This window comes from Marmota flaviventris, chromosome 12, assembly GCF_047511675.1.
Source record: "Marmota flaviventris isolate mMarFla1 chromosome 12, mMarFla1.hap1, whole genome shotgun sequence".
In the NCBI taxonomy this organism is placed as follows: domain Eukaryota; kingdom Metazoa; phylum Chordata; class Mammalia; order Rodentia; family Sciuridae; genus Marmota; species Marmota flaviventris.
The window spans coordinates 43,401,670-43,545,848 of NC_092509.1; the positions used below are offsets into that span (position 1 = coordinate 43,401,670).

At 38.8% G+C, this 144,179-nt stretch overlaps 1 protein-coding gene across 1 annotated transcript; it reads left to right on the forward strand.

Annotated features, from left to right (window-relative positions):
* Window positions 1-16,728: 16,728 nt before the first annotated feature.
* Kif5b (kinesin family member 5B) lies at window positions 16,729-58,595 on the forward strand. The gene is made up of 26 exons (XM_027928566.2): window positions 16,729-17,295; window positions 24,290-24,377; window positions 31,772-31,845; window positions 32,763-32,867; window positions 33,342-33,390; window positions 33,935-33,990; window positions 34,084-34,171; window positions 34,351-34,475; window positions 36,004-36,108; window positions 36,363-36,508; window positions 37,375-37,523; window positions 39,154-39,347; window positions 39,996-40,064; window positions 41,365-41,571; window positions 43,466-43,609; window positions 48,158-48,346; window positions 48,937-49,054; window positions 49,507-49,568; window positions 49,674-49,783; window positions 50,514-50,615; window positions 51,694-51,754; window positions 51,881-51,952; window positions 52,096-52,200; window positions 53,101-53,317; window positions 53,842-53,992; window positions 55,535-58,595. Exons 1-25 carry the CDS (start codon window positions 17,170-17,172, stop codon window positions 53,970-53,972), a joined length of 2,892 nt encoding a protein of 963 aa, XP_027784367.1. The 5' UTR covers window positions 16,729-17,169; the 3' UTR covers window positions 53,973-53,992; window positions 55,535-58,595.
* Window positions 58,596-144,179: the final 85,584 nt, after the last annotated feature.

Sequence of the window (144,179 nt, forward strand, 5' to 3'; positions counted from 1 at the left end):
GTCACATTTAGACTTCCTTTATCTCATGAGTTATAAACCCAGCTGAATCTGGTACTCCAACGTGTTTTATTTGGCATGGTGATTTTCTTGCAATTGAATTTGAATTTTCATCCAGACCTCACTAGACCCTGTGATCTTGGACCATTTTGTTTATTTGTTCTTCGTGCCCAACACCCGCTCAGAGCCCTCGAGGGGCTAAATTAAAACCAAATTCTAGGTAAAATGCTAATGCCCCTTAGAGAGGTTAACATGTCAAACCCTTAAATTTGTTCCTTATTGGTGACTAAGTTTAAAATCCTCTACTGAAGAAAGTTTTGAAGTGGAAAAACATCAGTGGAGCAAGGAAAGCAACTTAGAAGGTACTAAAAGCTGGAATTTTCCTATGATCCTTCAGATTCCCTGCATCCTCTGTGTCTTTCAACAATTTCTTTTGCCCAGATGCCTAACTTTCAGGTAGGAATCAGTAGCTAATAATTTCCCACTAGTTAGCATTCAACTCTCTGGAAAATTAAATAACCACAGTAATTAGAAGGATCAGTAATAAATTTCTGTAATAATCTAAACTCAGATATGCCTGATGGCTCTACCTTTGTAAGATTTCACTTTCCTTCATGGTGAAATATGAATAATCTGAACCTCCATTCTGTATGACCCATAGAAGTCCAGTATTTTTATTATTAACAATGATTAACTTTTATTGAGTATTTATGTGCCAGGTACTTTGATCTTAGTTTAAACAAGAAACATGAAATACACATATACATCTACAGGAATAATCAATAATTTTTAAGGACAGAAGAGAGCAAAACCATATTCAACGCAGGCTTGGTGGCACATGCTTGTAATCTCAGCAACTTGGGAGACTGAGACAGGAGGTTTGCAAATTCATGGCCAGCTTCAGCAATTTAGTGAGACCCTGCCTCAAAATAAAAAATAAAAAGGGATTGGGATGTAGCTCAATGATAGGATTCCCTAGTTTCAATCCCCTGCATGACAATTAAAAAAAAAGAAAGAAAGAAGTAATGTTATTCTAAAGAAATCTTAATTGTCAGGAATTAACTTCCCAAATGAAGAAAAATGTTTGAAATATTGTGCAGAACAGTATAGCTCCTCATTTTTCTGGATTCTTTTTTATTATAAAGTGGAATTTTTCTTTACCAAAAAGTCCAGTAACATGTTCTTCCAGAAACCAGGAAATAAGGGAACAGTCTGCCCTCAGAGATAAATTTGAGCTTACTCCTCTGGCAACATGAAGTTGAGTCTGTAATTTTATGTTGCTTTTCGTTTTAAAGATACCAAGGACCCAGATAATCAGAGTAGCTCCCAGGCTTGGGAGTAACCTGAGCTACATTTGCCCTCCCCTCAACCAGGCCTTTGTTGTCCCAGATTTGATCATTTTTTATATTTTAATAGGAAATTAAACGCTCAAATTTCTGAGATATATAATAGAAAAATTCTGTCACGATAACAGTGAAACTCTGAACTTATTATTAAAGAATAGTACATTTAAAAGTGTAGTGTTGTATGTAAGGAACAGTGTACCAGTATCTACAGTTTAATTGAAAATGCACCAAAAAGAAGGTGGGTCAATGGATGGATAGAAAAATGTATAACTGGCTGGATACATGAGATAGAAAGAAGAGTGAATATTAATTGTAGAATCTTAATGGTAAGTATACTGAGGATTACAATAAAGTTCTTTAGACTGCTATAAGTTTTAAAATTTATAAGGTGAAAGAATAAATACACAAATAGATCAGTAAAATCTTATCATCTTTAAGGAGTATATGAGTATATACCAGGAGTATATGGATCTTAGTATATAATAGTAGCATTACAAAGTAGTGATGAACTATTTAATAAATGGTGCAGGGGAAAGAGTCTGTCCATTTAAAAACTTAGATTTCTATCTCAGCTAACCTTGGATCCTAGTCTTTTCATTCCATGGAAATTTGACAATTCTGCCCTCCCCCTCATTATAATCTCAGGACCCACTGCTTACTAGATGGTCAATCAATATGTGTTAAAGGTGGAATATGAGAATGAAGATGTCAATCCTGGGAAGATACTGCTGTGGGTTGGAGATTCCTCTAATCAGTGCTGTTGCCAAGAGTAGGAGGAAAGAGTGAGGTAGCTGAATTCTGAGTTTGTTCATTGTCAGCTCAGCTAAAGCGCTGACTGTTGATTGCAAATAAGAAAATTAAATGATGGGTGCTATAAGGTTGCCCTAGACTTCACTCAGTGGCTGTCAGAGTTCTCTTTCTTGTTAACTTTGGACTTGTAGGAATAAATTTCTTAACTTTTTAGACTTCCTAAAGCTATATAATAAATGGAATGCAGAACAGAATTTGGGGAGGGGTAGAAATAATGATGTAGAAGTAAATGACTGATCCTAAGATACAGATATATCTGTATTTACATCTATATCTATCTATAGGTATAATATATGTATATGAATTGATATAAGTATCATATATGTGTGTGAGAGTATATGTGTGTATAAAGAGCTATCAAAGAACTCTAGAATGAGCTTATCCAGATCTCATATAGATTTTCTTTAGTGCCCTGAAAAGAAGAGCAAGTCATTTCACAATGAGTAAAATTTGGCAAAAGACAGTTTGAACTACTTTCACATATTGATTTGAAGATTCTGTAGTCAGGACACATATTGTACTTTGATTCTGGTAAGTCATGTGCTTACTCTCAGTATGCCAATGATGAAACAAAAAAGCTGCATTTGAATTATAGATACCATACTTAGAGTTTCCATTTTGACTCCTCAATCAATCAAAGTGTGTTTTCTTCCATTTCATCATAAATATTGTTGTTTGCTTTTAGAATAGTTGAACATTCTTTTAAGTCTACTAAATCTTAAAAGTCAAAAGGATAAACTAAATAAACATGCTCTACAAATGTTTACTTTTCTTCTAGTATAAGGTCAGTGGATACTTGATAAATAGTGTCTCTACTATTGTATAATATATAGACTATGTATTACAGAGACAACTAAAATAAAATGTATACTTTGCACAAAAAAGAATAGAAGCCCATTTTGCTTAGATAAGACACATATATAACATACTAGGTCCTCCCTTTCTTCTAATATGTAAATCTAAACATCATTTAGAGTAAATCAAAGAATATGAAATATTGTTCATAAAAGAAATACTTAAAAACCATAGTTCTTTTTACCTAAAATCTTTCTTTACTGCTGCTCTGAATAAAATGATACATTTTCCTACTAGTGGTTTCCTTGTACACCAATAGTAATATTCTTTAATATCATGAGCTTTGAAACTATGAACTGCAAATGTGCTGAGTACAAATCACTTTCAGAAACATCAAACAATTACATCCTAATGTTGTAAATAAAAGGTTTGGTGCCTAATAGTTTCATGTAGCAATCAAGCCGTTATAACACTAGTTTACCGACAGTGCTATTCAATTACTACCCATAAATGAAATATTTATAGTTCCAGGGTCTTGAAAAAGACCAGATACTCATAAAGATTGAATTTACACACTAGTACCCCTTTATCCATGGATTTGCTTTCTGCATTTTCAATCATCCTTGGTCAGTTGAGTTTTGGAATACAGTTTCCAAAAGTATTCAATGGAAAATTCCAGTAATAAACAGTTCATGTTTTAAATTGCAGGCCATTCTGAGTAGATGATAAAATCTCGTGCAGTTCTACTCTCTCTTTTGCCCAGAACATGAATCATCCCTTGGTCCAGGGTGGCCATGCTATACTGTATGTATGTATAAGAAAAGTAGAATGTGAAATTGGGTTCAATACTATCCTGCAATTTTAGGCATCCGCTGGGTGCCTTGGAACTCAGATGAGGGGGAACTACTGTATGTCTTTGTCCTAGTAATGATTACTTTGAGTATTTATACAGTTGAAACCTAGGGGTGAGGCCACAGTTGTCCTGATTGAGGTAATGCACTCCTGAAAAAGGTTTAACTAGAACAGACATGTTACAACAGGACAATGATTAGGATGAGAGAAACTTCACCTTCTTGATTTCAAGAGTCTTCTATTTTAATTCTGTCTATAATTAAGATTGTAGTTGATAAAATATCAGACTATGCTTTTATATGGCACTTTAGGTTCTCCAAAATAAGAGAGAAAATCTTTCTACCCCTCTAAATAGGTTTTTTTCTGGCTCTTTATCTTGTGGAGTGACCATAATAAACAGAACTGAAAGGGAGGTGGGCAGTGGTGACAGGTCAAGGTTCAAGGCTCCAAAGTTCTTCAACATTAAGAAACACTCTTAGAAAGAGTCTACTATGTCAGTCAGAAAATCTGGAAGGACCTGAATTCTGGAAATGTGTTTCTAAAAATAAATTGCAAATTCTCTGCCTTTCAATTAAGCTAGTTAGCCACTTGGTTTTTATTTTACTTAGCTTTTGGTAAAGAAAAGAGCAGTTGGTAGAAGGGAACAGATTGACAGTTTTTACTATATTAAATATCAAGTCTTTGTAGAAATAAACAATATAGACTCCCCAACTGTTTTGCAACATAGATGTAGTGAGTGCTCTTATGTGTTATCTAAGTTCCCCAGTTTTCCATTTATTAATGAGGCTGGTGGTGGTTCACAACTTCCTTGGCAATTGTCTTCCACAAAAAAAAAAAAAAAAAGTTGTTTTTCCTAAAATTGGGCCCCTTCCTCAGAGGAAGAAAACATCCCATGTCTAGCCCCTTTTCAACTAGAACAAGAAGGATAGTCATCCTGCTTCAAAGCTTCCCCTTAGCATCAGATGAGACCTCCATTCCAACTGCATTTCAGTCCAATCTCTCTGCTTAATCCTGCTCCCTTCATTCCCTTGTTGACAATGATAGCACTCTCAGGTTAATCATCTGAAAGCAAATTTCTGCCCCAGAAAAGGTATCTTTTCCCCATGAAACTTAACTTAAGACACAGGGTAAAATTTTTTGGTATAATTAGAAATAACCATTTTATGTCATTGTAGATTATTGCTTTATTAATTTGATTTGAGTGGTTGGGCTGATGGCAATAAAATTTCTGCTGGTTTTCCTATGGCTTGATCTGCTTAATCCTAGATATTGGTTGTTATGTATATACACACACATGTATAATACACACACATACATATTGAGTATAAAATATGTAGAATGTATACAAGTCTTGTTTTTAAAAAATAGAATAAGTAAACTTGCCAATCACCATAAATAAATGAAAAAATAGGAGAGATTCTTCAGTTTCAGCTTTCTGAATTATATCCAAATTCCAATGGTATAATTAATTATTAATATTATATGATTTGCTGAATGCAAACAAAATCCTAGCTGATGAAGACATGAGAAAGCTACTACACCTTGTCAAACCATGAACCCATGATACAATCAGCCCAGCGTTCTGAAAAAGAGGGGCAGATTTTGTGAAAGATTTCTACTGTTATGCCTGACACTAACTTCAAATTGTCAGGAAGTTTTCCCAAAATATCCACTCTATATTCTCAAGGCACTGCTCGTACTACAATTACCCCTAAGATTTTGATTATTCTAACTCCCCAATAGACCAGGACTTCCTCAAAGGAAAACTGTTCACATGGAAGCTGTTCACATTTGCATCCCACCACCATCTTGAGCACAATATGGTAATTAATGGGTACTTATTGAACTTCAATTTCATTTAATACAGGGGATTTATTGACACTTAAGAGGTCCTGAACACTGAGCTAAATAAACATTGTTGGAGAAGATAAGTCAGAGTCACTACCCTCAAGAAATTATTGTATTCTTGGAGTGATAACTAGAGACTAAGGCAAAAAATGTAGCCAACTAAATATGGCAGGTTGAGTGTTCACATTTATCTTTGATCCTCCCTGAAGCGCCACTAAAATAGTAAAGAAATACAAAAATCCTAAAGCTACAAGTATAAGGAAAACTTAATAGAAGACCATCATCAGACTGGATTTCAGCAAAATTTTGGAAATGTGTAAGTGCCTAAATAGCTGGGAGAATGTTATGACCTGTACTGGCAGGGTAGAAAGCTAAGAATTAAATCTGTTTTCTACAAAGAACACCAGAGAGCCTCAGGAATTACAGATAAGGAAAGGTAGAGGTGCAGGATAGAGCTGAAAATAGAAAGATTTAGTTAGAAGTTTATGTAGAGAGCTGTTAAAATGCAATTCCCCTCAACCAAAAGTGCCAAAAGATCATTCCCTCCCTCAGGACAAAAAAAGGAAAAAAGTTCACTATCTGGAAAAGTTGAACCAGAGAAGGTTATGGACACATAGGCACTAGACACAGCTAAAGAGAGGGATGCTTTACTGAAAACAGGGAAACAAAGTCTACAAACTGAATGTTGAGAATGTCTAACCACACTTATCTCAGAGAAACTGGTAACCAGACTTATGCTAATCTAACAAGAAATTAGAGAGTTCATCTCTGGGGAGAATTAACCAGTCAAAGAGATGTTATAAAATACATTTAGGTCCATGCTGCTCAATGTAATTCCTATCAAAATACCAATATTACTCTTCACAGAAATAGAAAAAAATGCTAAAATTCACATGGAAATACAAAGACTATGAATAGTCTTAAGTAAAAAAGAGAAAAGCTGGAGGCATGATGATTACTGCCTTCAAAACACACTACAAGACTATAGTAACCAAAACAGCACATTATTAGTGTCAAAACAGACATGTAGACCAATGGAACAGAAAAGGTAACTCTAAAATAAATCCACACATTTACAGCCAACTGGTTTTCAACAAGGGTACCACAAACACACAGTGGGGACTAGACAGTCTCTTGCATAAATGGTATATTTAATGGCTATTCATACGTGGAAGAATGAAATTAGATCTTGTCTCATACTATGTCACTGCCCCCCCCCCCCAACAAGGGTACTTGGGAGACCAGCCTATCATCTCCGAGGCACCGACTGTCGGAACCGCCCTCCGACAGGGGTAGTGAAGTGCACTAGACCAGCTAGTGTCTCCTGGTCTGAGGGAGAGGGTAAGTATCACGACCCGGCCTGCCACCCAACCTGGCCCACACAATCACACCGAGTGGGGTGATGAGTCAACCGTGAAGGTGCAATAATCTCAACTTTATTGTGTCAGGGACAAGGTCATATAGTGATAGGAAGGAGTAAGAAGAGACAGTAGCAAGAACCAATAAGGAGCAGTTGCGTCACAGTCACTAAGGGGCCTAGGCAGATTTCAGATTAAATCATTAGGCGGGACTAAGGTCAAAAGCCCGCAAGCAGGGGTCTCCCCCCCCCCCCCCCCCCCCCCCCCCCCCCCCCGCAAACCCCAATCCAGCCAGGTCACATATACGGAAATGCTAACCCATGAGGCCGCCTCAGCCAACACCCAGTAATGGCCGCGGTTCCAAGGGAGGTAAAAGGTCCCAACAATACTGCATACAAAATCAATTAAAAATAGATTAAAGACTTAAATATAACACCCCAAACTATGTAACTACTAGAAGAAAACATACAAGAAAATCTCTACTACAGTTGCCAGGAAAATGATTTTTTTGCATATACCCCCAAAAGCACAGGCAACAAAGGCAAAGATCAAAAAATAAGATTACATCAAGCATCTAATAGAAGAAGGTAGGCCATAATCTCCACCATGTGAGATTAGGCCCCAACTTCCTTAATAAGACCCCTGTAGCACAAGAATTAAAACCAAGAATCAATAAATTGGCTGGATTCAAACTAAAAAGTTTCTTCTCACAAAAAGAAACAATCTGTGAGGTGAACACACAGCCTACATCCTGGGAGTAAATTTTTACCCCTCACATATCAGATAGACTATTAATCTCTAGGGAATATAAAGAACTCAAAAAGCTAAGCACCAAAAAAACAAATAACTCAATCAATAAATGGGCCAAGGACCTAAACAGACACTTCTCAGAAGATGATATACAATCAACAAATATATGAAAAATGTTCATCATCCCTAGCAATTAGAGAAATGCAAATCAAAACCACTCAGATTTCATCTCACTCCAGTCAGAATGGCAGCTATTATGCATACAAACAACAATAAGTGTTGGCGAGGATGTGGGTGAAAAGATACACTCATACAATGCTTGTGGGTCTGCAAATTGGTGCAGCCAATATGGAAAGTAGTATGGAGATTTCTTGGAAAATTGGGAATGGAACCACCCTTTGATCCAGTTATCCCTCTCCTCGGGTCTATACCCAAAGGACTTAAAAACAGCATACTACAGGGACATAGCCACGTTAATGTTTACAGCAGTGCAATTCACAATAGCTAAACTGTGGAACTGATCTAGATGCCCTTCAATAGATGAATGGATAAAAAAAATGTGGGATATATACACAATAGAATATTACTCAGCAATAAAAAAGAATAAAATCATGGCATTTGCAGGTAAATAGATGAAGTTAGAGAAGATAATGCTAAGTGAAGTTAGCCAATCCCCCAAAACCAAATGCCAAATGTTTTGTCTGATTCATAGTGGGGTAGGGAGCTGGAGCATGGGAGGAATAGATAAATTCTAAATAGGGCAGAGGGGTTGGAGGAGAAGGGAGGGGGCATGAGGTTAGAAATGATGGTGGAATGTAAAGTCATTATTATCCAAAGTATATGTATGAAGACATGAATTGGTGTGAATATACTTTGTATACAACCAGATATATGAAATATTGTGCTCTATATGTGTAATAAGAATTATAATCCATTCCACTATCATATATAAATTACAAAATTAATTTTAAAAAGATTACATCAAGCTAAATAGCTTGTGCACAGCAAAGGAAATAATCAACAGAGTGAAGAGACAACCTGCAGAATGGGAGAAAATATTTGCAAATTACGTATCTGATAAGGGGTTAATATTCAATTACATAATAAATATGAACAACTTAATAGCAAGAAAACAACATAATTTTAAAATGGGCAAAGGATCTGAATAGACATTTTTTTAAAAGAGGAAATGCAAATGATCAACAGATACCTGAAAAAATGCTCAGCATCACTAATCATCAGGGAACTATCCATAATGAGATAGCACCTCACACTTGTTAGAATGGCTATTATCAAAAAACCCCAAAAGATTAGTGCTTGCCAGGTTATAGATAAAAAGAACCTTCACATACTGTTGGTAGAAATGTGAATTAGTACAGCCATTGTAGAAAACAATATGGAGTTTCCTCAAAAAATGAAAAACAGAAGTACTTTACAATCCAGCAATCCCATTACTGGGTATGTTTCTAAAGGTGATGAAATCAATATGCCAAAGAGGTATCTCCACTCCAGAGTTTATTGCAGCATTATTCACAATAGTAATCCCCAGCACTGATAAATAAATAAATAGATGAAGAAAATGCCATATAAACCACAATGGATACATTCAGGCATTTAAATGAATGAACTCTTGCAATATGATGAATCTAAAGGATATATGTTAAGTGGGAATAACATAGGCACTGGAAGACAAATACCTTATGATTTCACTCATGTAGAATCTAAAATAGTTGATTTCAATGAAGCACAGAGTATAATTGTTGTTTCCAGGGGCTAAGGTGCTTGGTAGGGGGAGAGTTGGGAAAGCGTTAGTCAAATTATATAAAGTTTTATTTTAAAGGAAGAACAAGTTCTAGAAATCTATTTTACAACATGGCAGCTATAGTTAATACTATATTGTGTTCTTGAAAATACCAAGAAAGTGAACATAAAGGGTTTTTATGGCAAAAATGATAACTATGTGAGGCTAATTGCTAGATTTAGTCATTCACAATGTATATATACTTCAAAACATCATGTTGTACATGATAGACACACACAATAGTATATACCAACTTAAAAAAATAAAAATTTGAACTTAAAAATGATGTTTAGGGCCAGTGGTAGAGCACTTGCCTAGCATGTGTGAGGCATTGCGTTCGATCCCTGGCACCACAGAAAAATAAACAAATAAAAAATAAGGTATTATGTTCATCTATAACTAAAAAAAAAGTTAAAAAAATGATGTTTAGAATTTCTGTAATGAAATTAGTAGGTCCTGCTCAGTCACACAGTGGTAAAGTCATCAATTTCTGAACCTAACATGCTCAAGTTTTCAATAAGTTTTAGTTTCACATTCAAATATGTTAAAACGCCACAGTCCACCACACATTTGAAGAAATTCTCAGATCCCAAAACAAACCACAAAGAAAATATAGAGAAGAAAACTAAAAATGAAACAAAACATATCCTTAGACTGATAAGAAACATTGCTCTGTGAAACAAAAACATTTCACTAAAAACATCCATTCAGAGAATAAAACTTCATAGAATTTCATGTGCTTGCACACACACAAGGGTGGGATTAGAACATCCAGGAAATTTTATTCTCTGAAAATCTGTATCTATGTATTACATCTCTCTATATCCCCAACAAAAGAGGTGAAAATAAAGTTTAGAGAATTTTTGAGAAAGGAGAACAAAAACCAAAGGAATGGAAAAGAGGAAAGAAAAGAGAAGTGTAGATAAAAAGATTCTAAAAGTTTTTGAATGAAAAATGAAGATCACATATAAAGGACTAGACTTCAAAAGGAATCAGATATCTCAACAGGAGCTAGAAGACAGTGGAAAAATACCTTCAAAATATCAAAAGTAGCTTTATGTTTCTGGTGGATATGTGGGATATATTAGGAGGAAATGATTGGGGGAAAACTGAGGCAATTTTTAATTCCAGAAAAAACAAAAAGTTGTACAAAAGAGGAAATGCAATCATAGGTATTTACTTAAAATGTAAACACTATATATTTATTTAATGATGATAGAAATATTCACATAAGATAAAAAATGTGTGTGTTTATTCAAATGGGGAGCAGTATAAAGGAGCTATAGCTTCATTTAATAATAATTATTAATTAATCAAGAAACACAATAAAAAGATGTTAGTTATAAACATGGAGATAAATACCAAAAGAAACTGCTAAAAGAGTTCAAATGGCAGCACTGAAAAATGAAGGAATTTTGCATTATTCTAGTGTAATTTTAATTTTTAAACTGTGACCATGGGTTATTTTGATAAAGTAGTTTGAAAAATATGTCCTAAAGAATTAAAGTATGATATTAAATAGAGTATGGGTGTTTTTCTGTCCAACCTGTGAAATAATTCCATGGTGAAAAACTACTTACAGAAAGTGGGAATTGAGAAAAGATGGACAGATTCATAGAGACATGAGAGAAAAAGACACAGGGTGAGATTGGCATAACTTTGAAATTAGCAAATCACAAGAAGTACAGTGGGAAGGTCAGTTTCCAGGGATTAAGAAAGTAAGTTATGGAGCAGTGAGAAAACCCTACATATCTAAGGGGAAGTCGGGTGACCAAAGGCCTTGAAATCCAATCAGAGGAATTTGAACTTGTTTGAATCAGAGAGAAAAAAAAAAGTGGGGGAAGTTGTAGGTTCTTGAGTAATAAAATGATGTAATACAAACAGTGTTTTAGAAAAGTTAATCTGAAAAGGGCCTGCAAAATAGTAGACATAGGAAGAATGCTTTAGTCTTTTCACTGTTGTATCTCCAACATTTATCCCAGTAACTGGTCTTGGTAGGAACTCAACCCATATTTATGGAATGATCAAGTAAGAAAGTGGCATAAAGTACTGAATGAAACCCTGGACTTGGAAGGGGAAGTGGAAATACAAAGGGAAAGATGTGTGTCTTCTACACATTTGAAAAGATAGAAGCTAGCCTGGCACCACGGTTCACACCTGCAATCCCAGTACTCAAAAGGCTGAGGCAGAAGGATTGCAGTTGGAGGCCAGCCTGGGCAATTTAGCAAGAACCCATGTCAAAATAAAATAAAAAGGACTGCAGGGGGTGTAGCCCCTGGATTTGAACACTAGTACCGAGGCAGGTGGGAGAGCAAAGAAGATATGCTATAATTTCCTATTCCAAAAACCTGTTTTTAAAAGTGATTTCACAAGAAATATAAAACATATTTTCTTACAATAATAATGTCCTAAACAGTAGTTATAAGACCTTCCTTCAACTATTTAATTTATAATTAATCTATAATAGAGTCCAATTTTAATATATTTATTATACCTAAATAACATTTTACAGATTATTCTGTGGTAAATTTTAGGTTCCAAGTTGTAGATTATTATTTCATTTATCTATTGCTATGTAACAAATTATTCAAAACTGAGCAACTTAAAACAATAACCATTTTATTGCATTTCATGACTTTATGGGTCAGGAATCTGGACAGGCCTCAGCTAGGTGATTCTTCTATTCTGAGATTGTCAATTGAGATTGACAATATGCTGATTTGGATAGTCCAAGATGGCTTTATCATAAGTCTAGTCCTTAGGTAGGGGTGAGTGGAAGGATCAGCTGGGACAATAGTCTGGAGTGTCTACATGTGACCTTTCCAGCACCATGCAGTGTAGCTAGTCTGCTTATATGGCAGTCAGAGGTCCCAGAAAGAGTTTTGCAAAAGACTAAGATAGAAGCAGCAAAGGTTCTCCTTACCTAATCTCAGCATGCAATATCATGCACTTCTGGCACATTACACTAGTTATAAGTGTATCATAGGTCCAGCCAAGGTTCTAGGAGGGAAACTGCACAAAGATGTGAATCAAAGGAGGCATGGTTCATGGGAGGACAATCATTGGCGACTAACTTCCACAGTGGTAATTTTATGTTTTTAATCTGTATAAGTAAAGGTATGACTTGGATTTTCATATTTAAAAGTTGTGTCAATAACAGTTACCTACTGTTTCTCTGCTAATGTGGAATAACAAGTCTTTTTGAGAAAAAAACTGGAACTAACCAGTTTTTTTAAATCAATCTTTTGTTTACCCATGAAGGTATTTCTGAAACCCTTATTACCTGATACAATTATTCTTTACTAGTGTGACAGTGAAATTTCTAGATAGGTTTTGTTTTTCATGTAGGATTTTTCTTTTAAAAAAATTTTTGTAGTTGTAGATGAACAGCATGCCTTTATTTTGTTTGTTTATATTTATATGGTGCTAAGGATCAAACCCAGTGCCTCACACATGCTAGGCAAGCACTCTGCCACTGAGCTACAACCCCAGCCCTTTCTCCTCTTTTTTGTGGTGACAGTCATGATCTTGATGCTCCCTTGTCCAGGAGAAGTATGCACAGCAGGTCTGAAAGCAGAAGGCTTTTGCAGGACACTTTCTTTTCTGGCTTTTGTTTTAATGAAGCCCGAACTTTCAGAATCTGCTGTTCAGGAAGAAGGAAGTGGTATGGGTTGAGGGTCAATAGAGGTTGATTGGTACCTTATAGAGTAGAGATTCCCAGAGCCTCATTCTGTGGCCCTTCTAGTCACCTCCTTTCCCTGCCCAGACCCAGAAAGTCTCCTGAGTCACCTCTTTGGAACCTCTGTTTCCATGGAGTAGAATATGGAAATCACTGCTCTAGATCAATTATTCCTCAGATCTCCCAAGCTGGGGAACAAAGAGAGCAATGGAGTGAAAAATTGAGGAACTTCAGATACAGACTACCACATTTCTCTTTTGCATGTATAGGAGATAAAGGAAATAGTAGAGTTACCAGTGATTGTAAACTTCTTAACCTGGAAGGATGTTGATTGATTCCAGTCATCAAAACTAGAAAGCTGAGTAGTTGAATTAAGTCTTGGCAGGGAGTGGAAGATAATTAATTCCATTTCTTTTTTGGGGGGCAGGCAAGGTGGGTATTGGGGATTGAACTCAGGGGCACTCGACTACTGAGCCACATCCCCAGCCATATTTTGTATTTCATTTAGAGATAGTGTCTCACTGAGTTGCTTAGCACCTCGCTGTTGCTGAGGCTGGCTTTGAACTCACTATCCTCCTGCCTCAGGTGTCTGGAGCTCCTGGGATCACAGGCATGTGCCACCGTGGCCGGCTTTAATTCCATTTCTGAAATGCTAAATTTGAGGCTATGGTATAGCATATATGCTATTATAAGGTGGCTGGAGAGATGGGAACATCATACAGATGAAAAGGTAAGGTTGTAGACAAGGAGATTCCAGCAATTGTTGAGGAAGTGAGCTCAGAGATAATAGAGCAGAGGACTGAGGATAAAACCTTCATGACATCCTGCTGCAAAGGCTGAACTGGGAGCACACCTGTATCCAACATACGAGACACATTTTACTTAGCTCACATATTATTTAAATCATTATTATATTGATGGCAAATTTAACATCAGGAGTTTAAACACTATCTAAATTATGCCTTTTTTGGAAAACAGGAAGACTTAACAATGTTGGGCCCACATTCTTCATGTAGAAAGTTGAATAACCACTGCTATTATCAGATGGGGCTGCTTCTGAGCAGTGGGACATAGTCCTTTCTAGTGAATTTCACCTACATATGCTACAAAAGTGACAAGATTCTCTTCTTGACTGAACTCTAGTCAGGTTCCTCTGAGGTCTTTCTTAGTTAGGCCTCACCCTTGGCCTATAAATTCTTGAACAAAATACTAACATAACTTCTAATAGCTGAATGACACATCCCTAGGATGACCCCAGCTGCCTTTAAAGTACATTTCACAGAAAACTCAACAGTACCAGAAAACAACAGAAGATAGGATCCTTATCTCTCAGCATCTGTGAAAGTATAGGAACCTAACCTCTATATATGTCTAGTAAACAAACTCAAATAGGTTTCACATAAAACAACTTCCACTTCCTGTTTTTTTTTGTCGTTGTTGTTTGTTTGTAATTTTTAACGCTTATTGCAACAGCTTATTACTGATTAAAATCTGTCCTTATCACTTTAGGGTTTGGCTTTATTTTGACAGAGGCTAAGAGTGAGCAATGAAGGTGTTAGGTTTTGTTGTTGTTGTTTGAAAGATGGAAAGATTAAGCATATTTGTTTCCTGTTTTTCTTCAAGGAAGCTGAGAAAAGGGAGAAATCAAATATTTAAGAACCTGATGAACATTGGTATAATCCAGTTATTGGAGTTAGAATTCAGGATGTAAGTGAAAATTAATTTTAGAGAGGGAAATAGCTATTTTTTAATTTTTCTGAAATTAGAGATAAGGGTAATAGGACATAGAGATAATGGAGAAATCAGATGAAGAATAAAAAGACTGAAGGGGTGAGAAACAAAAAAGAAAATCTACCCCATCAGAGTGGGCTAAAAAACACAGCTGCAAAGTGAACAGGGAAAAGTATTTACTTCAAGGACATGCTGAATCCATAAAGTGTCACAACAACCTCTTTCTTTGACTACTGGTTTCTTGCTGAGAAACTTTGTTCTCTAAAATCACAGACTAATCAGAAATTACTGTTACAAATTATAACAATAAGAACAAAACATTCCTGCCTAGAGAATCTTGGAGAATCATAGAGAAATAGCCTTGATTTCCAAGGTAGAAGAGTAGGGGTGGGGGAAGGGTGTTTCTGAAGACATTTCACATCTATATTAAATTTGCAGGTTTCACATCTATATTAAATTTGATGCCTTTACTCACGGTTCTGTTTCGCATGAGGCCTCTCAAAACACTGTGTCATTTAAATTTTACCAGTATTCCACAAGTCTCCCCAATGGCCTGGGATTACTCCACCTTTTCCTTTATTTGGTGGGATGCTCCACCATCCTGCTGGTGTAAACTCTCCTTCACTCAGCGAGTCAAACTAAACCTACATAACAATAGATTCATTTCTGGAGGTATTAGGATGCTTGGGTGAGCACAGAAGTCACTGGAGGTTTTCATAGTCCAATTTTTCATTTTACAAACAAAAACTGGGTGTCGGAGGGAGAGTTTTAAATGTCATTGAAGTTCTTCTCAGCACTCCAGAGCCATTTCCGCATGAAGAAGACTTATGATATCCTTCTTCTAAAAATAATTTTTTTTAGTGCTGGAAATCAAACCCAGGGCCTCAAATGTGCTCCTTAAGTGCTCTACCACTGAGCTACATTACCAGCCTCTGGAGTGGATTACTTAGACATGTAACCCACAAATTTATCTAGGCCTTTTTAAGAGCATCTTTATGCTACAGGTCAGTCATTTCCATCCCAAACCTCTCCCTCATTGAGATTGACGAATTCTGTAAATCTATTGTTGGGGGAAAGTAGGACCTTTGATTGATTGAATATGTATGAGGCTGCTCCTGTGAAGGTTTGGGAAGCTGCCACCCACCTGTGTGATGCTAGGCCCTGGGCAACTGAGGATAACACAAACTGTGGGGTGAGGGGAGTGGAGGGGTGAGGGGATTGGAGGGGTGAGGGGAATGGAGGGGTTCTCCACCTCACCCTACTGTTCCACATTTCTTCAGCAACCTTTTTAATTCATTAGGAGAAATCCCCCCACATACCCCCTTACCCCTGGGTTCCCACCTATTAGCTGAAGAAGGAGCTACTGCGTCAAGGAGAGCCATGCCCCACCCTTCATTCAAATCTCCCTTTTTTGGAAGCGCGCTTTAAAAAGGTGATGTTTTCCCCAGGGCAAAAACGAAAGCAAACACTTCCTTATAGGGATCTGGAAATGAATTTAAACTAAAACATTAATAGTTCAACTCCTTCTCTCCCCAAGAAAAGTTGGCTGAGAGAGTCTATAGAATTCGGCGCGGGTCGGATTGGTCGCACACAGCCGTCGCCGATTCTAAAGGAATTTCTGCGCTGAACTTCCAGAGAACTTGAATCTGCGACCCCCGCCCGGAGTGGCAGCGGAGCCGACGGCGCGAAGCGAGCGGGGATTGGTTGTCTGGACGGCCGGGCTACCGCGCCTGCGCAGTCCTCTCCTCAGCGCCACCCTGCCCGGCGCCCAGTCGCCGGTCTGTGGCCTCTAGGGATCGGGCGTCAGCCGGCAAGTGGACAGCCGCGCGGGCGGACAGGTGGGCCCGACTTGCTCGTTATCAGGAGAAAGGAGAGGGCCACTTTCTAGGGCCCCAGCATCTCCCCAGTTCCAGGAGTCTGCCCAGCCACGCGAGGGAGAAGCTGAAGGAGCAGCCGCCGGTCTACCGGGTACAGCCGCCGCCATGGCTGCCATGATGGATCGGAAGTGAGCCTCGGGGCCAGGGCTGCGGGCGCCGGCGTCCAGAGTCCCGGCTCCCCGGCCGCCCCCGCCTGGGGAAGCGCGGCGCGGCGGACGGCTGACTCTCACGTCCCTTGCCACCCCGGACCCTCAGCTCGGGCTGCTCCCTCCAAGACTGAGAGGCGGGGAGTGGCTCCCGGCCTCTGGCCCCGGCTGCGAGAAAGATGGCGGACCCAGCCGAGTGCAACATCAAAGTAATGTGTCGCTTCAGACCTCTCAACGAGTCTGAGGTGAACCGCGGCGACAAGTATGTCGCCAAGTTTCAGGGAGATGACACGGTCATGATCGCGGTGAGTGACCCCCGCCCCCACCTCTCGGGCCGCTTCTTCGAGCCTGGCTGGGCTGGGAGTTCAGGGACGTGGCGGGGTGCAGAACCGAGAGGGAACACTGGTGTCCTGAATACTTTCCTGCGGGTTTTCGCAAGTTCAAATAACTCAGTCGGGGGAACTGTTCAGTGAGCCCAGTGGCATTCCTGGATCGTCCCCACCCGGATCTTCAGCGCCGGGAGATGGGAGGCGCCTGGGCGCAGGGTGGGACACTCCCCCACCTGGGGCGCTGGAGGAGCCCTCGGGGAGCTTAGGGCACTTTTGCCAGTGTTTGTGCTCTTACTGTTGCTGATGCTGTTGGTATCTTGGATTACGCCCCCCCCTCCCCCGCCTCATTTACCATTCATTAAATGTGTGATATTAATTCCGAGTTTAACTAAAGCATTGAGCCATGAAACCAGCCCTAATGTATCTTAACTCTAAAGATGCTTAGTATAAAACTAGCTTTGGAAAGCTAACGTACAACTACAAACATACCTGTCTCAAATGTTCACCTACCCATCTTTTGAGAGATGAATGACTTTTCATTTAAACAGTTACTGTGAAAAATCGAGGACGGTAAAAAGAAATCGTTTTCTTTAAAATCGGAATTATCAATTTAATTTTATGGTAGATTTAAGCAGATTAAGATTTGGTCAAATAACCATCAGAAAAATTCAGACTCTCAAATTGGTTTTATGGGGTAGCAGTTTAGGAAAGTACTAATAAAAACAAATTTATAAAAAATAACAGTTGAGGGCTGGGGTTGTTGCTCAGTGGTAGAGCGCTTGCCTTGCACATATGAGGCACTGGGTTTGATCCTCAGCATCACATAAAAATAAACAAAATAAAGATTTTTAAAAAAGTAACAATTGACCATTGTTGGATTCATATTTATACAGTTAAGGTCCATGTTGAAGAAAATTGATTTTGGTAATCCCAGAAATAATAAACCATTGTTCTTTCCTAGGGTAGAACAATTAGTTTTGACTATCATTTAGGAAGACCAGAAGTGAGGATTTTTTGAGATCTGAGAAAATAGCATTCTTAGTTCTAGTAGATTAAATATGAATAAGATATTGCATACAGTAGAGTGAACTATGACTAAAAATTAAATCTATTTTGGTAATGCCATGTGGTAGAACTTTTTTTTCCTACATTGTTATCAGGGTGTACAATTGTAATATGTTAATACATTGTTTTCCTCTAATGCATTGTTTTATTTAGTGTATTGTTTGTGCTGTTTAACTTGGAAATAGAACAGAGAGGTCACAGGAGATGGGACATTGATGACTAGAAAGTATTAATGTAGAAAACAGGACTGAAGTTGTTTGGAATTTTAATGTGAAGGTTTCCAAAGTTCAGCTTTAGAAAAGAATGTGTTAACTCCACATCCCCTTAATAGGCTTTTGGGGGGAAAAAAGAAAAATCATTAGATCACTAATAACTGCAAACTGCTGCTGTGTGAAAACTGTCAAGCCAGTTCTTTGTTAACAAGTCTGCAAGAAAAACTCTAGCTATAAATGACATCATAGCAAGGCGGAGAAGTTAAGCACAGTGATCCTTTTCCTTTAGGAGGATAGCATTGACATGGAATGAGTGGATGCATTCGACTTCTGGATTAGTTGTCAAACTTGAGGCTACCAGTTTCTTAAGTTTTTGTGATTACTCAGCAGTGCTTTACTTAACAAAGCTATTTTTTCTTTCCCACTTGTATTGTCTCTTCAGACTTTTGTTTTTAAACAAACCTGTAAGAATTATGTTTGCTGGAATGCTAAAATCTAGGACTCACAAAATTATTATGATTAGGTTAGAAAGTAAACTTTTTGGCTCAAATATGACTTAAAATATGAAGAAAGAGTTAAAAGAAACCAAATAATTACCACAGGAACCATACATTTATTCTAGGCCATTTCCTTTGGAAAATTTATAAGTTTCTTTCAAAGTAAGAATAAATGAAAATATTAGAAATAAAGGATAGGTGTTTTGTTTGTGAATCAGTAATAAACACTTTGTTGATCTTTAGATAAACTTGTGAGCCTTTTGTTGGTCTTTTAAGAAAATATAAGGGAACATACATTATGACTCGGTTACATAGCCTTAAAAGTGTAAGGGAATGGGTAGTTCATTATTTTCAGGAACTGCTTTCTTGCATACAATAGGTACATTTATTATGTGGAAATCCTGTATTTTGTTCAGTTTTTTGAATCAATCATAGGGCAGCTGGAAGGAACAAAATTAGAAAATCTCCAGAAATTCATCTCCTGGTTTGTTTTATTTATCTTAAATGTGATTTATGAACATCTATATAGTTTTCAAGTTAAAATTTTTTTTATCGCCTTATTGATAAAATTGAAGTACGATAAAATGCACATATTTGAAGAATGCAATTTGATCAGTTTTGACATGTATGTAAACATTACATCAAAATTTAAAACATGTGGGCTAGGGTTGTAGCTCAGTTGGTAGAGTGTTTGCCATGCATGTGTGAGGCACTGGGTTCGATCCTAAGCACCACGTTTTTAAAAAAAAAACCCACAAATAAATAAAATAAAGGTATTGTATCTGTCTGCAACTAAAAAATATTTTTAAAAATTTAAAACATGAATTTTAGCTTATGATGTTACTGAATTGTAAGCATAAACAGTGCTCATGCAGAAAATAATTTGGTTTTTTTTTCTAAGTTCAATTTTTAATACTTTGTGCAAATATCATTCTGTGACTCAAGGAAGCGGTGACTTTAACATAATATTACCCCATGGCAGGCAAGCCTTTTAATTTTATGGGGTTTTTCTCTGTGTTGTACAGCTTTTAATTTATTAGCGATTTAAATGCTTAGTGAAGTGCTATAAATATTACATTGAATGAAATGAATGATTTTTATGGAAATTTTAAAATGATACAAATATAATCAGTTTGTTTTAAATTAGAGAACTTACCCACAAACCAGGAAGTTCAAATGAGCTTGCCGAAAACACTAAAAACAAAATCAATAGAAAAACTTCTGTGCCTGCTTATGCTAATTTGCATGATTAAATCATTGCTAATCATAGTTTCTTATGTGGTATACTATAGAAGTTGGCTAGAACCCAAAACTGCCTGTTGTAGTTCATTGAAATGAGAAAAAGAATAAAACTAATTAGATCATCTTGCCCGTTTCCTTGCCTAAAGCAAAACATGATTTCCCTTTTTAAGTCATCGATAATTTGGTGTTTGAGCATGATTTGATGGTTTGACTTTGTATGAGAATTGCAAGAGGGAGCCATCACGTACCTTTATAATTGTGGAATGTTAATGCAAAGTCATTGTCTGATAAAGGAAAATCTCAGGGGATGTGCTTCAAAACCAAATTTGGTATTCAGTCTGGTCTGTTTTAGGCTCAAAACAGGCTCACTTCATTTAAGAAATCCGAGGTATGGGTTCCAGTTCAGATAAACTTGTTCTTTTTCATTTTTCCTCCTGATACCTAAGTCAGATATGAATGCATCTTATGACTTGAGGTTTGTAAAACTGAGTAATTTTGAAGATACATAGAATTATAGGCTGCATCATGTATATTTCAAGTCTAAAAACCAGGTTTTAAAAATATAGCTGTTTGGATAATTATTTTTCTTTGTTTAATCTATTTGAGATATGCCTTAATTTTACACCATTACAAATATTTTTGTTTCACAGTCTTGATTTCAACCCAGGAAGCCAGGGTCAGTTAATAACTTTTCAACTAGATCTTTAATCAAAACATTCACCTTACTTACTAAAACTGTAATTAAGTTTTGCAGTCAAGAAGACTACTCATCAACTTAATGCTGAGCATTTAAGTTGATTTTTTTTGTTTAACAATTATATAAATCACTCGCTTTGAACTTATTTATTTTTATATTTGTGTTTTATCTTTTAATCATTGCCATTTATTCTGGTGTGGTGGCCTGTGGCGGTAATCCCACCAACTAGGGAGGCTGAGACAGGAGCATCACAGGTTTGAGGCCAGCCTCAGCAACTTAGTCATTGCCATTTATATTATTTTATTAAGGTTGTAGTGGTAATTTTGCATATTTGCTTCGAGATGCTAATAAAGTAAATAATTGCATGAAGTTCTTTTAAGGCAGGCTTTACTGTTACCCGTCATTTCTGGCATATCTCTTTGTAAATGGTTTAGGACCACTATTTTTAATAGATGTAAAAATTGAGATATTGTATTAAGCCGAGTAATATTATTCTTTATGTTTTAAATGTTTATTTTAATAAGGTTTTATAGTTTAACTTTATTTTTGAAAGAATACTTCATAGTTTTCCCCATTTTCTATTCATTAACTTGTTTCTTGTAAGCAAAATTAGCATTAACTATTAATTTTTGCTTTCATATCATTCTTTACATAACTGTTATTAAATGTATATTTTGACTAGTTACAATCTCTTGGCTTCTTTACCAGATATTAGGCTATCTCCATTTCAACTCAACCTATATTATAGATCCTAATATATAACTTTTGTTGGTAATCAAGCTCTACCCAGCCTTGTCCTTTATTTCTTTTTGAACTCGACAGTCTATTGTGTAATTAAATATCATTTATAAAATTGTGTTATTTATCCATAATATCTGATATTTTATAATTATTAAGTGTTTTCTGTATAACTAAAGAGGAAAGATTACTTTCTTTTAATATGGAAAAACTGTTCGCATGGTTTATCTCTGGATGGTGAATATGCTTTTTTTGGTACTGGCGATTGAACTCAGGCACTCAATCTCTGAGCCACATCTCCAGCTCTGTTTTGTATTTTATTTAGAGACAGGGTCTCATTGAGTTGCTTAGTGCCTCGCTGTTGCTGAGACTAGCTTTGAACTCGTGATCCTCCTATCTAAGCCTCCTGAGCTGCTGGGAGTGAATATACTTTTAATTGTATGTTATAATTATATATTTTCAGTGTTATTTACCATGAATATGTCTTTTGTATTTGATTGTCTTTTTTTAACTATAACTGTGGAATTGAATATTAATGTTTCAGTAGCACCTTAGCAAAAGATACTTTCATCTACCTCATAGCTAAAGAATAATCAGACATTGATGCCATTTTAAAATTGATGCCAAAGTGAGGTCATCTTAGTGTTTTTATGAGGAATGCTTTTAGAAGTACAGGGAAAACAAACAGTAGTGGCTTCAATAAATAAGAGGTTATTTCTCTCACATAACAAAAGCCTAAAAATGGGCCCTTAACTCCTTCTATTTCTAGAACCCTGGTTCTGTTAAACTCTTGTCATTCATAACTGTTGAATTTTCATCATAATATTTGTCATGTTTCCAAGATGGATACTACAGTTCCAGCGATTCATTATAGGAAGGAAAAAGAGCAGTTTCAGCTGAAATGGTCCCTTTTATCAGGAAAACAACACACTTCTCAGAGACTTCTCAGCAAATGACCATTTCAGATTATCCAGAATTAGGTCATGTGACCACTAATTGCAAGGAGACTAGGCTAGCTGGCCTTCAGGTTTCCAATGGGAGGTAGCAAGGCAAAAGGGAATTAGGAATGACTTTGGATAGCTCTTTAGGGAGTGTCTGCTTCATTTTAACTGTTATTCCAAGCTTTGGGGAGAGGACTATAATTTCTGAAAAAGTAGATCTTTTCCAACTAAGACCTAGAAAGTATTCTATAATGTTATGTTTTTTCTGGGGTCATAATTGTTTTGTCTGTTAGGGCCCAGCTTCTTTTCCTTTAGAAGAAACTGAGGGCAGGCAAATGGTTGCAAATACCCAGAACCTCCTGTCCTCTTTCTCTCATCTTTAGATACTCACTCTCCCTACTAGATTATTTGATTGTTCCTGCTAGTGTTTATACTTATTCAGGTCTGCCCATCTTTTAAAAATATAAGTGAATAAAGTAGACTATGGCCAAATTTTCTGTTCTATTTGATTTCTTCCCTTCTTCTTGTTCTTTTTTTTTTTTTTAACCTATTGCAACCTGATACTTTTCAGTTTTGTCTTGGCCTCAGGGCTACATTTTTTTTGTTGATTTACCTGGATACTATATTGTGATTCTTTTCTACTTCCTTTGGTTTCTTGAATGCTATAAGCTCCTTTCTGCTTTAGGATTTTTAAGCATCTATTCTAATTCCTACACTACTATCCTTCACTAACCTCTACCCCTTCCTGACTGTTGTTGAAGAGGGTGACAGTGAGCTAGGTGCTACTTATTCTTATATTCTTAAATATCTCTTTTCTGAGAGTGTTTTCCTGACAATTTCCTACTCTCCCCTAAATTCAAGTTCTCCTGTATTAGAACTGTCAAAGTACCCAGCTGCATGAGTCAGAATTCTAGTCAGTTAATAGTATAACTAGTCTGCCCCACTATTACTTAATCTCCACTAAAGTAAAGAGAGTATCATCTTGGTCATCATTCTAGGGTGGCATCTCACATTCCGTAAATATATGTTAAATAAAACAGTGCTTCAAAAGCTGTTTCAGTAAACTGAAGCTGAGTGGAGTAGTAGAAAGATGCCTGAATTTTAATATAATTGTTTTACTAACAAAATTAATGGAAGTATTTGAATTCATATTTAGTTTTCTCATTAACAATTTTTGTAAATATCTAGGACTTTCAAAGTCCTAGTTTCCTTATCTACAAAACGATATTAAGCATTGAAAATAGAGACACAATGCCTGCCAGAGTAGACATTAAAAAAAAAACAAAAAACAGCAGTATCTGACTGGCTACCATAGGAGTGCTAATTGTAATTACTGGGCTGGGCCCTAGGAACATAACAAAGACTAAAACAGAAATTCTTGTTTTCATAGAGATTATTCTAATGGATTTGTACTTGGGGAACCATTAAGATCCCTTCTACTTAAGATAAATAACATGAAATGACACATACTGTGTATGCTATTTTGAAGGTTAAATATATGATGGCATCTTTAAGGGAGCTTAGAAATATGCAGTCACCGTTTTATTTGTGTAATTGAAATGCATTTCTGTTTTTCAGTCCAAACCTTATGCATTTGATCGGGTGTTCCAGTCAAGTACATCTCAAGAGCAAGTGTACAATGATTGTGCAAAGAAGATTGTTAAAGGTAAATATATTTAACTTGATGTATGCAGTTTACTTATTATAGTCCAAGCAGTAAATAAAAATTTGTTTGATTTTTTTCACATTTACCCAACATTTGCTTTTTCATTATAATGCCCCTTTCTTCTAAATTAGTTGCAGAATAAAGATTTTAAATAATAAAATGACTAAATATAATTAGTAAATACTCTATAATGCTCAAATACCATGATCTCATTCTCCTAGTCAAGGGTGTTCTAAGAATTATCTTACATACTTGTTCTTGATAGATGCATTTCTGTTAGAAACTAGAAGTTTCCAAGGTAGCAGTTCTAGAAATAGAACAGCCTGAAAATGAAAACAAAATGGCTAGACAAGTTTCTAAAAAAATCAGTAGAAAATGGCATTTATCTTTTTTCAGTTCCATTGTTATTCCTTCTCTTAAACTTTTGTAATCAGCAGAGAAACCGTTGACAAACTTAATAGCATTTGCCAAGGGTGAGAAAAGCATGCACAGTCCAGTTAATACTGTTACCTTATACTAGAATATGTCCCAATTTTATATTTTCTAAAATCATAGAATTCTAGATTTGAAAGGGTGCTGAGTTGATTGCGTATTTTCCAGTTACTATAAAAGTACCTTTTTCAAAGGAACCCTACAGTTAAATAGCTATTTTTTTTTTTAAAGAGAGAGAGAATTTTTTAATATCTATTTCTTAGTTTTCGGCGGACGCAACATCTTTGTTTGTATGTGGTGCTGAGGATCGAACCCGGGCCACACGCATGCCAGGCGAGCACGCTACCGCTTGAGCCACATCCCCAGCCCAAATAGCTATTTATGATACAATTCATTTCATTTTTTTGACACCTGTAGTGTTAAAAGGGGCTCTTAGATTGAAGCAAAAACTTCTTTTTTTTCTTGTGGCATTTACTCAAAGTAGAGGTTGGGATTTGGTATAAAAGTAAGCAGGTTAGATTAAGTAGGAGCACAGACAGTATGGTAGTAACATGAGAAGAAGTAGAGTTTGTGGATAGAAGTGAGTTTATAGGTGTGATGAAAAACGTAGACATTCTTTTCATATTAATACCATATTGTCTGTGATATAAAAAAGCAAAGTCATCACAAACAATGGGGAAGGGGGGGGAAGACATGAAATGGATGGATTAGGAGAGGGTAGCAGTATTACCAGGCAACGATCTGGACCAATTTGAGGTTAGCTGCCAGAAGAGTTGAATGTACCCATTTGGAGTTTTTTCTGGCAAGTACAAAAGAGGAAGCAAAGGGCAAGAAAAATGAGATAATCATCAAGGGAGAGATTATATGGTGCAACATGGAACTTAAGGTGGGTAAGTTGCAGGAAGAAGGGTATGAGGGAGGCTGAAGGACAATGACAGTGGTGGCAAGATTGGTGGGTTATATAGATCAAAATGAATACAAAGGTTTGCTGGAATCTGGGTACTAAGAAGAATTGAAGATGTATCTTAAAATTGAGATTTTAGAGGCAATATAGATAGTAGTGAAAAGGTTGGGATCTTACCATGGAATTAGCATCTGATTAAATTAAGGACTAGATCATAGAAAAATTAATATCTTAGAGGCCAGGGTGTTTTAGTGAGTCATCTTCTGTATGGACACTGAGATCACCAAGAATTGCAATGGGAGTGGTATTGGTGAAAGATAGTAAACTGGGTGTTGAAATCTTTGTAAGAGGAGAGGGAATTAACTTGTGACTAGAAAGAAGAGGTATAGGTAGTGTCATCTTATGATGTGAGTATCAGATAATTTTCCAAATGGATCTATTATTAAACATAATTACTACCTTCTTTGTGATGTCTTATGTCCTGATATCTAAAGTAACATATCTACTACTTTTGCTCTGTTTTATAACTGTTTAGAATTCTAAGGTGCATCATCTGTTTCTTGAAGTTTTCCAGTTTTCTAAAAGATTAGTTTTTGTTTTTGTTTTTGTACAAAGGATTGAACCCAGGGGCACTTAACCACTGAGCCACATCCCCAACCCTTTTCATTTTTTTGAGACAAGGTCTCACTAAGTTGCTGAGGCTGGTTTTGAACTCATAATCCATTTCCCTTTGGCCTTCCGAGCCACTGGGATCACAGGCATTTGCCACTGTGTCCAGCTTTTATTAGCTTTTTAAATAAAAGGACATGATTGTTCCTTGAGCTGTGGGCAATTTAAATGTACAGATCTTTTTCACATGCGTTGCAGCCAGTTTAAACCCCATTCTATAGTTGTACATTAGAGTGTAAGCCTAATGTAAAGAATAGGTTCCATTTTATTCATTTTAGCTCCTGATCATATTTTAGTGTTGTTTTGACATTTGTCTTACTCTAGTAACTCTACCAACTTGACTGTTAGCATATTTTTTAAGTCTTTTATGGTGTCTAGGACATCAAAGTTTAAAAAATATTATTTTAAATCATCTGTAAAATGCTTAATGGATTGTGGTCCTTAGACCAATTTTCTAAAAACTAAATAATGCTGGCTTTTAATTAAATCACACTGCTTGGTGGTATTCAGCCAACTTCAGAGCCTGTCACCTGTGTAATCTGCTTCATTGTCAAGATACCTACAAAAAGATAATGAAAAATTTAGTTCTTTCTGTGCAATTGTGTTGCATGACTCTGGTATTTCCCCCAAAGTACCAACTGAATGTAATCAAATAGGAAATGAAGTTAGTTTGACCATATTTTTTCCTTATGAAATTTTGGTATACTTGTCTATAGTTCCCATAATCTATTATTTTTTTCCTTTTTGGAAATGAGTATAACATTCGCAAGTTATTCATATCCTGTAACCTTTGTTCTCTCTGACTTTTAAAACTTACCTGTAGTGACTGAGAGATTTTTATCCCTGGAATTAATTCTCTTTGTAACTAGAAACTTGGGCTCATTTAAAACCTTTTTTCCTGTCATCCTACCCACATCAATTCTTTCCAGTTTATTCTGGTTTTGTTTTGAGGATCATCTTTCTGGAAGATAGTGATAAAATAGGAACATCTCTGTTTTGGTATCAGTTAACATCCTCTTTCTTTAGCAGTGAAAGTTTATTTGTTCATCAGTATTTTTTCTGGGTATTGCTTTAAAAGCTCCTTTTGGGGCTTAAGGGTTTTTTTTGTTGTTGTTGTTGTTTTGCTTTTATAAGATTTACCCTGGGTGTTTACTTTTCACATACTGTTCTGGTGATTTTTTTTTTTTTTTTTTTTGTCTTTTGTAAATTCTTGATTGTCTTTTTTAAATAATAGACTCATACCTACCATTCTCAGAATGCTTTGAAATATGTTGTCCTGATATCTAGGGTATATGTACTACTTTTGTTCTATTTTATTACTGTTTGCAATTCTAAAACAAAGATAATATATTTCCTGAAATTTTCCTCATATCAAATTTTCAGTTCCTTTGACTTCACCAGCATTTTTCTATTTTACTGTTTGGAACTGAGTTCAGGATAATAGTTCTCTTTTGCAGTACGGTTAAGAACATAGAATTTATTATCAGACAGACCTACATTGAAGTCTAAGCTCTTGTTGCTTTTTAGCTGCGTCTTTTGATGAGTTACCTAATCTTTCATTTTCTCTTCTGCAAAATAGGAGATAACTAAGTTCTTACACAACAGATACCAGCTACTGTTTCCTCTGTCTTCTGAGACGAAATTGTTAATTCAATTTACTGAGACTGTACCTGGGAGAAACTCATAGTGTATTTGCACTCTGCAAAATTAGATGCCCTACAAGTGTTGGGATAGAAAGTTTCTGTCATTATCTTTCTTCCTTTTATATGCCAACTTTGTAATTTATATTAGTACAGTGTCACCTGGCTATGACTTCCTTTTGTCTTCACCCAGTTGTCTCTACCATTTTAGGGGAGCCTGAATGTGGTAGCTAGTAGGACTTGTCCTGGCCAAGGATGTGAATGTGACATTTACTACTAAACAGAGGTTTAGCTGGGCACAGTGGCACATGCCTGTAATACTAGCAACTTGAGAGGGTGAGGCAGGAGAATCACAAATTCCAGGCCAGCCCTGGCTACTTAGTGAGACTCTGAAAGGGGAAATACTGGGTCCTAAAATGAAGTGAATTATATTCTGTGAATGTAAGATTATGTCAACATGAACCCACCTATTTTGTATGTATAACTATACTGCACTAATAAAAAACATTTAAAAAGTACAAATAAATAAAAAGGGCTAGGGATAAAGGTCAGTGGTAAAGTGCCCCTGGATTTAATCCCTACCATCACAAAAACATACATACATACATATGCAGAAAGATTTAAGGAAAAAGATGGTGCCTAGAGAAGTGGGAAGGTAGGAAATCAATTAAATACAAGGCCAATTAGACTTGGTACAATCATTGATAAATCAGTTAGATGAAGGACACAGAAGCTGTTGGTGGGCAAGATCAACATTATCATGGGCCAGTTTCGATTTCTCCTGAGATGTGGATTTGACTGGTAAGTTGCCAGAAATGAGCTGAAAACAGATAGTACTCTCTGGGTCCCTGTCAGTGACATTTCATAGTGTTTGCATCAGTTCATAAATATCTGTACAACTATATAACATTATTATGCATGGGGCTGTTATCTTTCTATAGATTCATTAGTAGAATTGCTTCTTTTGAACAAGACTTATCCACTTGTATTCTCTTTTGAATTCTGAATCTGAGCAAGTCCATTGAATTTGTTGCCCCTATATTAAGTAGTTGTTTATAGAATGCTATGTGTAACACCAAACCTTCAGAGATTTCTGTTTCCTGCCATAGCTACCTGGACTACCTGCCACTTATGATTTTTCCACATATAGTCTGCTATATATGTATTTTACCTCTTGTGCTTCTTGAGAATATAGTATAGGGATTAAGAATATGTCTCTGCAGATAAAAATGTGTCTTAAAGGATACACAAAGACTAAGGAGAAGAGAATGGTGCCTTCCAGCCAGAGTGATGACCCCTGGACCAAACAATTACATGTGCAGAAATAGCAAACGTTTATACTATAACTTTGAAGTTGAACCATATGAAATTTAAAAGTACCTAATTTTATCTGATTATAGTTTTGTGTTCCTAGAATTTCAAATAGTTGAGTATTATTTGTATATTTTAAAATACACACACCTAAGGAAAAATGTAAAATACTGAATTCTAGTTAGAGGTACATATGCATGGTGAAGTATCTAAGTGAAAATATACTGAAGTATACTGATGTCTGCAGTTTACTTTCAAATTATTAGAGGAGTGGATAAATATATGATTAATGGAAGCAGTAAAAATATAAAATGTTGGTAGCAGAGTATTTGATAATAGAATTGTTCACTGTAAAATTCAAATTTTTACACATTTAAATTTTAAATTTTTTATAATTAAATGCTTGGGGTAATTCTTGTAGAAAACAGGTTGAGATTTGAAGATAAAGGAAAATATATTATAGTCGACCCTCAGTATCCTTAGGTTCTGCATCCACCAACCTCAGATAAAAAATATTTGAAAAATTATGTCTGTGCTAAACATATACAGATTTATATGTTTCGTGAACAATAAAATATATCTATTTATATAGCATTCCCATTGGATTAGGTATTATGAGTAATCTAGAGATGATTTAAAGTATATAAGAGGATGTACATAGGTCAAATGCAAATGCTATCCCATTTTATGGAAGACAAAAGAGTGAGCATTTTGGTTACCTGTAGAAGGCCTTGTAATCACCCTTCTTGGATAACAAAAGACTACTATATGCTTCTAATTGATTAAAATACTCATTTAGTAATACATGACATGTCTAAAAATCACCTAATCAATCATTATATCTCCTATTCCCTGAGCAAAGTCTAGATCATAGTGGACACTAAACAAATATTTCAGTGTCAATCTGTATAATCATATAAAACTTTTAAAGATATGCTTAAAATCTCATTTGTTATCCCTGGACTTCTCATATGGTACATAGTTTCATATAGCATAAATATACTATCATATTGGATATTCACCTACAAATATTTACTTAATTCCTATCATGGTAATAGCAAGATCATCTCATGAAAGTACCTTTTAAAGTTCTTAACAAAATTTTATGCTTAGGTTTTATGTAATTGATTAGAACATCTCAAGCAGGGAGTGTGGCATAGACTTATTGAGAATAGTTTTATATAAAGGAGGTGAATTGAAATGGGTCTAAAAGGTTTATTTCCTAAATAATTTTTTCTGTAGAAAATTACTGGCAAAGGTGTTGCAATCCCATCTGTCATAAATGTGCTTTGTGGGATGATTTTGTGCCCCGTCTTAAAAATAAAACCAATTTTGAAGGAAAGTTTCAAATGTTTGAAATCTCTTAAAATTTTTAAATCTTCTGGGGAACTGAGTACTGATGCCTTCTTTTTCTCATTAGCTTCTGTGGTAAATCTATTGTCTAGTTATATGTGCCTGATGCTGAGAGTTTGTTTCCTTTTCCTTTTAGAAATAATAAAAACAAGGATCCACTTGCTTACTGCTTTTAGTTTCTCCTGTCACCATCTGCTATTTGCAACAGAGGCTTTTTATTTTGCCTTCCTTGAGAATATGACAATTATAAAGTATAATTGTATATTATTTATATGATATTTTATTTTCTTGTCATCAAAACCAAAAAACCAAAATCACTGAAACTGAAAATCTAAAGGTTGCCTTGTTTGTAACCTTTTTTTTCTTAATCTCCTTCAGCCTCATAGTGGAAGATATTTAATATGTTAATGGTAGATCTTGGGATTAAAAAAGATTTTTTTTTGTAATTTCATAAGAATTCTGATAATTGTTTTTGAGATAGGGCTGAGTGTGTTATGTTTTATGGGCGGAGTAAGGAGAAAAGTATGGGTTTGTGAAGTTTAACCACCAGTTAATTACAATTAATTCTGTTTCTAAAAACTAATTCATGTCTGTATATAAATTGGTAGAGGATTTTTTTCTTTTAGGTCACATTACTTTGGAATACAAATGTAATGACATTTGAGATACATTGATTTGAGATGATTGGTTACAAGTAATCTAATTTAAATTTTGTTTCTTAATTGATCACAGAAAGTAATTTAGGTCTGAGGGTAGGAAATTGCTTAGATGGATCATCACTAAGAAAAATTATTATGAAATATATTATTTATTTTCTTTTAATGTCTTTATGAATCCTTTCTGTACTAAACTTTGATGGACTCTTTGACATTAATGTAAAGAAAATCTGAATCTTATCATTCTTTCTACAAATATTTTATTATTGCAGAGTTGAATATACATGGGTTAAGAACACAGTTGTGTTGGTGATTTTGTTTAGAATGATTTATATGTCACTAAGGTTAGGTGTGACTTATAACCTTCTTAAGTAATTTATTATGAATCTTACTGAAGGAACTGACATAAAATCTCTCATTTTCTCATAGATGTACTTGAAGGATATAATGGAACAATATTTGCATATGGACAAACATCCTCTGGGAAGACACACACAATGGAGGTAATACTTTATAATCTGTATTTGAATATGGTTTGCAGTTCAAACAAGTCATTCATTATTTGTGAGATTATTTTACTATGCTTAAATTTTTATTCTTTGTTGCTTTTTCTCATATAAATAATATACAGGGAACATCATTGTTGGAATCAAATTAGTTCCTGAATTTGAATAATAAGGGATAACCTATGCTTGAAGTATTATGTACCTTTATCTTATCAATTAGCGTACATGATAACATTTTAGAGTATAATAGGGATTTTCTGTCACCCCCCTATTACATGGGAAAATTTGGATTCCTAGGTGTTGTTTATTCTATTTAGAGACTTAATTTTTCCTCCATTCCTTGACCCCTCCCTCCAAAATACCTGCAACATTTCTCAGATAAGAAAGTTGTCACAATTATCAGTGCTACTGTTAATAATAGATGTGGTGCGTTCTAGCTTTGCTTCTATAAAACAGCCTGTGATTGTCTACCACTGGTTCAGGTCATCTGCTTTTATCATTTATCTGAGGGTAGTAAGCAAAGTAGTTGACTGCTTATTTTGGTGTAATTTCTAATACTCATTCTCATAAAGTAATAGAGAATAAAGACATCCCTAACATTTGCATGAATTTGATTTGAAGTAAAAGGAACAATGCAGTCTTACATGGAAAGAAGCTAAAACCTTTTCTGTGTGTGCATTTTACAAGCATTGGTCATCTAGATGTAGTGATAAAGAGCTAGAATCAGTTGATAAACTCTGAGGTTGATGTATGATATTATGTATAATTGTTGAATAGGGTTAGGGGTATTTGTAGAGCTATACATAAAAAATAACTATTACAAATTTTTATCCTATTAAAAGTAAATTATAGATTGAAAGTTTTCATTTTTAATTTATATTAATTTAAGAGGTCTAATTTTGTTTTCCATATAGGGTAAACTTCATGATCCAGAAGGTATGGGTATTATTCCAAGAATAGTACAAGATATTTTTAATTATATTTACTCCATGGATGAGAATTTGGAATTTCATATTAAGGTAAATCCTTGTGGGAAAATTATGTTTGGGTCTATACCAGAATAATTTTTTTCAAAAAAAAATAGTAAAATTATTTTTTCAGCCATATATAGTTGAAAGGTAGTAACCTTGATTCTTATTCATATGCCACTGGATTACTTTAAATAAGTCAACTAAGTCTCTATGTCCTTAGCCCCTTCTTTTTTTCTCTAGCCATTTTCTATATAAAGTAAAAAAGCTTGTTTTCTGTTCTACCTAGTCTGATTTATTTTAGATGAAGGTATATAATAGAAATTGCTTTTAATTTTAGATATTTAAGCAACTAAATTAATCTGTGTCTTTCCATTAGAATGTGAAGTGTCATTAATTAATTTATAACTCTGTCCCCCTAGTGTAGACTATAACTGCCAGTCAGACCTCGTTAAATATTTAATGGGTAAGTGAATAAGCTAATTTCTAATTTGAATTGCTTGATCTTTTTTCTTTGCCCTTTAGGTTTCATATTTTGAAATATATTTGGATAAGATAAGGGACCTACTAGATGGTAAGTTAAAGTCTTGCTTCTTGTTCATTTTTAAGTAGTACCTGTTACTTTTAGTAGAATGAGACCATTTCTTAATAAGTTATGTATGAAATTGACTTATATTATAGGAAATGGGCGTTTGAAGTTTTGTTTTTGAGGTTCTAGGGGATATCTTTTGACATATAGAATAATTGATTTAAAGAATATACTAGTGAGTACTTTTTGAATAATACTTAGAACTGGGAGTTACAGAACCCGAGTTCTAATGAGCTGTCAGTTAGATAACATTGTCCGTATATAAACTATTGAATCACTGAAACTTAATGTTCTTATTTATAAAATGTGAGTAATGAGGTTTGAATGGACCTAAAATTGTATATTGCTGCATTGGTTTCTGTTGAATTTCCTATTGAATATAAAATACTGCTTTAGGAGCAGTATTTTCATATTTTTAAAAGTTTACCTACATTTTTAGGCTGTTCAAGGAAGCCTGTTAATTGTAGGAGTTATTTCATAGCTAATGTTTAGAGTAATATTAATGATATTATTTATTTTTAATTTTCAGTTTCAAAGACCAACCTTTCAGTTCATGAAGACAAAAACCGAGTTCCCTATGTAAAGGTACTTATTAAAATAATAGAGAATGTTTAGAATAGCCTCATAACAAATTTTTTGAAGAATATTGACCTACTTTTAAAAACAATTATTTCACAGGGCTGCACAGAGCGTTTTGTATGTAGTCCAGATGAAGTTATGGATACCATAGATGAAGGAAAATCCAACAGACATGTAGCAGTTACAAGTAAGTAGAAAATTTATTAATGCTTGTTAGGAAATAAGTCAATCTTATATCCTTAAGGATATGAGAATGGATTTATTTCTAGTTGATTAATTGCAAGGCTTTTCTTATATAAACTAATGCTTTAGGAAAATTGATTAGTGAAGGAAAGGCATGTTTATTATTGTTTATTTTTTTTTCAGATATGAATGAACATAGTTCTAGGAGTCACAGTATATTTCTTATTAATGTAAAACAAGAAAACACTCAAACAGAGCAAAAGCTGAGTGGAAAACTTTATCTCGTTGATTTAGCTGGTAGTGAAAAGGTAAAGTCTTAATTTATGTACTCTAGATATTTAAGCATTTTTCTAAATTTTAAATTGGGATTTATGTAGTGTTTCATTGTTATAATTTGAAAATCTATAATATTGTATTTGGTAATCTGAAAATTTAACTCCAATGCTTTATGATTATGTAAGTTGAATTATCTGTTTCCTATTTGTCTGGCCATATTTGGTTCAACCAGTAAGTACTACCTTGACTTAAAATCTATATTTTGATTGTTTAAAGAACCAATAAAATACAAATTAATTGATGAGCAAAAAGAAGTCTAGCAGAGTAGAGAAAGGGGTGGGTGATGACAGGAGTAAAAGGGGGGTCCTAAACTGAAATTGATTTTCATGCATGTATGAGTTTATTGGGTGAACCTAACTACTATGTATAGCCATAAAGCTCTTTAAAAAAAAAAAGTTGTTCAGCATAAGTCATTATGCATTTTATTAGGTATCCCTTTCTTAATTTTGCTATTTATTTTATCTGTATTGACCATTAAAACTAGTCTTTTAGTCCTTTCTGGTTTCATCCTACAGTTATTCCTCAGTGTCTGTGGGGGATTTTTTTTCGGAAACCTCCAAAGTCCCTATACCCAAATCCTCAGCTGCTCAAGTCCCTTTATTAAATGGCTTAGTGTTTGCATATAACCTATACTTAACACAATGTAAATGCTATATAAATAGTTATTTTATTTTGTTTAGAGAATAATGACAAGGGGGGAAAAAAAAACTATATGTGTTCAGTACAAATGAATTTTTTTTTCCTGAGTTTTTTCCATGGCTGAATGTATGGATACAAAAGGTCCACTCTGCTTATTTATTTTCTTTCCTTTTTCATGTTTGTCATTATTATAATCCTATTTAATCTAATTATAGTTTATGTTAAAATTTGAATGTTTGCATGTTTTAGTAGGGACCTCTGTCACCATTATTATTATATTGTTCTGGTAATTTCATTTCTTTGGATTAGAATAATGTATATATTCCCTTCTACTCAAATCTTATATACATATTTCAAAGACTACCTCTCATTGTGCAAGAAACCATTTATTTAGCTAACATGATAACTTACTGTTCTAACCTATCTTTAACATAGTATTTAGACATTTTACATTTTTTAAAAGAAGCAAGTTTTCTTATATAGTATGTTTAAGCTGCTTTTTAAATTATAGCATCAATATTATGCTTAGTAAAGTTTAGATTTCGTTTTCAGTGTAGCAGAGAGACTAGCAAATTATTCAAATACAAATTTGCCTGTCAATTAGTTATCTTTAGGTACACAAACCAAAAATAAAATTTGATGTCTCTTTAATCATATTCTTATACAACTAGTTGTTTGATAAAGTTCTTGAAAGTAGAACTCAAAAAATAGGAGCACCTTAAATGTTTGACAAGTAGCATCATGAGTCTTTCATTTTTTTTCTCTTCTGATTACTGATGACCTATATGAGTTTTTTTGAAATTCAAAGAAAATCATCTTCAACTTTTAATTTTTTTAAGTTATTTTGGATCTTATGTATAGGTTAGTAAAACTGGAGCTGAAGGTGCTGTTCTGGATGAAGCTAAGAACATTAACAAATCACTTTCTGCACTTGGAAATGTCATTTCTGCTTTGGCTGAGGGTAGTGTGAGTATACATGTTTTTAATTTTCTTGTTATTTTATGGGGAATTATTTAACTATAGATTTATGCTTGGGAGTAAGAGAAAATTAATATGTATAATGTAGTCATCTTTTAATAATTTATATTATTAGTGTACATTTCCTAGTTCCCATCTTAATATCAAGCAGTTAAACTAACTGATTAATTATTTAGAGTAGTTTATAACGTACTTATTATATAGAAACCCATCAATCTTCTGTGTTTTGTTTTTGAATATAGACGTATGTTCCATATCGAGACAGTAAAATGACAAGAATTCTTCAAGATTCATTAGGTGGCAACTGTAGAACCACTATTGTTATTTGCTGCTCTCCATCATCATATAATGAGTCTGAAACAAAATCTACACTTCTGTTTGGTCAAAGGTTTGTTGTTAAGAAATGTTTTAAAAAAAAACCCTAGGGCTGGGGTTGTGGCTTAGTGGTAGAGCACTTGCCTTGAATGTGCGAGGCACTGGGTTCTATTCTCAGCATTGCATATATATAAAAAAGTAAAGATCCATCAACTAAAAATAAATAAATAAATAATTTTTAAAAAAATCTAAGGCCTAAATGGAGATAGGCCTTTGTTTATTATATTTATTCCAGTCAAATAGCTAATATTCAAATTAGTGCATATTATTGATGTGCTAGACTCTACTTTTTAATTGAGAGACAGTACAAGTTAGGTCTACATTTTATTTAGGCTGCTGAAGTTTGAGTTGAATTTCATGACATTTAAAGTCAAACATTAACTTTAGCCAAATTTATGTGAGCAACTTTATATTCACCATTAATGCAAATGAGCATATGAAGCATATAATAAAGCCCAACAAATATAATCCTTCATTAAGCTTATTTACATGCCTGACAGATTCAAATAATCTATAAAAATGTTAGTCTAGGAAAATCAATAGCAGTGACCTTATCTTTGACCTTTTAGTGATAATTTACTTTTTTAATTTAACTATGCAAATCACTTGAGAAAATATATGTACTTGTTTTTTTTTTTAACTTAATGGGTGGTTGATTTTTATTTTTTAAAACTATTCATAGATTTTTGGGTCTGGCTCAAATTTAGCTGTTTTGTGAATAGAATGAGCACTCTATGTAATAGCTTTTAGTATTTGGACTGAGAGAACTCCATGTTAGCAGGACAGTCTGAAGTGTTACTTAACCATATAAACATATTACATAAAGATATGAGAAATAATTTCAGTCACATCCTTTTCCCCTCCAATTACACTTTTTAGGGCCAAAACAATTAAGAATACAGTTTGTGTCAATGTAGAGTTAACTGCAGAACAATGGAAAAAGAAGTATGAAAAAGAAAAAGAAAAAAATAAGACCCTGAGGAACACCATTCAGTGGCTTGAAAATGAACTCAACCGATGGCGTAATGGTAATAACTTCAGAATTTGTCTGCTTACATTTTTTTTTTTGAATAGAGATTTAGGCCTATTTTATAAACTTGAGATTTTGACATAAAATGTAAATAAAAATTACAAAGCATATTCATTTTAAGTTTTGAAATACTTAGGAGTCTTCAAATAAAAAGGAAAATAAATCTTTTATATTAAATTTTGGTTTTACCTGACATAGTAATTATATAGGCATGGGTGCTAATCAGAAAGTCACAACATAACAGGGTGCCTAAATAAGAGTGGAGACAATACAATGACAAGATTTGGTGACTGAATTTCAAAGAATAGAGGAGGATCAAAGATAATTCCAGATATTAGAATCTCAGGGACTGGGCAGAAAAGAAAGTTGCTAATAGCTGTTAAAACTGAGTAAGAGAGGGACAGAGCAAGATGGTGACATAGGATGCTAGCAGTCATTCTCTGCAGAACCATGAATCTTGAATAACTGTCCAACAACCATGAGAGTTAAGAAACCAGGTGAAATCACAATACCTGTTTATAGCATAAAACTAGGAAAAGATTTAATGAAGAAGATAGAAAGCACAATATTATCTTACCTGTGTCATCTCTTTCCCAGCCCCACATATCATAGTGTTTAGGAGAAAGAGAGCACAGAATTTTTCAGTGGAACCCAGGACACTAAAACCCAGCAGTAGGCAGGCTCCCACTGCCCTAACTCCAAGGAGTAACTTACAGACTGAGCCTTCAGATCATCTCAGTGTCAGGTGGAAAAGCCCAGACTCTGGACAGTCCTCAGCAACATGGCAGCTACTGCAGCCCCAGTCTTACAACCTTCCTAACACTAAACCACCCTAATGGTCCCAGACTATACAGTTACTCCATACAGCTTACCCAGAATTTCTGGGTGGGCTGACAGTAAAAGGGCTTTTCCAGATGAGTCCAATCTGCAATGACTGAAATAAGTAGCTATTTCAAATGCCTCAAAGCACAGCCATAAGGGTCAAGAACATTCAGGGAAAGGTGGCATCACCAAAGGGATAAAATAAGTGCTGGTGACTAACTCTAAAGAAATGCAGGTATGCTGGGTATAGTGGTGCATGTTTGTAATCCTGGCAATTTGAGAGTCTGAAGCAGGAGGATTGCAAGTTTGAGTCCAGCCTCAGCAACGTAGGCTGGGATTGAAGTTCAGTGATAGAATGCCCCTGGGTTCAGTCCCCAGTATCAAAAGAGAGGGAAGGCATGAGGGGGAGAAAAAAAAAGGAGGGAAGTAAGAAGGGAGGAAAGGGAAATATTAGCTACCGGACAAAGAATTTGAATTAACTGTCGTAAGCTGTGGAAATTTCAGGAAAATACAGAGAGAGAGAGTCCAATGAAAACAGTAAGTGACCAAAATGAAAAATTTTAGCAGATATAAATTTTTAAAAATCAGCCAGAAATCCTAAAGCTAAAAAATACAACAAATAATGAAAAAAAAAAAAAAAGCAATGAGGAACACCAACAGCAGAATTGATCAAAGCAAAAGAATATGTGAACTTAAAGACATGTTATTTGAAAATATACAGTCAAGAAGGAAAGTAAAAATGAATAAAATTGAAATTAGTTTTAGGTAGGTGGATTTTGATTAACCATTTTATTGTCTCATTTTAGGGGAAACAGTGCCTGTTGATGAACAGTTTGACAAAGAGAAAGCTAACTTGGAAGCTTTTGCAGTGGATAAGGATATAAATATTACCAATGATAAACCAGCAGCCACAATTGGAGTTACTGGAACTTTTACTGATGGTGAAAGAAGAAAGTGTGAAGAAGAAATTGCTAAATTGTATAAACAACTTGATGACAAGGTGGGCATTGTTCATTTTAGATCTTTTTTGTTGGCAGAATATTACTAACATAGGTATTTTTATTCTAATTTTTTTTCAAATTTCAGTATTAAGGGTCTTTATGATATTTATACACATTCATTGATTTCTTTTAACCTTAAAAAATTGGTTAGCCAGGTGTGATAGTGCACTCCTGTAATCCCAAGTGACTCAGAATACTGAGGCAGGAGGATTGCCTCAGCAGTTGCATGAGACACCATCTTAAAATAAAAATAAAGAGCTAGGGGTATAGCTCAGAGGTAGAGAGCCCTCTGGGTTCAGTCCCCAGTCACCCCCCCCCCCCCCCACTGCACCCACACACACACACACAGAGTTTTTTTTTTTTAATGTATTTTAAACAGATGGCATGTGTAAGTGGGCTACGTGACCATTTTCAATAAAAACTTTAAACCTTTTATTTTTTTTTTTTAGACATTAAAGTACTTAATGAATGACTTTTATACCAATGATTGAAAGACATTCTTTCAAAATTTTCTTAAGACGTAAGCTATGTTGAATTTAGAGAGATGGTTTTGAAATATTTTGAGGGAAATTCATTTTTAAATTTATATTGGGAAACAGAACCAAGTTGTGAGCTACTTTGTTAACTGGATACTTTTAAAATTCTAGGATGAAGAAATTAACCAACAGAGCCAACTGGTAGAAAAACTGAAGACACAAATGTTAGATCAGGAAGAGGTGAGTTAAATACCCTTCATAATGCTTCCAGAAAAGCTTTACAGTTGGTCTTTATCCTTTTAATATAAAAGGTGAAGGAATTACAGGAATTACATAAAAGATCGTATTTTGAAGTTTGAATTTCCTCTAACCTGGAGGGGAGAAGAGATCTTTTAAAAATATTCATTCTTTAGCAAACATCTATTGGATTGTTTTAATTATCCTCCACTTTGTGTTGGAAGTACATTGCTGTTTATCTTTTTAATCTCCCTCAATAAAAAGTACATGAGGAAACAAATGTATAAAGCACAATTTTTTATATTCACTCATTTATTTAAACACAAGGTACAGGTCTAAAGTGTTAATTTGAATATGACTCTTTTTGTGGGGAATTGAAAATGTCATGTGTTGTGGTCAGTTCATTTTTATGCTTATTTCAACTGTAGCATTGTTTCTCAAAGTGGCATTTGACATGGATAATTTTTTTGTCTTGTGCGTTATATAGGACATTTAGCATCCCTCATCCCTATTCCTAAATGCAATTATTGACACAATCTCACAAAGCTGGGGATGTACCTCAGTAGTATAGTGCTTTCCCGGGAAGTACAATGTCCTCGGTTCAATTCCCAGCATTGTAAACAACTCTGAACCACTATACACGTTTCCAGATGTCCCTTGAAAAGCTTCTTACCTGCATGGTTGTAGTATTTTCCTGACTAGTCTCTTCTTGTCCTTCCAGTTAAATTTTTATAAGCTGATGCCATAGTTCTCTGAGGCATGGCACTGATGCTACTCCTTGTTTCACCCAAAACAAGTCTAAAACTTTTAACTAATTCTTCCGAGTATATAACTTCTTGTGTCTGTGTATACTGTTCTTAAGTCTAGAATGCCTTTGTCTGCTATCAATTCTAATTTGCACGTGACTTAAATCTCCCTATTCTTAGCCAACTTTTTATGAATTCCTTCGAGAAATATCCCCCTTTCCTACACTATCAACTATCAAGCACTTTATTTGTCCCTTTCCTCTTTTATGGCTCTTAGATTCTGTCTTGTATTGCACTTATTTATATGATGGTCTTCTCTTTTACTGGATTCTTCAGAGCCAATGTCTTTATTTTAATATTTGCTTTCCTGTTTGCCACAGTGTCTAGAAAAGTGCCTAGACATAGTAGGCATTCAGTAAATCTGTTAAATTAATGAATGTTGATATGCTTACTAGCACCCACATTTAATTTCCCTGTGCTTAGCAATGATGAAGCAAATAGATTTTTTTTAAGCCTATATAATTTCAGTACAAATAGATATTTTACTTTTCGTATAGCTTTTGGCATCTACCAGAAGGGATCAAGATAATATGCAAGCAGAGCTGAATCGCCTTCAAGCAGAAAATGATGCCTCCAAGGAAGAAGTAAAAGAAGTTTTACAGGCCTTAGAGGAACTTGCTGTCAATTATGATCAGAAGTCTCAGGAAGTTGAAGACAAAACTAAGGAATATGAACTGCTAAGCGATGAATTGAATCAGAAATCGGTAGGATTTAGTTATTATTTATTATTTTCTTTCTTAAAACCTTAGTACAATATTCATTTTAAAATTACTTAAGTAACTTATTTCTATATTAGCCTGTGATTGAAAGCATCAATTTTCAAGGCTCTCAACTTTAATTCCCTCTGTTTGTGAAGCCTTAGAAGTATAGGTAGGGAAGGAGGATTATTCTTTGGATTCCTAAAGGTCTATTAGTATGTAACTTAAATTCTATTTTTGAAGATGTTGGTTGTTCTTCAGTAATATTCCAAATGATAAAGGGGGAAAGAAACCTATTTTTTAGTTAAGCTATTAAATGATTTTTCAAATGGCAAATACAGACATGCACATAAAATGAAATGCTATTTAAGTGAATTCTTTGTAGTAGTCATAAGAATATATAAATGCTCATAATTTACCTTTTGTTCACTATTATATACTCACCACCTATGCCTTCCCAGCACAATGTATTAGAATCTTTCATATGGTTCTCCAATAGATGGAGATGTTTACTTGTTGCAATAGGACAGAATTGCCAACCTCTAATACTGATGCCAGGAATAGTAAGTAGCTTTAATTGTTTCAGTTTCACCACTAATGAGCTGTCTTCTTATGTTTTGTTGTTAATGCTAGCTTTTTGTTAAGAAATCAGCACCTAGAGTTGTACTCAGGATCAGTATCCACCACTTAATTTCCCTGTTTATGAGCTCTACGAAGTAGCACTTTTAAAAGCTTTCTTGTTCCTGATGAATTCATTTTCCCTTCTTAATCTCCAAAGTAATTATTGACTTGAAGTTATATTTAGTACCACAGAGATTGAAGACATCATTATCAATTTTTTCCTGAGTTGATTTAATACTAAGAAACCTAATTGTTATCTGGTAGAAAAACAGAAGTTTCTTAGAAGTCTGTAAGTTGGTCCTTGTCTACTGGTTTTAGTCTTCCAATTGTCTCAATTGAGGAGCTAAAGTCAGCATTACATTGATAATTAGTTAGAAACATGTTTAACCAGTATTAATAATAATTTGATAGTTAGAGAAAATGTCAGGCAATTTAAACATATATGGTAGAAGCATACTATGTTATGACACTTTCAAGAAAACTGGTATATTGTAGATGAAAGTGGGGGAACATACACTGTACTGATACTCAGAAACTTCAGGAAATAACCAACCATTAGAAGAAATAAACAGCTGAGATGATGGCATCATTACTAAAGTATATTGACTAAAAATCATTAGGTCGCATTAAAAATGCATTATCTGATCTGTGATATAAGAGCTTTAAAGTGAGCCAAAATGGGTTATAATTTTCAATATTTGGTGATTTTTGTACCTGGTAAAATAGCTAACTTATAGTCATTACAGTCAAGTAATACAATTACTTCATCACTAACACCTGTTGAATTGCATCATGTATCAAAAGTAGTAATATGGGGGATAAGGATGTAGTGCAGTGGTAGAGTTTTTGCCTACCATGCACAAAATCCTGGGTTTAAGTGTATTCTTTTAAGTGATAAGTATATAGAGAGTGGATGAGGAGAGCACATTAACCATATAGAAAACTGTTAGTTTGATTATAAGGTTAGTTTGTTAATTTTGATGTGTCTCATTTCTAGGCAGAAAACATCCAGTCTCAAAAATTTCTAGTGAATTTAAGAGTAGGTACGTTATCTCAGTGAAATATAATGCAGTTGCTTTATGACATAGTTTATAAGTCTAAAGTACATATTAAGCTTGAGATGGGAGCTGGCTCAGTATTCAGTAGATAGTTCAGGAACATGAAGCAGAAAATACATGGTTTAGTAAGAGCTAGGTGAAAAACTTGAAATACCTGTGAATATTTGAATTTTATATTCATTTAATAGTTTAACTATACTTTTTATTTTTGGTCTGGTTAGGCAACTTTAGCAAGTATAGATGCTGAGCTTCAGAAACTTAAGGAAATGACCAACCACCAGAAGAAACGAGCAGCTGAGATGATGGCATCTTTACTGAAAGACCTTGCAGAGATAGGAATTGCCGTGGGAAATAATGATGTAAAGGTAAATACAATAACAAGTATAATCTATATGTAACTCATACTTTTGTTTACTACTTAATTTTTACATACATTTCATACCCATACTTATTCTTAAAACAGCCATGTGTGGTAGATGGAATATGGGGAAAAAAAAGAGAATGAGGTTATCCAAATAAAATCTTCAGTAAGTAGCACTTGTCAAACCTCACGTTTGGCTTTTTCTTCTACTGTGAAAGGATTTCACACTTAGAAATCAATCTTAATAAATCGCCATAGGTGAAAGTCTTTGGAACAGATTAGCTCAGGAAAGAAACTATAGTGCTTTAAATAAAAGATGAGTATTTCATTCTTTTAAAAAATTTTAGTATGAAATATTTTAAATATACAATAGTACAGAGAATAATAATGAACTTTAGAGTTACCTTTTTCTTAATTTGAGTATTCTAATTATACATAGTAGTTGGATTCATTTTGATAAAATCATACATGGAGATAATTTGATTTCAATCCCTATCCCCCCCTCCTAAAGTTATCAGTTTTAAAAAATTTGCCATACTTTATGCCCCTTTTTTTTGCCCCCTTCAAATAATCTTTTGTCGTTGATGTTTTGTTTTCAGTACTGGGGATTGAATCCAATGATACTTTACCTCCAGCCCCTTTTAATTTTTGAAAGAGTCTTGCTAATTTGCCCAGGCTGGCATTGAACTTGGGCTTCTCCTGCCTCAGTCTCTCAGCTTACTGGAATTATCCATGTGAGCTACTGCATCTGGCTCCTATCTTTTTTAAGTGCAAAAATATGCACATAATATGAAAAATTTGTATGTTGTTGTAGTTATTCCTTGGACCTTACTTTTTTGATTAAAACCTAATTATATGCCTGTAATTCTAGAGGTTTGGGAGGTTGAGGCAGGAGGATTATGAGTTCAAAGCCAGCCTCAGAAATTTAGCGATGTACTAAGCAACTCAGTGAGGCCCTGTCTCTAAATAAAATACATCAAAAGGGGGAGCTAGGGATGTGGTACTGGTTAAGTGCCCCTGAGTTCAGTCCCCGTGTTTTAGTTAGCTTTTTTGCTACTGTGACTGAAATGCCAGACCAGAGTAACTGTAGAGGAGGAAAGGTTTATTTAGGGGCTCACGGTTTCAGAGGTCTCAATCCATAGACAACAAGCTCCATTCCTCCAGGCTGAGGGTGAGGCAGGACATTATGGCAGAAGAGTGTAGCCTAGGAGAATAGCTTACATGGTGATCAGGAAGCAGAGAGACTCCACTTTCCAGATACAAAATATATACCTTATAGCCACACCCCCAGTGAACCACTTCTTCCAGTCACATCCCACCTTCCTCCAGTTCCCTCTCAGTTAATACCATCAGGGATTAAATCACTGATTAGGTTAAGACTATGACCCGTCATTTCTCCTGCAAACCTTTCATTGTCTCACATGTGAGCTTTAGGGGAACACCACATCCAAACCTTAACACTCTAGTATTCCCCACCCCCCCGCCGCCGCCCCCGCAAAAAAAAAGAAAAATCTAATTATAATAACATGGAGAATGAGCTTGTACTTGGGTTTATAGTGAGAGCCTACAAGTTAACAAGAGTTAGAAATGAAGATAAAGGTTTTTGATATGGAACACACATTCTTTACATTTGTTTATTGTTTAAAGTCAATTTTTGTTGATGAAGGCAAGGATTCTTGTGACCTTTCGCGTATCTGGTCATTTCTTCATTGATTTACCTTTGAAACAAAGGAAAGGTATTATTAAATTATGGGTGACTTACTTTACACTCTCTTTACCATCAGTCTGAACATTCTGCCTTATCCTGTTTATCGTGAAGTTATATGAGATATAGAGATATGTAGGAACCTCTGGGAATGGAAAAGATTGACTTCTTTTCATTAAACACTAGAAAGGTGTTGTTGAAAATTTGCTTTATGTATTAAAGTACTTCTGTTAAGAAAAAAAAACCTTTCCATTTTGTGTTCAAGTAATCATAATCTAAGTGAAAAAATGATAGAGAAATAAATAGAAGTGATTTATGTTTAGTGGCAGAGCCAGAGATAGAGTATAGGTTCCCTGATTACTTGACTGCTTTATTCACTATGCCATTATAGTGTTTTGAATGTCAGTCAGTCTTGCAAATAGGTACTTGGATAAAAATTTTTAAAAATGAGAATCCTCAGTAATGGTACCATTTACACATTTATATTTTCCTGTTAGCCTCTACATTTTTTTCCATATTACACTTCAGTCTTTATGTTTTACATTTGTATGAATAAAAAATTGTATATGATAGCTCCATCATTACAGTATCAAATAGAATACTTTCACTACCCCCATGCTTTTTTTAACCTATTCATCCCTACCCCTAAGACCTTGAAGTTCACTTATGTTTTTACGATCCGTGTTTCTCATTTCCAAAATGTTATATAGTTGAAATCACACTGTAAGCTTTTCACACTACCTTTCATTTGTGATTCTTTCATCAGTAGTTCATTTCTTTTATTACTGAATAATATTACAATTTATGAATAACTTATCTATTCACCTACTCAGTGGCTTCTACTTTTTGAATTATGAGTAAAGCTGCCATAAACATTCATGTGCAGGGTTTTCTATGGACAAGGTTCTCAATTCAATTGGGTAAAAATATCCAGCAGTGTGATTTTGAATGTGACTGCTGGATTATGTGTTTGTTAACTTTGTAAGAAACTCCCAAACTGTCTTCTAAAATAGCTATAGCATTTTGCCTTCCTCCCAGCAATTAATTGAGTTCTTGTTGTTTCAGATCCTCACCATCATTTAATATTATTATTATTATTATTTTGGATATTAGCTATTTTCTTAATGTATAAGGTTAGGTCATTGTTATTTTAATTTGTAGTTGGGTTATTTGGGTTCTTGTTGAATTTTCAGAATTCTTTGTACATTTTGATTATGAGTCTTTTATCAAATAATGTTTTACAATACTTCTTAAGTCTGTGTCTTAGTTCTCTTAACAGTGTCTTTTACAGAGCAGAAATTTTTAATTTTAATGAATTCCAAATTAACCTTTTTTTTTCTTTCATTGATTGCATTTTTTTTTTGTATTATATTTAAATATTTACCCCCAAACCCAAGGTCACCTATATTTTCTCTTGTTATCATCTAAAAATTTTTTAGTTTTGTATTTACATTCAGGTCTGTGATCCATTCAGAGTTAAGTTTTTTAACTTAAAGATATAATATCTGCATCAGGTTTCATTATTTTGTGTGTGGATGTGTGGTTATGGCACCATTTGTTTAAAAGACTATCTTTTGTTAGAGATCTTATTTACTATATTTGTGTGGGTCTGTTCCTGTGATCTCTCTGCTATTCCATTGACACAATTATCTTTTCTTTTGTCAATACTTTTGTCTCTTCCTCTTCATGGTTTTGCTTTCCAAAGTTTCAGTTACTTGCAGTAAACCATAGTCTGAAAATATTAAGTAAAAATTTTCATAACTAAACCATAAGTTTTGAGTAACTTTTTACAGTATATAATTATAATTGTTATTTTACTGTTGTTGTCAATCTCTTACTATGCCCACTGTATAAATTAAACTTTATCATAGGTATATATTTATAGGAAAAAACTTGGCACATACAAAGTTAAGTAATATCTGGATTCAGGCATGTGTGGAACATGTGTGGAATATATTTTTGTTTCCCTAGGAAAGGGAGACTACTGTACTATCTTGATTATTGAAGCTTTACAGTAAATCTTTAGTGTCAGTCTTTGTTCTTCTTTAGCATTCTGTTCATTATTCAGGATCTTTGACTCTACTTACAGATTTCAAAGTCAGTGTGTCAATATTCACAAAATAGCTTTCTATGATTTTGGTGGGAATACATTCTTTCATCAGTGTTTGGTGTTTCTATATGTAGATCTTCTACATATTATGTTAGACTTACACTTCAATATTATCTTGTTTTTTCTATTCCATTGGTGCTAATGAAAATGACATTGTATTTTTTAATTTCAAATTCTAGTTATTCATTGGTGATATGGAAAACGGTTTACTTATACATCAACCTTGTATCCTGCAATCTTACTATAATCGCTTATTAGTTCCAGGAGTTTTTCTTGACATTCATATCATCAACAACCACAAAACCCAAAAAACGAAAAAAGAATTTTTTTCTTCCTTTCCAAGTTCCACTAATAATTTTGTAATAAAATCTGTAAAAGTTACCATGGTTCCTCCTTATTAAGCTTAAAAGTCTTCCTTTCCCTCCCTAAGCACCCTTATTAAGTTTTAAACTTAAGTTGCACATTAATGATTTTACAGAAGAGGTCCTGTGAAGAGGAAACACAGAAGTTGAAAGAGGCATAATGCATCAGTGTGTTTATGTTTATATTCTTTTTTTAATGTTTTGTAGGCATAGATTAACATTATTTCAGGGTTCAAAGTAGGAAAGGAAAAAGTAAGCTCTTGCCCTTTATTAAAAGTGTAATTTTTTAAAAATTGCAGACTTTCAAGTCTAATAGGAAAAACACATACTTGAATATTTTGGGCTTTAACTTTTTATTTCACTTTTATCTCACAGCAACCTGAGGGAACTGGTATGATAGATGAAGAGTTCACTGTTGCAAGACTGTACATTAGCAAAATGAAGTCAGAAGTAAAAACAATGGTGAAACGCTGCAAACAATTAGAAAGCACACAAACTGAGAGCAACAAAAAAATGGAAGAAAATGAAAAGGAGTTAGCAGCATGCCAGCTTCGTATCTCTCAGGTATGTGTGTTACAGAACAAAGTTTCTTTATTTTTTAAACAAAGATATAAATTGTGCTTCTGTAACTAAATCAAACTGTCAGTAACTAAATCAAAAGCTTAATTTAGTCAAGTTTTTTACCTAATCTCACTATAGTATAATAACTTGAATGACTTAACTGGTTTATATTTGCCAATATGTATATACAGTAAGTATATTTAAAGATATGACTGTTGTGACCATTGAAGACTAGAAGAATTTCAGAATGGGCAGGATTGCAGGGGACCAGTTTCCCACTTTGGCTGCTGAGTAATGGAGTCATTCACCAAGATAGGAATTATTCACAGAGGGAAGTGGATGACATTAGATGGAGGTAGTGAGAAGAATATTATATTGCAGTCTTTCATTGCTTTAGTTTACAACTGGCATAGCTATACAGGTAACCATTTAATGTTTTAAATCTGGTACCTGAACATTCTAGGGTGAAATACCTTCAGATCTATCATACATTTATATATATTAGTAAAACTATTTCCTTGAAAATATTCATAACAAAATGTATGCATGAGATAGTTTTTCCACTTCATATCAATATATTTTTTTCTCAAAAGCATGAAGCCAAAATTAAGTCATTGACTGAATACCTTCAAAATGTGGAGCAAAAGAAAAGACAGCTGGAAGAATCTGTTGATTGTCTCAGTGAAGAATTAGTCCAGCTCCGAGCACAAGGTATTATCTTTCAATTAATTATCTATGAGTTATATCTATATTAATCCTTTCTTACTTTAATGTAATTGTTGTATACTTATAAAGAAAATGGTAGGAATATGGATAACTTGGAATGATAAGCAAATCATAATACTTTAACATGACTTTAAAATATTTTTTTAAATTGTGTTAGAATATATAAATGGCCAATCTAGGAATGTCCAACAAAGTTATGTAGAGAAAGAGAGTATGTACGTGTGCATGTATGTGTTTAAATCTTAATATAGGGATTTGAGAGACTACTTCATTTCCCTTCCATATTGTCAGCACAATGGATATAACTAAGGGTACTAGTCAACATATCATTAAGCTTGGAGGACTGCTAAGAAAAATATAACACAACCCATTTGTTTCCTTGGCTTAGTGAGAAACTAGAAGGTTTATTTCACTTTTTTCCTTCCTTACCCAAACAGAAAAAGTCCATGAGATGGAAAAAGAGCACTTAAATAAGGTTCAGACTGCAAATGAAGTTAAGGCAAGTCTGATGTTACATTTGATTCTAATGGCTTTAATCCATCATTATTAATAGTTTTTGTTAGTCTCATTTTTAATATCTTTATTTTTTTTCTGAAAATGTTAGCAAGCTGTTGAACAGCAAATCCAGAGTCACAGAGAAACTCATCAAAAACAAATCAGTAGTTTGAGAGATGAAGTTGAGGCAAAGGAAAAACTTATAACTGATCTTCAAGAGTAAGTATTATACTGTTTCTTTCTTAGAATAAATTAATTCATAAACGGTGGCTGTTTAAGCAGGATGAAATAATTAATTCCAACTGACAATCTTAGTAACCTATAGATTTTTTACTTGGAAAATAAGGAATTTTCACACTTATGAGTAAAACTTCTAAGTTCCTGGTCAAATTCTTGAAAATTTAGGTCATTTTATCTAAATATTCAGTAAAAAGACAAAAAAAAAAAAAAAAAATCTAGGTTAAACTCATTATTATAAATAGATAATTTCTGAGTCATTTGAGAACAGTCTTACCTGGGAATGGTGGGTTTTAAAATGCTAATGTTTCAGTAGAAATTGTCATCTCAGTTTATATAGAATATATTTTGCCTACTTCCATAACCAGATTCATATCCATAGACTCTATACATTAGAGGTTTGCAACCATTTAAGTAGGAACTGTAGGAGAGTGAAAAACAAAATGATGACAAATTTGGGACATGTAGGTGTTATATTAATGCGTAATGGAAGCAGGAATAGGGATTTCTTGAATAAAATCATTAAATTAAAATATGAAAAATATAATATGGCTCTAACTAGGCATGTCCCCCTTCCTTTCTGCCCTCATGGGATAACAGGGGAGGCCTTGGATTTTTGAAGATTGTAATTATATAATTTTAGACTTCAAAAAATTGTGACAATGGCATCCAGAAAACTGAAATTGAGCTTATATTTCTTTTCTTTTGTCAGCCAAAACCAGAAAATGATGTTAGAGCAGGAACGTCTAAGAGTAGAACATGAGAAGCTGAAAGCTACAGATCAGGAAAAGAGCAGAAAATTACATGAACTTACGTGAGTAATTGTTTTCATTAAAATTTTGAAATAAAACTGTAGATGTTATGTAGATAATATCAGTCTTCTGAGTTGATGTATGTGTAAAAGCTTGCAATATATCCTTGTACTTCAGTGAAAGCAATGTTATATTTCAGTATAGTCAAGATTTAGAGTCCTGTTATCAACCTACTTACGATTTCTTTGTTGTCATATTACTTCAGGAGCCATTATAAAAATAAACCTAAAACATGACAGTAACAGAAAATTTTAATACCTACCTCAAAAACTGACATTTTGTCAAATTTGATTTTATTAAAGGAAAATTATTATTTTAACCTTATATTTTCAAACAGGTTTTCACTGTTGACTTTTTCTCATTTACTGAGTTAATACTTAGCTTTCCAGAATCTGAGCAGATAAAAAACTTGTGGCTATAATTTTTCACATATCTTGAGTTTCTAAGACAATTTACAGTGAAATAGTGTTGAGATTGTTACACCATCAACCAGTTCAGAGAAGATTTTATAAATATTCTGCTGAATTACAGCCATAATTTTGCTAAGAATAATTTCAATTTAAAATCTTAATTTTGGACAGTTTATAATCTCTTTAATTACCAGTTAATCAGTATCATTCTGGTCAAGTAGCAGTATACTACATATATGGCATATTTCAAAGTGAAAATTATCGATTTAAAAGAATATAAAGTTCTGGGCATGGTGACACATACCTGTAATCCCAGCAACTCTGGAGGCTGAGATAGGAGGATTGCAAGTTTGAAGCCCACCTCAGCAACTCAGTGAGTCCCCAAGCAACATAGGGAGTCCCTATGTCAAAATAAAAAATAAGAAGGGTTAGGGATGGAGCACAATGGTAAAGCCCCTGGATCCAGTCCCCAATGATTGCTCCTCCCAGGTAAAAGGTTATAAAGCATAAAAATTTCTTTGGAAAATACAATATGGATAAACTTAAAGTATATTTCATTTATTTGGATTTAAGATCAGTTCTTTCACAAAATATTTTGATTGAGCTCTTGCATTAAATAAACTAGAATTTATAGAATCAAACTTGAAAAAATACATTCTTCTACTTGTAGTGTTATGCAAGATAGACGAGAACAAGCAAGACAAGACCTGAAGGGTTTGGAAGAGACTGTGGTAAGAAAAATGTAAAAATAAGTAGAATTGGGGAGGGGTGTGTGTGTGTGTGTGTGTGTGTGTGTGTGTGTGTGTTCCCTGAATTTAAAGACTGAATTCCAAAAATATTGCTATTCTTAATTCAAGGCAAAAGAACTTCAGACTTTACATAATCTGCGCAAGCTCTTTGTTCAGGACCTGGCTACCAGAGTTAAAAAGGTAATATAATAATGCTGAGGTGGTTATTTTTTATTCATCAGTGAAATGATTTCACATTGTCATATAAATGTTTTGTAGATAGGCTTAGATTTTGGGGGGGATTTTAAATTTTTTCATAGTATTGATCAAACTTCTTTTCTCAGAGTGCCGAGATCGATTCTGATGACACCGGAGGGAGTGCTGCTCAAAAGCAAAAAATCTCCTTTCTTGAAAATAATCTTGAACAACTCACTAAAGTACACAAACAGGTAATAGTTTATTTTGTGGTGACAGATTTTAAGATTGAAATACAGGAGTACAAAGTATTTTAATCTTTCAGAGTCGTAAGAAATTTTTTATACCCTGAGCTATTCCATCGTTGTATTAAGTGATTATAAAAAAGAAACCACTAAAGACTGCCATATTAACAACCCTAATATCAGCCAAGGCCATTGAAAACATGTATTCTTATTTCCCCTGCAGGATTTTAGATCTGTCAGTTTTCTTTATTTCGTTATAGTAATTTTTGGTAGGTGAGTATTTGTAGTTAAAATAGAATCATCATCCCCATTTTTGGTCTTTTTACATTTACTCTCCTGCTATCTAAAATAATGAAGCAGTCATTTTTTTTTTTTTTTTTTTTTTTTAAATAATTCTGTGGGTTTTTTTCCTGATTTTTAAAATTATGGCTTGATAAATGATTTTAAATTACTATTAAAAAGTTGAACACACTCCATTTTTTTTAACTTTATTGCTATCTAGCACCAGAGTAAGATAAACTTATCTTCAATACTTAACTAAGGGACACACTAAGTTTATACTTACTTGTGCTTTAATATCCTAAAAGGATATTCATTTCGCCTTATGAACACTGAAGAAAGCACTACGCACGATCACTATGTGTACTTTATTGTTTTTGCCTAGTAGGAGAAAGGAACAATCCATTCTTCCCCCAAATTAAATGAAAGTATATCTTTGGGAGAAATATGTGTAAGTAGGTATGAATGTTTATAATGTTGCATGTTGCTGCTTAAATTCAATTAGCTAAATGGAAAAACCTTACAGAAAATGTAGTTTTACTTCTTTTCTAAAGAGAAATTTTGAAATTCTCTTATTTTCTTAAACCATTTTGTTAAAGCTAGAATCTGTATTTTGTTTATGTACCTTAGTTGGTACGGGATAATGCAGATCTTCGCTGTGAACTTCCTAAGTTAGAGAAGCGACTTAGAGCTACAGCCGAGAGAGTGAAAGCTTTGGAGTCAGCACTGAAAGAAGCCAAAGAAAATGCATCTCGTGATCGTAAACGTTATCAGCAAGAAGTAGATCGCATAAAGGAAGCAGTCAGGTCAAAGAATATGGCCAGAAGAGGGCATTCTGCACAGATTGGTTAGTAGAACATACTGAAAACCTTTAAGCTATGAATACTTTGAAGTATAAATGCTTTTGTGTACTTGAACATGATCTGAAATTTTATGTCTTCTCATGGTAGTATTTGTCTTTTGTTTATAGCTCAACAGGGTGATACCTTTAGGAAGGAAAAGAGAAATTGAGAAATAACTACATAACTAGGACAAGTAGATAAATAAGTAGATATGCAAGCAAGAATGGTTAGGGTTATGAGAAACTGTATAGATAAATATTATTAAAGCAAAAAGAAAATCACAAGAAAATAAGCCATCAGTGTTTATTTCATGTTTCAGAGTAATTACTGCTGCAGGAATAAGAGTTTTAAGGAGCTAAGTAAGGATTGTATAGGTTCTGGAGAAAAGGATGTGTTCAGAAAGAGAGAAATCAAAAAAACAAAAAGGCAAAATATAGTGGGAATTCTTCAGAAGGAAAAAGAGACCTAAATAGTCACTGCAGTCATGTGTTAAGCTTTTTTCTAAGTCAGTTTTTGTGTTTCTTAATAGCTAAACCTATTCGTCCTGGGCAACATCCAGCAGCTTCTCCAACTCATCCAAGTGCAATTCGTGGAGGAGGTGCATTTGTTCAGAATAGTCAGCCAGTGGCTGTACGAGGAGGAGGAGGCAAACAAGTATAAACATTTACACATCTTCAAAGGTTTGTAATTTATATCTGACTTTTGAAATCATAGCTGCACATGGAAGTGTTGAGCTATTGGTTGTTAAACAGACTTTTGGACTTTTTTTTTTTTTTTTTATTACTGTCATTTTTTCCTTACATGATTATAGAAGGAACTTAGTATGGTTTCTTCCAGTCTTTTTTTTTTTTTTTAGTTCAGATCATACTATACAAATTTGAGTTCTTACTGTTTTTAAACCTAACATTGGATCATTTGTAATAGTTCTTGGTATTCTCTCTAATGAGTATGCCATGGTTTATAATTATTCCCTTTTCTTGAAAATTTAATGAGATATAATAATTTTTTTCATATTTGTTATTTTCCAAAACTGAAATTTCTGTATATGATATTTGAAGTATGAAGCTTCAAATATCATATACAGTTGCTTGGTGAGGCCCTAAGCAACTTAGGAAGACCCTGTCTCAAATTAAAAAAAATTTTAAAGGGCAGGGGTTGTGGGTTGTGGCTTAGTGATTGGGGGCCCCTGGGTTCAATCCCTGGTACCCAAAAATAAGTTTTTTTAAACATTGTATTTATTTTGGGTTAAGATGACAATGTTAATAATACTAATACCCTTAATTCTCAGTTTTACATGGTACGTCTTATGTCTTGGACCACACTTTGAACAATTTTTAGCTAAATGCATAAATAGAGATTTAGTATGAAGATGGCTCCAGAGAACAACTACTATAATTGTTTATTTTACCCAATCTCTTTTCCTATCATTTTATGTTTTTGTTTATGCCTATCCCTCCACTCCTCTCTCCCCACATTTTTTTTTAACAGCTACCATGTATGTGACATCTAGTTGCTGGTTAGTAGTCCTTGATTTAAGAATGTCACTAACCAGGCCAAGTGTGGTTCATGCATGTAATCCCTGCAACTCAGGAGGATCACAGTTTGAGACTAGCCTCAGCAACTTATTAGCAGGAGTCAGTCTCAAAATAAAAAATGAAAAGGGCTGGGTGTGTAGCTCAGTGATAGATGGCCCCTAGTACTGAAAAAAAACAAAACAAAACAAAAAACCAGAGTGGACTAATGACTGTATATTGCTTTAAAAATTAGCCAACCTTCTAATTTCTAAACAAATATAGTTCAGTTAATTCCTAGCTCTACTGAGGAGGAAAAAACATAAAGGACTGAACTTTTTATTTTATTTTTTAAATATTTTTCAGTTGTAGTTGGACATAATACCTTTATTTTGTTTATTTATTTTTATGTGGTGCTGAGGATGGAACCCAGGGCCTTACACATGCTAAGCGAGCACTATACTGCTGAGCCACAATCTCAGCCCCAAAGGATTGAACTTTTAAACATTGTTCTGTTCATAAACAATTCCACTTAAGAAATAAATTAAAGAAGAAATCAAATGATTTAATATTGCCATTTTTTTAAAAAGTGGTCAAAGCTATTGGCTAAAATGTTCATAAACTGTTGGCATATTTTATTTCCTTCATGATTGTCTCAAACATGAGTTTTGTAAAACTAAAAAATTTTCCCTCTTGTTTTCTCATTGTCAGGTGTTGAAAGTAATTGAAGTATGAAGAGGATATAGTATCAGTCATTCAGTGACTGTCACTTCTACCCCCTTGGGATTGTAGAACTATAACTTTTTAAAATGTACAAATTACACCTGGCCTGTACAGCTGTTCCTACCCGCTCTTCTTGGAAACTCTGCTGCTTCCCAACACAACTAGAGTGCAATTTTGATGTCTTAGGAAGAGAAAATGACAGTTTACAACTGTGGCCCTATTTATTACACAGTTTGTCTTTTGTGTCTTAAATTAGTCTTCACTGTGCCAAGCTAACTATACCTAGTAGGATTATGCTTTTTGTATTTGCTTTTTTTACTGGATGTTTAGTTTTGAGTCTCTGTTTAAGTTACCTAGTTGCTACTGCTTCCTGTTTTTCTTTTCCTATTACAATGTCTTCCTTTTACTTTCTTTCTTTTTTTTTTTTTTAGGGAAAATTGAATCTTTAGATTAAATGTCTTACATTTTACCACTTCCAACACTACATGCCCACAAAATATATCAGGTCAGTACTGTATTTTAAAATCCCTTGAAGTGAAATCAGGGTTAAAATGATTTGTATTATCTCTGGTATTTGCTTCTGAAAATTGCTGTTTAAGCACTGAAACCTTACAACTGCCCTAACTAGGCATTTGAGATTGAGTGAGCACGGCTACTTGATTGTTATCTCCTGAAATGCTTGTTGCCCAGATATTGAATGGAAATATTTTACATATCAAAACTCAGATTAAGAGGGAGTTTGGAAAATTAATTCTATCTCCCATCCTCATTTATGCTTAACATAGCTTAACGGAATGAAAATACCCTGCTTCATTCTGATGAGCCTGCTAGCTAATGTAAGAATTGGACAGGTATCAATTTGTCATCTTTCATATAGTGAAATGAATTAAGATACTATAAAATTAAGCAGTTTTATATTGTTAGCTATTGTATGGGCTGATCTAAATTTTTAGCCTATGAAAATTGAGGGGAAAATGTGAATAAGCAGGACAGATACACAGTGAAGTTAAAGATGTGTAGGTAAATTTTAGTCACAGTCTCTAAAGGTGTTTTTAACCTGCTACACTAAGTCATACACTATAATTTATTTCTCGTTTAGTCTAGAAATAGTGAATTGTTTGTAAATCACTAATGATCCTCAAACAAATTACATTGTTGACTATAGCCCATAATTTTGTGCGCATATATATATATATATATGTATGTATGTGTGTGTATATATATGTGTATATATATATATATATATGTATATGTATATACACACATATAAAACTGTGTACCAATTTTTGCCACTTCTTCCTCAGATCATTATACTAAGTCAACAGTTTATTTTAGGGAAGAGATTTCAATGTTTGCTTCACCATTGTTGGGGGGGTGACTACAACTACAACTACATTAGCAGAAGTTTGCAGTGAATGTAGAGAAACTGGAGAATTCTGTTATTAGGATCTGGCTGGCAGAATTAACTTTTTGAAAAAGTTTTATACACAGATATTTGTATTATTAAATTTGGAGCCATAGTCAGAAGACTCAGATCATAATTGGCTTATTTTTCTATTTCCTTAACTATTGTAATTTCCACTTTTATAATAATTTTGATTTGAAAGAAAAATTTATTTATTTATTTTTTTAACAGTCAAAAATCCTTGCTGTTGTAGTCTGCAGCCTTTAAAATGATTGTTGCTTTTAGGATTGATTAAAAGAAACACTCCATAAATTGAGATGAAATCTTGGGTGCAGTGAAATATAAGTACTACAGATAAGAAAGTACTACAAGCCTCTTTGTGGTGATAGTTTTCTAAATGGAGAGACATTTGGCTGCTTTCACATAGACATTTATATTTTGTTCTCAAGTGAAAACTTGCTTCTTTAGCAATATTCATAAAAAACAACTTTTTTTTTCTCTTGTCTGAATACAGTAGTTTCTTGTAAGATGTATCATGGGTATGGTGCTGTGTAACAAACAATGAATTGTAACTAGCATGTGGTTCAGAATACACAGTGTTAGGTTTTTTAAATATCTTAATGGTTCTTTTCTATTTATAATTTCAAACTTCATAAAGTGTACCAGGAGTTTCATAAAAATTGTTTTCAGTGAACTGTTCTTTTTGCTATGGTAGGTCATTAAATATAGCATTTACTCTCACAAATTGAAATGTCTGACCATCTAGAATATTGACACTTATTTCAATTTGCAGTCCTTTTTTTTTTTTTTTTTTTTGACTGGGTATATTAATGTTACTCTGAATGGTATTGAGTAATGGTTCAGAAGATAAACTCAATGAAATAAAAGTAATATTTATTCATGGTGATCAATTAAATTATTTGCTTAACTTAAGAAAACTGACTACTGTGCGTAACTCTTAATTTGTATGTGACTCTGAATTTGACATGAGGTGACAGAATAGAGTCTGAGTCTACCTGTGGAATATGTTGGTTTATTTTCAGTGCTTGAAAAACATGCAAAGATAATTGGTTTGGGAAGACACCATATAATTTTAAGTTAACCTGCATGCTGTAAATGTGTTTTATGTTTCAATAAAGAGGAAAATTTTTTTGAAATATAATGACTTTTTATTGAAAAGTATTTTAAGTATCAGGTTGATTTTACCTGAACTAATAGATGGCTCTCTGACCTGACAGAATAGTGACTGATTCATATAAATTTTGAGTCTTAATGTATTGCAGCCTTTTAAACAGCAGGTATTAAATATGTAGGCTGAAAAATTAAGAGCTAGAAATGAATTATAAGCCTCACCTATGTTCTTTTACTTTAATGTAGTTTTTCCTCGTTTAGTCTAGAAATAGTGAATTGTTTTGTTTTGTTTAGCTGAGTCTGTTGTTTTATCAACAAATATAAGAATATTTAAAGTTTGTTTTTCAAATACCACAGCCATTGAGTTCTGGATGGAGGATAACTTTAAAAAGTCTTTTCCTAAATTCAAGTGATTGGTTTGTTAAATTCTGGTATGTACCTTTTAAATTATTGTGGAAAATTGTAATCATATGTCAAAATAGAATAAATAATGAAGTCTTATGTACCCAGTAAGTTTGAACAATTATCAACTCATAGCTAATGAGTTGTTTCATAGCTGTTTCATCTATAACTCTACTTGAGATCCACCATACTATTTTTAAATTGACATTAACATGCTTCTTTCATGAGTATGAGTCCTTAAAATACACAAATACCATTATCACACCAAAAAATTAATAATAATTTTGTAATTAAATTTTTAGTTTTTGTAAACAGTTTGCATCAAGGTCCAGCTAAAGTCCATATATTGCAGAGTCCTACTCTTCCAGTTTTTTTTGTTGTTGTTGTTTTTTAAATTAATTTATGAAGAAAACAAGGTAGGGCTGGGGATATAGTTCTGTTAATAGAGTGCTTGCCTCACATGCACAAGGCCCTGGGTTCAATCCCCAGCATCACATACACACACACAAAAAGAAAAAGAAACAAACAAAACAGGGTATCTGCCATGTAGTTTCCCAGACTTTGCTGATTATATTCCCTTTGATATCATTCAACATATTTCTGTGTACTTTGCATTTTATGTTAATTTGTTTTGTGGTCCACAGACTTAGATTCAGATATGTGTTTTATTGTTGGAGGTCAATATTACCTCAGAGGTGATAGTATTCTTCTATCAAGTGATACCGAATGTCTACTTGTCTCTCTTATTGGGTTATTCATAGTCAAAGCTGATAATCAGTGCCTACATCTATCAGCTTAATAGGGGATTACATAATAGCAATATTCTTTCATTCCTTTGTTAACTGCAAAAGAAACTTTTCTCTTCTGCTATTTGGTTACCCTATAGTATAGTTTGCATAGGAAGTGGGATAAATGCCTTTGTTTTCAAAACAGTGAGTTGCTTTACTACATTTCTGGTGGTGCCAGAATTGGAGCTGGCCAATGCTCATGGGGTTGGTGGTAGAAGGGACTAGAGTGGGCTAGGAAAGAGGAGAGTCAATGCCTGTGGGGGTTGGGGTTTCCATTCTGCAGGGCATAGGCTTGAGGGAGAAGGGTTCTGAGATAGATGTGGGGAGCTGGGAAGTGCTACAGCTAATGCTAAGTGAGTTGGGTGTTTACTCTCACAGGCCAGGACCCCCATACTGGACTAGACCTAAAACAAGGAAGAGGGCTGGTAAGAGGAGGCAGAAGAAGACAACTAGGGCTTCCCCCTTTATAAATATTGAGTGTGGTGGGAAGCAGAGACAACAGGATCAGGGGCCTAGCAGCCTGGTCTGCCAACTGGAAAGTGGAAAGAATTGCTGGCATCTGGTAAGTGTCAGTGGGTGGGGTCAGTAGGTCTGCAGTCCCTGCAGGAGGCAGGTAGGGAGAACCAGATTGTGACTTTTCATCAAAGCAACTTCCCTTATTATCCTTTCATTTCATGTTTTGAAGGTAAAGCTGAATAATACTCAGCTTTGTTGGCCACCTACCCATTTTTCCCTTAGACATTGTGTTCTATTAGCCATATCCATAAATCTCTAAATCTGGTCCACTTGGCTCCCATTCCACCCATGCTGCACATTATGATCATTGTGTCCGCCTTTGTTCTGGTACTTAGGTACCACCACCTGGTCTTTGTTGTTGGGAAACAGGGACTTTATCATCCCCATTTTTATCAGTGAGTCTAATTCTCAGACAGCCTCATCCACCATCAGTGCTGCCTTACGGAACAAAGCTACTGAGCTTTTGGCCTTACCCAAGTGATGGAGGTTAATATTACCAGCAGTATCCCAGCCTGAGTACTCCCAATAGGGTATTTCCTGCTTCCCTAATGACTGCTACTGGCTCATAACCCAGAGCAATCTAGCAACGTTCTCTGCCAATCGGTGGGATGCAACCTCACCTGCAGCAAGATCTGAATCCCAGACTTGGGAAGTTTGTTCCATCCAAGTTTGTTATTTTCTTAGGCCTATTGTACCCCTTTAAATCCTCTTGTTTCCATTTATAATCCACCCCTAGAACTCTGACTGATAAGGAGGATGATGTGAAAATTTATATCAGAATATTTTAAACCCCATTCCTTTTCCCCTGCTTGACTAAGTATTACTAGCCAGGCTTATGATCTCCAGAAAGGAAATGAGAAGATTGGCAGCTGATATTGGGGTCCCCAAGGAAGCAACAAAGTTTCAGAAATGCCACAGTAAACAAATTCTACTCCAACTACTTCCTGACAGCTTCATGTCTCCCTATTTAATATGTTCAGATAGCCAAGGATCACCACACATTTGAGGAACATCTGGAATAAAAGGTAGCCTCAAAACAAGCAAACAAAACAACCCAGTATGTTGGAAAGTGGGACTATGAAAGGAGAGGAGAACATTTTTTAAAGAATTCCCATTAATTTCTCAGGTAAAAAATTAGTAGTTTTTCTCCATTACAAAACAAGAAACAAATATCCAGAAAACTAAAAACATCTTGAAATATAAATTTAAAACTCAATAGAAGGATTAGAAAATGAAGTTGAGGAATTTTTTTTTTTTTTTTTACAATGTACTACAAACAAAACAAAACAGCAGTTGGAAAATAGGAAAGAAAAGACCAGAATAAAAGGCCTCATGTATGAATAATAGACATCCTATAAAGAGAGAACTGAGGGAGGAGAGCAAAGAAATGACTAGTGAAATAATTCAAGGAAATTTAACTGAAAGCCATCAGTTTTCAAACCCCACACTAAGGTTTATCATTGTGAATTTTAGTACAAAACCCTACAATTAAAAAAACTAGATTTCATACAAAGGATGGAGAATCTTAAGATGCCAGAAGCTAGAAGAAAATAGATCAATACCTTCAAAATTCTGAAGGAAAAGTCTCTCTGACCTCAATTGGTATAAGGGTAGGTAAAATTTTTAAGACATCCAAGGTTGGGGTTTAGAAATTTTACTTTTTATGCCCTTTATTGGGAAGCTATTGCTCAACCAAAATGAGTGATTAAACTAAGAGGAAGATGCGGACAAAAGAAAGACCAACAATACAAGGGAATCACCAAGATGACTGCATAGAAAACCACCAGTCCACATGGAAGAAGGCTCCAGAGATATATTTTTCACAAAAATTGACAAACTGATATATTTAACATATTTAGAGAAGAGTTATATATTTGGAGAGGAGTATTACGGTTGAATAAATGACTGGTACATAGAACATTAAGAAAAAATTAAAATAGGAAAAAAAGGAAAAGTCTTCATATTACACTGCTCAGCAGTAATTTTTATTTCATTGGATTGTGAAATAAATTCACAATACAACCTAGTTGGGAGAAAAGGAGATTGTGATGTGGATGGGTTTGTTGATAGTAAAAGTTCCATTCTAGGTTATAGTAGTGACTTGAAAATTGATAATGCTTATATATTGATAATTAAATGGAGATTTGGAGGTAAAAAGAAGTGGTTGATCTGGAAGTGGAAAAGAGGCAAAGTAGGGCAGGGGACCTAAATACACAGGCACACATAAATGTGTGTGTGTGTGTATATTTTTAAAGTCGAAGATGATTATCATATACATCATTATGGAAAATTGAAGTCCGTTCAGGCAAAATACTCAAGAGCTATACCACTGAAGAATAGAGAGCCTGCTCTCTATTACTTGAAGTCCTGTCTGGTCCTTTGCCCCGGCTGTCATAAAAGTGGCACATTCACGTCTTTTTCCCTGGACTGAGAACATTTGTCAAAAGTCTGGCTCTAAATATCACCACCCATCATGCCACTTTTTTCTCCACCACTGCTTCAAATCAGTGAAGACACAGAAACTGAGAGAAAACTAGAATCAACAGGATTTTATGTACATCATTGGAGAAGGAGGAAAGCAATGGGAGGGAGGGAGGAGAGAGCTAGCAGTGGAGATCAGAGCCAGGTCAAATGCAAGGAAAAGCCCAGAGCTCAGATCAGTCAAGCTAGACATTGAACTATGTGGGCTATGCTGAGTGTCCAAGAAGCTCCACTGTGGGGTGCCTCAATCCAGCACAGTCTAGATTGATCTCCAGACTTGGGTCCAGGGCTTGGGGTCGGGAGCCAAACCCAGCATTCCCTCCACTCCTGTGAGCTGCAGGACCCACAGGACTGGGAGTTATGCTGGCAAATAGTGAAGTGCCATTTGTGCAGCCAGTCTGCTTGGTGGCAAGTCCTTAGCCAGATCATGTGTCTGCACCTACACCTGGGTTCTGGGGGAAGGCTGGCCAGCTGTTAAATGTTCCAAATGGGGTTGGAGATGATATCATATGCCCAATTCTGGCTGCCTTGTGCTGCCCAACTCACCAGTTGAGCTATGTCAGAGGTTAAGCCCATAACCTGTTTTGGGGTTCCTGGAATGCCCAAAGAGAACAAGTTGTGCTGTCACTGCCCATGAGGAGCCCTAGCTATAGTCTAAAGGGTGCCTCCTGCACTGCACCTTGGAGACGAGCCAAGGCACTGCTACCACTGGGTGAAAGTTTCCCAGAACCAGAAATCACCTTAGAATGTGAGAGACAGGAGCCTTAGAAGGAGAAGTGGTGTCCATAGCAGCGTCAGTGGCATGGTTGAAGGATGATGGTGCAAAGGCTCTGCCTAGTAGCAAAAAGGTGAGTGTATGATCCATAACTGGCAACAGGAGAAGCATTGCAGTGTTGCAGAGACAGGTCACCTTTGTTGCCCAAGAAAGCTCCCAGAGGTTGGCTGCTGGTACAAATAGTGAACTGGATTGGTTGGTGAAGGAGACCCTAGGTGTAGGTGGGCCTGTGGAGAATGGACCACAGCCAGCTGCCTGTGCTGCCTAGGCCAATGCGCCTGGGTGAATGGGAAGCAGCTCCCTATAGAGCCAGGATCAGTTCTGAAGACGACCACCTTAGAAAGCAGAATAATGCCTATGGCTGTGACCTCAGGCTCTCCAGCTGGCTCCTGGGACTGGAGCACAGATGCATTGGCTCTGGTGGTGGAAGTGACACTGCCAGAGTTAGAGACTGGCCAGTGCTCATGAGGTTACTGGTGGAAGAGATAGAGAAGGAGTGGGAGAGAAAGAAGTGGAGGAGGAAAGGGAAGAGGAGAATCTATGCACATGGGGATTGGGATTTCCATTCTGCAGGGAGAAGGCTTGCCAGAAAAAGGCTCTGAGATAGAAGGTGTAGGGTGGTGGTAAATGGGAGTTGCTGCAGCTCTTGCCAAGTGAGTAGGGTGTTGACTCTCACTGGCCAGGACACCTACATTAGGACTGTACCTAAAAAGAGAAAGAGGGCTAGTGGGAAGAGCAAAGGAGGACAACTAGGGATTCCCCCCCTCGTCCCTATTGGGTGTGGAGGTGGGGAGGCAGAGAGACAGAATCAAGGGCCCAACAGCTTGGTCTGCCCATTGGGAGGTGGCAGGAATATCTAGCTGGCATCTAATAAATGTCAGTGGGTGGGGTCAGTGGGTCTGCAGTCCCTGTAGGAGCCAGGTGGGGAGAAAGAAAGGGCAGGCTGAGTACTGTTGCAGCCTGCCACAGCCTCCACCGTAACCTCTCAGGTCTCTGTGTTATCCTCCAAACTGCTGTTCTCCTTCAAACCCAGAACCTACTTCTGCAGGGTGCCAAAGTCTTTCTCCAGAGAAAACAAGAAGAGGCTTCGAAAGTGGGAGCAGCTCATCTAAATTCCTCGGTATTGGCAGTGGCAGGGCCATTGGCATGGGCCTCTTTCTCTCAAGGGGCCTCCAGTTAGCAGCTATGGGCAGAGGACAGCTTCCAAATGGACCACAAAAAGGCTTTTCTCCCTGCATCCCATTGCCTGATGCATGGGAACCTCGATAGCTCCCCAAATGGTGTTCATCCAGCCTTCCTTGGCCACATTCTCTAGCAGCACAGAGCCTGGGGCTGTCTGGTGGAGTACTGCTGCCCCTGCATCAGGCTGCCCCAGATTCAGCACACCCCAGCAGAGCTGTGCCTGTTGGGGACAGCATGGCAACCAGAGCACAAGTTCCCACCTGGGTCCTCTCAAAGTGTTTACCTCCTGAGGCCCAGGAGGGCTGCACCACAGCGAGGTCTCCCTGGATCTCCAGGGGCTTGGCTGTGCTGCTTTTCTGTTTTGAGAAGCATGCTTTCCCCCTTGTCCTGCTCTGGTTTGTCTCTTCCTAGCCCTGATCCTCCTCCTCCTCCTCACAGTCATCCCTGCTTCAGGGTTGCTCTGGGGTCCTCACTTCTGTTTCCTTGGGAGGAGGAAAAGGGAGGCCAGCTGGTGTCATGGGCTCCACAGCCCCGTGGACCTGCACAAATGGTGAAGGTAGGAGAATGTGTTTGCACTGTGGAGGAAGGATCCTTAAAGTTCTGGGAGATGGGAATACCCATGAGTTGCTGGTTGATAGCACCGGCTTTTTCTGGGAATCTCCCTAGGACACCAGCTGGAAGATCCCCAGAGAGGTGTGTGCAGCCTGCAGGAGAGGGACTCTGTAGCAGCCAGCAGACCAAGAGAATGGAGATCCCTGCAGGCAGGGCGCTTGGTAGATGTTGGAGCCCCAGGGCCATGCAGGCCTCAGTCGGACAGGGGCAGGCAGTAGAACCTGCCGCCTGAGCAGATGCTTCCTTCAGGAGCCACCAAGGGAGCTCATCTAGGACACACCTACTGGAGGCCAAGTGCACACTGTTTGGCCCAGCCCTGTGACGTCTGGCTGGAACATGTAACCGTAGATAGGGCGGTGCAGCCATCTGGAGGAGGAAAGGGCCAGGGCGAGGCCCACTGTTCACTACCGGGCTGCATTTTTGAGCTCCTAGGGACATGCCCCTACTCCTTACATGTGAGGAGCAACGAGTGGGCCTTTATGTAAGGATTGTTGGGACTGAGGTTCTATCCAGCAGGGCTTCTGCGTACTGGGTGCTGGTTCTGAAGACTCTGCGGTGCCCGGCCCAGGGCGCTAGCTTGGGCACCTAGTGCCTTTGTGTCACCAACACTCTCCTCTGAGCGAGGAGGCTGGTGGAGTGGGTGGGTGGGGCCATATGAGGAGTTGGAGGTGGGGAGAACTTAGGGGGCGTGGACTTAACACAGCAGCAACAGCGATGTTGAAAACCCAGTGCCAGGTGACTCAAGATCCTGCCAGGCCCCTCCAGCCACCTCTCCAGTGCCTCAATGACCCCATGCCACCGGTGTCCCTTTTCCAAGGCCAACACAGCTTCACCTGTATTTCTGTATTTCTGAGGACAGGTAGCACTGTCCTGAGGCTGACTGGATGCTGCCACTAGCCACACCCCTTCCATCTTGACAGGTTCCATTCACTTGTTGGAGGGCATGTCCTAAGAACACAGTGAAGCCCAACACCCCTCCTTAGGTCAGTCACCTGATAGTGGCCCAGCCAGGCCTTGCACCCAGGTTGTGGGATTCCAGAGCTCATGCTCTGCCCTCTGCTGCCTCTGCCTGGTATAGATGATGCTGTAATAACCTTTTCATGGTCCTGAGAACCATGTCTTGTCAGTAAGGGTTGAATTCACCAACCAAGAGGAGGTCAATTCAGGAGAAGACGGAGGCCCATGCGTGGCTCTAGTCTCCTCAAGAAGATGTAAGCTGTTAGGTGCAGGACTGCCGCAGTCTGGCTGGGCACAAAATCACGAGCCACTCACAGCCTTGTAGATTCAAACAGCAATTCTTTATTCCCGAAACTCTCACCGGCACTCTACATGCACGTTCTGGGGAAAATCCACACCTCCACCCCCAAAATACTCTCTGAATCCCGCGAGAACTCAATGGGAACTCCAGGAGCCGGCGGGCGCCTGAGGCAACAGGATATGCCCTATTCCCAGCAGGGTCCACCTTAAACCTGGAACCGCCCTATTCTCAGCAGGATCCACACCCTAAACCTGGACCCACCCTAATCCAGCAGGATCCTCCCTAAACCAGGATCCACCCTGTCCTTGAGCAGGGTCACCTTTCTCAAACATTCATGCAATGTCACTGCAAATGACCTGGGTCCAAGGCAAGCCCATTTCCACAATGGAGAGTCCTCCCTCTAAGCAACATTGGGTAGGCTGACAAAGAAATTGCCATGCGTCATTCCTACTTGGCAATGGCTCTCAGCACAGGACAGGCTGAGTAAGCTGTCTGCAGGCAAAGTTAGCTGCAGGATGACCTGGCTTCTCAAACCCTCTGTCTGGTTCTTTATCACCTGTTTGCTTCAAGCCCAAATGCCCAAGCTCCTGCTCAAGGCTGAGCACTTCGTCCCCCCTGCTCAAAGCTGAACACTCAACCCCCTGCTCAAGGCCAAGCACTTAACCCCCTTGTGCCAACAAGGCAGCTTGCAGACCCAGAGACCCCAGTAGATTTGGGCTATAAAAACTCCCTCCTGCCAGGCCCCTCTCTCTCTTGCTCTCTTGTTCTGTCTCTCTCTCTTGCTCTCTCTGTTGCTCTCTCTCTCTCTTATGCGTGCTCTCTCTCTCTCTCTCTCTCTCTCTCTCTCTCTGGCTCTCTCTCTTTTCTCTTCTGTTGCACTGCTGCAATAAAGATCTCTTGGTCATTCCAAGTGTTGTGGTCACTTTCCTTTCATAAGTCACCAATTGTCGGCAGAGATTCAGCCATCCATCCCTCTTCTAAGTGTACCCTGGCATCCAGATTTATTTTACATTCATTTCCCAGGATCCAAATATGTATTTGGATATTCTGGACCCATTGAGGTTCATGCAGACTGAAATCCAGTGCTGTGTTCTTCCATAGAGATAAGTTAGTTGATGTGGGTTTCCTGGAAGGCGTCTAGAAAGGCAAAATTATAATGGATTTTCAAGTGAATAGGTTTATGCTCATGACCTGTGTGAAGAGGAAGCAGTTGGCCCAGTTGGAAATAAAATCTAGGAAGTAATATTAAGAAGTAAGCACAAAAACCAGGCGTGGTAGCACATACCTGTAATCCAGTGGCTCTAGAGGTTCGTGAGTTCAAAGCCAGCCTCAGCAATGGCAAGGCACTAAGCAACTCAGTGAGACCCTGTCTCTAAATAAAATACAAAATAGGGCTGGGGATGTGGCTCAGTGGTTGAGTGCCCCTGAGTTCAATCCCTGGCCCCCCAAAAGAAAGAAAGACAAAAAACACAGGAAATTGATTAAAGCAGGGACTTGACAGGTGGAAGAGACCTGATGGATCTGATCCAAACAAAGGGAAAAGCCCTGGAATGCTTTATTTATAGTGCCCATTGGAAAACAATACTGTTTTTCAGTAGCTCAGTGGAAATGGCATTGCCTGGGAAATCTGAATGAAGCAATCCTTCACGTTTCCTGACACCTGTCACTTCACAACGTTTGCATCAGACTGATTGACTCATGGGTTTCCTCCCTCCAGTGTCGATGTTGTTGAGGGCCTACTACCAACACCCAAATGTTTTAATATAGGTACTGGAAAGACATTTGCAATGTTTCCAATTCATTAGTCTTCTCCATTCTTCTGTCAATTTTGGCTGTATATATTTGCAGGCAGCAGAAGTCATGTATTTAAGCAGGGCATGGTGGCGCATGCCTGTAATCCCAGCAGCTCTGTAGACTGAGGCAGGAAGATAGTGAGTTCAAAGCCAGCCTCAGCAAAAGCAAGGCACTGGGCAACTCAGGAAGACCCTGTCTCTAAATAAAATACAAAAATAGGCCTGGAGATGTGACTCAGTGGTCAAGTGCCCCTGAATTCAATCTCCAGTATCCCCCCATACACACCTGAAAAAAAAATCACATATTTAAGTAAACCATGATTTTGAACCATGTATTGGACTTGCCAATCATGTTCTTGTTCTCCCACAGTCCCTCCTCAACACCAAGAGAGATCCTGTCTGAGTGCCCCTGAGTTCAATCCCTGGTCCAAAACAAGAAGGAAAGAAAGACAAAAAACACAGGAAATTGATTAAAGCAGGGACTTGACAGGTGGAAGAGACCTGTCTTTCAACTCTCTTTGGTAAGGAAGAGTAGGGGCTAGAACTCCTCTTCTACTATCCTTCCAGCAGGCAGGAAGGGTGCCCATTGAAAATGACACCTCTACTAAGCCTATGACATAGTCCTTCTCTTCCTTTGTATGTTTATATATATATTTTTAACAAGGATATTCACATCAGCTTTATCTTTAAGAACTGAAGACTCTAGCACAGACCTCCACCAAGAGCTGGGTGAACAAACTCACCATGATAGGCCCAAACCATGGAACCCTACTCAGCCAAGGAGGGAACCATGATTTTGACACACATGGAATTGTATCTTCCTCTCCAAATCATTTTGTTTGGTGAAAGAAGCCACATTAACATACATTTCTAAAGAATAGGGACACACCTCTAGTGATGGAGAGCAGGTCAGCACCTGTCTGGGGCTGTGGAAAGGAAGCATGGAGTTCCCAGACTGCCCAAAGAGAAAAAGTTGCATTGTCACTGCTCACAAGGAGTCCTAGCTGGATGGTAGAGAGCTGTGCTGAGTCCCTGCACCCACTGTGCATGCTAACTTGTGGAGATGGGGCTGAGGCCATACTGCCATTTAGCGGGAACTTCCCAGAACCAGGAAGCATCCTGAAATATGGGCCCAAGTGGTTGTGGGAGGCAGTTAAAGACTGGAAGAAGACAGCCTTGGAAGGAGGGATGGTTCCGTAGCACTGATGGTGGCAGGCTTGCAGGGTGATGGTGCAGAAGCTCTGCCTGGTAGCAAGGAGGCCAGCACATGATCCATGACCAGGAGCAGGAGAAACAGGCTCTCTCTGGTTGTGGTTGAAGGATCCCGGATGTAGGCTAAGGAGTGGTTGCTGGGACAGAGGGATGTAAAAATTGGAAAGGTTGGGCCTAGGTGTAGGTGGGCCATTGTAGACTGGTCCCTCTGCTGGCTGCCTGCACTGTCTAGGTGAGTGCACCTGGAGGAATGGGCAGCAGATACCTTTGGATCTGGGGGAAGATCTGAAGATCTCCACCTTATAAGGGGGAGTAGTATCCATAGCAGTGACCTTGGGTTCTACAGCTGGCTGCTGGATCTGAAGCCCAGATGCATCGGCTCTGGTGGAGCTAGTGATACTTGCTAGCATTAGGACTGGCCAGTGCTCATGGAACTGTTGGTGGAAGAGACTAGAGCAGGAGTGGGAGAGAAAGAAGTGGAAGGGGAAAGGAGGAGGTGGAAAGGGAAGAGGAGAATCTGTGCATGTGGGGATTGGGATTTCCATTCTGCATGGAGAAGGCTCGCCAGAAAAAGGCTCTGAGATAGAAGTGTAGGGTGGTGGTAAATGGGAGTTGCTGCAGCTCTTGCCAAGTGAGTAGGGTGTTGACTGTCAGTGGCCTGGACCCCCACATTAGGACTGGACCTAAAGCAAGGAAGAGGGCAAGTGAGAGGAGGCAAAGAAAGATAGCTAGGGATTCCCCTTCATCTCTATTGAGTTTGGGGGAAGGAAGACTGACTGGACCAGGGACCCAGCAGCCTGGTCTGGTGGTGGGGAGGTGGCAGGACAAGTTGGCATCTGGCAAGTGACCATGGGTGGGGTCATTGTGTCTGAAGTCCCTCTGAGGTTCACAAGTTGAGTGATGGTGCAGGTTGCCAGAGCCTCTGCTATACCTTCTAAGGCCCCTGTGTTATCCTCCTGCTCTCCTTCTAAACTAGAACCTTCTTTTGCAAGGTGCCAAAATCTCCCTCCAAAAAAGCAAGACGATGCTAATGAGTTAAAGGCAGCTTACCTGATTACTGGGTATTGGCAGCAGCAGCGGCAAGGCCATTGGCATGGAACTCTTCTCTTGTGGGGCCTCCTGCTAACAACTGTGGGTGGAGGACAGCTCCCAGATAGACTGAAAGAAGGCTGTTCACCCTGCACCTTTTTGCCTGACCCTTGGAAATCTGGAGATCTGGGCTAAAGTTCCTTCAGCCCTTCCTTGACCCCCTTCTTTGGCATCACCTGAGCTGCCTGGGGCTGACTTCTAGAGCACTGCTGCCACTGTCTCAGGCTTTCTCATTTTCAACCCATGAAGAGCAGGTCTGTGCCACTTGGGGACCACATGGTGGCCAGAGCACAAGTTCCTGGGAGACACCTGGACCCTCTCTGGCAAGGTGTTTCCCTCCTAAGGCCCAGGACTGAGTTGCACCACAGTGAGTTCTCCCTGGATCTCCTGGGAATGGCTGGTGCAACTTTTCCATCGCTAGGGACACCCCTTTCTCCATCCTCCTGTGGCATGTCTGTCTCTTCCTGGCCCTACTCCTATTTTCCCTCCTCCTTCTCCTCCTTGGCCTTCTCATCAGCCATCCCAACTTTGGGCTGCTCTGGGGCCTCACCTTTGTTTGCACAAGTAAAAGGGAGGTGAGCCGGTGCCTTGAGCTCCACAGCCCCTTGGACCTGCTCAGGTAGTGAAGGCGGAAGAATGGGTTTGCGCTGGGGTGGAGGGATCCTTCAGGCTTGGGAGTTTGGAACATCCACGAGTTGCCAGTTGACAGCACGGGGTTTTGATGGGAGTCACCCTGGGACATCAACTAGAGGATCCCCAGAGGGATAAGCACAGCCTGCAGGATAGGGGCTCTGTAGCAGACAACTGAATAAGCTACGTGAGGACAGGCTGCAGGCAGAGGGCTCTTGGTAGATGATGGAGCCGCAGAGTACAAGCATGGCGGACCAAAGGGCAGGTGAGTGTCGGACTCGCCAGGCAGCTGGTAGGCACCTGAGGCTGCGATGATTGAGCAGAGTGCCCATTCAGAGCACTTAATGCAGGTCTGACCCCCACACCAGTGAAGATCCCAAGGGAGCTCCACCTGGACACAACGTCCTGTGGGAGCCAAAGGCTCACTGTCTGCGCATTGTTCAGCCCAGCCCTTGTGACCTCTGGTTGGAATATGTGATGGGGAGAGGACGCACCTGGTTCCATTAAGACCTATAACAAAGGGCAAGGCCCACTGTCCACGACCAGGCTACATTTTCTAGCTTCTGGGAATGTGTCCCTGCACCTTGCACTTGTGTGGCAGCCCGTGGACCACCATGTGAGATCTGTTGGTACTGCTGCCCCATCCAGCATTGCTCCTAAATCCTGGGTGCATAGTATGAAGGCTTCCTAGTGCTAGCCCAGTGCAAGCTTGGGCATGCAGTGCCTGTGAGTAGCCGATACCCTCTGGTGCACGGAAGCTGGTGGAGTGCGTGGGAGGAGGCCCTATTAGGAGATTGGGGGGGAGTTGAGGGTGGCAGGTCCTGTTCGAAGCACAGGGCTGGGGAAAATTGGATGCTAAGCCCCTCCGTTGACCTCTCTAACACCTCAATGACACCTTGTAACCGGTGCCCTTCTCCAAAGCCAGTGCAGCCTCACCCACTGAACCTGGGCTTCAGGAGAGAGGGAGCAGTTCCCTGAGGTGAATGGATGCTGCCATCAGCTCCTCCCCCCATTCACTTGTTGGAAGGCATGTCCCAAAAGCACAGTAAAGCCCAACACCCTTCCTGAGGTCAGTCACCTGGTAGTGGCCCAGTCAGGCCTTGCACCCAGGCTGTGGGACTCCAGAAGTCATATTCTGTCCTGTGGTGCCTCCATGTGAAATAGACACATGTGACATTCATCACCTTATTTCCAGTAGTCCTTCAGCCCTGTGCAACATGTCCTGTCACTAAGGATCACAACCACTGCCCAGGGAGAGTTCCACTCAGGAGCAGACCAAGGACGATACTAGTCTCCTGTCTCCTCAGGAAGATGCAGGCCACCAGCTGTCAGCAGAGCTGCATCCATCCATCCCTCTGCCAACCGGACCCCGCCATCCAGATTGTTTTCTGTAGAGTTCCAGGGATCCAAAGGTGTGAAGGTCACACTCTAGACTCATCCACATTTGTGAAGAACAAAATCCAGCAGTGCCTTGTTCCACAGAGCCATGAAAAGCCAGTTGGTGTGGCCTTCCTTGAAAAGGTCGTGAAAGTCAACATAGAATGGATTTTCAAGGGAATAGGGGAGCAGTGTGTTGGATTCAAGTCAGATCAACCAAAGGTGGTCATGTGAGCATGCCACTAGGTCCACTCTTCAACGTGCATTATTGTCTCCTTCATGTCAAATGAGATATCTATGAGAGGGACATGCTCTCGGGTGTCATGAAAAGGGAAAGACATATATTTTACTAGGATCTTGGGGTATCAGCATGATGAAAAAGATTTGGAAAATCCTATACATACCTGACTTTAGCCACCCTGATCCTTGTTTCCATTTCTTCCTTCATCACAGTGTTTTTCTCTCTCCTGGGAGAGGCATGTATCAGACCCATGGCCTGAAGGAGTTTCAGAACCATGAGTCACAGCTAACAGCAACAATATTTCTTATAAAGGTTTTAGAATTTAAAAACCATTAAACAATGATATTGGGCATATGCTTTGCCCATCTCCCCAAAAGACCCCTTTTCTACTACATCAGAGCAAGTTTGGATTTCTGTCTCCAACAAACTTAGAGAGGATGCAAAAATTTTGCTCAGATCCAAATTGGGTTTGAAAAGAAGAGACTCATTAGCAGCCCTTCAGCACCTCTTGGGGAGCAGAAATGATCTACATTTATGGCATTTAACACTAGCTGCTTAATATCATTTGAAGAGATTTCAATAACAGACAAAATTTGGCTTTTGTGTGTGTGTGTGTGTGTGTGTGTATGTGTGTGTGGTGCTAGGGATTGAACCCAGGGCTTTGTGCATGTGAGGCAAGCATTCTACCAATGGAGCTATATCCCCAGCCCAAAGTTTAGCTTCTTTAAACAGAAATGAACTAGTAGGAATTTGAGACAAAGATGTCCTACAGGAACTCTGCGAAATGTAACCCCACATCAGATTTCTTTGAAACAATCAGTTACGGTCTGGTTATTCCCATGTTTTTTTGTTTTGTTTTGTTTTTGCTTTTTTTCTATTTAAATCAAATAATGAAATTTGTTAATTGATGAATGTTGGGCTTCACGACAGGACAAGAATGTCCCAGAAAAATCCAAACGCTGAATTTTCTTGTCAAAATAGGAAGATATAGACAGAGTGCTTTTCTTTCAGTCATGTTTGGTGGATTTTTATTAGTCCTTGCAAGGCTAAATAGTGTTTGCTGGCACGTGATTATTCTGTGATCATTTGTCTTTGAGGAAGAGCCCATGTTGAAGTAAAATTTATGAGGGAAAAATATTTTCCAAGGGGCTGGGTTTGTGGCTCAGTGGTGGAGCATTTGCCTGGTATGTGTGAGGCTCTGGGTTCCATCCTCAGCACCTCATATAAATAAATATACAAACAAACAAATAAATAAAAGATCCATTGACAACTACAAAAAAATTTTAAAAAAATATTTTCCAAAAAGAGCATGTAACTCAATAATTGAGAAAAATATTTAATAAACAGAAATTATACTTGCCAGGTTGGATTGTGATAGTAGGAGCAAATGTGACTCCATTTTGTTTTATGACTTCATCCTGTAAAACCACCATGCCAAGGAGAAGAGTCATGACTGGAGCAAGATGTTCTTTTCCTTTTGCTATAGAAACCTTTAAGAACACGGAACTACCTAATGGGGTATTGTTTCTGTAACTAGGGTAACGGGGCTCTGTTTCTGTAACTGGGGTGACTGGGCTAACTGTGATTGGTTAGGCTTCCCTCCGCTTGACTGCACTGTCCCACTTCTGTAACCTGGCTTGCTTGCATTGGCTAGACCCCCCGAACATCCCTTTTGCGGTTTTCAGGCTTATAAGGAGTGCCTTTGCAATTGTTTGGGGCTGATAAGGGGAACAGCTTTATGTTCTGGTCAGCCGCCACCGGTGTGCTTCAATAAAGGCTTGATTCGATTATACGTGAGTGGTCTGGAAGTCAGTTCATGAAACCCTGGGACCAAGCTTTAACTATAACAAGATAACTTTAAATCTGGTAATATTTAAAGCAACAGCCTCATCATATCAAAGGAACATGAGAGTGGCCAGCCCTGGACATAATTGCCATAGTGATAATCAAACCATATTAGACAACATGTGACTGGACCTTTAGCTCCCTGCTTTCTTGTCTCCATTGCCATCATATGGCCTATGCAAAATGTGGGGACATACTGAAGGGCCCATCAGCCATTTTCTTTAAAAAAAATTGTCTCTTTTTTTTAATGCTCTCTTAGATTTTCTTCGCTTCATTGGAACCAGGGCTCAGCTAAGGCAGACTGGCTCTACTGCCTCTTCTTAGACAAGTCTTTCCTTGAGGATCTTGTCCATCAGCTGTCTGTTTACCTTATTGTTTTCCAAGAATGGATGAAAACCTGTCTGTAGTTGAGAACTTCCACAATCTCTTGCTTTCACTGGTCTACTCATTTTGGTAAGAGTATATTTATCAAAATATGGTTTCAGGAGGAACACAAAGTCAATCTGTGTTCCTGCTCTGTCATCTTAAAATTAAAAAGTTCATATGGATGAAAAATAAGGTATTTCCATAGGAGAAAATCAATCTTAGGATTCACAGATGTTAACATCTAGCTTTCCTTGAACTGGTCAGGATTTAGGATGGGGAATAAGCAATAGGAGTAGATTCAAAGATGAAAAAAGAAAATGCCCCACAATAAGCTTTGCAGATATGAAGCCTTACCAGAAAATAAATGAAAAGAAAAAGAGAGGAAAAAATGGTTTACATTGTTCATTTATTCTTGCCACATCAGAGTTCTCTGAGAATTATTTTTTACACAAAAAAAGCACCTTTGGCGCCCCTTGGAAAATGAAGCTATATTTTCAAAAGCTCAGTTGGAATGGCGTAGCTTGGGAGGGTCTGGATGAAGCCATCCAGACATGTTTTCTGTCACTTCACAACATTCTCATCAGGATACTTGACTCATGGATTCCTCCTTCCAGTGTCATTGAGGGTCTGCTACCACGATCTGGATGTTTTACTATAGGTACTGGGAAGACATTTGCAATGTTTCCAATTCTTTAATTTTCTCCATTTTTCTGTCAATTTTGGCTGTGTATCTGCAGGCAGCCTAAGTTACATGAAATTAAGTAAAGCGCATCTTTGAACCAAATGTTGAACTTGCTGATCATGTCCTTGTTCTCTCACAGTCTCTCCTCAACACCAAGAGAGAGCCTCTTCAAACATCAGTGAATGTCTCAACATCTCTCAACTCTCAACATCCCAAGAGATTCTGTTCAAAAGCCAGTCAGAGTCTTTCAACTTTCTCATTGGTATGGAAGTGTAGGAATTAGAAACATTCTGTGCTTTCTTGGTACCTTCCCTTCAGAGGGCAGTAAGTCTGCCCATTTAAAAGTAAAACCTCTACCTAGCATATGACACAGCTTTTCTCTTACTTTGTATATTCATGCAAAGCCTTTGACAAGAACATTTGCAATAGCTTCATCTTTAAGAACTAAAGATTGTAACGCAGACACCCACCAAACATGGCCAAAGAAACTCACCATGGGAGGCCTGAAACATAGAACCCTACTCAGTCAAAAGACCTATGCTACACACAAAATTGTGACTTCTTCTACAAACCACTATGCTTCATGTGAGGAGCCAAACAGGCCACACTGTATTAACTCATTCACATACTTTTCTAAATAATGACATATCTCTAGTGATGGTAAGTAGATCACTTGCCTGGGAACATGGAGAGAGAGGATGGAGGAAGGATGGAAAGAAGGGCACAGGATGAGGTATGAGGAAATATTTCCAGTAAAAGATCCATTTGCTTAACTGAATACAGGGTTTCTGGGAATATGCACACATAAATACCTCTGAAATTACATTCTTTAAGTACATAAAACTCATTGTTTGTTTGTCTATTCTATTTTGATACAACCATTTCATAAAACTCAGGCAAAGGAGTGTTTTCCAAACAAACATATACCACTCAAGAATGGAGAGTCTGATGTGTTTTGGTTGAAGTCCTGTCAGGCCCATTTCTACAGGTTGTCATAAATTGTGGCCACTTCAAGTCCTCTTCCCTGGGACAAAGAATATTTGCAGAAGGTCTGGCTCCATATATCACCTAATATATATGCCTCTATTTCACTACTGTCTAGTCAAAGAACAAGGAGGACTCAGGAACTGAGACAGATGACTTAGAAATAATAGGAGTTTATGTCCATCATTAGGGAAAGAGGAAGGCCATTGAGATCATCAGGTGGTGGGAAGGGAACTAGCAGTGTTCACTCAAGCCACATTCAAGAACAGACAAAAAATGCCTCAGAGCTCAGTCAGTCAAGCATTTAGGGGAGGTTAAACTGAGTGTCCATTAGACTGTCTTCTGCCCTCCACTGTGAGGTGCCTCAGATCCAATGTGGTTAGACTCGGCTCTGGTCTTGGGCCTAGAACCTGGGGTGGGCAGGCCAAACCCAATATTCCCTCCATTACCAGGAGCCACGGAGCCCAAGAAGGCCTTAGGGCCCAAAATGATGCTGTCAGAGAGTGAAGAGCCATCTACACAGCAGATCCACCAGGTACCAAGTCCTCCTTCTGTGGGGAAAGTATAGCTGGCTGCTGATTGGTCTGCCAAACAGTTTCTGGGGTGAGGTGGTACCCACAAGTCCTATCTGCCTTGCACTGTACAACTCACCAGTTGTGCTGTGGAAGAGGTTAGGCCTGTAGCCTGTGCTGGTTTCCCAAGCTGCCAAAGAGAAAGAGTTGTGCTGTCACTTCCCATGAGGAGCCCTAGTTGTAGGCTAAGGTTAGGCTCCTGCCCTGCTTGGATGGTAGAGAGTTGTGCTCAGGGCCTGCACCCGATGTGCACACCAGCTGATGGAGACCAAGGTTGAGATAATGCTGCCCCTGGGTAGAAGTTTCCCAGAACCAGGAAGTACCTGTGATATGGGCCTAAGTGGGTGTGGGAGTCTGGAGGAGACTGGAAGGTGACAGCCTTGGAAGGAGGGGTGGGATCCATAGCACTGTTGGTGGAAGGCTTGGAGGATGACGGTGCAGAGGCTCTGCCTGCTAGCAAGGAGGCCGGAGTGTGATCCATGACCAGGAGCATTAGAGACAGTGTAGTGTTAGGGAGAGACACTCTCCCTTGTTGCCCATGAGGGCTCACAGATGTAGGCTGAGGAGTGGTTGCTGGGACAGAGGGATATGAACTTAGGAGTGGTTGGGGCAGCAGACCCTAGATGTAGGTGGGCCAGTGAAGACTGTTCCCTTTGCTGGCTGTCTGTGCTGCCTAGGAGAATGCACCTGGGGGAATGGGCCCCAGCTCACTTTGGGTCTGGGGGAAGTTATAAAAATGACCATCTTAGAAGGCAGAGTAGTGCCCATGGCAGTGACCTTGGGCTCTACAGCTGGCTGCCCGATTTGAAGTGCAGATGCATTGGCTCATTGTAGTTAGAGACACTTGCTGATGTTAGGATTGGCCAACACTCATGGGGTTGCTGGTGAAAGGGACTAGAGTAGGAGTGGGAGAAGAAAGAGGAACAGGAGAAAGAAGAGAATCTATCCACATGGGGGTTGGGGTTCCCAGTTCTTCAGGGTATAGGCTTGGGGGAGATGTGCTCCATGATAGGTGTGGGGAGGTGGAAACCAGGAGGCGCTGCAGCTCTTGCCAAGTGAGTAGGGAGTTGACTCTCACCTGACAGGTCACCCACATTGGGACTGGACCTAAAAGAAGGAAGAGGGACAGTGGGAGGGGAAAAGGAAGACAACTAGGGATTCCCCCCTCATCACTATTGGGAGTGGGAGAAGGGAGAGGGACAGACAGGATCAGGGCCCAGCAGCCTGGTCTGCCAATTGGGAGGTGGCAGGAATAGCTGGCATCTGGCAAGTGTCAGTGGGTGGGGTCAGTGGGTCTGCAGTCCCTGAGGAGAAAGAAGAGGCAGGTTGAGTGTGGTGCAGGCTTCCAAAGCCTCTGCTGTAACCTCCAAGGTCTACATGTCATCCTCCACGCTCCTGCTCTTCTTTGAACATTCTCCTGCACGGTGTCAAAGTCTTCTTCCAGAGAAACAAGAGGATGCTTAGAGGTGAGGGCAGCTCACCTCGATTCCTCCGTTTGGGCAGTGGCAAGACTATTGGTATGGGCCTCTTGCTCTCTAGGGGCCTCTGCCTAGCAGCTATGGGTGGAGGATAGCTTCCAGGCGAACTTCAAGAAGGCTGTTCTCCCTGCACCCTGTTGCCTGACCCTTGGGAACTAGAGACTTCCATAATCTCTTGCCTTCACTGGTTTACTCATTTGGGTAGGACTGTCATTTATTTGGGAAGGTCTGGATGAAGCCATCCAAACACGTTTCCTGACACCTGTCACTTCACAACATTCTCATCAGACAAATTGGCTCATGGATTCCTCCTTCCAGTGTCATTGAGAGCCTACTCCCACCCCCCAGATGTTTCACTGTAGGTACTGGGAAGATATTGCAATATTTCCAATTCTTTAGTCTTCTCCATTTTTCTGTCAATTTTTGCTGTGTATCTTCAGGCAGCAGAAGCCATATATTTAAGTAAATCATTTCTTTGAACCAGATATTAGTCTTGCCAGCCATGTCCTTGTTCTCCCACAGTCCCTCCTCAACACTGAGAGAGATCCTTTTGGGTTATCAGTCAGAGCCTATCTTTTAACTCTCTCCTTGGTGGGAAATGTAGGGACTAGAACTGCTATGAGGGTTAGGAGTACCATCCCTGCAGAAGGCAGGGAGTACACCCATTTAAGAGTGATACCTCTATTGAGGATATGACACAGTCCTTCTCTTCCTTTGTGTATTCATCCAGTCTTTCATGAAAACATTCACACCAACTTTATTCTTAAGAATTGAAGACTATGGGCTGGGGTTGTGGCTCAGTGGCAGAGCGCTCGCCTAGCACATGTGAGTCCCTGGGTTCGATCCTCAGCACCACATGAAAATAAATAAATAAAATAAAGGTATCACGTCCAACTACAACTAAAAAAATAAAATAAAAGAAAAGAATTGGAGACTATAATGCAGACCTTGGTGGTGTGAGTAATTAAGGACTGGTGATCCCTTTTCAGAATATAGTATTCAGCCTTAATTGGATCAAATTGTAGCCATTTTATTTGTAGCCCTTCCCTTTCCCTTTAGATCTCCTGAGTCTTCCAACCAGCGTGGGGAACGGTGGTAGATAAGGGGAATTCCCTTGGAGTTGTTCTTTTCCATATCCTTCAACCTTTGCTTTCTCCTCTACTTTGAAAGTAGTTTAAAGAAGACTGGAAAGTAATTTAAAGAACACTGTGACATTGTCATGCATCTCACTGCTCATTGCTAGCTACTACCTAACACCACCACCACCATTGTTCATTTCCCTGCTTGGGACTTTTCAGAGGAAAGAAGATGTGTGCAAATGAATTCTTTCCTTTGTTCTTTTATTGTATTCTCTTTCATTTTCTTTCAAGGGTGGTGGTTAATTTGTAGAAAATATACAGAAACAAAGGAGCTAATGGTAAAATTCATCAAAAGAAAAGGATTAATGGGACTGACCCTTTGCAGAGTCCACTGAGGTTGATGTGAAGCTAGACATGATGGCTATGATTGTCTCCAATTGTCTGGGAAGGAAGATTCCTGGAATAGTGCAGGCACACTTAGGTAACTTTGTAGTGGCACCCCCTCCCCCGCAGAATATCTTTTTAAAGCTTCTCCAGAAATCCACATCATAATTGATCTTAGATTATCCATAAAGGAATCTCTGCAAAAGAGTTCAGTGTAGTTAAGCTTCCTATTTCCTGTTAATCTATCTTACAATAACTAAAATTGGCCTTGGGACTGAAGGAGATCATCACTCCAGATGCTGAGCACCTTTTCTAAGTTTTCACAACATTTATGGGCTCTCTAGTATTATAGATTCTCTAGTCTAAAATAATATATAATTTTTTGTAAAGGTTTTCTAGCAGTAAGTGTGTTTACAAAAGCAAAGTATGATAAGAAAGAAAAATTCTCTTAATAAGGTCTCTGGCTTTGGTCCAGTAAACTTCATAGGGATATTTACATTTCAAAGATAAGAGAAGATTAGTTGGGTTCCATGGAAATAGCTGGCGGGGGACTGGTAAAGAAAGGAGAGAAGAAACACTCCCTTTCTAAGACCCTGTCCTTGATGGGTTAACTTGCCCAGAAGAGTGAAAGAAAAAGCTGCTTTGGTGTGAACTTCTGCAGATTGTAAACATCTGAGCCCCTCGCCCTATACACTAGGTATAAAGTCCTGAAACTTTCTGAATTTGGGGTTTAGAGGGGTTGGTTGATCACAGCTAAAGCTTTCCCCTCTGAACCTGATTGCAACCAATAAATAAACAAATCTGCTCCCTGTTATCTTTTTGGTATCTTGTTTCATCTGTCTCAACAACAACTTCTGACCAGCTATTGACCCCAGTGCCCACATTAACATGGGATTGACTTGTAGATGAAGCGCGCTCCCTAAATAGGATGGCCACCATGACAGTTCCAGAGAGGACCAACTAATGTTGAAAGGGTAAAGTTTCTAAGCTGCTTCTAAACTGCAAAGCCTGAGTTACACCCAGAACCTGAAATTCCTGAGGCAGTTAAGACAACGCCCTACTGGCCATTTAGTTGATTAATAGCCTAGGGCCCTGTGCGATCTTGCATGTAGGCATCGCAGGGCCTAAACCAATCAGTTTGAATGTGTACCCCATTTAGGAGTAACCAATCACCCCTGCCCGACCTGTTCCCGCCAATGAATGAACTAATCATGTTTAGGAATTGTTGTTTGATTTTCCCGCGGTGTATGATGATTTGTTAAAGGAGACTGTGATGTATGTAAAGTCTCCGCCTTCCCCAAGAAGTGCACTTAAGCAGTGCTCAGCCCCTGCTCTGGGCTCTGGGCTGCTCTCCCTTCTTGAGTGAGCACGGAGCCCCAGCGCGCTGGAATGGATCCCCAATAAATAAATCCCCTTCTGCAATTGCATGAGTCAGTCTCTTGATGGTCTCTTCCTCCGACGCTTCGCCAGACCCTTACAATGTCAATAACTCCACTGCCTGACGTGAAGGAGGAGTTGAACACCTGATTGGCAAAGAGTACAGAAGGTGGTCCTCAGTTTTGCTAGTAAACATCAAACAGTAATAAATTTGGAGATAGCATTGAAGCCAGAATTAGACAGGCAGTCAGTATAACTAGGTAAATCCAGTCAGGTCGGATCAAGGAGGCCGATTTTGAGTGAGTCCAGGAAGTTGGAGAGAGTCCTGTGAGAGATTGAAATGTTAATTCCTTCAGAGCCCTTCCTCCACCCTTATCAAGGACCTGCCCCTGCTCCAACCTGGTGCTAAGGTAACCTGTCCCAGGAATTGCCCCTCCCTACAGGGAGATATAAGGTTGTTAATTAATGTGTCCTGGGCTGCTCCATCCGGCCCTTCCCCCTTCAGCCCACCTATTTCCCACCTTTTGGCCATCCCACTGAGCATTCCTGGGCCTCGTCATATACACAGGAAGGAGAGAAATAAAGCTGAACATGGAAGAGAACAGGAGAACAAAGGAAGCCTAACACCTATAAAAAGGCAGAATACCCTCGCTTCTTGGGATACCAGGACACCAGCTATGGCCCCCTTCTCCCTCCCAGGAGAAGTCTATGTTGCCCCTTTTAAAATAAACCCTGCTTTATATGTTTGCTTCTCTAATGTTCAAACTTTAACATTTGAGGGAGCAGAACTTGTTGCCAATAACTGGTGGTACCATATTTGGAGGTCCCACCAAGATCTACACCGAGGAAAGCTCCTCTCCATGCACACTACATCTGTTTGAGGTGCATCTTTCTGTCTCTTTCATTGGAGGATGATGGGCACCCATCAGCTACTTAAATGCAGTCAGTGCAGCTGCCACTTGACTCTGGTGAAAGGTTTCCAGATCTAGGCAGCTCTCAATCACCTGTTCAATAAAAAGCAGGCATGTTGGGTTCTGCCAAAGCCATTTTCTACTTTTCTGTCCAGGCCCAGAGAGCAATTGGTGTGAGTACACATTGTTCCTAGTCCCAATCTGCCTTGGATGTGGGGAGGTGGTTGAAGGAGCTTGGAACAACTGCAGAATTCCAGCCTGGGCTATACTCAGGAGTATTCCTAAGTTTTCTTTTCTTGAATCTCCCCCACCCATCACCCTAAGGGGTACCTAAGGTGATCAGTGGATGATCATTAGGGAAAGCCCCAATTACATTTGCCTCTGTGTGGCCATACAACACTCCCCACCCCTGCATCCTTTCCTTTCTGGATGTTCCCCTTCCTTTGACAATCAGAAACACTAGCAATTCAGATAGTAGGACTGAGAGAAAGACATGGCATGAACAGGAAGAAAACATCCCAGTTCCCTTTGTTCTCATAGTCAGCCTTCACAAGCCAGCTTAAAATCTCCCATTACTGTTTCTGTGATCAGATATACGCAATGCATTTCTTTTTTAAAAATGCTGCAAGTGGGAGACACTCTATTTTAACCAACCTGTCCCATAAATTCCTCCAGAAAAGGTTGTTTGTTATGCACTTAACAACAATAGATGTTCCCCTTGCCCTCTGGAGATTTCTTTAGTCTACAGGACAATGATTAGTCACAAAAGGTTAAGACATATACAAATATTTTCTTGTTCGTGGGTATTTTTTATAGTCAGAAGTTATAGCAGCAAGGAGAAAAGTAGTAATGCCTTAAGTCTGAATCCTCCAAGGGTCTCAGGCATTGGACAAACCAGGACCCTAGCACTTTCCCAAAGGAGGCTAGAAAAAACTTTGGCAAAGCAACGTGATTAAAAACAAGTTTTATGGACCATAATAGAGCTCAAGTTTAGGGAGACATTCCTAGGAAAATGAGCGGTTTTTCTCTGCTAGAAAAAAAACTTGAGATTTTCTCTCAAGTCAGTTTGTAGATTGGTCACTTGTCTACATACTGGGAAATTACAAATAATCAGGAAAAGTGCCTAATTTTCATGTGTTGTCAGGCCTAACCTCAATCACTTCCATGAGAAGAAAAAGCCTTAAGAAATTACCTACTGAGGAAGAGAAATCAAGGGGACCCCCTCCAACTTAAAACAGATAAGAACAAACTCAATGAGATTTTTTTTGGAGGATCACAATAAGTATATTGAGGTATTTCAGAACTTATGCCAGATGTTTGACCTCACCTAGAAAGATATTATGTTATTACTTAGCCAAACTTTAGCCTCCAATAAGAAGGAGGCCACCCTAAAGCAAGCAGATAAAGAATTTGGAGATGGCCTACATCTCACCCATGCCTCAGCATCACAAAGTAGAAACCTAATTATTCATCTAGAGCACAGGCAATTCCCAGAAATCATTCTAACTGAAATCCAAATGATGAACAGGATGCCTCGAAAAGCACTTCAGGAAAGTCCTATTATTCTCATGAAAAGACTCAGGAAGACATTAAACAGACCACCCTAAATCCTGAATTCATAAAGAGCCACCTAATTTTAAAGGATAAATTCGCCAAAAAGTTTACTCCCCCTCTGAGTTATAAACAGGTTTTGGGAGTCTTTAAGACATTAAAACAGGACCTTATTTTGAGCCCCTGTCCTCAGTTTACCTATAGAGTAAGATTTAACCTGTTTGTCATTGAAGAGGAGGAATAACCTTAGGAATGGTCACACAAAATAATGGACCTGTTCATCATCTTATCTCAGTAAGGAGCTTAACATCATAACTTTGATATTGAAAGTAATAAAATGTAAGGTATCATAATTTTCAACATCCAAACCTGTCCAATTACCAACTAGGAAAAAATGGTTAAAATGCCTTAGGCAAGATCCACCCACACACCCCTGAGCTGGACCCAGGCACACAGAAAGCCCAGTCCATTCCTCCCCAGGTGGGTCAGACACCTCACAGAGCCTCCCCTCTGGCACAGGGCCATCCCTCCTGACCAGCAGACTACCACGGGTAGTCAAGCCCTGCAGTCCAGATCCACTCACTCCAACTTACCCAGGACCCAGATCCAGGATGCAGTAGCATTCATTGAGGGACATCAGCAGAGTCTGGAAGCCCAACATCAAGGTGAGGTACAGACAATCTGCGCAGGTACTACAAAAATATAGGGAAGAAACTGTAATCCCTCAGACCCACATTGCAAGAAAGGAAACACATAGACAACATGAAAAAAAGGGAAGAAAGTGCCCCAAACAAACCAGGACACTATAATAATAGAGCCCATGGACAGTGAAATTGATGAAATGTCAGAGAAGGACTTCAGAAGGTTCATAATTAAAATGATCTGTGAATTAAAGAATGAACTAAATGAGCAAATACAAATAAAGATTGATCACTCCAACAATGAGATAAGATAGCAAGTACAGGTAGCAAAAGATTACTTCAAGAGAGAGAGACTCTGAAAAAAAAAAAACAGTCAGAAATCCTTGAAATGAAGGATGCAATAAATCAAATAAAAAACTCAGTAGAAAGCATAATCAACAGACTAGATCACTTGGAAGAAAGAATGTCAGATAAAGAAGACAAAGCATACAATCTGGAAAATAAAGTTGATCACACAATGAATAAAGTTAGAAACCATGAACACAACATCCAAGAATTATGGGACAGCATCAAAAGACCAAATCTAAGAGTTATTGGGATAGAAGAAGGCACAGAGTTTCAAACTAAAGGAATGCACAATCTCTTCAATGAGATAATATCAGAAAATTTCCCATGCATGAAGAACAAATTGGAAAACCAAATACAAGAGGTTTACAGAACACCAAATGTACAAAATTACAACAGATCTACACCAAGGAACAATAGAATGAAAATGTCTAGCATAAAGAATAAGGGTAGAATCTTAAAAGCCGCAAAAGAGAGGAATCAGATCACGTATAGGGGGAGACCAATTCATATCTCAGAAGATTTTTCAACCCAGACCCTCAAAACCAGGAGATCATGGAACAATATATGCCAAGCTCTGAAAGAAAATGGAAGCCAACCAAGAATCTTATAACCAGCAAAACTAAGATTTAGATTTGATGATGAAATAAAAACCTTCCATGATAAACAAAAGTTAAAAGAATTTACAACTATAAAACCTGCACTACAGAACATCCTTAGCAAAATATTCCACAAAGAGGAAATGAAAAATAATGCTGAAAATCAGCAGAAAGATGTATTACACTAAAGGAAAATGTAATCAGAGGAGAAACAAGTCATGTTAAATGCCTAAAATAAACAAAAATGGCTGGGAATACAAATCATGTATCAATAATAACCCTGAATGTTAATGGCCTAAACACACCAATCAAAAGACATAGACTAGCATATTGGATAAAAAAGAGACCCAACAATATGCTGCCTCCAAGAGGCTCATCTCACAGGAAAAGACATTCACAGACTGAAGGGGAGGGGTTGGGAAAAATCATAACACTCACATGGACTGTGGAAGCAAGCAAGGGTTTTCATTCTCATATCAAATAAAGTAGACTTCAAACTAAAGACAATCAAAAAGGATAAATAAGGACACTACATACTGCTCAAGGGAATGATACACAAACAAGACTTAACATTTATAAATATATATGCCCCAAACAATGGAGCAGATATGTGCATCAAACAAACTCTTCTCAAGTTTAAGAGTCAAGTTGACCACAACACAATAATTTTGGGTGACTTTAACACACCTCTTTCATTATTAGATAGATCTTCTAAACAAAAGCTGAACAAAGCAACTATAAAACTCAATAATATAATCAATAACTTAGACTTAACTGACATATATAGAATATTTCATTCTTCAATGAGAGAATATACTTTCTTCTCAGCAGCACATGGATCCTTCTCTAAAATAAACCATATACTATGCCACAAAGCAACTCTTAGCAAATATAAAAAAGTAGAGATACTACCCTGCATTATATTAGATCATAAGGGAATGAGATTCGAATTCAATGATAAAATAAGAAATAAAATCCACTTCAACACCTGGAGACTAAATAATGTGCTACTGAATGAACAATGGGTTACAGAAGACATCAAAGAGGAGACTAAAACATTTTTAGAGGTGAATGAGAACACAGATACAACATATCAAAATCTCTGGGACACTATGAAAGCAGTTCTAAGAAAAAAGTTCATTGCATGGAGTTCATTCTTAAAAGAAGAAAAAGTCAACAAATAAATGACTTAATACTACATCTCAAAGCCCTAGAAAAAGAAGAACAAATCAACACCAAAAGCATCAGAATATAGAAAATAATTAAAACCAGAGCTAAAATCAATTAAATTGAAGCAAAAGAAACAATTGAAAAAATTTACAGAAGGAAAAATTGGTTTTTTGAAAAAATAAATAAAATTGGCAGACCCTTAGCCATGCTAATGAAAAGAAGGAGAGAGAAAACTCAAATCACTAACATATGTGATGAAAAAGGAAATATTACAACAGACACTACAGAAATACAGAAAATAATTATAAATTATTTTGAAACCTTGCACTCCAATAAAATAGAAAATATCGAAGGCATCGACAAATTTATAGAGTCATATAATTTGCCCAAATTGTATCAGGATAATATAAACAATTTAAAAAGATCAATTTCAAGTGATGAAATACCAGATGCCATTAAAATCTACCAACCAAGAAAAGCCCAGGACAGGATGGATACACAGCGGAGTTTTACAAGACTTTTAAAGAAGAATTAATACCAATACTTTCCAATTTATTTCAGGAAATAGAAACAGAGGCAGCACTTCCAAAGCCATTCTATGAAGCCAATATCACTCTGATTCCAAAACCAGGCAAAGACACATCAAAAAAAGAAAACTTCTGACCAATATCTCTAATGAACATAGATGCAAAACTTCTCAATATAATTCTGGCAAATTGAATACAAAAACATATCCAAAAGATCATGCACCATGATCAAGTGGGACTCATACCAGGGATGCGAGGTTAGTTTAACATATGGAAATCAATAAATGTAATTCATCACATCATTAGACATAAAATAAAAATCATATGATCATCTCAATAGATGCAGAAAAAGCATTTGACAAAATACAACACCCCTTTATGTTCAAAACACTAGAAAAACTTGGGATAATAGGAACATATCTCAACATCATAAAGGCTATCTATGCTAAGCCCCAGGCCAACATCATTCTAAATGGAGAAAATTTGAAAGCATTCCCTCTAAAAACTGAAAGAAGACACAGAACTGTTTTTTCCATCACCACCCACAGCACTGCCCTCTTTCACCACTTCTATTTAACATAATTCTTGAAACACTGGCTAGAGCAATTAGAAGAAATTGAAGGTATACACAGAGGAAAAGAAGAACTCAAATGGGCACTATTTGCTGATGAAATGACTATACCTAGAAGATTCTAAAAGTTTCACCAGAAAACTTCTAGAACTAGTAAATGAATTCAGCACAGTAGCAGGATATAAAATCAACACTCATAAATTAAAGGCATTTCTGTAAATCAGTGACAAATCCTCAGGAAGGGAAACAAGGAAAACTATCCTATTTTCAATGCCCTCAAAAAAATAAAATACTTGGGACTCTGTTGGGGTTTTTAGCCCCCCCCCCCCCCCCCCGTTTCCTCCTGACCTGCGGGAGAGATGGGGAAAGCACGCCCTGACCAGGACGAGCCAAGAAAGGCAAAGGTGGACTGGCCGCCCGCACCCAGCCCTCCCTCGCCGGAGGACAATCAGACATGCCAGGGAGACAAGTCAAAGCAGGATCTCGTTTATTGAGGAAGTACACATGGCTAATATACACAGGAGCCAATCAGGGGTGGAGCAAGTTCACGTGTACACCCATCGTATGGTCTGTAAGGGAAGGCACGAGCTGTCCACAAGGGTGGATGAGTCCTGGACCTATCCTGGAGGTGATCTGTTTCTTCCATCACCACCCACAGCACTGCCTCCTGGCTGGTCGCCAGGCGCCATCCTAGCCATGTGTGCGGCACCAAGACCGGGAAGTGGGCAGCAAGTCATGCCCTACAGGACTCAACTTAATGAAAGAGGTGAAAGATCTATATAATGAAAATTACAGAACCCTAAAGAAAGAAATCAAAGAAGACATTAGAAGATGGAAAGATCTACCTTGCTCTTGGATAGGCAGAACTAATATTATCAAAATGACCATACTTCCAAAAGCACTATATAGATTTAATGCAATTCCAATCAAAATTCCAAAGACATTCCTCATAGAAATAGTAAAAGAAATCATGAAATTCATCTGGAAGAATAAGAGACCCAGAATAGCTAAAGAAATCCTTAGTAGGAAGAGTGAAGCAGGTGGCATCACAATACCAGACCTTAAACTATACTACAAAGCAATAGTAACAAAAACAGCATGGAATAGGTACCAAAACAGACTGGTAGACCAATGGTACAAAATAGAGGACACAGAGACTAATCCACAAAACTACTTATCTTATATTAGACAAAGGTGTCAAAAACATGCATTGGAGAAAAGATAGCCTCTTCAACAAATGGTGCTGGGAAAACTGGAAATCCGTAAGCAACAAAATGAAATTAAACCCCTATTTCTCATCATGCACAAAACTCAACTCAACATAGATTAAGGATTTAGGAATCTAATCTTCTATTAGATTAGATTAGATTAGATTCAGAGACCCTGCGTCTAATAGAAGAAAACGTAGGCCCTAATCTCCATCATGTGGATTAGGGATCATGTAGAATTAGGCCCTAACTTCCTTAATAAGACTCTTGTGGCACAAAAATTCAAATCAAGAATCAATAAATGGGATGGACACAAACTAAAATGTTTCTTCTCAGCAAAAGAAACAATCTGTGATGTGAGTAGAGAGCCTACATCTTAGGAGCAAACCTTTACCCCTCACACATCAGATAGAGCACTAATCTCTAGGGTATATAAAGAACTCAAAAGCTAAGCACCAAAAAAACAAATAACCCAATCAAAAAATGGGCCAAAGACCTGAACAGACACTTCTCAGAACGTGATGTACAGTCAACCAACAAATACTTGAAAAAACATTCATCATCACTAGTAATTAGGAAAATGCAAATCAAAATCACTCTGATTTCATCTCACTCCAGTCAGAATGGCAGCTATTATGCATGCAAACAACAATAAGTGTTGGTGAAGATGTGGGGAAAAAGGTACACTCATACACTGCTGGTGGGGCTGCAAATTGGTGCAGCCAATATGGAAAGCAGAATGGAAATTTCTTGGGAAATTGAGAATGGATTCACCATCTGACCCAGCTATCCCTCTCCTCGGTCTACACCCAAAGACTTAAAAACAGCATACTACAGGGACACAGCCACATCAATGTTTATAGCAGCACAATTCACAATAGCTAAACTGTGGAACCAACCTAGATGCCTTCAATAGATGAATGGATTAAAAAATGTGGCATATATACACTGTTGAGAGCCACAGCCGAAGGGGCCCCAGCAAACTTTCAGACTGCCAGCTGATGATTGGCTCACAGCGGCCCCAGCAACTTCTAGCTGATTGGCTCCTCTGCGGTGATGCTCATTGGGCTGTTTCCCTGCCCTTTCAGACCACGGAGCTGCTCATTGGGGGACTTTTTTGGCTCCTCCCACGCTACCCAGCCAATCCGCCTCAAGAGCAGGAGGAGTGGGGGAGGTTGAGAGGCTTGTGGGAAGCCCGTGGTGGCAGTTGGGCTCTGAGGGTTTTTCCTGAGGAGCTGTTTTGTTTGGCGTGTGTGGTTCTAAAAATAAAGTTCATTTCTTTTGACAAGTGGCTCCTGAATTGTGCCCAGCCAGACTGCGGCAATACACAATGGAATATTACTCAGCAATAAAAGAGAATAAAATCATGGCATTTGTAGGTAAATGGACAGAGTTAGAGAAGATAATGCTAAGTGAAGTTAGCCAATCCCAAAAAACCAAATGCCAATGTTTTCTTTGATATAAGGAGACTGATTCATAGTGGGGTAGGGAGGGGGAGTGTGGGAAGGACAGAGGAACCCTAGATAGGGCAGAAGGGTTGGAGGGAAAGGGAGGGGGCATGGGGTTATTAATGATGGTGGAATGTGATGATCATTATTATCCAAAGTACAGGTATGAAGACATGAATTGGTGTAAATATACTGTGCATACAACCAGAGCTATGAAAAATTGTGCTCTATAAGTGTAAAAAGAATTGTAATGCATTACACTGTCATATATAAATTTTTTTAAAAAAATGCCTTAGGCATGAGGTTTCTGCTCAGAACAGCAGTTTTCAGAAGCTCCTTCCAGACCTCAACCAGGACTTACATTGAAATGTAAATGGAAGAAGTCTGAAGGCTCAGTAGGAAACTGATCTGAGGCCCAAGGAAAAAAAAAAAAAGGAAAAGTGTCTTTTACCTGAACTCATAGTAGACAAAACCAAAAAATAAGTTGTAGGGTACTTTACTAAACCGTAACTGGTCATGTCATTTTTTCTAGGACTTTTTTTTTTTTCTTAAATTTCTTATTTTTTGAGCTCATGATTTTGGTCCTATGCACCTAGGTTAGTGTTCTTCTGATCAGGCCAATTTTTTATTCAACTATGGAGTTTTTAAACATCTGTAACATTGCTGTGGAGATTCACCTGCAAAAAGCTACAAGGCCTTTACTTTTGTATGTGTGCACACTGTGTATTGTGTTGTCTGTCCATGTGTGTGTCCATATGTCATGTACATGATGTCAAGATTGGCAGATAGAAAATGAGTGCTCATAAATTTACAAAAAAGTGGATCTAAATACCTTAATTCAGGTGATTTAAGAAGGGTCAATTTAGATTGGGTAAACAGATGAAAGCAAAGATGTGTTTAAAATTACTTAACTCACAAGTTTCTCTAGGTGGTCAAAGAACAAATAAAATTTTGATGTCTATAAATGTCTAATATCCATTGTTTCTAGGACTTTTCAACAAGGGAGAGATGGTTAATACTGCTTAATACACTTGTTTGATATATTGGTAAAAATAAGTAAAGTAATGACAAGGTATTACTCGTGAATGTGTTTGTTAGACCTCTGATTAATTTACAAGGTTAAAATACTAACTGTTAATATACCATCAAGTACTCTTAACTTCTTGAATTCCATTGGGTAACAATATTGATGTTTTCATAACTTGATTAATAGAAAAACAACCATGTAATTGTGGTGCTATTACTCTTCTTTGTATATTAAATGTGTTCATATCTTCCAAGGTTTAAAGTCGCGATGCATCATCACTAAAAACAAAGTTACTAAGATTTTAAAGTCCCAATAGATATAATTCTAAATACTTGAACATTGTTTATGTTTTCATGAAATGGTGAACAGATGTGATTAACTGTGAATTGTAAATAACAAGATATTTCTTCTTAAAATGGAATAATTTGCCTAAATTCAGAAATTTACAATATTTGAGAAAATGAACAGCAAAGGGGTTTAACAGTTGGGAAAGAGAAATTAGAAGGTTCAAGGTATGGAAACCATATTTAATAGAAGGAAAAAGAAAGTGTTTCTGGTTAAAAAATGTTTTTATGTGATGATGTAAATAAGAGGGTTCAGGTAATTGATAAAGAAGGTCTGTGTAAGTTGGTTATATATGTATGTGGAAACAATCAGTCAAACCAATTTAAGGTTTTTCCCTAAGGTCAAATGTTAATGTACTGATATAAACCAAACTTTAATCTATGTGATAAAATAAAAAGGATTTAAAACATCAATTTACCCTTAACATTGTGTTTGTTAAGTTTTTTATTTGTTTGTTTAGAACAAATAATCTTAAAGAAATTAAGTATTACACAACTGTGATTAAACAACAAGTGTTATTTTGCAGTATTGTGTTATTTCTGTAAGAGCTAAACTTGGGTAATATAAAAAAATGAAATTGTGGTGATATTATTCTTCTTTGTATATTGAATGTGTTCATATCTTCCAGGTAGACAAGTCTTTAAGGTAGAGGGTTTAAAAGTCCATTATACCAAGCTGGTGTTCTTCAAACTAAAGTTGTATGGTAATTTGGGGCTTATAAGAATGACAAACTTTATTGGAGATTTATTTATATCATTTAATGTTCAATAACTGGACCTGTTATCAATAAGATATAAAGTTTTATGTTACTTTTTACACTAGTAAAGTACAATTTAAATATATTTTAAGTTAATGAGAGCCTAAGTTATATAAAGGTTTCTTTTGTGAAACATTAAAGCATTTTGCTACTTTTCCACAAAAGGTTAAAGCTCTCAGGCTTTCTTTAATTCATGTTTTAAATGTAATATATTTTGTTAGCTAATATTTATGTGAACTCAAGCAACAACATATGTAAACTTTGTAAAGTGATATTTAAGAAACAAAGATCAACTTCAGAACTAGAACACTTCACCTAAGATTTGTAGAAGCTCTGCCTCACCTGAGATAAGGCTCTGTTTCTCACCTTAGTACATGTCAGAATGACTCCAAAGCTTCAGTTCATTTAAAGTTGTGTTCAAAAGATTTATTTTTGTTGTTAAGATTACTAGAATCTCAAACAGGGGGTATAATGTATAACTCAGCCAAAATTCAAGATAGTTATTACATAAACTAAATATGTTTTTACTCTTGTTAATTTTATTTTGTATTTTCCTTATAAACTGTCTAAATGTTGCCTGTTAATGTTTTGCAGAGGTATTGCTTCAAGAACGTGCAATCTGGGTTAACTTAAGATAATAAGCCAACACCTAAAGGACAGATAGAATAGTACAGAGCCCAATTAATAGAAAGGGGTAAATGACTAAGGTTGTAGACATTAAAATTAAAGCTCAGTACTCTTAATTCAAGACTGGTGAGACTGACTTGCTTGATGTTTAAAATCAGGACTTAAAAATTAAAGTTAAATTAAAAAGACCAAGAACCAATATTTGGCTCTTGCCCTCAGAGTCAGTCTAAATCCAGGGAACAGGGAACTTCTCTAAAGAGCTTTGCAACTCTAGGGCACATAACCTCCCAATAAGGGAATTAATGAGACCACTGGGAAACAGAAAGCCAGTCGATGCACTTGCCATGAGGAGGAGGGTTTTATGTTACTTTTTACACTAGTAAATACAATTTAAATATGCTTGATGCTTCCAAGGGAAGGCACATGGTCAGCAAGACCTGGATCCATCCTAGCACAACTGGCACTAGCAGAATTAAGTAATTGCTCTCAAGTTCCCCCAAGAGTGACTCCCAGGGAAACTCAGCTGACTCCTAACAATAGATAAAAACAAAAGTCAGTTTGACTCGCTTCATCTTAAACACCAGTTAAAACCAAAACATAGCATTTTTTTAGCATTTAAAAGATAAATAATAACAGTTAAATAAAACTTAAGATGTACACTTATGTTAGCCCCCCAAAATAAGTAAGGCTGGAGGCTACAAAGAGAGATTCTTAGAAAGGAATGCCTAATAACTATCAAATGAACCAGCCAGAATCAGAAGTTTTGGTCAGTTTAAAACCTATAGATCTTCCTAACTCCTACATAGGTAAGATCAATATTTTCTAACCCTAAGTAACAGAAATAAATGGTTCTCTACTAGACATGGGGTTCATATGAGTAAAAATTTTACAAGATCAGGTAACATTGAGTAGCTTAACTACATTTCATGGGGATGGACATCTGCAACCTTAAAAGTTAAATGTATTTACATTCTTGGTAACTCTAAAGATGTTAAAGATTTATATTCCTATATAAAGGCCTTGTCCATTCTGACCTTGTTATGGGGACAACTTCTCAGTCTTCAAACCTTCTGGTGAGAAAATATTAACTTCTGTCATCTTCATGATATTCATCCACATGTTCCAGAGGCTGCAATATTTGTTCAGTATTCATGTTTTTTGTTTCTCTCTCATAGAAGAGGACTTTATAACCTGTTCCCCCCAACCAGACTTCAATTCAACCTGACTTCTAGAAGGGAACTACAAACTTCTTGCCCCTTCTCACATCACCCTCTCTCAGCTCCAAAGCAGCCAGAACAGTTGTTACCCTAGACAGGTAAATCAAGTCAGGTCGGATCAAGGAGGCCAATTTTGAGTAAGTCTGGAAAGTTGGAGACTGTCCCTTGAGGGATTAAAATTCCTTCAGAGCTCTTCATCCATTCTATCAAAGATTTGAAAGGGACACATAAAACAAGGGGGGAATGATGAACCCCTTTGTTTGTAATTCCTGCCCATGCCTTGAATTCACCCATGCCTGACTTTCCCTGACCACATAACAACTCTCTCTGATACCTCAGTGGTGCCTCATAAATTCTGATGTTGGGATCTGAATTTACTTTCTACCTTGAAATATCATGCCATGTAGATTATTGACCTACTATCTGCCTTTGTATTAGGCTTGTCAAAATCCTGTTATCTGTAAGTTCTCAAGACACCCCCCTTTGCAACTTTTTGTGCTATAAAACCTTGTTCCCAGAGAGCTGGGATGCTGATCTCTAGCCCAGATTGCAAGAGACAGCCACTGATCAGCTCTTTTTTTGTACACAATACAAGCTTTCTTTAATTTTATTTAAAATTGGAATTGGTGGTCTTTTCTTTGCATTGGGGTTCGATACTTGTTGTCACAAGAAAGCAGGAAAATGAAACTCTAAACCTCCACTCTTGTGTTCCAATGAAAGAAAATTAAAGCCAGACACCAAAAGTCATACAAGGGAACTTTATTAGAAGGGAAAGTGAGGTCAAAATAAAGTAAAAAATAAAAAGTGAGACTTAAGCAAAAAGCACTCTCAAGGAAGAGTGAGCCTCTCCAAGCAGAAAATGACAAAGGAGATAATGCTGTCTCTAAATTATTACTGTTTGATGTTTACCAGGATAACTGGGGACCACTTTCTGTACTCTTTGCCAATCAAGTGTTCAACTCCTTCTTCACATTGGGCAGTGAAGTTTTTGACCTTAGTTGGTCCTCTCCAGAACTGTCATGGTGGCCATCCTATTTAGGATGGCCTATTCATCTACAAGTCAATCCCATGTTAATGTGGGCACTGGGGTCAATAGCTGGTCAGAAGTTACCTTAGTGTGCCTGCACTACTAAAGGAATCTTCCTTCCCAGAAAATTAGAGACAATTACAGCCATAATTCCTAGGTTTAGGTCAAAAATCAATGGACCCTGTCGAGAGTTAGTCCCATTAATCCTTTTCTGTTGACATTCTATTTCCCCAATTAGCTCCTTTGGCTTCTGCTTATTTTCTTTCTTTTTTTATATATTTATTTTTTAGTTGTAGTTGGACACAAAATCTCTATTTATTTATTTTTATGTGATGCTGGGGATCGAACCCAGGACCTCGCCCGTGCTAGGTGAGCACTCTACCCCTGAGCCACAATCCCAGCCCAGCTTCTGATTATTTTCTACAAATTAATTGCCACCCTTTGCTTTCTCATTTACTTTGGAAGTAATTTAAAGAAGGACTCCAAAATAATTTAAAGAGCACTTGTGCTGATGAGCCCAGCCTAATTCCATCTCAAGATTGGGAGCCATCTCATCACAAAGTCATGAAAAGTTAATTTCTGTTTCACTGTAAATTACTGTGATTTGTAAACTTGTTTGGAATTCCTGCCTGTGCCTTGAACTCACCCATGCCTGACTTTCCCTGACCAGAAAACAACCCTCTCTAAAATCTTAGTGGCACCTCATAAAATGTTGGGATATGAATTTAGTCCCTACCTTGAAATATCATGCCATGAAGATAATTTACATAATATATGCCTTTGTATTATGCTTGTCAAAATCCTGTTATCTGTAAGTTCTCAAGACATCCCACTTTGCAACTTTTTATGCTATAAAAACTTGTCCCTGGAAATCTGGGGGCTGGTCTCTAATCTGTGTTAGGGGAGACAGTTGCTGATCAGCTGTCTGCATACTCAAATACAAGTTTGCTTTAATTTGATTTAAAATTGTAGTTTGTGGTCTTTTATTTGCATCAGAGTTCAACACTGCATTTCACTGCTTATTGCTAGCTACTACCTAACACTTGTGACTAAATCATGTACCTTGGTTAAATAAGTACTCACAATTTAATGAATGAACCCAAATGTATCTCAGTTCACATGATTTAAATAAAACTTTAATAAAATGTGTCAAATCTAAATTGGTAAGAGTAATAATGCCTTTAAATTACTAATCCACACATTTTTCTAGATTGTCAGGTTACTGAAAAGTCAGTCCTTGGCCTGATTCCAGTTAAAAATTGTGGGAACACTGCCTTGCTATCAGAGGAAAATGTTTGAACAAGTACATGGAGTGCTGCCTACATGGCATATATTAAGGGCATCTGAGTGGCAAACCACTCCCCTGTGCTAGGCATGTGAGCGGCAAACCATGTACACCATAGGCACAGCCCTGGGCGTGAGGCGTTGCAGTCCCAGTGCTTGCTCCATGGCCCACTCCTCAATTGGTTGCTGCAAGGACAGTTAGCAGAAATTGCATTGGTGGCTGCCTGTAATCTGCTTAGCTACTGCCTGAGCATATATACATAGTAACTTTGCAATAAAATCAGTCCTGCTTCCTGCTTGGTCTCTGGAGGTCTTGATTAGCGACTCCGCAGCCACACTCTCCTCTACCCTGTTCTGTGGACCTCCTTGCTGGATGAGAAAGAGCCCATGCAGGAAAAAACCACTGGGAATTTCTGTCTCAGAGGCTATTATTCTGTCTGTGTTCAGGGGGGACAAAGAGTTTTTAAAGAAGCCATTCAAAGGCTTCATTCCAGGTGTACCCTTGGGAGGATTTTGATTCACTTGTTAATTTGGGAGATAGTCATTTCTTTAGGTATATGCTCTGAGGCTCAGCCTGGGATGGGAAAGCAATGGTCCTGTTACCTGCCTCCATGTTGGGGAGAGAGAAAATGAGGGAAAAAAGTGCATGTGTTTATTTTAAAATAAGCCTCAGTGGCAGAGCAACAAGGGCTGTATTCAGAGCATGAAATGAACTGTTGTTACAGCTAGCCAATCAGAATGTTGAGTTTCTATGAAATGTTTATGAAGTTCTGTGTTCATTGCATCTAAGGATTTTTCTTTGTCAGGAATAACTGACTTAAAGTGTTAACTAGATGACTGACCAAAGTCAGAAGTGAATAAATTAGTTTTAACATAAATTGGATTAATCTTTATAAATGTGTTGGTTAAGGTGACATCTGATTCTTTTGCAAAGCTAAAATACTAAAATATCAACTAAGTATAAGTTTAAGTATTTTTGGCTTTTAAATTCCATAAGGTAACATACATTTGGGTCTATTAAATTTATTTTTATATATTGGTAAATTTTTAAAAAAGAGTTTAGGAGTTCTCATTTCTATGTCTTAACCTAAAATCAGGGTTACCAAAAGTTAAAATTCTAACAGGTGTAATTTTATATGTGTACAAAGTTTCAACTGTATTTTGATTAAAGTACTAAAGAATAAAGCATCTCATTTTGTTTAAAAAAAAAGTGTTGGGGCTAATGGGTTGGTTGGTAAAGGATATGAAATTGTAAACCCCCCACATTGTATGTGACCTGGGAGAAGGAAGTGAGTGTTATGGTTTAGATGTGGTGTTCCCCAAAATTTCACATGTGAGACAATGCAACAAGATTTGCTGAAGAAATGATTGGGCCACAGCCTTAACTTAATCAGTGAATTAATTCCTGATGGCATGAACTGACTGGTAACTGGAGGCAGTGGGGTGTGGCTGGAGGAAGTGATTCATTGGGACATGGCTATAGGGTATATATATTTGAATCTGCTGAGTGGAATCTCTTTCTGCTTCCTGATCACTGTGATGTGAGCTGCTTTCCTCTACCACACTCTCCAGCCATGATGTCCTTCCTTAGCTTGATCCCTGAGGAATGGAGCCAGCCTTCTATGTACTAAGACCTCTGAAAATGTGAGCCCTCAAATAAACTTTTCCTTTTCTACAATTGTTCTGGTTGGGTTCTTACTAGTGATAACAGTGAAAAAGCTGATTAAAACAAAATTGGTACCCAGAAGTGGTGACATTGCTGTGATTAACCTGACCATGTGGTTCAGAAGCATTTTGAGCTTTTTGGAAATGGTGGGAGAAATTTTGAGGTGTTTAGCAGTACAAGCTGGAAATGCTTTAGATTGTTTTAAGTGGAGCTTAATGGCTAGTTCTGTTGAAAGCTCAGAAAACCAGAATGACAATAAGATCATGGACAGTGAAGAAAGGGCTCAAGAGGATTTAGAGGTAAAGGAGGACACTATTGGTAATTGTACTAGAGGTCATTCCTGTTATGTTCCAGCTGAGAACAGAGAGAAATCAAAGTTTTGATTCTTCCAAGAAATCATTTTTCAGTGACATGACAATGAAACTACACATTGATCTTGTCTCTGTGTCAATACAATGACCCCTGGAGGTCAAATGAGCACTGGACTCTGAACCCTGAACTCTCAATCTCTGCCCTATAAAACACTGCTTAATTAAAAATCACACCCAGTAAAACCAATTTCCAGATGTTTGCAAGTTTTTCCCACATCTTGTTAAAGTTGTAGGCACTCCCAATGTAACCTGCATAACCCATATGGCCCCTGTAATCAGTGTCACTTTCTACCCAGGAAGTGACAGGAGCCATCCAATACCTGACTCTGCTGCTGAATTCATGGGGTCTGTTCCCATCCTGGTTATTTACACTTTCATACGGTGCTGAAAGCATTTTGGTCATTTTTGCTTGCATAATGGTACTCAAACCTGGAAACAGAACTGAGGAAGTATTTCCCCCTCCCCATTCTAATGAACTTCCTCCCTAACAGTCACATTAAACAACCAGCTGATGATACCTGGGAAATGACCCTTGAGCATCTGACATTCCTTTGGTCCTCTGAAGTTGAGAGAACCCCAGCCATGACTCATGCAGCTATGGCTGAATTCCCAGACTGACTGTTTCCCTCACCTCCCTCCCCACCCAACAGAAAGAGACCCTTCACACCCTTTGAGTCCACTTTGTCTACTGGCTGCTGGGGTGCAACCCATAACCAACCACAAACTCTGGACTAGGTTTTTGCAGCTTTATACTACATGGATGGAGCAAGGTTTTGTTATCAAACTCTTTATTGGTGTTGAAGGAATACTCTATTCTGACTCACTGTACTCACCCTTGCCACCCTCTCTCCAATTCCTTCCCTCCACAATAACCTTCAGACCTCTGGTTTAAAGACCTCTTTGACATTTTGTTCCTGCCTCCAACACTGGCCTCCCCATTCTCCAGAGAGGTGAGATTTCTGTTTAGTCTCCAGCAGAAGGTACCCTGCTCCAAAATCCCACATATTGGCACACTGGGACCCCAGGTATTCCCACCTTTTGGCACATTGATGAAGCCATAATTAGACAGGCACTCAGTATAGCTAGGTAAATCAAGTCAGGTTGGATCAAGGAAGCCAATTTTGAGTGAGTCCAGGAAATTGGATACTGTCCCCTTCAGAACCCTTCGTCCACCCTTATCAAGAACCTGCCCCTGCTCCAACCTGGTGCTAAGGTAATCTGTCCCAGGAATTCCCATTCCCTACAGGGAGCTATAAAGTTGTTAATTGTTGTGTCCTTGATTGCACCATCCTGCTCTTCCCCCTTCAGCCCACCTGTTTTCCCCATTTTGGCCATCCCTCCAAGCATTCCTGGGCTTAGTCATGTATACAGTGAGGAGAAAGATAAGGGGAAGAGGGCAGGAGAACAAAGGAGGCACAACACCTTGCTTCTTGGGACACCAGCTATGGCCCCCTTCTCCCTCCCAGGAGAAGTCTATGCTACCCCTTTTAAAATAAACCCTGCTTTATATGTTTGCTTCTCTAACATTCAAACTTTAACATTTGAGGGAGGATAACTTGTTGCCAATAACTGGTGTACCATATTTGGAGGTCCCACCAAGATCTACACCGAGGAAAGCTCCTCTCCATGCACACTACATCTGTTTGATGTGCATCTTTCTGTCTCTTTAATTTTGGAGGATGAAGGGCACCCATCAGCTACTTAAATGCAGTCAGTGCAGCCACCACTCTTCAAGACTCCAGTGAAAAGATTCCAGATCTAGGCGCTCTCAATCACCCATTCAATACAGAGCAGGCTGTTCGGTTCTACCAAAGCCATTTCCTACTTTTCTGTCCAGGCCCAGAGAGCAATTGGCATGAGTCCTCAGTGTCCCTAGTCCCAATCTGCCTTGGATATGTGGAGGTGGAAGAAGGAGCTTGGAACAACTGCAAAACTCTGGCCTGGGCTACTTCAGGTGAAAATCTTAAGGTTCTTTCTCTTGAACCACCTCCTGGCCACCCTAAGGGGTATCTAAGGTGATCAGTGGATGATCATTTAGGGAAAGCCCCAATTACATTTGCCTCTGTGTGGCCATGCAACATTCCCCACCCCTGCATCCATTCCTTCTGGATGCTCCCCTTCCTTCAACAATCAGAAACACTAGCAATTCAAATTGTAGGACTGAGAAAAAGACATGGGCTGTTTAGTAAGAAAACATACAGGTTCCCTTTGTTCACAAAGTTAAAAAGCCAATTTAAAATCTCCCATTACTGTTTTGTGCTCAGATATCCTCAATGTATTTTTTTTTTAAATGCTGCAAGAGGGAGGCACTCTATTTTAAACAACCCCTTCCATAAACTCCTTTGGAAAGGGTATTTGTTATGCACTTAACAACCAATAGATGTTCCCCTTGCCCTCTGGAGATTCCTTTAGTCTACAGGACAAAAATAAGGCACAAAAAGTTAATACATTTACAATTATTTTATATTTTTCATAATCAGGAGTTATAGTGGCAGGGAGGAAAACAATAATGCCCTTAAGTCTGACTCCTCCCAGGTTCTCTGGCATAGGGAAAACTGGGACCCTAGCACTTTGTCAAAGGAAGCCAGAAATAACTTTGACAAAGCCAGGTGATGAGACAGGAGTTTTATGGACCATAATGAAGCTCAAGTTTAGGAATACATCCCTAATATATCAGATAAACAGTTTTCTCTGACACAGGAGAAAACTTGAATTTTCCATCACTCAGGTGAGAGCTTCTGTTTCAAGTCAGTGTGTAGATTAACATCATAGCTTTATGATGTTATTGACCACATACTATGAAATTACAAATGAACAGGAAAAGTGCCTCATTTTCATGTGTTGTCAGGCCTAATCTCAAAGTCTACCATGAGAGGAGGCCTTAAGGAATCACCTAGTGAGGAAGAGAAATCAAGAGGACCCCTCCTTACTTAAAATAAATAAGAACAAATTCAGAGAGATGTTCGGAGGGTCTAAATAAATATATTGGCATGTTTCAGAACTTATGCCAGGTGTTTGACCTCACGTGAAAAGATATTATATTATTACTTAGCCAAACTTTAGCCTCCAATGAGAAGGAGGCCACCCTAAAGCAAGCAGCTAAATAAAGAATTTGGAGATGGACCTACATCTTGCTCATGCTCCAGCATCACAAACTAGAAACAAACCTAATTATTCATCTAGAGCACAGGCAATTCCCAGAAATGATCCTGACTGGGACACAAATGATGAACAGGATGCTTGGAAGATTACACATTTCCTAATATTGGTCCTTGAAGCCCTCAGGAGGATAAGCAAAAGCCCATTAACTCTTTCAAGGTCTCTGAAATGAGTCAGGGACTCCAGAAAAGCCTTGCTTTTCATGGAGAAACTCAGGAAAACAATAAAAACACACCACTCTAAATCCTAAATCCATAAAGGGCTACCTACTTTTGAAGGATAAATTTACCAAAAAAGTTTATACCCCCTCTGGGTTATGAACAGGTTTTGGAAGCCTTTAAGACATTAAAATGGGGCCTTATTTTGAGCCCCTATCCTCAACTTACCTAGGAAGCAAGATTTAACCTGTTTGACACTGAGGCCCTAGGAATGGTCACACAAAATGGACCTGCTCAACAGCCAGTAACTTATCTCAGTAAGGAGCTTACCATCATAGCTTTATTCTCAAAATTAATGGAAAGTAAGGTATCATAATTTTCAACAGGCAAATCTGTCCAATTACCAACTAGAAAAAAAAATGGTTAAAATGCTGTAGGTTTCTGCTCAAAATAGCAGTTTTCTCTGCTCCTTTCAGACCTCAGCCAGGAGTTACATTGAAATGCAAATGTCAGAAGACTGCAAGTTCAGGAGACTGAGCTGAGGCTCAAAAAAAAGTAAAAGTGTCTTTTACCTGAATTCAAACTAGACTAAACCAAAAAGTAAATTGTATAGTACTTTACTAATTACTGGCTGGTCATTTTTTTTTTCTATGACTCTTGATTTTTCTTAGATTCTGTTTTTTTTTTTTTTAGCTCATGATTTTGATCCTACAGACTTAGGTTAATGTTTTTTCCAATCAGTCCTATTTTTTATTCAACTATGGAGTTTTTAAACATTGCAATTGAGATTTCATCTGCTAAAAGATACAAGACCTTTATTTGGTGTTATGTGTGCACATTTGTGTTATGTGTTGTATGTCTATATGTATGTATGTTCATATATCACATACATGATATGAAAATTGGCAAATATATAAGGAGCACTCATAAAATTAAAAAAAGAATCCAAATACCTTTAATTCACATGATTTAAAATGGTTCAGTTTAAATTGATAAACAGATGAAAGTAAAGATGGCTTTAAAATTAAACTTAACTCACAAGTCTCTCTAGGTGATTAAAGAACTAATATAATGTTGATGTCTATAAAATGTCTAATATCCCTTGGTTCTAGGACTTTTCTTCAACAAGGAAGGAATGGCTAATACTGTTCAATACACTTGTCTGATATTTTAGTAAAATAGATTTGATGTGTGATTACTCATATTTATGAGTAATTTTGTTTGTTAGACATCTGATTAATTTACAAGGTTAAAATGCTAACTGTTCATCTATTGAAGGGCATCTAGGTTTCTAGGTTGGTTCCACAGTCTAGCTATTGTGAATTGTGCTGCTATAAACATTGATGTGGCTGTGTCCCTGTAGTATGCTCTTTTTAGGTCTTTTGGGTATAGTCCAAGAAGGGGAAGAGCTGGGTCAAATGGTGGCTCCATTCCCAGCTTTCCAAGGAATCTCCATACTGCTTTCCAAATTGGCTGCACCAATTTGCAGTCCCACCAGCAGTGTATGAGTGTAACTTTTTCCCACATCCTTGCCAACACTTATTGTTGTTTGACTTCATAATGGCTGCCATTCTTATTGGAGTGAAATGGTATCTTAGAGTAGTTTTAATTTGAATTTTTCTGATTGCTAGAGATGATGAGCATCTTTTCATGTATTTGTTGATTGATTGTATATACTCTTCTGAGAAGTGTCTGTTCAGGTCCTTGGCCCATTTGTTGATTTGGTTATTTATTTTCTTGTTGTTTAACTTTTTGAGTTCTTTTTATACTCTGGAGATTAGAGCTCTAACTGATGTGTGAGGGGTAAAAGTTTGTTCCCAGGATGTAGGCTCCCTATTTACCTGACATATTATTTCTCTTGCTAAGAAAAACTTTTTTTAGTTTGAATTCATCCCATTTGTTGATTCTTGGTTTTAACTCTTGTCCTATAGGTGTCTTATTAAGAAATTTGGGGCCTGACCCCACGTGATGGAGATTAGGGCCAACTTCTTCTTCTATTAGACCCAGAGTCTTTGGTTTGATTCCTAGCTCCTTGATCCATTTTGAGTTAACCCTTGTGCATGGTGAGAGAAAGGGATTCAATTTCATTTTGTTGCATATGGATTTCTAGTTCTCCCAGCACCATTTGTTGAAGATGCTATCCTTTCTCCATTGCATGCTTTTAGCACCTTTGTCTAATATTTTAAAAAGTGGTATTTATATACAATGGAATATTACTCAGCACTAAAATATAACACGATCATGGCATTTGCAGGGAAATGGATGGCATTAGAGCAGATTATGCTAAGTGAAGCTAGCCAATCCCTAAAAAACAAATGCCAAATGTCTTCTTTGATATAAGGAGAGTAACTAAGAACAGAGTAGGGTCGAAGAGCATGAGAAGAAGATTAACATTAAACAGGGATGAGGGATGGGAGGGAAAGGGAGAGAGAAGGGAAATTGCATGGAAATGGAAGGAGACCCTCAGAGTTATACAAAAGTACATACAAGAGGAAGTGAGGGAAAGGGGAAAAATAATACAAGGGGGACAAACGAATGTCAGTAGAGGGGGCAGAGAGAGAAGAGGGGAGGGGAGGGGAGGGGAGGGGGGATAGTAGAGGATAGGAAAGGCAGCAGAACACAACAGACACGAATATGGCAATATGTAAATCAATGGATGTGTAACTGATGTGATTCTGCAATCTGTATATGGGGTAAAAATGGGAGCTCATAACCCACTTGAATCAAATTGTGAAATATGATATATCAAGAACTATGTAATGTTTTGAACAGCCAACAATAAAAAAAAAATTAAAAAAAAAAAGAATGGTCCCCCCAGAGGGAGATTCAGGGTCTAATCTAGTATAGAAAGTTAGGGCCTCCATTAAGTGGTTAAGGAACATTGCAGGGTTCTCATCAGGCCCCTGAGTGACTTCTGTTAGTTTATTAAAATTAACAACCTTATTAGAAACTGCCTGCATGCCTGCCAGCAGACAGTATCATCCGGGCATGGCAGCATTGGCTCTGTTCTCCATTGACAGTCCCAATCAGGATTGGTGTCGGGGACCATGGCCATGCCTGTAGGCATGGTGTTATTGGTCAAATAAACCTAGTCTGCATGATCCTGTGCAGCTACCCGAACTTGAGTGCATTCATCTGGGGCAAAGGTGGAGGTGGAGGATGACATGAACATCATACCAAGAAAGGTCATATGTGGGGGGCCACTCTGAATAATCCACATCTTCCAGTTCTGAAGCAAGGGGCTCTGACCAACTACGACATTTCATGGTGACTTGGGTGTTGTCCCAGCTCGGATAGAGAGGAGGGTCTTCAGATGTAGGTGTTACCCCTGGGTTTGAGTTACACTCACCTGTCCCTTGTAACCTTGCCCCTCTGGCCTCTTTTAGATAGAACTTTCTGAAGAACAAGAGTCCCCTCAATAAAAACCCACTTCCAAATGTGCTCGCTCTCTCTCCCCAGCCTCTCATGTCTTTCTCTTGCTCTCCCTTGGGGATACTGAAGCCAGGAGTGGAGAAGCCATCCTGAAGCTTGTGTAAAGGTAAATTGTGTCTGTGTTTATTTGGTGTCCCTGCAAATTCACATGAGCTGCCCATTCAGGTTGAGGGTGGCAGCCATAGGCTTGGGAAAATATTTCAATTCTTTGATATAGGTAGTGGGGCCAGCAGAAAAGGAGCTGAAGCATTTTTTGATTTGGGAGAGGTCTTATAGAGGAAAAGGGACATGAACCCAGTAGATGCCTTCAGATCCTGCCACCTCACTGAGAGGACAGAGAAGTTCAGGATCTTAATTCATTTGGCAGAATCTGGTATGGGCACTTACTGGGAACAGACAGGGAGGTAGGGTGGGCTAAGTTAGGTGGAGCTGGTTCCGGATAAGTAGGAGGGTGAGGACAGGAGGGTCTAGAGGGTGGTAACCTCTCGGAGGTTCAGTAAGCAAAGAGGGGTCAGGGTCAGGAGCAGAAGGGGACTTGGAAGGAGGAGTTTCTTTAGCGAGGAGGACTTGGAAAGTGGAGCAGATAGAGCAGAAAGAGGGGCTGGAGTCCAAGTCCCAAAAGACCTGAACATAAGGAACCTCTAACCACTTTTCCATCCGTTGGCAGAAATTGTCCAAATCAGTGAGAATTTTAAAATCAAAAGTCCTCTCAGGAGGCCATTTAGAGCCATTATCTAAAGTGTATTGTGGCCAGGCCATAGTGGAATAGAAAAGGAGCCATTTACGGCTTAAATCCTGAGAAAGTCTCAATTTGGAAAAATTATGGTATATACACCTCAAAGGAGTTTGGGAGTCCAGAGTGGACTCTGTATTTCCCAAGATGTTTAGACACCCCTGGTGAGCAAGAAGGAAAAGTCACCCCAATTACCTACTCTGCTCACTGGAGAATGGAGTGGCCTGGCCAGGGACTGAGATGTCCACTGGGGGCCAGGACATGTCAGGAGGAGAGTCTCTGATGTGACCGTGATTTATGGACAGAGTCCCCACAATCAAGAGGGAGTAGAAAGACCAAAGAGAAAGGGGCTTACGGCTTACCCCATGTCTGCCGGATTGGATGAGGGCGAGTGGTCTAGAGGTCCCCGTTCATTCCAGTGGCGGAGAGGAGCAGCCTCAACCCCTAATGTAAAGCAGAAAGGGGCGCTGAGATCAGTAACCACCGAACAAGAATGAGCCACCAAAAGAAGGTTTATTGAGGGTGCTCCAGCGAGGTTCACTGGTCCGTGAAAGGGTGAGCGCCGGGGAAGTCGCAGCAGGAAAGGCAACAACAATACTAATAAGGGAAACTGGAGGGAGGAGGGCCTAGACCATCTTAATTGCAGCTACAGACAGCAGGTTTGCTGGGGAGTTTAGGGGGATCATGTTTGTCGAAGGTTGGGCAAGGATGATTGAACTGATGGGGCCATTGCTTCTGCTGGTGGGACCCAGGGTGGTTGGGGTCCATTGCCGTGTCAGCTTCTGATTGGCCATTTCAGGTCACCTCAGCCGGGTGGAAAGTCCCTGCCCATAGCACCATGACAGGGGAGGGGAAGGGAAGCCAGCCAACCTCACAGTTTTCTCTCAATCCAGTACGTTTTTGAAAGCCACAAGGCCTTTATTTTTTGGTTCTGTGTTTATGTGTGTACAACAGTGTCCTCTCCACTTGTGTTTGTGTATAAAAATCGGCCTGTAGATGAATGAGTGCTCATAAGTTAAAATAAAAAAAAAAAAGATCCAAATACATTTAATTCACAGGATTTAAAAATTTCACTTTACATAGATGCAAAAATCCTCAATAAAATTCTGGCAAATTGGATACAAAAACATATCAAAAAGATCGTGCACCATAACCAAGTGGGATTCATTCCTGGGATGCAAGGCTGGTTCAATATACAGAAATCAATAAATGTAATTCACCACATCAATAGACTTAAAGATAAGAACCATATGATCATCTCGATAGATGCTGAAAAAGCATTCGACAAAATACAGCACCACTTTATGTTCAAAACACTAGAAAAATTAGGGATAACAGGAAATTACTTCAACATGGTAAAAGCTATATACGCTAAGCCTCAGGACAGCATCATTCTAAATGGAGAAAAATTGAAGGCATTCCCTCTAAAATCTGGAACCAGACAGGGATGCCCTCTCTCACCACTTCTATTCAACATAGTTCTGGAAGCACTAGCCAGAGCAATTAGACAGACGAAAGAAATTAAAGGCATAAAAATAGGAAAAGAAGAACTTAAATTAGCACTATTTGCTGATGATATGATCCTATACCTAGCAGACCCGAAAAGTTCAACCAAGATACTTCTAGAACTAGTAAATGAATTCAGCAAAGTGGCAGGATATAAAATCAATACCAATAAATCAAAGACATTCCTGTATATCAGTGACAAATTCTCTGAAATGGAAATGAGGACAACTACTCCATTCACAATATCCTCAAAAAAATAAAATAAAATACCTGGGAATCAACTTAACAAAAGAGGTGAAAGATCTATACAATGAAAACTACAGAACCCTGAAGAAAGAAATAGAAGAAGACCTTAGAAGATGGAAGGATTTACCTTGCTCATGGATTGGTAGAATTAATATTATTAAGATGGTCATATTACCAAAAGCACTTTACAGATTCAATGCGATTTCCATCAAAATCCCAATGACATTCCTTGCAGAAATAGAAAAAGCAATCATGAAATTCATCTGGAAAAATAAGAGACCCAGAATAGCTAAAGTAATTCTAAGCAGGAAGAGTGAAATTGGTGGCATCGCGATTCCAGATTTTAAACTATACTATAGAGCAATAGTAACAAAAACAGCATGGTACTGGCACCAAAACAGGCTGGTAGACCAATGGTACAGAATAGAGGACACAGAGACAAATCCACAAAATTAGAACTACCTTATATTAGACAAAGGTGCTAAAACCATGCAGTGGAGAAAGGATAGCATCTTCAACAAATGGTGCTGGAAGAACTGGAAATCCATATGCAACAAAATGAAATTGAATCCCTTTCTCTCACCATGCACAAAAGTCAACTCTAAATGGATCAAGGAGCTAGGAATCAAACCAGAGACTCTGCATCTAATAGAAGATAAAGTTGGCCCTAATCTTCATTACGTGGGGGCAGGCCCCAAATTTCTTAATAAGACACCTATAGCACAAGAGTTAAAACCAAGAATCAACAAATGGGACGAATTCAAACTAAAAAGTTTTTTCTCAGCAAGAGAAATAATATGTGAGGTGTATAGGGAGCCTACATCCTGGGAACAAAATTTTACCCCTCACACATCAGATAGAGCTCTAATCTCTAGAATATACAAAGAACTCAAAAAGTTAAACAACAAAAAAGCAAATAACCCAATCAACAAATGGGCCAAGGACTTGAACAGAAACTTCTCAGAAGAGTATATACAATCAATCAACAAATACATGAAAAAATGCTCACCATCTCTAGCAATAAGAAATGCAAATTAAAACTACTCTAAGATACCATCTCACTCCAATAAGAATGGCAGCCATTATGAAGTCAGACAACAATAAGTGCTGGCGAGGATGTGGGGAAAAAGGTACACTCATACATTACTGCAAATTGGTGCAGCCAATTTGGAAAGCAGTATGGAGATTCCTTGGAAAGCTGGGAATGGAAACACCATTTGACCCAGCTCTTCCCCTTCTTGGACTATACCCAAAAGACCTAAAAAGAGCATACTACAGGGACACAGCCACATCAATGTTTATAGCAGCACAATTCACAATAGCTAGAATGTGGAACCAACCTAGATGCCCTTCAATAGATGAATGGATTAAAAAATGTGGCATTTATACACAATGGAATATTACTCAGCACTAAAAAATAACAAGATCATGGCATTTGCAGGCAAATGGATGGCATTAGAGCAGATTATGCTAAGTGAAGTTAGCCAATCCCTAAAAAAAAAAAAAAAAAAAAAAAAAAATGCCGAATGTCTTCTCTGATATAAGGGGGGTGACTCAAAATGGGATAAGGAGGAAGAGCATGAGAAGAAGACTACCACTAAATAGGGAAGAGAGGTGGGAGGGAAAAAGAGGGAGAAGGGGAGTTGCACGGATGATGGAAAGGAGAACCTCATTGTTATACAGAATACCTACATGATGTTGTGATGAGAAAAAGAAAAAAAAAAAGTGTGTCACATTAGATTGGATAGAGAGAAAGGATGGGAGAGGAGGGGAGGAGTAGGAGGGATAGGAAGGGCATCAGAATAGAATAGACAATATGATTGATGTATGTACATTCCATGTATGTATTATATGTCAAAATGCATTCTGCTGTCATGTATGACTAAAAAAATAAAAATAAATTGTATAATAAAAAAAAATTCACTTTACATTAAGTAAACGAATGAGAATAAAAGATGTCTATAAATTTACTAGCTCATACGTTTTTCCAGGTTGTCAAACAACTAATAAAATGTTCATGTATAAATCCATTGTTTCTAGGATTCTTTCCTCAACAAGGAAGAGGTGACTGATGTTCAACACACTTGTCTGATACCTTGGTTCTTACAGTTAAAAATCAGTAAATTGGATTTGACATATATGGGATTAATCATGAATGTGTTTGTTAGAGACATCTGATTAATTTTCAAAGTTACTTCTTAGATTCCATGGGGTGATATACTTGAGCATTGTCTGTGTTTTCACAAATTGGTAAATAATCAGGTATGGTTCTATGTTCAAGGGATCCAAAAGTTTCAACTGCATTTTAATTAGAACATTGTAAAGGAAATGTTTCTGGGTAAGAAAGTCTTTGTGTGGTAAAGTAAGCAACCAGAGGGTCTGAGTAAGTAACAAGAAGATCTATGAAAGTAAAGGGCAAACTTCAACAAGTTTGTGTGTAACAAACTTATTGATATATATATATATATCACTATCAGTTAAAACTATTCAAGGTTTATCTCAAGGTCAAATACTAATTACTGATATATAAAATTAAGGTTTAATCTATGTGTTAAAGTAACAAGGATTTCTTCTGGGCATGATGGTGCATATCTGTAATCTCAGTGGCTTGGGAGGTTGAGGCAGGAGGATTGCAAGTTCAAACCCAGCCTCAGCAAAAGTGAGGCACTAAGCAACTAGTGAGACCTTGTGCCTAAATAAAATATAAAATAGGGCTGGGGATGTGGCTCAGTGGTTGAGTGCCCCTGATTTCAATCCCCAGTACAAAAAAAAAAAAAGTAAAAAAGGATTTCTTAAAACATTAATTTACTTTTAACATTGTATGTGTTCAGTTTTATTATTTAGAGCAACTAGCCTTAAAGAAATCAGGGTATGTACAACTCCAATTAAATAACAACTATTATTTTACATTACAGAGCCTAGATTTTCTTTAAAAACTGAACTTAATTTAATATAAAACTTAATTTAATATGTACTTGTGGTGTTATTATTGACTTCTTGACATACTAAATGTGTTCTTATCTTCCAGGTATACAAGTCTTTAAGGTAGGAGATTTTAAAGAACATTTTTTATCAAGCTGGTGTTCTCAAACTAAAGTTATCTGCAGTGGTAATTTTAGACTTATAAGAATAGAAAATTTAATTAGGGATTTATTTATATCATTTAATGTTTTATAACTGAACCAGACCTTAGGTTACCTTTTACACTGGGATAAAAATTTAAATGTATTTCTTTTATTTATTTATCTTTTTAGCACTGGGGATTGAATTCAAGGGCACTTGGCCACTGAGCTACATCCCTAGCCCCATTTTGTATTTTACTTAGAGACAGGGTCTCACTGAGTCACTTAATGCCTCATTGTTGCCTGTGCCACCACAACTGGATAAAAATTTAAATGTATTTCTGAAAGATAATAAGAGCCTGGTCTGTTTAAAAGTTAATATTGGGAAATATAAAAGCACTTTACCACTTTTCCACAAAAATAAAATTAAAAGTTCTCTTAGCCTTTGATTCATGTTTCAGATGCAATGTTGTATTGTGTCATTTGTGAAGCCCCCCCCCCCCCGCCCCTTACCTTACTAACTGTTAGAATGGCTCCAAAATATACCAGAATTTAGCTCATTTAAAGTTGTGTTTAAGAGATTGATTTTTGTTGTATTTTATTTGTATTTTTCTTGTAAAATATAAGGATATAAGGCAGATAGGATATACGACTGTCTTCTAGTACTAATACAGACCCCAATCAAATAAAAGGGATAAAAGACTGTAAAAGTCAAAACCCTCTTACTTTAAGATTGATAAACCTGGCTTGCTGGATGATTAAGATCAAGGCTTAAAGATTCATGTTAAGAATAAAAGAGCCAAGAAAACCAATATTTGACTCTTGCCCTCTGAGCTAGCTTGAACCCAGAGAACAAGGGGACTTCTCTAAGGGCTTTGAAACTCTGGATCACATGACACCCCAATCAGGGAGACTAATGAGACCACTGGAGACTGAAAAGCCAATTAATCCAGGCATACTGCAAAGAGGAGGGTCATCAGAGAAGGGAGACATCCCTGACACTTCCAAGGGAAGTGAGAACTTGACCTGGCAAATGGCACTAGCAGAACTAAGAGGCTGCTCACAAGTTTCTCCAAGAGTGACCCCTGAGGAAACTCAGTTGACTCTTAACAGAAGACAGGAACAAGGTTGATTTGACCAGCTTTATTTTGAATATCTAGCAAAACAGTTATAATCAAAGCACAGCCATAATTGGGCATTTAAAAGAATAAGTTCTTTAAATAGAACTTAAGATGTACACTTGTGTCTGTCCCACAGCCCCAGTGGCCCCCATCCCATTCTGAGGAATTGTTTCTTTGTGAGGCTTATATATACCCCTGCCTATAGAAAATTGGAGTGGCCTCTGTACCTTGGTATCCCTTACTCCTCAAATTGACATTTTACCTAAGAACCAAAAGTTTGCCTATCCCAATAATGGCACACACCAGACATAGGAGAGCCCTTCAGTTTATTCCCTCACTCATAGGGCAAAAACCATCTGCTAGGATTGGTACAGGTGCAGCAGGAATGGAAACCTCAATTCATTACTATAAAATGATATCAGAACATGTTATTAAAACATCCAATGGGTTGTCAGCTGTTTTAGTCAGCTTTTTTGCTGCTGTGACTAAAAGATCTGAAACCAGCATCACCGTAGAGTAGGAAAGGTTTATTTGAGGGCTCATGGTTTCAGAAGTCTTAGTCCATGGAAGGCCGGCTCCATTCCTTGGGGCTCAAGGTGAGGCAGAACATCAAGGCAGAAGAGTGTGGCAGAGGGAATTAGCTCTCATGAAGATCAGAAAGCATAGAGAGAAATATAAGTCCTCACTTGCCTGATAAAAATATATATCCCAAAGCCACACCACAATGTCCACCTCCTCCAGCCATATCCTACCACTTCAGTTACTGCTCAGTAAATCCCTATCAGGGGATTAATTCATTGATTGGGTTAAGACTCTCACAACCCAATCATTTCTCCTTTAACCTTCTTGCATTGTCTCACACATGAGGTTTTGGAGGACACTTCACATCCAAACCTTAAAACTGACTCAGTACTGACTTTACAAAATTGGATTCCCTGGCATCTGTCTTCCTGCAAAACCGGTCGGAGGAGAATGCTATTGCTATGTAAACCAATTGGGAGTGGTAAGAGATAAGGTCAAATGGCTCAGGACCAATGGAATATGGAGGGTGTGTCTGACTCAGGAGATCTGAAATGGTGATTCTCAATATAATAAAGTGAAAAATGTTATCTCTCTTAACATTTTCTTTCAAGGAATTCTACCACACAGCATGTGTATTAGACCCCTATGTTTTATTGTCTGGACCCATTCAAATACAATATCATGCCTCACAAAACATATTATGTTAAATGTGAAAACTGTATGCTACAACAGTGTGAATTGAACTTATGACAAAGTCCAGGACAAATTGTTAAGATTCTCAAAAAGCCAGTAGCCACCTGGCAAGTAGCATTGAAGAAAAAGAATGCCATGGCTGTGGCGTTCATGCATGAATTACTATGCCATCTGAAACACTGTGCTACATGCTTTATCTGGTGGCTGACATTTGTTGTTGTTATTTTGACTGGTATTATTGCCTCTGCCTCCATTACAGCAATAGTATTGCATCAGCAGGCCCGAACTATCATTATCTTCAACAACTCCATAAAAATTATATTGATACCTGGCAAACTCAAGTACATTTTTTGTGTATGTGGGATTGAACCCAGGGCCTTGTGCATTTGAGGTAAGCACTCTACCAACTGAGCTATATGCCCGGCCCTCAAGTACATATTGATCAGGAAATACTGAGTGAAGTTCAACAACTAAAATATCCTATTATTTGGCTAGGAGAATAAGTACAAGATTTATGCTGGGCTTCAATGCCATTATAAATGTGTGTTAATAGAGTTTCATATAATGATACTGAGATTCAATGGCATAACATAGTAATCATATGTAATCTAATGGGACTTGATCCTTTTCATAATGCTTCTTGGGATGTGTTAAAGTTATAATCTCAGGTTCTGGATATGGTTAATACAAAAACACCTACTTTAGATAATGAAGAGATTTGAAGCAATTTAGCTGATTGGATTTCTTCCCTTAACCCTTTTAAATACTTTTCTACACATATAGCTGGATTACTAGCTATAACTACATTGTTAATCTCATTTCTGTTCTTGTTTTGCATAGTCTGTCAAGCAGGGTGGAGACAGTTAAACCATCAGGAAAGTATGGTTTCAAGGTTAATCATGCTTGCTGTGCTTCAAAGGACCCTAACTCCTGAAATCATGGAAAGTGCATCCTGAGTTTGATTAGATCACAATGGTTTTGATTAAGAAAAATAAGGTACCCTATTTTTACCTGCTAAAATTGTTTTCTTAGTATTAGTACATTAGTTAATCTTCACTTTTTTAATGCTAACATTGTTTTCCTAGCACTAGCAAATCAGTTAATCTTCACCTCTTCTTATAATAATCTGTCTTCTCCCTATAAATGTAATTTTGTAGAGGAACAGTTTTCTTAGGAGATGGTCTGTGCAATTTGAACTGCCTCTCAAAACACCTCAAGCCATGCTCTTTTCGCACTCCTAGCCTGACTATCTGAGAACACAAAAGAGGACTTTACCTGAGCCTCAATTCTCCTCCCACATATATATACCCCTTAAGCACAAACCCCCAAGGTCCCCTTGTTTCTCTTCAAAAACTCTGAAGAGAAAGGGGTCCCCACACATCACCCTTATCAGCAGGAAATAGCCGGATTCAATATCATTGACTCCTGTTCATTTTCTCTTTTCACCATCTGGAATAATGGCTATGGAATTAATAAACCCCCAAGACAGTGTGTTACCTGGGAAAAGGGAGGGAGAGAGAAATCAAAGCTTTGCTCCTTGCAAGAAACCATTTCTCAAGGACATGACAAGGAAACTACACATTGATCTTGTCACTATATCAATACAATGACCCCTGGAGGTCAGAAGGGCACTGGACTCTGAACCCTGAACCCTCCATCTCTTCTCTGTAAAAACACTACTTAATGAAAAACCATGCCCAGTAAAAACAAGTTCCAGATTACAACTGTAATCTTTTGCCCAGGTCTTGTTAAAGTTTTCAAGGTCTAAGACACGCCCAGTATAACCTCCATTTTCCTGCTCTTATCTATCAAGAGAGTTTCCTTGTGTCTCTTAGGTTTTATTACTCAGGGAAGCTAAGCCTTAAAGGAATTAGGTTTGCACAACTCTGGCTAAACAAAAGACTGCTGTTTTAGGTTATTCCCCAACACTGTGAATTCTAAATTTTTATTTAAAGGTTAAACTTGGTTAATGTAAGGACATCAGTGTAATTGTGATACTCTTACTGGCTACTTTATGTATTAGATGTATTCATGTCCTCTAAGTAAAATGTAAAGCTTAGGAGAGCACTTATATCAAGTTGGTGCTCTCCAAACTAAAGTTGTCTGTAGCAGTAGTCTCTTTCAGACTAATATAGAAATAACAGATTTAGTTGGGGATTTACTGGGCATTTATAACCTATACCTCCCTTATAATCAGTGCCATTTTCTACTCAGAAAGTGAGCCATCCAGTGCCTGACTCTGCTGCTGAATAAAGGCTTTGTTGAATTTGTGAGTTCTGCTCCCATCCCAGTTATTAATACTTTTATTATGGTGCTGAAACTCTTTTGGTTAATTTTTGCTTACAGTTAGAATCTATGTTGTACAGGAACTGGGAAGATACCAAAGCTATGGGATTGGCCCATGATTTTCTGATTGAGTATCCCCCTTAATCCTTGAATCTAAATTTTTCTGTAACTTCCATTTAGGTTGACCCCAACTCTGTTTTCCTGCTGTTTAGGGGATGGCCTTTACATTTGAATGGAACCTTGATTGGGGCCCATTATCCTGAGTGCCTGATACCCTAACCCTAACCCTAACCCTAACAATAGATTAGCTTTTCTTCTTAGGGGAAGAGGGATAAAACCTGCTGGCTACAAAGGACTTAAAAATGAATTTCAGCACTAAAAGAAAGTTATAGATATGAAAGTGTATTTTAATATGAAAAATTAGAAGGTAAAATAAATGTTTCTGGATGAGAAAATATTTGTTATAGTAAAGTAATATTCTTGAGCTAAAGTCCAAGATAAAATAGAGGACAAAACTAAGGATGTAAACAAATTGTGAAATGTCTAAGCTGCAGAAGGTTTAGGGAAAGTAAATCTCAAAAAGTTTGTGTATGTGACTAAATTGGCTATAATTGGCACCATCGATAAAAGTTATTTGAATTTTAATGTACTGATAGTAAGCAAAGTCTTTGCACTGATCTGCTCTTATCTATCAAGAGAGTTTTCTTGTGTCTCTTAGGTTTTATTACTCAGGGAAGCTAAGCCCTAAAGGAATTAGGTTTGTACAACTCTGGCTAAACAAAAGACTGCTGTTTTAGTGGTCATTTTAGTGTTATTAACCAACACTATGAATTCTAAATTTTTATTTAAAGGTTAAACTTGGTTAATGTAAGGACATCAGTGAATTGTGATACTATTACTGGCTTCTTTGTGTATTAGGTGTATTCATGTCCTCCAAGTAAAATGTAAAGCTTAGGAGAGCACTTACATCAAGTTGGTGCTCTCCAAACTAAAGTTGCTGTAGCAGTAGTCTCTTTCAGACTAATATAGAAATAACAAATTTAGTTGGGGATTTATTGGGCATGATATTGGCAGAAATTGAAGCACCATCCATACAGCATGTCTACCTGGTGGCAGGTGCTATACCAGAGCCTGTGACTGTGCCCAGGTGCACAGCATTTGAGTTCAGAGGAAAGCCAGACTGGCTGGTGAGTGGCATGCGAAATGGGGTCCAGATGATGTCATACCCACAATTCCTGGCTGCCTTGTGCTGTCTGACTCACCAGTTGAGCTATGGCAGAAATTAAGCCTATATAGACTGTGCTGGAGTTCTTGAAGTTAAGCTTATATAGACCAAAGAGAAAATGTTGTGCTATCACTGCCCCTGTGGACCCCTAGCTGTGGACTGAAGGTTGGATTCTGCAGTGTTCAGATAGTAGAGAGCTGTGTTCAGGCCCTGCACCCACTGTGCATGCCAACTGGTGGAGACTGAGGCTTAGGCAATGATGCCACTGATTTGGAGCTTCCAAAAATCAGGAAGCACCCTGGAATATGGGACTAGTGGTTGTAGGAATCAGGAGGAGACTGGAAAATTACAGCCTTGGAGGGAGTGGTGGTATCCTAGCATGGCTGGTAGCAGGCTTGGAAGATGGCAGTGAAGAGGCTCTGCCTGCTAGCAAGGAGGCCAGCATGTCATTCAGGACCAGGAGCATGAGAAGCAGCCAGGTGTTGCCTGGCTCTCTAAGGGGATTCTACTTGTTGCTCAATAGGTCTCCCAGAGTCAAGTTGAAGGGTGATTGCTAGGGCAGTGGGATGTGAAAACTGAGATGGTTGGAACAGCAGATCCTAGGTATAGGTGGGTCCATGGAGACTGGTCCCTTTGCCAATATGTCTAGGCCAGTGTACCTAAGTGAATGGGCAGCAGTTACCTTTGAAGATCATCACCTTAGAAGGTGGAATAGTGCCCATAGCAGTGACCTTGAGCTCTCCAGCTGGCTGCCAGATCTGCAGCACAGATTTGTCGCGACCCCTTGCCCGCAAGGAAGACGCAACTCAGGAATCTTCTTTCAGCAGTTTATTCAGGTCCTTGATATTTCTTCTTCCTCCTCTCGGATGCCCCTCCCAGCCTTAATAAAGCATCTCAAGCCCCAATGCAAAGCTGCCACGTGGAGCTTTCTCATAGGGTGGTGAAAAATCATGTGCCAACTCTCCCAAATAAGGAGTTGTTTGTCACAGACCACAGCGGAGCCAGCGCCATCTTGTAATGGTGACCATAGTCTGAAGAAACGGCAGAAGTGGCTCACCACAGTTCCCCCTTTTCTGTTTTCTTAAAACAATACAGGCGAGAGTAGAGGTCCTATCCCACTGTGCAGAAGTGGCTGCATAGTATGACTCAGTCCTAAGGAGGGCCCTTCCCCAGATCTGAGGCCATATTAGCCGACGACTTTTTTCGTGGGGCGGGGCATGGACGCGTCTAACCCGCATGCAATAGGACATGCTCTCCTTGAGGTCCACGTCAAGGATCACTCAAGTGCAGTGCCTTGTCTCGCATCCTGTATCGTGACGATGGTGGACGAAGGGGGATAGCTGAGGCTGAACTGTGGCTGTTTATAATGACAAACAAGTTGACAGCACCCTGAAAGAAAGGCACGGACTTCAAGACGATAGAAAAGCACTAGTGTGGAAACCCATCTGCGTGCAATGGCAGTAAGACTGGCAGAGTGCAAGGGCTTTCCAACACTAAGAGAATAACAAGGAAAGTCATGTCGATCCCAGTGCAATGTTATAATAACTTGGGGTGTAACGACCATGTCAAAGGTTTACTGCTTAAGATGCGCAAGCCAGACTTGAGGTGAGTTGCCATTTTCTAAAGCTGCAAGAGCTTGTATGATCATAGCCTTATCGTGAGCACTGCGGGCCTTAAGGCGACAGAGAAACCACAAACAGAGGACCATACCGAAGCAACACATTGCACCAAAAATGCCTACCCCCACCCACTCTTTGAAGAAGGAAAAAGCAGAAGATATCCAATCGGTGAATTGACCCAAAGTCACGGGATCGACACGAGTACTGTTCAAGACAGCTATCTGGGTTAGTTGAGACTGGATCATGTCTTCCGCTGCCATGGACCAATTTCTGGCCAAATATTCGCCAATGATGTGGGAGGCATTCCTGGAATCATTAAATCTGACAGAGGTTATGCATAAATGTGCACGTTGGTCAACACAACCCAAAAGCACCAAGTCGGCCAATTCTTCTACCTGAGCTTGGAGTAAATCTATTCTTTGGTTGGCAGCTAAAATCCCTGACAAAATATGTTGATTAATTGTATTTTGGGATTCAAGTATGGTGGAAGTTTGTTGAACAACTTGATTAATGGTGGCAGCAGTTTGTACTTGACTGGCCATGGCCACTCCGGCCGTAACCGCTGCAGCAGCAGACACTGCCACAGCTGTCACTATAGCTGCCGTAATTCCAAAATCTCTACGGGCTCTAATCAGTTCAACAATAGGAAAAGACTCTGGATCTGCAGTAACCGGGATCGGGACAAAGGTTGGAATTTTCATAACCATTGCCATAGTCCAGGAGCCATTCCAACACTCAGACAAATAACAGGTAACATTAGAACAATTAAGCATCCCCTGTGATGTATCATTAGCCAAAAGAAACAGGAACGGAGATTGGAGACAGACTGCTGCGGAGGGTAATGTAGCATTAGATAATTGTGAATTATTTGCAAAAATTTTAAGCCTCCTACCTCGCTCCGAGTCTTGGGTACTACCAGAAACATTAAACAGCCAACTTTGGACTCCTAATATTTCCCTGGGGAAACACAAGCGCGGACTAGACTAGCCCAATCTGAGGGAGTCATGCAAAATCTAGTAAGTCCCTCCACCTGAGTGAGAGTGAAAGCGGCATCTATGCCATAAGTGCGGACAGATTCTGCCAAGGTTTTCACAATTTTAAAATCTAAGGGTTCATGGAATCTTCCCCTATTGTCATCCTGAAAAACTGGATAAGCAAGACCCATCTCAGCGTTAACAGCCCTCCATGTTTGGGCATGGAAGGCTCTCCCCGAAACACCCCCACCATACGGCGGTGGATCCGGGGGATCGCTTTTCTTGAGCCCCTGTTTATTTCTGTTCCCTTCTCCTATAGCTAAACTCTCTAGCTGACGAGACAGCCTCCCGAGCTCTTCCTCCTCATCCTCCTCTTCCTCTGACCCACTTTCGCATGGGGGTGTGCGCAGCGTACTGAGATCTGGATACAATCGTCTCCTCCCCTGTTTCACGCTCCGCACACTCCCATCCTCCTGAGGCACCTCACTTCCTGCCGTCTCCGATTTCTCCTCATGTAATTGCTCTAGAACTTCCTGTCCTTTAGTAAGTGCTTCCTGACATCTGCCATCTGTAAGGCAACTACGGACCATTTTCCAAAGGGGTATCACCCCACCCTCTAATATGCCCTGCTCAGAAGCAAAGTCAAGATCTTTGCCTAATTTATCCCAACTAGGTACAGTAAGGCTGCCCGAAAATGCAAACCACGGTGCAGCGATATCTATCTTCTGTAAAAATCTCTGTAAAGTACTATGTTTCACTTCCAGGCCCTTGGAACGTAACAGGCCATCTAGGGCCAGGAGAAGCGGACTTGAAGATGCGGCACCCATGACACAACAACAAAAGAAGCACAAAAAACAAAAGCGAAATAACACAACAAAAGAAACACAGAAAACAAAAGCGAAAGTAGAAGCGAAAGTACACAGTGCAGCTGCAATAAAATGTAATGCTCTCTCTTTCTTTACAGAGGAGCTGCCCCGCTTTGGTCGCGGATCCCACTTACTTGGGACTAACCCCGCTTTGGTCGCAGATCCCACTTACCTGGGACTAACCGGTGCACCACCCCTGACTGCTGAAAGTTCTGGTTCCCGGGTTTCGGCACCACTTGTCGCGACCCCTTGCCCGCAAGGAAGACGCAACTCAGGAATCTTCTTTCAGCAGTTTATTCAGGTCCTTGATATTTCTTCTTCCTCCTCTTGGATGCCCCTCCCAGCCTTAATAAAGCATCTCAAGCCCCAATGCAAAGCTGCCACGTGGAGCTTTCTCATAGGGTGGTGAAAAATCATGTGCCAACTCTCCCAAATAAGGAGTTGTTTGTCACAGACCACAGCGGAGCTAGCGCCATCTTGTAATGGCGACCATAGTCTGCAGAAACGGCAGAAGTGGCTCACCACACAGATTCATTGGCTCTGGTGGTGGGAGAGACATTAACTGGAGTTAGGGGCTGGCCAGTGCTCATGGGGTTGGTGTTAGAAGTGACTAGAAGAGAAAAGAGAAGGAGGAGGAAAAGGAGAATGTATGCACATGGGGGTTGGGATTTCCATTCTTCTGGGAGTAGGAATGAGAGAGAGTTTGAGATAGGAGGTGTGGAAGCTGGGAAATGGGAGGTCTGTAGCTCTTGCCAAACAAGTACCATGTCGACTTTCACTGGCCAGGACCCCCACTCTGGTACTGGACCTAAAGGAAGGAAGAGGGCTAGTGGGAGGAGGCAAAGGAAGACAAGGAGCGATTCCCCCCTCATCATTATTGGACATGGGTAAGAAAGACAGGATCAGGGGTTCAGCAGCCTGGTCTGCCACCTGGGAGGTGGCAAAAATCACTGCATCTGGAAAGTGTCTGAGGGCAGGTTCAGTGTGTCTGCTGTCCCAGTAGGGGTCACAGGTGGGGAGAAAGTAGGGGCAGGCTGAGTGGCAGTTCAGGTAGCCACAGCCTCCACTGTAACCTCTGTGGTCTAGCTGTCATCTTCCAAGCTCCTTCTCTTCTCCACACCCAGAACCTCCTTCTTCAGGGTGACAAAGTCTTCCTTCAGAGAAACAAGAGGATGCTTAGGAGGTGACAGCAGCTCAATTCCTCAGTATTAGCAGTGGCAGAGATTGGTTTGTTGGCATGGGCCTCTTTCTCATGAAGGGCCTCTGGCTGACAGCTGTGGATGAAGGACAGCTCCCAGTTGAACTTCAAGAAGGCTGCTCACATGCACTTTGTGGACTAACCTGGGAAATCTGGAGAGCAGGGAAGATGCTGTTCATCCTCCCATCCTTGTCCCTTTCTCTGCCATGGGGCAGCTGACAGAGACTGGCTCAGGAGGAGCACTGCTGCTACTGCTTCAGGCTGCCCCGTTTTCAACACAACTGCAGCAGGGCTGTGACACTTGAGTACCACATGGTGGCTGAATACAAGTTCAGGGGACACACCTAGGCCTCTTACATAAGGTTTTTCCCTCCTGAAGCCCACAACAGGGCTTCACAGCAGTGAGTGCTCCCTGGATCTCCAGGGGCTCAGCTGGTGCTAGTTCCTTGTTGCTAGGGGCATCCCCTTCCCCATGGTTCTGCCAGGCCTCTGTCTCTTCCTGGCCCTGTTCCTCCTCCTCCTCCTCCTCCACCACCACCACCACCACCTATTCCTGCTCCTTCTTCTAGACCTCCTGTCAGCCATCCCTACTCTGGGTTGTCTGGGGTCCTCACTCCTGTTTGCTTGGGAGGAAGAAAGGGAGGTGAGTCAGTGTCATGGACTGCTGGACCTGCTCAGGTGGTGAAGTGGAACAATGGGTGTGTGCCAGGAAGGAGCAATCCTTAAGGTTCTGAGGATCAGAACATCCACAAGTTGCTAGTTGAGAGCATGGCCCTTTTTTCACGAGTCCCCTCAGGACACTGACTGGAGCATCCCCAGGGAGATGTGCACAGTCTGAAGGAGACGGGTTCTGTAGCAGCCAGCTGACCGACATACAAAAGGACTGGGATTATGGTTGAAGAGCCTGTAGGCAGGGGACTGTTAGAAGACGCTGGAACAGTAAGGTAATGACAGGAGCAGAGGCATCACTGGCCACACCAAAGGGTGGGAGACTGTAGGACAGGGGCAGTCAGCAGGACTGGTGACTGAGTGAACTAAGGAGATTGACCATTCTGAGCACATCATGCCAGTGACATCCAGAGACCAGAACAGAGACCAAGGGAGATAGACTTGGACACAGTTGTCCAGTGGAAGCTAAAGGTGCACTATCTGTGCACTGTTCTGCCCAGCCCTTGTGATGTCTGGATGGAACATGTGACAGAGAAAGGGCACTACAGCCAGCCTGAGGTGTAGCCCAGTTATGTCAAGAGAAGTTGACCCAGAAAAAAGGGCCAGGGTGCATTTTCAAGCTCCTAGGGTTGAACCTTTCTCCTTGTCCATGTGCATCAATGTGAGGACTATTGGAATAGCAGCTCCTTCCAGAATTGCTCCTTCTTCCTAGTGCCAATTCTGAAGTCTTGGCAATGCAGGACCCACAGAGCTAGCTTGGGAACCTAGTACTTGAGTGTGGCCAACACTGTTCTCTGGAGCAAAAAGATTGGCAAAGCTGGTGAGAGAGGACCCTACTGGGAGGTTGGTGAAGGAACACTTGGGGCCAGGAGCTTGGTGCAGTGGTGCAAGTGGTGCTAAAAACCCAGGACCAGGATGACTCAAGATTCTGCTAGGCACCTCCAGTGACCTCTCCATTTCCTCAATGCCATCTGGCTCAGATGAACCTCCTAGAACACCAGTGCAGACTCACTGCTGAGCCTGGGTTTCTGAGCAGTGTTCTGAGCTGACTGGATGCTGCCAACTGCTAAGCCCCTTCTGGGTTTGCAGATTCCATTAAGTTGTTGGAAGATGTGTCCTAACAGCATAGTGAAGCCTGACACCCTTCCTTAGGTCAGCCACCTGGTAGTGGCTCAGCCAGGCCTTGGACCCAGGCTATGTGACTACAGAGCTTATGCTCTGCTCCCTGGTGCCTCCAACTGGTATAGATACATCCTGTATTAATCACCTCCACTTTATGGTCCTGAGCCCCATGTGCTGTCAGTAAGGAGCATATTCACTGATCAGGAGGAGGTCAGCTCAAGTGCAGACCCAGGCCTACACTGGACTCCAGTCTTCTCAAAAAGAGTCAGGCCACCAGCCATCAGCAGAGCATCATCCATCCATCTCTCTGTTTTGGAGAGCAGTGACTTGAAACAGAGCCTCTAATTGCCTCATGGCTGCATTTGTGCTGGGAACTTCCTGTGCAAAGATGCACATCAAAATTGACCAATTGCTATGGTGACACCCAGACTCAGGAAACTGTGCAAAGGCATTGAGTTATATCAGTTTCAACCTTGAGCTCAGGCATCAGCTCCTGGTGATACAGAATTCTGAGCATAACAAGATAACCCTAATGTCTCGCCAGTGCTGCATCCTTCATATTGCCTGCTTTGTAGAAAATTTCCCACAAATAACTCTATATAATAAATGTGCTGAGCTAGCTCTGGGTCACTGTTCCTACAGCAAAGGATGGTGTTCCGCCTGGTTCCAACTTTTCTATGTATTTGTTGTTGGAAGCCCCTCCTGTTCTATTTAACATTTTTCCCTGGGCCTTGAGCCAAGGAGATTTTGATCTGGCATTGCATGCTATCTTGCGGCCCCTCCCACTAAATGGATTACACAATGCATGTGACTTCAAGGCTGCTCTTGTAGTTCCAGAATTGAGCGTGACCCATTGGACCTGGAAAGCCCACCTCCTGCCTTATTTGGTGAAGAACATTCTGTAGAAAACCTTTGAAGTTCCCTTGTATGAATAAACCAAACGTGGGTTTGCTTACTCTCTCTCTTCCCAGTGTGGAAGATGGACCCCTAAGATCATAGAGCTGTCCCGCCTGCACTTCTCCAAATTATTTCCTGGGTAGTGTGGTTTATTCTCCACTTCTTAGCTTAATTTCACAATACTGGTCCTTAGAATTTAAGACTGTATTTATATATTTGGACTATTGATAAAATAGAATGGTTATTGAAATAAAATTTTTCCCATACAAAGCCAGTTATTTCCACAGAATATCTACCAATATTTTACTGCCCTAATCATTCTACAATAAACTTTGACATCTTTTCTAAATGAATGAAGTATACAAAAGCTTTGCCAATGCAATATAAAATCCCTAGAGGTGATAGATATGTTTTGGATTGATCTTCAAAAAACCGATAAAAGACAGTTATATGAAGATGCCAACTTTTATAGAAAGTCCAAAACCAGGAGGACTCAATGTGGAAGTGCTCTCACTGAATGTTTCACTTCTACTTCTCAAAAGAAATTTGCAATCAACATGTTTAATTTGGATTCTTAATTTAACAAAAGATCTAAGAAGCTAGAAATACAATTTAGTTATGAAAACTATTTTTAGAATACAAAAATAAAATTAGATATACTATCATTTTAACTCTTTAAAAATCCATGATTTAAATTACTCCTTATTTTGGGGGTATTATTTACAGCTGTATAAGGAAGGCCAAATTAAAGCCTGGCAAACTGATTTACAACAGTCATTTCTTACTTGGTGATAATTTGGGTCCTATATATCTTAATGTATTCTTTCAGGCTTATATCTGGCTCCATATTCACCTTATTTATGAACATAATCCATTCTCTCATGATGTTATGACCCCTGAAAGCTTCATTGGTAATATTCTAACTTTCAAGAAAGTTGATATTCAAAAAAGGATTATTTACATTCAATTGTTGCCTCTTTTTCTCCATCTTACAATTGGCCCCATATCTAACTTTATAGGCAGAAACCACAAGGAGGGTTCCTGCTGTGTCCTGTGAGTCTATTTTAATCCTCTTATGTTTTAATTATTGGAGGCATAATAAATATCCTGTAAATTATAAAAAAAGGAATCTAATTAAACTAATTTTCTTAATAATTTGGTTCAAAATATTTCTAAAGTCCTATAGAATTAGGTAAATATTGATAAGAGTTTGCAACTGGATAATATTCTAAAAGCCATTATTATAGACACCTATAATAAGCTTTCTGCTCTCAAATTCTAACAAAGGCTTAAATGCCATGCTAAAAATAAGTATGCCTGCATTATTGTAACTAACTTTCATGCTTCCCAATAAAATTTGGAAAAAATTAGAGATCATCTGATGGGTATTTGGCATAACAATAATAATGGCTTAAATCTCATGGGGATATGTCAAAGCACCCAGGCAGGCTATCTAAGAAAGCAGGACCGATCTCATGTACACTGCATTTCTAGCTGGTTGAATACTTTGTAAATTGATTGACTCCCATCCTAAAAACATGCTGAAACATTTTGCATGGTATATTTTTGGAATGATATGTATGCTATTAATTTTCTTTTGTATTGTGACAATAGGTTTTTATATCCTCAGTACAAAAATCCAGAAACTTGAAATAATGGCTCATCGTTTACACCTGCAAAGTGAAAAGTGGGAATATGTGGGAAGTCACTCCTGAGCTATTTAACACCTTCACTTGGCCTTGAAACAAGGAGATTTTGGTTGGGCATTGCATGCTATTTTGTGGCCCCTCCCAAACAATGCACATGACTTCAGTCTTCACTCGGCTGCTCTTATAACCATATTTGGTAAAGAACAGTCTGTAGAAAACCTTTGAAATTCCCTTGTATGAATAAACCAAATGTCGGCTCACTCACTCTCTTTCTCTCTTCCCAGTGTGGAAGCTGGACCCCCCAAGGTTGCAGAGCCATTCTGCTCCTGCTTTCCAAAATTACTTCCTGTGTAGTATAGTTTCTTCTTTTTCTTAGCTTAATTTCACAGCCAGCCTGAGTCACACAGAGGAGACCCAAATTCCATCGCTTGTGTGGGACATGGGCAAGAGTTTGTCTTTTCTCTATCCCCATTACCCCTCGACAGTTTTCTGAATTAATAGCTACAGCAGAGCAGGTCCTGGCACTCTTGCCTATTGGACCCTGCACTCCAGATTGCTTTTCCATTGAGTTCCAGGGATCCAAATTTGTGAAGGTCATATTCAAGACTCATTGGGGTTTGTGCAGAATAAATCCAGCAGTGGCTGCTTCCCACAGAGTGATAAGAAGCCAGTTGATATGATCTTCCTTGAAGTAGCCTCGAAAGCCAATATACCATGGGTTTTCAAGTGAATGGGAGAGCAGTATGTTGAATTCAAGTCAGGCCAACCAAAAGAGGTCATTGTGAACATGTCACAGGGCCCACTCTTCATCATGCATTGTTTCCTTAATGTCAGTTGAGATGTCTACGTAGGAGGTGATTTGCTCTTGGGTGTCAGGACAAAGGGCAGATATGCTATCATCCTAGGATCTGGGGGTTTAAATATGATGAGAAAGATTTGGAAAACTCTCCAACTGACTATATCCAGCCTGACCCTGGTTTCCATTGCTTCTTTCATCACAGTGTTTTTCTCTCTCCTGGTGCAGAGGGTGGCGGGGGACATGTATCAGACACATGAACTGCAGGAGTTTCAGGACCAGGAATCATGGTGTTTTAGTCAGTTTTTCACTGCTGTGACTAAAAGAACGCAACCAGAACAACTATAGAGGAGAAAAAGTTAGTGGCATTTGAGGGCTCACAGTTTCAGAGATCTTAGTCCATATAAGGCAGGCTCCATTCTTCAGGGCTCAAGGTGAGGCAGAACATCATGGCAGAAGAGTGTGGCAGAGGGAAGCGGCTCACATGGTGATTAGGAAGCAGAGAGAGAGGTCTCCACTTGCCAGATAAAAATACATACCCCAAAGCCACACCTAAATTCCCACCTCCTCCAGCCACACCCTAACACTTCAGTTACCACTCAGTTAATCCCTATCAGGGGAATAATTCACTGATTGGGTTAAGACTCTTAAAACACAATCATTTCTCCTCTAACTCTTCTTGCATTGTCTCACACATGAGCTTTTGGGGGACACCACATCCAAACCATAACACATAGCTATCAGTAAAAATATTTTTACATAGGTTTTAATATTTAAAAATCTTTTAAAAATGATGTTGGTCATATTCCATATGTTTCAGCATTTGCCTTGGCCATCTGGCCTAAAGATCCCCTTTCTGCTACATCTGAGCAAGTTTGGACTTCTGTTCCCAATAAACTTTGAGAATGGGTGAATGCCAAAGGTTTAGCTTAGACCCAAATCTGGTTTGAAAAGAGAAGACTCATCAGCAGCCCTATGGAATCTCTAAAGGAGCAGAAAGGATCTACATTTGTGGCATTTAACACTACTGCTTGATATCATTCAAAGAGATTTTAATAAGGAACAAAGTTTGGTTGAACAAAAATGAGCTAGTAGGAATTGGGGACAAAGATTTCCTACAGGAACACTGCAAAAGGTGACCCCATATGAGACTGTTGTGGAAAAAAAATGGTAGTGATTATTCCTATGATTTTTTGGGGGGGTTGTTTTGTTTTCATATTTTTTTTTCTTTTTGAATCAAAGAATAAAATTCATTAACTATTTGGTAAATGTTGGGCTTCAGGAAAGTAAAAGGGAATCATGACAAGAACGTCCCAGCAATATCCCACTTCTGAATTTTCTTGTCAAAAATGTGTAAATGGACAGAGTTCTTTTCTTTCAGTCATGTGTGACAGATTCTTATCACTCCTTGCAAGACAAAAGAATGTTTAGTGGCATATGATTATTCTGTGATCATTTGCCTTTGAGGAAAAAGCCATGTTGAAATAAAAATTTTATTTACTAATTCATTTATTTTTATTTGTTCTTTTTATATATACATGACAGTAGAGTGTATTTTGAAATACATAGATGGAGTATAACTTAGGATCCCGTTCTCATGGTTGTACATGATGTGGAGTTTCTCTCGTCATTTATTCATATATGAACACAGGAAAGTTATGTCCATTATATTCTACTGTCTTTTCTATTTCCATCTCCCCTCTCTTCCCTTTATTTCCTTTGGTCTAAATCAATGAAATCTATTCCTCCCGCCCTAATTGTGTGTTAGCATCCTCATATCAGAGAGAACATTTGGACTTTGTTTTTTGAGGACTTGGCTTATTTCATTTAGCATGATAGTCTCCAGTTCTATCCAATTACTGGCAAATACCATAATTTCATTCTTCCTTATGGCTGAGAAATATTCCACTGAGTATATATACTACTTTTTAAAATCCATTCATCTGCTGAAGGGCACCTAGATTGGTTCCAAAGTTTAGTTATTATTAATTGGGCTGCTATAACCTTAATGTGGTTGCATCACTGTAGTATGCTGCTTTTAAGTCCTTTGTATATATATATATATATCAAGGAGTGGGATAACTGGCTCAAATGGTGGTTGTATGTGACATGGTGTTACACTGGTCATGTATTCATATATGAACATAGGAAAGATATCTGATTCATTCTGCTGTTTTGTTCCGATTCCCATCTCCTCTCCCATTCCTTCATTGCCCTTTGTCTAATTCAATGAACTTCTATTCCCCTCCCCTCATAGTGTGTTAGCATCCACATACCAGAGAGAACATTGAAAAACCAGCCTCTACCTCAGAGCAAAGCCTGTCCAAGGAAGGGACATGACCTTTGTCCTTGGAAAGACCCACTGAGCACTCCTAGGCACATTCCCACCCTGATAAGTTGTTTATCTACAAATAACAGGAGAGATCTGCTGCGCCAGGTGTTCCTGACTCAGTCAGGCTAGGTGGGGATCCATAGCAACCCCCTAGCAGCCACCAATCAGCATGAAACAGGGAAATATCTGGGATGCCAGATGGCCCTCCCAGTAGTTTATGGTGGTTGATAACATGTTGGGAAACCATGTAGTTCAGCACGAACACCCCTCTTGACTTAAACCAATCAGTTCAAATGAATCCCCCTCTTGTAGTAACCAATCACCCCTACCCAACTTGTTCCTGCCAGTGAATGTGCTAATCATGTTTTAGAGTTGTTATTTGATTTTCCTGCGGTGTGTGATGATTTGCTAAGAGATGCTATGATGTATGTGGGGGTCCCTGCCTTCTCCAAAGAATGTATAAAACTGCTGCAAACCCTGGGCTTGGGGCCTCTCAGCGTCACCAGTTGCTATGTGTGCGCGTGGAGGACGGAGCTAGCTCGCAATAAACACTTCTTTGCTGTTTACATCGATCTTGGTCTCTGGTGGTCTTTTGGGGGTCCCGAATTTGAGCATAACAACATGAGACATTTTCTTTTAGTAGGTGTAGAGTCTCTGATCTAATGCCTATGTCTTTGATCCACTTTGAGTTTTGTGCAGGGTGAGAGATGGGGATTAAATTTTATCCTATCACATATGGATTTCCAGTTTTCCCAGCACCATTTGTTGAAGAAGCTATCATTTCTCCAATGTATGTTTATGATGTGCCTTTGTCTCAGATGAGATAACTGTATGTGGGTTTGTCTCTGTGTATTCTACTCTTTTCCATTGGTCTGCATGTCTATTTTGGTGCAAATACCGTGCCATTTTTGTTACTAAAGCTCTGGGGTATTATGATACCGTTGGTTATCAGTGACAAGTTCTTCTTCCCCACATGTGGAAGTTTGAACATTAGAGAAGCTTGCCAAGTGAAAAAAGGGGTAACATAGACTTTTCCCAGGAGGGAGAAGGGGGCCATAGCTGGTATCATGGTATCCCAAGAGGGAAGGTGTTCTGCCTTTTTATATGTCCTAGGCTTCTCTGTTCTCTGGCCTTTTACCCTTTATCTTTCTCCTTCCTGCCATGTGACTAGGCCCTGGAATGCTCGGTGGGAGGGCCAAAAAGTGGGAAACACGTGGGCTGAAGGGGGAAGGGCAGGGTAGAGTAGCCAAGGTCACATTAACAACCTTATAGCTCCCGGTAGGGGGTGAAATTACTGGGGCAGGTTGCCTTGGCCACAGGTTGGAGCAGGGGCAGGTTCTTGATAAGATCCCTCAAGGGACAGTCTCCAACTTCCCAGACTCACTCAAAATTGGCCTCCTTGATTTGACCTGACTCGATTTACCTATCTACACTGACTGCCTGTCTAATTCTGGCTTCACTGCCTCACTTTTTTCACTAAGGATTTTTTTTTTTCCTATTCTGGGGTTCTTATTTTTCCAAATGAATTTCATGACTGCTTTTTCTATTTCTACGAAGAACATCATTAGAATTTTAACAGGAATTGCATTGACTCGATATAGTACTTTTGGTAGGATGGCCATTTTGACAATATTAATTCTGCCTATCAAAGAACATGGGAGATATTTTCAATTTCTTCTAAGATCTTCTTTAATTTCTTTCTTTAGTGTTCTGTAGTTTTCATTATAGAGGTCTTTCACCTCTTTTGTGACATTCTCAAAAAAAGTTTTAATATTTTGAGGCTATTTTGAATGGGATAGTTTTCCTAATTTCTCTTTCAGTTGATTCATCACTGTTGTATAGAAACACAACTGATTGATGAGTGTTAATTTTATATCCTTCTACTTTGCTGAATTAATTTATGAGTTCTAGAAGTTTTCTGGTGGAGTTTTTTTTTTTTTGGGGGGGGGAGTTCTTCTCATGTCATTGGCAAATAGGAATAGTTTGAGCTCTTCTTTTCCTATTCATATCCATTTAATTTCTTTCTTTTGCCTAATTGCTCTGGCTAGAGTTTCAAGAACCTATGTTGAGTACAAGTAGTGATAGGGGCATCCCTGTCCTGTTCCAGGTTTTAAGGGAATGCTTTCAATTTTTCTCCATTTGGAATGATGTTGGCTTGGGATTAACATATAAAGCATTTACAATGTTGAAATATGTCCCTTTATCCCTAGTTTTTCTAGAGTTTTACATGAATGGATGCTGAATTTTGTCAAATGTTTCTTTTTCATCTACTAAGATAATCATGTGTTTCTTGTCTTTAAGGCTATTGATGTCATACATTTCATTTATTGATTTCTGTAAGTTGAATCATTCTTGGATGAACCCCACTTGATCATGGTGCAGTATCTTTTTAATATGTTTTTGTATGTGATTTGCCAGTATTTTGTTAAGAATTTTTGCTCATCAGGGATATTGGTTTGAAGTTTTCTTCCCTTGATGTGTCTTTTTCTGGTTTTGGTATCAGGGTGATACTAGCTTCATACAATGACTTTGGAAGGGTTTCACCTTTTTCTATTTCATGGAATAATTTGAGGAGGATTGGTGTTAGTTCTTCTTTGCAGGTCCAGTAGAACCAGCCAAGAATCCATTTGGGGCTGGACTTTTCTTTTCTTGGTAGGCTTTTGATGGCATCTTCAATTTCATTGCTTGAAATTGATCTGTTTACATTTTCTATGTCCTCCTGATTCAATTTGGGTAGGTCATATGTCTCTAGTAATTTGTCAAAGTATTTAAGATTTTCTATTTTATTGGAACAAAATTTTCATCTGTATTTCTTTCTTTTAGTTGTAGATGGACATAATTTTATTTATTTTTTAATGTGGTGCTTGAAAGGTGAGTCTCACCCGAGATGGAGATTCAACCAAGAGATTTATTGGGGGGCTGCCCGAAGGGGAAGAAAAGGAGAGGCAGAGAGCAGAGAGAGGACAGAAGGAGGGCAGAGAGGAAGAGGAAAAGAGCAGAGAGAAAGAAAAAAAGAGTAGAGAGAGGAGAAAAAGAAGAGGAAGAGGGCAGAGAGGAAGAGGACAGAGGAAGAGGGCAGAGGAAGAGGGCAGAGAGCATGAGCTTGCAAGCTTCGGCTTAAGAAGGGTTGCCTAGGTGACGTGGCTGGTGCTGATTGGCAGGGTGACTCAGGAACAGCAAACGGACACTGTGTCCAGTGGGGATTGGTCGAGAAAATCTTTGAATTTGTTGCTCTTGGCTCAGCACCCTTTGGAGAGGAGCGGGAGGGGTAAGGGATTCCATGATATCCTTCTCGCCAGATGGAAGCTTAACTTCAGCAGAGAGTCTCCGACACACCCAACAGTGCTGAGGATTAAACCCTGTGCCTCACACACGTTAGGCAATTTGTCTATCATTAAACCACAGCCCCAGCCCTCATCTGTATTTCAGTAGTATCCACATTGATATTTTTTTAATCATGAATTTTAGTAATTTGTTCTTTTTTCTTTCTCTTCATTAGCTTAGCTAAGGGTTTAGAATTTTATTTATTTATTTTTTAAAGAACTCACTTTGTTTTGCTGAGTTTTTGGACTTGTTTCAATTTTATTGATTTCAGTTCTGATTTTAATTATTTCCTATCTTCTATTGCTTTTGATGTTGATTTGTTCTCCTTCAACAGTTTGAGAGGTAATGTTTAGATTACATATTTTATGACTTTCTATTCTTTCAATGAATGAGAGCAATGCAATGAGCTATCATCTTAGTTTATAGTGTCATAGAGATTATGATATGTCATTATTCTCATTTTATTTTAAGTATTTTTTTTTATTTCATCCTTGATTTTTTCAGCTATCAATGGTCACTTAATAGCAAATTATTTAATCCCAGGTGTTGGAATAGCTTCTATTTTTAATTTTATAATTGATTTCTATTTTCATTCCATTATGATATGATAGAATGCAAGATGTTATCTACAATTTGTTTTTGTTTTTGTTTTTTTTGCTAAGAGTAGCTTTGTGTCCTAAGATATAGTCTACTTTAGAAAGGGATTCAATTGCTGCTGAGAAGAAAGTGTCTTTAGTCATTGATGGATGAAATATTCTATATATGTCTGTTAAGTCTACATTATTTAATTATATTTATATTTACATTTATATTTATAATTACATTTATATTTACATTATATTTTTTTTAGTTCTATAGCTTCTTTGCCACATAAATGATATAATTTTTGCCATTCTTTCACCTTCAGTCTCTGGATTTCTTTGCCTATGAGGGGATTCTCTTGGAGACAGCATATTTTGGGGGTCTTGTTTTTTAATCCAATTTGCCAATCTGTGTCTTTTGATTGATGAGTTTAGGCCATTTACTTTCAATGTTATTATTTAGAAATGATTTCTATTCCTTGTCACAGCCCTTTTCATCCCTTAGTGTATTCATGCAAACTCTTTCACATCTTTAAGAATGGTTTGCTGGTTAGATGATTCTAGCCCGTCATTCCAGCGACTCCTATGGCTGAGGCAGGAGTTCACAAGTTCAAAACCTGCTTCAGCAATTTAGTGAGGACCTAAGAAACTTAGCAAGACTCTGTCATGGGAATTAAAATAAACGATAATGGCTCTTTGAGATGTGCATTTGTGTCAGCCACCCTGAAATTAAGTAAAATGGGAGATTATAAAGAAAGGGTTTTTATGCAGGAGCACCTGATATACAAGTTTGTTCTGAGTCAATATGAGACCTATCTGTATATTTTTTTCTGATATGATTATTAGGAACTCCTAATCCCATTCTAGGGTTTGCAATTTGTCACTTCCAGCCTGGCAATTTGGTTTTTGTTAAGACCTAGAAAGAAGATAAGCTTCAGATGATCTGAAAAGGACATTATGAAGTGCTTCTGATAACTGGAATGTTTATCTGAACTGCTAAAAAGGGGAGAACTCAATACCATGGCCAATTTCCACCTCAAAATTTAATAGATCTAGGATGGATGACAATACCAAAAAGGTGCAATGAAAATAAAACCAAGTGGTATAAAAAGAAAAAAGGGGAATTTGTGAGAAATAAAGATTCTGGTGGTCCATTTTCAGGATATAGCATTCAGCCTTAATTGACCTTAATGTAGCCATTTTAATTATAGCCCTCCCCATTGCCTACCCCAATTTTAAAATTAGGCAATCATGTATATTTGTACCCAGGAGCTCTTGCATTCAGGATGGAGGGCTGCACTGTATTAGGGATATATAATGGTGAGCTGCCTGCCTTGGCACACTTGCATGTCAGGTTTCGAAGCATACCTTTCTAGCAGAAGTGAAGTTTGCCTTGCCCACCCTCTTCTGAGCACATGTTTGATTTCTTGTAGAACCTCAGGATTTCTAACACTACCATCTCGTCAAAGAACAAGGAAAACATAGGATCCAAGATAGATGAACTATTAACAACAGGATTTTAGGTCCATCATTAGGAAAAGAGGAAAGTCATTGAGGCATTTGCGAAAGGAGGAAGTGAACTAGCAGTGGATACCTGAGCTGTGTCCAAGCTCAAAACACCTTGGCTAGTTGTTGAGCCAGGTCAGACTAAGTGTCCACAGAAAGCTCTCCTCTGTGTTCTAGTGTGGGATGCCTGAGAATCTAGTGTGTTCTAGACTGGGCTCCATCTTGCCCAAACCAGGCCAGCCCCAATGGTCCCTTCACGTTGGGAGATGCACGACACACAAAGGCCAAAGGACTGGGGAGTGATGCTGGCAGAGAGTGAAGCACCAACCACGCAGCAGGTCCACTTGGTGGCAAGCCCTACACCAGAGCACATGGCTACTTCCAGGTGCACAGCACCTGGGTTCTGAGGAAAGCCTGACTGATTGGTAATTGACATGCCAAATGAAGTCCAGGTGATGTTATATTCCCAAGTCCTGGCTGCCTTGTGCTGTCCAAGTCATCAGTTGAGCTGTGGCAGAAGAAGCACATAGCCTGTGCTGCAGAACCCAGGGTGTCCACAGAGAAAATGTTGTGCTGTCACTTCTGCTGAGGAGCCATAGACGTGGGCTGACAGGTGCCTCCTGTACTGCTCAAATGGTGCAGAGCTGCACTCATTTTCAGCATGCACTGTGCACACCAACTGGCGAAGACAGGGGCCAAGGCAATGATGCCATTTGGTGGGAGCTTCCCTGAACCAGGAATCCCCCTGGGATATGGACCAAAGTGGTTGCAGGAGACAGGAGATCACTAAAAGTTGATAATCTTGGAAGGAGGGGTGGTATTCATAGCACTGTTGGTGGCAGGATTGGAGGATGGTGGTGCACAGGCTCTGCCTGCTAACAAGGAGGCCAACATGTGATTCAGGACCAGGAACATGAGAAGCAGCTAAGCATTGCATAGAAAGGCTTCCACTTGTTACCCAATAGTTCTCCCTGAGTCAGGCTAAATGGTGGTTGCTGGGACAATGGGATGTGGAAATTGTGATGGTCGAGGCAGCTGACCTGAGGTATAGGTGGGTCTGTGGATACTGGTCCCTTTGGCTGTGCTGCATACACCAGTGCACCTGGGATAATGGCATCAGCTCCCTCTGGGGATGGGGACAAATCTAAATATCACTGCATTAGAAGGTGGATTAGTGCCCATGACAGTGTCTTTGGGCTCTATAGCCGGCTGTCAGATCCAGAGTGCAGATGCATTGACTGGTGTTGGAAGACCCATTGCCAGAGTTAGGGACTGTTCAGTGCTTTTGGGGCTGGTGGTGGAAGTGACTAGAGGAGGAGTGGTAAAGGAAGTGGGAAGGAGAAAGAAAAGTAGCAGACAGAATCTATGCATACAGACATTGGGGATTTCATTCTGCAAGGCATAGGCTTGAGGGAGAAGGATCCAGGGATAGGAGGTGTGGGGAGATGGGAAAGGAGGTGCTATAACTCTTTCCAAGTGAGTAAGATGTTGACTCTCACTGGCCAGAAATTCCACATTGGAAGTGGACCTAAAAAGAGGAAGAGGGCTAGTGGGAGGAGGCAAAGGAAGACAACTAGGTCTTCCCCCCTTTATCACTATTTGGTATGGGGGAAGGGAGTGAGAGAGACGGTGCAGTAGCCTGTTTTGCTACTAGGAGGTTGACAGGAATATCTGGCATCTGGAAAGTGTCATTGGGTTAGGGCAAGAGGGGGGACTGCACAAGTGGGGAGAAAGAAGGGGCAGGCTATCTGGTGGGCAGGGTGTGTAGTGGTCCAGGCTGCCACAGCCCCTCCACTGTACCCTCCAAAACCTCTATGTCATCCTCTACATTCCTTATCTTCTTCAAACCCAGGACCTTATTCTGCATGGTGCCAAACTCTTTCTCCAGGCAAACAAGAGGACACTTAAGAGGTTGAGGGCAGTTCCCCTTGATTCCTTGGTACTGATAATGATAGTAGCATCACCATTGGCCTGGCCCTCTTTCTCTTGTAGGGCCTCCTGCTAATGGCTATTGGTGGAGGACAGCTTCCCTATGGATGAGAAAAAGGCTGTTCACACTGCACCCTCTTTCCTGACCCCTGGGAACCTGGACAGCTGGGCAGATGGTATTCATCCAGTCCTTCCATTGTCCCCTTCTCTGTCACCATGGGCCTACTTTAATCTAGCTAAGGTGTTGGGAATGGTTATTTAATTAGTGTTCTTGAGCTGTCCTATGACATAGATGATAGACACCTCTTCTGGGAACTTTCAGTGTGAAGATGCTGATTAAAGATTGCCCAGTTGCTATGGTGATGCTCTGTTCAATAGGAGGTTCTGTGCCAGCCACAGAGCCAACAGTTCTTAACCTTGAGGTGATGTGGGGACAAGTACATGAAATACTGCATACATGGCATACATTAAGGGCATCTGAGTGGCAAACCACTCTCCTGTGCAAGGCATGTGAGCAGCAAACCACTTACCCCATAGGCACAGCTCTGGGCATGAGGCCACATATTGCAGTCCTTGTGCTTGCTCCATGGCCTGCTCCTTGATTAGTTGCTGCAGGGACAGTTGGCCAGAAATTGTATTGGTGGCTGCCTGTAATCTGCTTAGCTACTGTGAGTATATATACATGGTAACTGCAATAAAATCAGTCCTGCTTCCTGCTTGGTCTCCGGAGGTCTTAATTAGCAACTCCACAGCTACCCTGTTCCATGGACCTCCTTACTGGACTAGAGAGAGCCCATGCAAGGTTCAGACACCAGCTTCCTGAGGTAGAAAGTTATGGGCTCAATTACGATTATTATCATAATTGGGCTCCTCATACTTATGACCTTGGTTCTGCTTGTTTTGAAGAAACTCTCAAAATAACACTTTTAAGGATTATACCTATGTCATAAATGTGCTGAACTTGTTCTAGGTCACTATCTCCCTACCAAGGGGTAGTGAACCACCAAGCCCTAGCTTTTCTCTATTTGTGTGTCTGTTTGTCTTTTCTTTATCCCTTCATCACCCCATCTGGTCTCCTGAATTAATGGTTGTGCAGGTTGCGGTTGTTGAGACCGTGTAGTTGCAGGAACTTTCATTGTCAGGTGACTGGGATGCTCTTAAACAAGAACTAGGTCTGATAAAAGAAGGTGAGGAACAAGTTTACAGCATGGTGTAAAACATGGGACAGTTAGGATCCAAAAAGGGGTGGGGGTGGGGATCTCTATTTTACTTTGCTTATACTTAATTCTATGCTTAAATCAAGGAAGGCGCAATTGTTGCAATTTAAAGATTTGTTACTAAAACTTGCCCCTGGTTTCCTAAAGAGGGAGCAGTAAATTAGAGATGTGGGCAATTGGTGCCCTACATAATATAATGCTTAAGGCTTGAGGAATTAAAAAGGAAAAAAGGGGACGTCTCCAGAGAAAACATAAAATAGCAGTTTTATGCTTAGGTTTTTTTCAGATCTCTCTCTCTCTCTCTCTCTCTCTCTCTCTCTCTCTCTCTCTCTCTCTCTTACATTTAAAATGTAAATTGCAAAGGCCTACAGACCCTACAAGATTATGAGGTCTTCAGAGAACTGGATAAGGCAAAAGGAGAAAAGAGTCATGTTTAAATTCAAGCTGCTTCTGGCATGGCTATCTTTCCCTTCTGTTTTACTAACATGTTCCTGTCTAATGCTACAGCTCAGGGAGAAAAATGGAGTAAATTCATACATACAAGTTTTCTTTTCTTTGAGAATCTTTACCTAAGGACCACACAGGCTCCCACATTCTTTAAATGTCTGAACAAACTGTAATATAAGTTAAAAGTAAATTCTGAACTGATAAAAATGTTTTGCATGCTCTTTTACTAACATATTGTGGCCGTGTCATTTATTAAATTATTTATTTATTTTATTTGTTATACGTAATGGCAGAATGCAATTCATTCCATATTATACATATAGAGCACAATTTTTCAAGTCACTGATTATACACAAAATATTTTCACACCATTCATGTCTTCATACATATATTTAGGGTAATGATATCTAACTTGTTCCACAATCATTCCTACCCCCTTGCCCCCTCCCTTCCCCTCCCTCCCCTTTGCCCTATATAAAGTTCCTCTATTCCTCCCATGCTCCCCATCCCCCTATGAGTCAGCACCCTTATATCAAAGAAAACTTTCGGCTTTTGTTTTTTTGGGATTGGCTAACTTCACTTAGCGTTATATTCTCTAACCCCCTCCATTTACCTGCAAATGCCATGATTTTAAACTCTTTTATTGCTGAGTAATATTCTATTGTGTATATATATATATACATATTATATATATATATATTCTATTGTGTGTATATATATATATATATATATATATATATATATATATATATTATTTTCCCTATCCATTCATCTACTGAAGGGCATCTGGATTGGTTCCACAATTTAGCTATTGTGAACTGTGCTGCTATAAACATTGATATGGCTGTGTCCCTGTAGTATGCTGATTTTAAGTCCTTTGGGTATAAACCAAGGAATGGGATAGCTGGGTCAAATGGTGGTTCCATTCAAGTTTTCCAAGGAATGTCTATACTGCCAATTTACAATCCCACCAGCAATGTATGAGTGTGCCTTTCCCCCCACATTTATTGTTGTTTGTATTCTTGATAGCTGCCATTCTGACTCATATAATTTTTTTAAGATTCTATATTTTTGAGCTCATGATTTTATGTTAAATTCACATTTAGTCTTGCACACTTAAATTAATGTATTTACATGATCAGTCTTATTTTTATATAATGATAGAGGATTTTTACACACTGTCTTTGTTCAGAGCCCAAATTTTTCGAAGGTTGACTCTCAAATACATTAAAAAAATCTCCTTTTACTAAATCCTAGCAAGGACAGACATGGTAATGTTGGGGGTAGATCTAATAGCCATCAAGGACAAAATAGCTGGCTTTCTAAAACTTAATCAGTTTATGTCATGGATGTTAGATTTTATACTTGGCATCTCCAACTGTACAGGCCTGTTCTATATTTAAGCCATAATGTAAAAGTCTGATGGGCTCTATTTTAGTTTCTAACAGATTAAATCTAATAGAGACTTTAATAAACATCTGTAATATTGCCTCATATCTGTGGAGCTCCACTTATAAAAAGATACAAAATCTTTGTTTTATCTGTTTTGTGTATATATACACACTTGTGTATTGTATTTTTGTCTTATATGTGTTTGTGTGTATATATATACTATGTATATGCTATCAAAATTAATGTATAGATAATTGAGCACTCCCAAATTCAAATAAAAAATGGATCCAAATATTTTTTAGTTTACATGACTTAAAAAAGAAATTTAGTTTAAATTGGGTAAACAGATAAAAATAAAGATGACTTTAAAATTGCTAATTCATAAGTTTTTCTAGCTGGTCACACAATCAATAAAGTATAGGTTTCTATAAAATGTTTAAGATGTAATATCCATTGCTCCTAGGATTTTTCTTCAGCAAAAAAGAGATAGTCTCTTTCGCTTCGCTCCGGGCGGAGAAGCTGAATGTGTAATCAGCAGTGGATTGTAAGTACCCGAGGCAAAGAAAGCTCAGTGCGCCCCGCCCTTTTTTTTTCTTTTTTTCTTTTTTGAATATTTTTTATACAGGGAGAGTTTGTGGATTGGGATTGTTGGCGGGGCTGTGGTTTCTGTGCCAAAAATCCACTCCGCGGGAGCCGCCATTTGCTTTCTGCTTGCTGTCTTGATGGCTCTGTATACACTGTCCGGCAGCCGCACCTAGAGGTTGGAGCTGGGCTGCGTGCCGAGCCCTGTCCTCCGAAGGCTGGACTGCAGCCTCGAGCGTCTTGGTGGCCTGTTCACCGCTGCACCTTCGGGCAGAGCCTGCTCTGGGGTCGTTCTGCACCCCCCTGCCAGGGGACCCGTGCTCCGGAGGAGGGGGACGGAGAGCCGCGGCGGCAGCCGCTTGGGCCCCTGGGGCCGGGCACCGGGCTAAAGAGCTGCGGAGGCCAGGGCGGCTCTGCTACGGTCGCAGACAAGCGCGGCGCTCGTGAGCGCGGCCCAGAGACGGAGGCGACGGCGGCAGGGTTTCATTTCTAGAAATCTGGACTGGAAACAGAAGCAGCAGTTTGTATAATCCCAAGAACTTGCTTATACCAGGAAGCTGTAAGGGCAACATGAATATCATTGATGAGATGTAACATGGTGGCAGGCGCAGAGAGATCAAGTCTCTGACATCTTCAACTGCGCGGGCATAGGGAGCCGTAAACTGTCTAAATGCTGTTTGCTCAGGATCACTAGGCAATGCTGAGCTGATGTGGATCTGGGGTGTACAGGCTGGGCCCCTCAGAACACACACACAGAGCCCGAATCAGAGGCAATTAAGCTCCGGTTCACCTGCTTCGTGTGACTCAGCACTAACGATCCCGCTGAAATAATTGGCCGGCCCTTAGGAACTTACAGAGGTAAAAGCCAACCGAGCCTTCATAGGCAGTGGCCACAGGACTGAAACGGGGATTGGGAGAGACAGTCAGGACCCACCCGTTGCATTGGTCACCCGGCAAAGGGAACAAACGGTCACCATTTGCATGGGATATCACCATGGCAGAGAAATGGCGTCACGGGCGGAGGAGATAACTGCATTGAAACCAGCGCGACAGGTGTGTAATCCCCTAGTCATCTCTCTCCACACAGCAGGGAAAACTTAAGGGCCACTCCCAGCTCTCCTGTGAACGCAATAACCAGACAGAGGGAATCAGGAGTGGCGCGGGACTCGCGGCACGGAACTCCCGGCTACCGCTCCCACCAGTGCTGACAACTGAGGTCTCTTGCACCAGCTACCGGGGGCGTGGCTACAGGAGGGCAAGCAAATTCGCTGGGGGATCTCAGCCCCAAGCTCTACAAACTTAGGGTCTGAGGGAGGCAAACAGGGAGAGTGAGCCCAGGTGTTCATGAAAACAGGGCTCCCAGGAGCAGCAGACCTGGCGTGTAGCCAGTATTGTGGTGAGCGCCACAGGTGAGCATGGCCTGGCTTGAGGAAACACAAGACAAGGCCCTAGACACTCAGGATTGGAGACCCGCCCAGTCTAGGAGAAAGAGCTGCTGCACAGTGAATGGTTCCCACCTATTGAGAGGAGAAGCTTGGCCCAGTGGGCACAGCTCCACCTACTGGAAGAGAAGTTAATAGAACTCTAGGACTGCATTTATTATTATTATTATTATTATTATCATTTTTTGTTCTTTTCCTTTTCTTTTTTTTTTCTTCTTTTTCTTTCATTTTCAATTTTTATTTGTTGTTGTTCTTTAACTTTTTTTCAATGTTTCTATTTTTTTAATTTATTTTATTTTATTAGTATTATTATTTTTTTAAATTTTAACTTTCATTTTTTATTATCACTATTATTTTTGTTAAAATTTTTTTTCGTCTTTTCTTTCTTTCTTTATTATCTAATCTTTGTTATTCTTGTTTCTTTTGTCTTTTCATTTTTCTTATTCCCCCTTCCTTGAATTCTACCTGCCTACTCTCATTCTCTTTAGTGACTTCTTCCCTTCCCTTCTAATATCTTTCCTCTCAAGCATCAAATAAATCTATAAGAGTAAACAGTAACTCAGCAGTCAAACAGAACAAGAAGTAACATGAGCAGCATAAAAAAGCAAGGAAGAAAAGGAGTACAAACAATGAAGGACAGCCTAAATATTCAGGAGGACCTAGAGTCAGCAGAAAAATGGTCATATAAAGAACTCAAGGAATACCTTAGACAGATGGAATGGAACCTTAAAAAAGATACGAGACAGCAAATCCAAACAGTGAAAGAACACTTTGAAAATGAATTACATAGACAGATAAAAGAAGAAGTTAAGCATCTTTATCAGGAGATTGAGATTATAAAAAAAACCAAACAATAATTCTAGAAATGAAGGAAACGATAAACCAAATTAAAAACTCAATTGAGAGTATCACTAACAGAGTGGAGCAAGTAGAAGCCAGAACATCAGATAATGAAGACAAAATATATCATCTTGAAAAGAGCCTAGCCAACTCAGAAAGGCTAGTTAAAAACCACGAGAAAAACATCCAAGAGATATGGGATAACATAAAGAAACCAAACCTACGAGTCATCGGGATAGAAGAAGGTACAGAGATTCAAACCAAGGGAATGAGTAACCTGCTGAAAGAAATAATTACAGAAAACTTTCCAGAAATAAAAAAGGAAACGGATATACAAATTGTAGATGCATACAGGACACCGAGCACACAAAATCACAGTAGACCAACGCCAAGACACATTGTTATGAAGATATCCAATATACAGAACAAAGAGAAAATACTAAAAGCTACAAGAGAAAGGAAGCAGATTACATTCAGGGGTAAACCAATAAGGTTAACAACGGATTTTTCATCACAGATGCTGAAAGCGAGAAGATCCTGGAACAACGTATTTCAAACACTGAAAGACAATGGATGCCAACCAAGAATTCTGTATCCAGCAAAATTAAGCTTCAGGTACGATAACGAAATAAAAATCTTTCATGATAAACAAAAGCTAAAAGAATTTGCAGCCAGAAAACCAGCATTGCAAAGCATCTTGAGCAAAACACTACACGAGGAAGAAATGAAAAACAATAACCAAAACCATCAGTGGGAAGTGCCTCTATAAAGACAGAGGGCGGGGGGAAAGCTAACCATGGAGAAACAAACTAAATTAAAAAAAAAAAAAAAGAAGAAGATAAATAATCAAACATGGCTGGAAGTACAAACCATATATCAATAGTAACTCTAAACATTAATGGCTTAAACTCTCCAATAAAGCGACATAGGCTGGTAACATGGATTAAAAAAACAAATACAACAATATGCTGCCTCCAGGAGACACATCTGATTGGAAAAGACATACACAGGCTGAAAGTGAAAGGTTGGGAAAAAATATACCATGCACACGGTCCTCGTAAGCAAGCAGGGGTGGCCATCCTCATATCAAATAAAATTGACTTCAAGACTAAATTAATCAAAAGGGATAAGGAAGGACATTATATACTGTTAAAAGGAACCATTCACCAACAAGACATAACAATTATCAATATTTATGCACCAAATAATGGTGCTGCGACGTTCATAAAACAAATTCTCCTCAAGTTCAAGAATCAAATAGACCACAACACAATAATTATGGGTGACTTCAACACACCTCTCTCACAATTGGACAGATCCTCCAAACAAAAGCTGAATAAAGAAACTATAGAACTCAATATCACAATCAACAACCTAGACTTAACTGACATATATAGAATATATCAACCATCATCAAGTGGATATACTTTTTTCTCAGCAGCACATGGATCCTCCTCAAAAATAGACCATATATTATGCCATAGGGCAACCCTCAGTAAATATACAGGGGTGGAGATAATACCATGCATTTTATCTGATCATAATGGAATGAAACTGGAAATCAATGATAAAAGAAGGAAGGAAAAATCCTACATCACATGGAAAATGAACAATATGTTACTGAATGATCAATGGGTTACAGAAGACATAAAGGAAGAAATCAAAAAATTCTTAGAGATAAATGAAAATACAGACACAACATATCGGAATCTATGGGACACAATGAAAGCAGTTTTAAGAGGGAAATTCATAGCTTGGAGGTCATTCCTCAAAAAAAGAAAAAACCAACAAATAAATGAGCTCACATGCTCCGTCCACGGCCGTCACACCCGTGTAGCAAGATGCCGCTGAGGTGGAAAAACGGCGCAGGATTGGGGTTAGTGCTCTTCGGAGCGAAGCCCCAGGCACTTCCCTTTCAATCTGCATGTTATATGCATCAAAAGGCTCGATCTTGCTATTCCTCTTGGTGGCTTTGGGCTATGGTGTTTATTCTATGTATGTTTTGTGGTCTTCTTGTATCTTTTCAACAGATCATTTTGCCTAATGTCCGAAATACTCAAAATGAAACTAAAACAGCAACTAATGTGTCACATATGATTACTTTACGGAAACTCCTGGATTTTGCCCCTCCTGTGATGCAAGCTTGGATTACTGTGG

Bases quoted from the DNA above. Each gene is read 5' to 3' on its own strand.
- Kif5b (XM_027928566.2), top strand. From the start codon at position 17,170: ATGGCGGACCCAGCCGAGTGCAACATCAAAGTAATGTGTCGCTTCAGA. The intron at 17,296-24,289 runs GTGAGTGACCCC...TCTGTTTTTCAG, and splicing joins ATGACACGGTCATGATCGCG to TCCAAACCTTATGCATTTGA. The intron at 40,065-41,364 runs GTGAGTTAAATA...CTTTTCGTATAG, and splicing joins AAATGTTAGATCAGGAAGAG to CTTTTGGCATCTACCAGAAG.